The 143753-nt window shown below is 37.6% G+C and overlaps 10 protein-coding genes, 2 non-coding genes and 1 pseudogene across 15 annotated transcripts; 4 read left to right on the top strand and 9 right to left on the bottom strand.

Annotated features, from left to right (window-relative positions):
- The first annotated feature begins 3858 nt into the window (after positions 1–3858).
- Positions 3859–5468, top strand: LOC137943989 (xyloglucan endotransglucosylase protein 2-like). Its single transcript, XM_068789471.1, has 5 exons — positions 3859–3891; positions 4017–4205; positions 4309–4409; positions 4515–4708; positions 4877–5468. The coding sequence occupies exons 2-5, from the start codon at positions 4019–4021 to the stop codon at positions 5274–5276; spliced, it is 882 nt and encodes a 293-aa protein (XP_068645572.1). The 5' UTR covers positions 3859–3891; positions 4017–4018; the 3' UTR covers positions 5277–5468.
- A 16870-nt stretch (positions 5469–22338) lies between these two features.
- Positions 22339–24175, top strand: LOC137957494 (probable BOI-related E3 ubiquitin-protein ligase 2). Its single transcript, XM_068805147.1, has 4 exons — positions 22339–22505; positions 22603–22688; positions 22831–23186; positions 23316–24175. Exons 1-4 carry the CDS (start codon positions 22468–22470, stop codon positions 23871–23873), a joined length of 1038 nt encoding a protein of 345 aa, XP_068661248.1. The 5' UTR covers positions 22339–22467; the 3' UTR covers positions 23874–24175.
- A 17231-nt stretch (positions 24176–41406) lies between these two features.
- On the bottom strand, positions 41407–49050 carry LOC137957487 (glyceraldehyde-3-phosphate dehydrogenase A, chloroplastic-like; annotated as a pseudogene).
- An 876-nt stretch (positions 49051–49926) lies between these two features.
- Positions 49927–52918, top strand: LOC137957480 (pentatricopeptide repeat-containing protein At5g04780, mitochondrial-like). The gene has a single exon (XM_068805146.1). It carries the CDS (start codon positions 50081–50083, stop codon positions 52610–52612), a length of 2532 nt encoding a protein of 843 aa, XP_068661247.1. The 5' UTR covers positions 49927–50080; the 3' UTR covers positions 52613–52918.
- A 1502-nt stretch (positions 52919–54420) lies between these two features.
- On the bottom strand, positions 54421–56827 carry LOC137945246 (pentatricopeptide repeat-containing protein At3g12770-like). The gene has a single exon (XM_068791032.1). The coding sequence runs from the start codon at positions 56825–56827 to the stop codon at positions 54620–54622; it is 2208 nt and encodes a 735-aa protein (XP_068647133.1). The 3' UTR covers positions 54421–54619.
- A 9884-nt stretch (positions 56828–66711) lies between these two features.
- LOC137957464 (large ribosomal subunit protein uL6-like) lies at positions 66712–69550 on the bottom strand. Its single transcript, XM_068805144.1, has 3 exons — positions 69062–69550; positions 67098–67220; positions 66712–67004 (listed from the first exon to the last, which is right to left on the bottom strand). The coding sequence occupies exons 1-3, from the start codon at positions 69422–69424 to the stop codon at positions 66918–66920; spliced, it is 573 nt and encodes a 190-aa protein (XP_068661245.1). The 5' UTR covers positions 69425–69550; the 3' UTR covers positions 66712–66917.
- On the bottom strand, positions 67647–67744 carry LOC137965411 (small nucleolar RNA Z266). Its single transcript, XR_011116069.1, has one exon. It is a non-coding gene; the product is annotated as a small nucleolar RNA Z266 (small nucleolar RNA).
- On the bottom strand, positions 67858–67955 carry LOC137965415 (small nucleolar RNA Z266). Its single transcript, XR_011116070.1, has one exon. It is a non-coding gene; the product is annotated as a small nucleolar RNA Z266 (small nucleolar RNA).
- A 232-nt stretch (positions 69551–69782) lies between the features above and the next one.
- LOC137945236 (uncharacterized) lies at positions 69783–75294 on the bottom strand. The gene is made up of 6 exons (XM_068791020.1): positions 74687–75294; positions 74548–74604; positions 73206–73999; positions 73041–73080; positions 70828–71403; positions 69783–70737 (listed from the first exon to the last, which is right to left on the bottom strand). Exons 1-6 carry the CDS (start codon positions 75257–75259, stop codon positions 69901–69903), a joined length of 2877 nt encoding a protein of 958 aa, XP_068647121.1. The 5' UTR covers positions 75260–75294; the 3' UTR covers positions 69783–69900.
- A 2702-nt stretch (positions 75295–77996) lies between these two features.
- Positions 77997–84435, bottom strand: LOC137943976 (UPF0481 protein At3g47200-like). Of its 3 annotated transcripts, none has more exons than XM_068789447.1 (9): positions 83939–84435; positions 83799–83852; positions 83105–83221; positions 82800–82856; positions 82215–82265; positions 80643–80699; positions 80302–80358; positions 79620–79676; positions 77997–78963 (listed from the first exon to the last, which is right to left on the bottom strand). In XM_068789447.1, exons 1-9 carry the CDS (start codon positions 84344–84346, stop codon positions 78184–78186), a joined length of 1638 nt encoding a protein of 545 aa, XP_068645548.1. In that variant the 5' UTR covers positions 84347–84435; the 3' UTR covers positions 77997–78183. The 3 variants fall into 3 exon arrangements, with proteins under 3 accessions (XP_068645548.1, XP_068645538.1, XP_068645559.1); XM_068789437.1 differs by lacking the exon at positions 80302–80358 and adding an exon at positions 79961–80017; XM_068789458.1 differs by lacking the exon at positions 80302–80358.
- Positions 84436–92591: 8156 nt separating this feature from the next.
- On the bottom strand, positions 92592–94027 carry LOC137945228 (UPF0481 protein At3g47200-like). The gene is made up of 2 exons (XM_068791007.1): positions 93464–94027; positions 92592–93302 (listed from the first exon to the last, which is right to left on the bottom strand). Exons 1-2 carry the CDS (start codon positions 94025–94027, stop codon positions 92592–92594), a joined length of 1275 nt encoding a protein of 424 aa, XP_068647108.1.
- Positions 94028–113231: 19204 nt separating this feature from the next.
- LOC137943968 (splicing factor-like protein 1) lies at positions 113232–117422 on the top strand. The gene is made up of 2 exons (XM_068789426.1): positions 113232–116159; positions 116975–117422. Exon 1 carries the CDS (start codon positions 113681–113683, stop codon positions 116126–116128), a length of 2448 nt encoding a protein of 815 aa, XP_068645527.1. The 5' UTR covers positions 113232–113680; the 3' UTR covers positions 116129–116159; positions 116975–117422.
- Positions 117423–136700: 19278 nt separating this feature from the next.
- LOC137957443 (acetyl-coenzyme A synthetase, chloroplastic/glyoxysomal-like) lies at positions 136701–143198 on the bottom strand. 2 transcript variants are annotated; one of them, XR_011113401.1, is made up of 19 exons: positions 142951–143198; positions 142156–142299; positions 141914–142069; positions 141697–141819; positions 141421–141589; positions 140969–141051; positions 140600–140701; positions 140351–140439; positions 140165–140255; positions 139613–139726; positions 139434–139510; positions 139268–139346; positions 139040–139108; positions 138773–138948; positions 138513–138569; positions 138330–138420; positions 138067–138165; positions 137208–137280; positions 136943–137023 (listed from the first exon to the last, which is right to left on the bottom strand). XR_011113401.1 is itself a non-coding variant. In XM_068805143.1 (18 exons), the coding sequence occupies exons 1-18, from the start codon at positions 143155–143157 to the stop codon at positions 136838–136840; spliced, it is 2112 nt and encodes a 703-aa protein (XP_068661244.1). In that variant the 5' UTR covers positions 143158–143198; the 3' UTR covers positions 136701–136837. The 2 variants fall into 2 exon arrangements, 1 of the variants encoding a protein (XP_068661244.1); XM_068805143.1 differs by lacking the exon at positions 137208–137280 and having other exon boundaries at positions 136701–137023.
- Between the last annotated feature and the right edge of the window lie 555 nt (positions 143199–143753).

The following is a 143753-nucleotide window of genomic DNA, read 5'->3' as shown; positions in this document are numbered from 1 at the left end:
GAGTGCAACTGGATTAGCCCTTCGACTGTTCCTTCCTGAGATATAGTTCGATGATCAATCTCTTGGAAAATAGCAACCAGTTCATTGTAGTATGTGGATAACGGTCTACCATTTTGTTTGGTAGAAAAAGATCTCTAGTTCAGCTCAAATATACAAGTTTCATCGGATCCATCATAGAATGTTTTTGATACTGCTTCCCATATCTCCTTGGCAGTGGAGAGGCGAATAAATCGCTGCACGAGTAATGGACTCATGGAGTCAATAAGCCAACTTTTAACTCTTTGATTTTCAGTAATCCAAACTCCAAGATTAGCATCACCAGATGCTGGTTTTCTTGTTTCGCCGGTGAGGTATCCAGCTTTGTTGCGTGCGCCAATTCGCATCTCCATGAGTTGGGACCATAATGAATAATTGGTCTCATCGAGGATAATTCCAGTTGGAAACGCAGAATTATCTTGGTGGACTATAATTTGTGGTGATGGGATAAGGTCGGTAGATGCGCCTGTAGGGGTGGCCATCGATTTGATTTTTTTTTTATTTCGGTCTGGTTCAGTCCGGTCCGGTTCGATCTGGTCCGGTTCGGTACGATCTGGGCGGATTCAATTCTGGTCCGCTCCAGTGCTGGTCCGATCCGGTTCGAGTTTAGACCGGTTCGGTCCGATTCGGTCGACCCGCCGGTCTGGGTCGACAGGAAAAATAAATCAACAGTACCTAAGTTTAAAAAAAATACCGTCGTCTTCGGCAACGGCAGCGGAGCGTCAGCTTCGGTTCGGAAAAGGGTGGTGATGCCGTCGTTGGCGCTCGTCGGCGATCGTCGGAACTCGTCGGCGACGTGATTCCGACGACGTAAAAAACGTTTCGTCTTCGGCAGCCTTCGTCTTCGGCAACGGTTGTCTTCGTCGTTGGCACGACAACCTTCGTCTTCGGCAACGGCAGCGGAGCGTCGGCTTCTGTCGTAACAGTGTGGTGGTGCCGTCGTCGGCGTCGGCGACGTTCTTTTGGCGTCGGGACAGCCGGAATATGGAGTTGCAGAAAAAACAGAGTTCTGCAACTCCGACGAATTTTTCCTTCCTCCGGCTTCCTCCGGCTTCCTCCTTTGGCGATTACAGGAGCACTTAGCTCCGACTTTCTGCGACGGAAAAGAGAGGAAAAAACTCCTGCTCTGATACCATGTAAAACAGAGAACCGAAAAATAAGAACAGAGGTTGAACGAATGGTTTTCCGATGATTTATTCTTCTCCGTTTAGGAGGTATTTATAATACATTACAAGTTGATTTTAGGATCAATTTAGATCCTAAAATCAAGGAATAGAATCAAGAATATAATCACGGGATCGGAGGAAACAATCGCGCTATACAGTTTCCTCCGATCACGCTATACAGCTATACATTTCAACAACTTCTATATCATGGGATTGGGATCAATTCGGCTTCAATATAGCTGCCAAATACGGGATTGGGAGATCCAAAATTTTCGCGGGATTCGGATCAATCTAGCTTCAATATTTCTGTTCCAAGATTACTAAATTCGCATTTAACGTCTTCCACTTCATTAGAACTTCTATACCCCGAGATTTTGAACTTGAGACGGAGGAAGAAGCACCTCTTCATCAACTCCGGTGAAGCAAAAATCTGGCGACGGCAAAAACAGATACAACAAGGGTGACACAGATCCGACATGAAAGATGTTAGAAAATCGATGAACGATGTCGAAGTTAGAAAAAATCAAGAGGTGTCGTGGAGAAGAACCATTGTCTGCGGCATATCGAGGTCAGAAATGGGGGATTCCAACATAGAAATACTCAATTTATAACAGAAATAGAGGAGGAGAACCAATATAAATGGAGATAGGAGAGAACCAAACAAATGGAGTAATCCAAAATAGTGACGGCATTTGCAGATGAGAGCGAGAGAGAAAAGAGGGGGAAGGAGAAGATAGAGAGAGAAAGGGAGGAGCAGAGAAAAGCTGGAGAGAGGGGGGGTGAGCGTATTGGCAAAGGGAGGGAAGTATCTGGCTTCTTGGGAATTCCGATAAAATTTGAAGTGGTAGGAGAGAATGTCATTAATTGATTCTGAGTTTCCTCTCCTAACAGAGACGGCCAGGAATGCACTCCACATCTTTCCTCTTTAATGTTTTTTTTACCAAAGCATGTAAATCGAACGTGAATAAATGGTCCAAATCCTGTTTTAGACTGAGATACGGCCGAAAAAAGAATTCGAAACCAGACAAACACTACTACCCATATCATAAAAGAAGACAAGAGTGGACTGATTGGACCAGTCCGCGTGGTTCCATGATCAACAACAGGTTGGTCGAGGTCAGACCTGTACAGCTAATTGCTAACGTGTTTTTAGCCTCCACGATGGACCCTTGAGAAACTTGGCAGACTAGAAAGAGCTGCAACTAGCGACGTCTTGGAGTCACCGACTATTTCTTGTTTCAATCCCTTTCCCATCATTTGAGCCCTTCACATCGACTCCAGATCAATTTTTTGTTTTTCTCCTTCTGTTTCTGAGTTGTATAACATTAAGAAGACACAGCTAAGAATCATGTGTCACTACTACTGGAAGCTGCAAATTGCCAATGCATTTGAACGTAAAACAACCAAAAATCTACACAAACTTCACTGCTCTAAGTGGTTCGTGTCTCCATCTTCATCTATCATTTTCCTCTTATTTTATCGACTTGTTAATTATCATAGAGTGAGGAATGACGAATTGAATCATCTGTATCTTCTCTTAAGATCATTCCCTCATAAAACTAGACCAAATACACGTGCAGGAGACACAGCACGACCAACCAAAATGGTCCCATTATTGAAATTGATAGTCTGAATAAGAATTTTTCCGTCTCTGTATTGAAACAAATACAGACCATTCGCTTGATTCTTCATGTAATCGAGCTATTCCGATGCTTCTCCTTCGACATGGGTTACGCTCCATTAATGAGGCAAAATCAAAATAATTCCTTTTAAAAGCTCCAGCTCCGCCTCCTATCCATTATTCAAGTAATGGCATGTGAAAGGGTCCGGAGAGTGGCAGACCAGACACGCGGACACTTGCCGCGTGTCTTCCATCGCTTCAAAATCATGTTAAAAAGGCTTAGTAGCTGCTAATGCTGTATTTGTTTCAAACAGTACGAACCCAGTTAGGTAGTAGGGAGGGGGAGTCGGCACCAGTTTTAAGTGTGCACATGCGTGGTCTCGTCTGTAATGAGCTTTCTATCAGTGTCTCTTCTCCCTATTCTTCAATACCATCTTCTTTCATCTTTATTCGCCGTTAATCCTCCAGTTTCTGAAACGCTTAATGCTTCGTCCATTGCTCTCAACTACCGAGCTTTGACTAAGGGCACCTCAATCACCATCTTTTCATCTGTCTTCTGCTGTGAAAAATGCAAAAGTAAAACAATGACAAAAGAAAAGATAGTCCAGGAGCACTTAATAGCGCTGTACGTGCAGCCAAAACTTCTCAAATTCTTGCCTGAATAAAGGTGGGTTTAAAGCGGGCACCGTACGTGGTCGGTCGCGCACCGGCTGTAATGAGCCAGAACTGGAGACTCTATGACACAGTGAATCGGTAGAAGCGACGAGGGACAGGAAATGGGCGTCGCCGGTTTTCGTGGTTCCAGCTCAATCGCTGCCCAAAAAAATCCTCCAAACAGTCCAGACTGCTAAACAAATAATTGAGGCATAGCTGTACTAATTTAAACCTATTATACTCTTCTGCTAGAAGAGACCAACCGGAAGATTTTTAGAAAGGCTTTTTTATTCATTTAAAAAAAAGGAAAAGAAAAAAACAAATCCTTACACTACCTACATAAAGGATTGCACCGTTCCTTTCACTCATCGACTACCTCCTCTCTCTCTCTCCCCTGTACCATCTCCAACCGTGGTAAGACCCCTGGACTCTTATCGTTTACTTCGTTCTGCTATCTTTGGGTTCTGATCCAGTTTGCTCAAGAATGCTTGTTGACCCGTTCTAAATCACCTAGCTTTTCTTTGCTTCTTCCTCTGCAGAGATGGCTTCCTTCACCGGTGTTCTGTGCTTGGCCTTCTGCTGTTGGGCGTCTGTTGTCTTGGCTGCTCCACCACGGACGCCAGTTGCTGTGCCTTTTGGGAGGAACTATGTACCGACTTGGGCTTTCGACCATATACACTACATGAATGGGGGAGCCGATGTCAACCTCGTCTTGGACAAGTACACTGGTAAGCAGAGCACAACAAAATCGAAAGATCACTAGTTTGTTTCGGATGCTTTCTGTTTCTACTATTAAGAACAGATTAAATGGGATATCTTTTGGCTGGTCAGGTACTGGATTTCAATCCAAGGGTTCTTACTTGTTTGGCCACTTTGAGATGAAGATAAAGCTGGTTCCAGGAGATTCTGCCGGAGTAGTGACTGCATTTTATGTAAGTCTATTTCAGTGGGAGTGGAGACCAGATAATAGTTAACAAGCCCGAAGTGCTCTGTTTCTTCTCTAACTCGATTTGTATTTTCTGCTTTTGTTCTTTCAGCTATCTTCTCAGAACTCTGAGCACGACGAGATAGACTTCGAGTTCCTGGGTAACAGGACCAACCAGCCCCGCATTCTACAAACCAATGTTTTCACTGGAGGGAAGGGAGACAGAGAACACAGAATCTATCTCTGGTTTGATCCAACCAAAGACTTCCACAGCTACTCAGTCCTCTGGAACATGTACCAGATTGTGTACGTTCTCTCACTCAAATCCCCCACAACGTAACATCTATAAGAAGAGAAAATCTGAGCTAGCTGCACTCTACTTTCTTACATACAAAGTATATTTTTTTGTTGCTTTGGTCTTTCAAGGTTTATCTTACTGAGGGTCCACCCTCCTGTTTTGGTGGTTGTGTCCAGCTTCTTCGTCGACGACGTGCCAATCAGAGTCTTCAAGAACAGTAAAGACTTGGGCATGAAGTTCCCCTTCAATCAACCCATGAAGATCTACTCCAGCCTCTGGAACGCAGACGACTGGGCAACGAGAGGGGGGCTGGAAAAGACGGATTGGTCGAAAGCCCCCTTCGTAGCGTCCTACAGAGGCTTCCACATCGACGGGTGCGAGGCCTCCGTCAATGCCAAGTTCTGCGACACGCAGGGCAAGCGCTGGTGGGATCAGAAGGAGTTCCAGGATCTGGACGCTGTCCAATGGCGGAGACTGAGGTGGGTCCGCCAAAAGTTCACCATTTACAACTACTGCAGTGACAGGTCCAGGTACCCCACCATACCACCCGAGTGCAGGAGGGACGGGGACATCTAACCCATTTCAGAAACTGCTTTTCAGCATTGAGGGTTTTCAGAGCGGTCCTTCTTGGTTATCTCTTCTTCATATATCAATGAATGTATTCTGCTTTGTATGGTTAATAGTTGTATGTTGCTGTTTTGGACCTGGGATGTGGAGAAAGTGATTGAATATTGAAGAATAATGAATTTCTTATTGTTTGTTTGTTGATCTCTGTGTTGAGCACAAATGGTTCCATGTGCGAATCCCCTTTGGGACCATGTGTTTTCCTTTTCCTATGCATGTTTTGTTCTTTAATTCGTCGTGATTAGGGGTCCTCACCAAAGCATTAACAAAACGCGGTGGGAGTCTTTCCAATTCAAACAGTTGGTCGTGAGAAAGACGTCTTCCAGTCTCATAGCTGTGGCCTTCTCCTAGCATTTGAAGACTCACGAAGAGGGAAACAGAAGACGAAGCGATTTGAATCATTTGATGCCGACAGTGACGACCGACGAATTATTTTAGTTTTCTCCCGTATTTAACTGTGTCAATTGTTAACTGGTGGAAACTGAAAAGAGGAAGAAAAGGGAAATGAATTGAGGCACGGCTGATGATTTGTATGCTCCCAATATTGTCCTCACATGGACTTCTTTATAAAGCTAAAGAGTTGTTTAGCTCTACAGTTGGGCCATAGTTCCAGAAAGGAGAGTGATCAAATATTTTTTTGCTTCTTTTTAGTGTTGTCCTATCCAAAAAGTTGGAAAAAACGGGTGAAGGGATTCCTGATCTGCTGGACTGATATGTCAAACTATACACGTCAGTCATCCTCATCACAGCTTTATTTTGATGGGAGCAGGCTTTTTGTAAGTTTACGCGGCCTGGGTGCACATATCCCCGTCTGCTCTTTGGGTCCCTTAATCGATCCTAATTGTGAAAGACAAAGCGGAGAGGAGGTATAAATATATCATCAACAAAAGCAGGCTCATTCATGCTATTACTTTGCCCACTAACCTAGAATCGAGCTCGGGTATCTTCCAAAGAGGAAAGATTGCCTTCTTTGTTATTTGAGCACCTAGGAATTAAAGGTCATAATATTTGCTTCTTCTATCTTTAAATTAATTAAAAAACAAATCCCACAGAATATTCTAATAAAGGAAAGCTTCAAATCAGAAAAATAAAATAAGTGTCATTATTTTATTCTAATAAAATAAAATGCCATTGCTTGCATTTTGTCATTATAAAGTAAAATAATTAAAATAAACTTCAATAATGAAGCATAATACAAAAAAAAATATGATATAGCAGAAAAATAAAATTTAAGCAGCTCAGATGATCCCAAACCATCTGAGACTGAATGAAACAAAAAAAAACACGAGTCATGGCCGACATATCCGTGCGCTGATCTCTCTGACCTTCATTCGATGGGCAAAGGGGCGACAAGCAGCAGGTAGAACCAAAGAAGATGTGGATGAGGTAATGGACGAGGAAGTTGAAAATGGGTCTCTGTCTTGTGAGTCGATCTTTGCAGATAAGAAAGTTGGCAAGAGAACGGTAATCTTCCCTACTAATTAAGAGTAAAAGGTAATTAATCCTATCTTTTACGCAGGGCCACGTATAAACTCTGCTGTGAACAGATAGATACCGCCGACAAATTGAGAGACTGAATGAAACAAAAGAACGCAAGAAACATGGCCCCTAAATCGCTGAAAAGGGCCTTCAATTCAGTTCTATGCATCTCGTGGCATGGCCGCATGTGCAAGATAATAAAGATGGATAAAAATGTTTTTCTCACTTGATTATGGAGGATTACATGCAGTTGTATTTATAGATGATTTTGTGGATAAAATAAATTTGTTACATGTATTTGAAATAATTGAAATTTGAATAGATTTGTTATATCCTGGATTGGTTTATGTGATCTTCATATGTTAATTTAGCTTTATCTAGTTGTTGAGATTCAGTTGTATCATTACGCCCCCTCAATTGCAATGGGAGCTCGCATACATTGAGATTGTCTCGAAGTTGGTAGAAACGTGCAGTTGGAAGCACTTTGGTGAATGAGTCAACTATTTGATTTGCGCTAGATATGAATTGAACCTGTAGTTGACGTTGTGCAACCTGATCGCGCACAAAGTGAATGTCCAGTTCGATGTACTTGGTGTGGGAGTGATAGAGAGGGTTGGTTGTGAGATATGTGACACCTATATTATCGCACTAGAGTGTAGGTGTATTTTGACTTGAGATGCCGAGTTCAGTGAGAAGAGAGCGGAGCCACATAATTTTTGCAGTTGTATTAGCAATGGCACGATATTCTGCTTCGGTACTTGATCGTGATACCGTAGGTTGTTTGCGGAAGCTTCAAGAAATTAAATTAGAATGAAGATATATACAATAACCACTTACAAAGCGTCTATCATCGGGACAACCAACCCAATCAGCATTAGAGAAAGCATGTATTGCAGTGGATGAGTTACGGGGGATGAGAATGCCGTGGTGAATAGTTTGCTGAAGGTATCGAAGAATTTTTTTGACAGCGGTCCAGTGGTCTATCGTGGGACGCTGCATGAGCTGGCATACTTTGCTGACTGCAAATACAGGTATTGTAAAAGAGATATACTGGAGGGAGCCAACGGTGCTGCAATAAAAAGTTGGATCACTTAAAGGATCACCTTTGAAGATTGATAAGTTGGTTGTTGTGCACATGGGGGAGTTCACCGACTTAGCTTGTAGTATATTAGTTTTCTTGAGTAGGTCAAAATATATTTTTGTTGTGAGAGAAAAAATCCACGATCATCCTTCAAGGCCTCAATACCCTAAAAATAGTGAAGCGGTCCAAGATCTTTTAGGGCAAAATCTTTTTGAAGATTGAGGATGATTAAGTATAAAAAAGATTGGTGAGGTCCGGTGATGATGATGTCATCAACATATATAAGTAAAAAGAGGACAATATGTTTTGACCTAAAAATGAATAAAGAGGTATCAGCCTTGGAGGCAATAAAACCCATTTCTACTAGTGTATTGCTGAGTCGTGAGAACCAGGCACGGAGTGCTTGTTTGAGTCCATAAAGATATTTTTGGAGATGACACACAAACTCAGGACATGATGGATCGACGAATTCGGGAGGTTGGGACATGAAAACAGTTTCTTGAAGGTTTCAGTGTAAAAATGTATTTTTGACATCTAGTTGTCAAATGGACCAACTGTGTGATATTGCAAAAGAGAGAACAGTGCGAATAGTCTTCCGTGGCTACAACCCCAGTCATCGAGGATATCAGTGCCTGCAATAATCAACAGGCCGCATCTTTATCTCCAGAAATGTAATCTTTGATGAAACTCATTTCCCCTTTCAGTAAACAACTTCTCGGTCTCCCGTGTCCTAGAACCCTCTCACATTACTGCCCTCGTCCCTCTGTATTTCGGAATCTAACCCATCGCAAAATCACCCTTCGTCGTAAATCCATCCCTCACAAAATCCCCTCCCATCATAAGTGAACAGGTAACCATATAGGTCATTAAGAGAGATGTGATTTAATCTGGTGGTGATAGAGGTAACAAGGGAGTCATATGAGGAAGGAATACCAACAAGAAGATATGAGGTGATTTCTGAGGGGCTTAGGGGATGACTAATGGCAGAGATAGTATAAGAAAGTTATTTTACTTATGTGAAGTAATCAGTGATTGTGAGGGAGACCTTTTTAAGAGTAGATAGTGGGAAACAAATGCTGAGGATTCTCGCAGATGAAGAGGAGGAGAATGATTTTTCTAATGCAAGCCAGACTTCTCTGGAAGTAGTAAGACCAATAACTTGGGTGAGAAGAGATTCGGTGAGGGAAGAGAGGAAAACACTTAGAATGGTTTGATCTTATTGTGACCAGTGAATATATGCAGGATTAGGGACATGGATGGAGCTATTGGAAGAGGAAGGAATTGTGAGAGGTGGGCAAGGAATGGAGCCATCGAGGTAACAAAATAAATTTTGACCACGGAGGTATGGAATGAATTGGACTCGCCAAAGAAGATAATTGTCTTTGGTTAGTTTGATTGTGATGATATGATGGAGTTGGGTGAAGAGAATGGAATTTGATGCAAAGGAAGAAGGATGGTAGAAGACAAGTTGGAGGCCATGGATGAGAGACGTAAGTATTTGGAAACTCTAATACCATGTAAAGGATCATAAAGATAAATAGAAATGTTTTCCTCACTTGATTCTAGAGGATTATATGCAGTTGTATTTATAGATGTTTGCATATAAAATAAATCTGTTACATGTATTTGAAAGAATTAAAATTTAAATAGATTTGTTATATCCTGGATTAACTTCCGTGATATAATTTAGTATTCAGTTGTGCCGTTACGCCGGTCCTTCAATTTGTTTTGTAAAGAGGAAGGTGCCGGTCACCTACTGGTTAAAGACAGAAAGTTCAGAATAGTGGTCGGTGTTTTAGACCTGTTTAAACAAAAAAGAAAAAAAAAACACAATATTCTAAGCAGCTGTATATGAAAGAATCTGGGGCCTTGTTAATTTTCATTTTTCTTGTCGGTCGTCTTTTGAGTAGAATTCCTTCATTCTACTAACTTTTTGAAGGAGACGAGAATCTGAGAGATGGCCTGTAGCTTGTAACCTAACCCCACATAAAACTGTCGACATGCACGACAAAAGATGTCGCCAGGGACGAGGATGATGTTCCCAATCCAACTCCGAAAGATCGCCGAAAATCAGGGTCGCCCCATACGAAGGAGGAGGAAGATGGACCCATTTCTTGGCTGTTTTTATCGTCTGTATTGATTCCGTCAACAGCACGGTCTGTTCAGTTGGTTCCTGCAAGATTTCAGCTGAAGATAAATTAAAAACCCGAAAGAGAACATTGAGCCATTTTAAACCACTAAATGAGATTCCGATTGTGAAATGGATTGATGTTCCAACTAGTTGTCACCTCAGGCGTGCTTTGACTAATTCTTTTACTTAAGAAATGCTCTACTGCTACAAGACAAACCCCATTCCTGGACTGAAAATGCAACAGTGAGACAAAGATGGGCGTTCTCAAGACATTTGATGTTGTTCTACGCAATCCAAAGCCCAGATGAGAACAAAGGGTTTGCACATACGAAGGAGGAGAGAATCTAGAATGTGCAAATTTCAGTGGCGTCTCCATGTGACAGTTTTCTGCTTTAGATAGTCGTCTCGAGTCTTGAGGTGTATTCTGCCGTGTTTTTGGATATGAAAGATTGTGGGTTAGGTTTACGAGGATATCGATCGGTTAGGGAAGAAGATTTCCCATAGAGTCACATCCCGACGAGTCCAGCATCTGCTTTGTGTTTTGAAGCACGGCAGGTGCCAATGTTTTATTCGGACAGGCCGTCATGCTGAGGGTGATGATTTCTCTCTTATTACATCATGACATTAAAATAAAACATCTATGAAACAGTGAAATATAATATTATACATCTCCTACGGAAGAACCTTGACCTCAAGGTTCAAAATCCAGAAAATGATCGAAGAATTCATCTTCTAATCCCCAAGTTGTGTCTGGTGAACCAATCCTGTCCCATTGGATCAGGAATTTTTAGTTTGTAATCGCGGTTCATGTCTAACCCATCGTTTCTTGAGGAGTGCGAGTCGAATGGGTGCTGAAGATGATGCTGCCATGTAAAAGGTGGAAGAACGATTGTAGCAGGAGGTTGGCCGATGCAAGGCTTCAACTCTTAACACATTGAAAACCGGATTAACCATTGGTACTATAAAGCTTCTCAAACTCCCCTTCCTGAATCTGATCCATCAGTGACAAACCCAGAACTCCCTGTGAGTATGGTTAAGAGGAAAAGGAACATCACAACAGAGTGATAGGTAGGACATTATAGAGAAATCAATCCAGAGGTAGTGGAAGCCCAACCTGGAAATGCATCGACTGTTTAGGTCTTTTTGATGTTAATAAAACCATTTGATTTATTGGGCTGACGGGCCAAGAACGATAGAGGCCCATCGCTGGTAATAGTGATATGAGTCCAAAATTTAAAAGGGTATTATGACATCATTGATTGTCGTAAGTCAAAAGTAATTGGATTGCATTAGGATGTACATTTTTCATTATTTACACAGAAAAAAAGTAGGATTTCAGAAATTAGAATTAATCTGCGGCATCTATAAAGCTTTTCTGGCGTACTCGATGCGCGTTCAGTACATAAATCCAAATTTGCTACAGGTCTTGAATCAGGAAAAGGAGAGGTATCAAATAGAGTCGTTATCTGTACCAAGGCACCAACAAAGACAACCAACTTGAAACGCAACTCGGTTTGTTGACGTTTTGTGCCACTACTTGAACCTAATCCTTCTTTTTTGAAGCCCAATGTCTGAGAGTTGCATTGGTTATAAGTGGAAGTTATTGTTCACTTCCAGTGAATGGAATTACCTTTGGACGACGACGACAACAAGTAGAAACAACCACAAAGAGCTGTTCATATCACGTCGTACAAATTCCATACCAAAAAAAAAAAAATACAGAGCAACTTTAATTTCAGAAGCTGAGAAGGCACTATATAAAGGCATCCAACAATGGTTACCTAAATACTTGTTTATGTTTTGGTTCGTAAGCAGACCTACCCATCGTTCTGACATCAACTCCACCGAGGCTGAATTGCTGTATTCGTCAAGTCGTCCCCCTCTCCCTCTCCTTCCTCAGTCGCTTCTTCTAGATTATTACTTGGTTGATTGTGATTGATGTTCGGGCACCACTCCTCTTCGCCATTTCCTGCACTGTTATAATTAGAAAATGACGCCACTCTGCCTCATAAATTATAACGAAAGGTATTGAGTGATGATCAAAGCACCTTTCTCGGCCCTATTTCGGTCTGATTGTACCAAACGCGCCGGAGCTTCCGCTGAATTAACGCTGCTGTAGACTGTTGGGTATTCACAATAAGCTTTATGAGATAAGGGAGAATCCGGAAGCGAGGGGACGCCACCGGAAGCGAGGGGACGCCAATTATTCATCAACATGTGACCCATAAGAGATGAGCAACCGGTCTCCCATAAGAGATGAGCAACCGGTCTAAAGAAGTGAACGATGGAATATGATGAGTTATTTCATCTTTGTTGTGACAATTTTATTATAAAAAAAAAAAAGGAGAAAAGGACCGATCGGCCACCCACCCTATGCATCTCGAGAACCTAGGGTGGCAATGTATGATCCAGCGGGTGCAATCCCTCCCTCCGATTCTCCTTCTTGCCTCAAAAAGTAGGCCACGACTGGTCCACACCTTTTTATGATAGGATACGGAAATGGTCGCTCATGTCAAATCCCAGCAGCGTCACACGACCGATGAGAGAAACTTATTCCCGTTAAAAGGAGCACTAGATGCCCCCCCCCCCCTCCTCCCTCTTCAGTAAAGCCAGAAGAAGCTATCCTCCAACCAGATATGTCTGATTCTGTGTGAAGGTGCTCCATTATCCAGAGAAGCCTGTAAATGTCCTTTCGCTTTGGTAGCATTTGCCCAAGTTTTGCGTGAGTGGGGGGCACGCCTTGTCAAACAAGATCTCATTGACACGAAGAAATTTACCAGTTTTATCGTTTTGATTGTACTGACAAACAGCTCTTTCACGTCGAAGTGACCATCCATCACTCCCAGATCTCTCCACACTACGCGTATCCGATCAATTATCAAAAACTCCTGGCGAGCTTCCGTTTTCCCATCACCACATTTAGCCCATGTGTGTCATCCCTTTTTTGGTGAAAGTGATGGAAAGAGATGATGCTTTGAATCTTGCCCAGTTCTTTTGTCTCCGTCTTCATGCCCAAACGGTATCTCATATCACAATATATATATTCTACGCAAAGGTAAGAAAAACGTAGGGGAGAATCATGACAAGTTGGAATCGTTTTCGCAAAAGGGTAGAAAAGCAGAGATCATGTGATCATCCACCACTCCCTTTCATCAAGTGGCCGTGACCGTGGCCCTGGTCCCGGGGGGGGGATCGATCAGCTCTACCACTCCTATTTAACCTAACCCCACTACTCCCTCTTATTTCACTAATACGCTGGAAATTAATATTTTTTTATCCATGGGACATGGGACTGTGTCACGGTCGTCACCCCCTAACCCTATGACTTGGACGCATGCAAGTTTTGAATGGAAAATGAATCATTTTTGCCATCGGTGCGTCGCGCTAAGTCACATCTCTCCGGCGAGTTCCAACTCACAGCCGACAGTTTCCGTCATGTCATCCTCTACCCATCGCCACCGGGGGACTGGTGACACAGTTTCGACCCTGTGCATCCACCCGTGACCATCACATTGAGCAGGCTGCATGCGCCGAGACACTCCATTTACTATCCGATCACGACTAGCTGATACGAACGCAAAAATACAAAATAGCCACTTGTGTCATCATGCATGGTCCACCATCCAAGTGCACCCATTTAAAAGCAGTTCAAAAGGGGCCATCTGATCATGGTTGGTACTGGTCTGCGTCAAGGGCTGGTATCGCTTCTCAAAGATTTCTGATAGGCCCTGGGGTCGCATTCCCTTGTGGTGAAATGACAATAAAATGACAAACTCCGAAAAGCGAGACATATGTATAACATATCCGGATTCATGATTACTTTCCTTGGAATAAATTACATATGTGGTAAAGCAGGGAAGGTAATCGATCTTTTTCACACGTCAAATCCCAAGAGGGAATACAAAACAAGCACGATGCTAATAAGATGACTCCACTTAATAAAGTGATGGAGACAAAATATCAGCTGAAAACTATGAAATTGGGATTGATGATTGCGTGAAAACAATAACAACTGGACTACTTAATCCCAGATTCGCATGATCATTCTCATCAATAAAATGAAGCTTTGTTCATTGATAGCTGTAGAGATTTTGGACAATAGAATCGGATGAAGATCCTTCCTAATCATCATCGATATATACTTTCGAAATTCCAGAACAAGTTTATGGGGCATCGATATATACTTTCGAAATTCCAGAACAAGTTTATGGGGCATCTTCTTCGCATTCTACTAGGATGCAGACTTTGGAATCTTACTTTCACCCTTTTTCTCTTATTTGTCTTTGAAAACATTTCTGTAGTTTTGTTTTCGTATTATCCGATAGCAATGGTGAAATGAATACCAGGGATTTGTGATGCCTATTCCAATTTCCAACACCTCTGTTTATTTTCCTTTGTTTCAGACGTACAAGTATCAGACTGGTCTTTATCCGGCTCCTACTAGTCGATTTCCCCGTCGATTCTGCTCGGAATTGTCGCTTCTGTGAATCTGAAGAATCCAGCAAAGCGACCGAAAGCCAACTTAAATTCGTATACATCCAACCGACACATCAATATATATGATACAGGCCAGAAGGAATCAGAAATTGGTGGAGTCTCCTTCCAAGAATAACATCATCCGAGTTCCAATCACTACTTTTAAATCTATAAAAATTGAGAACAGGTAATCGCCGGGTTAGTGATGATTTCGACTTTGGGGGGAGGAGAGATCAGTGGACAAAAACGAGAGGTCTAGACCGTGTTTCGGGTGACGATAAAGCAGTAATAATGAAGAGGGAGATCACATGCCCACCGGCGAGGCTCCGCCCGATGACAGCGAAATCTCTACTCATTCTTTGTCTTCTTAATGGCAGATGAGATAAGATAATCAGAAAAAGGTCCAAAAAACAAAAAAATAAAGCAAAGGCCGAGTTATCAGAGGTGAGAGTGCACGATGGGGAGGGGCACGCGAGACGAGAGGGAGAGGATGGGTGACAAAAAGGCAAACGTCTTCGTCAGTAAAGCAGCCCGCGGGCGCAGCCGACACTGTCGTCCCATACAGCAGACTGCTACAGTCTCTCTCTCCCGTCTCTCTTTTGTTGTCTTCTTCACCGTGTCCCCGACGGCCCTTTCCCTTCGTCGTGCCCTTTTCTCTGTAATAGTCCAACAAATACGCTACGCCCCAGAAAAAATTTCCAAGTAATGTAACAAAAAAAAAGAGGACAGTGAGCACTGAGCATGACCCACGTCCCCTCACGCCCATTCACGGAACGTTTTCGAACAGCACAAACACGGTGGAAGCTGTCGCATCACCGACTGTAAGAAGGTGAGAGTGGAGGAGGTGCAGAGAGAAGGTGATGTGTGTTTTTGCGGAGGGAGAAAATGATGATTCTTTGGTTCGGGGTTCGTTGGAACGAATGATTTGACCTGGCGGCTTTGAAGAGGAAGAGTGGGCGAGTTGTGTTGTTGCCTCTGCCCCGATCCATTCAATCCACTGTCCCTCTCATCCTTTTCTCTAATATTTTATTCTTTATTGCAATTGCAGTTGCAGACTATGCCGGCGTCTTATAGCCTCTTTTAGGAACAGACAAGCGCAGGGTTTTGAGGTCTTTGACTGTTCTTCGCGTTGCTAATAAGCCAGCATTCGCAAACGAGCAGCCGCGCAGTTGTTTTTTCCTCTCCCGTGTCGGGTTTAGACACCATTAAATTTAAAACACTGCTGCAGATCAGCACAAAGTCACGTGCTGCAGCAGATCTGATGATTCTGATCGACGTCACACCGGCCACTACAGATCTGGTCATATATTCGCTTCAATCGAGAAATTTTACTCTTTCTCACTCCTTTTGAAGTGGAAGAGGTTTCTGATCGTACGTAGTTGTGCAATGAAGGTCTGTATGGACCAAAATTTGATATCAGATGAAGCCAACAAATTCCAGTGGAAAGTTTTGAAGTTTTGTCCTTTGATCGAAGAAGGAACACGAGCAGAAACTAAAAAAAAAAAAGGAAAGAAGACAATTCATTCAATGGAAGGCGTTCGAGTCTGGAGGATTCGTACAAGTCTCCGATTATGCATGCGTGCAGTAGATTCCACTTTTGAGCTGTTCTTTTTTGCGTACAACAGATATAAATGCGACCCGACTCTTCGTCACTAACGTAACAATATATATTTGATTAATATAACGCTCCGTGGAATTCACACTGACATTCATTCCCCATAGAGCGTTGGCGACCGATACGATTATCCCGCCTATCTTGACCTGCTATTAAATGGAGCAAATGGAAGAGAGTATCTAGAATCAGTTTGAATTTTGGTGCAATGAAGACGGGTTTGGGAGTGAAGTCACAGTTGTGGAAATTTATGGCGCTCTTAAAAGGAGGCAGATAATGAATACGGGGGGTGGATGGAAGGTCAATGGTGCATTCAGTATTTCGGTTTTAAAGAATATTTTGTCCTCACATGAAGCATTCAAGATCCTAATTAATTACGACTTATCAGAAATCTGTATTAGAAATGATCTGGTCTTAGAGATAAGAATCCAAACGTATCCAATTTTCATTTTTACTATCAAAATTCAATTGAGTAACAGACTTAAAAATTATTTATTATCCCATGTATTTATTATTTATTATTTATTAAATATAATAAAATAAATAATAGTTTATAAATAGAATAATTTCCCTAAAAAAAGAGGTTCTAACTTTATTTCTATATTTATAAATAATAAAAAAAGTAAAAATAAAATCTGTTTATGATTTTTAATATATCCATAAATTCAGGAACTAACACATTGGATTCCCGAGTCAACTTGGGGCATGCATTCAGCTCTACCGTCGGCGAAGTCGCAGCCGCCAGGTGGCCACGTCCACGTTACGTGCGCGAGGGTCAGCAGCAATCGAACCCGGCCGGGCCCTGTCCTTGTTCGGGTGCCAGAAGACCCCACTCCTCGTCTCGTCCGTAACGAATCGGGTACTTGTGTCCCTCTCTTGGCCGGTAGCATCGTCATTAAACGTGCTGGGCCCCACACGTAGAGAAGGGACAGTCGTGGTCCCCACCTGACGTGAGGATTGTGGTAGACTTGACTGTTTTCGAGTATCTGTCGGGTAGTTCAATCTGCAAACAGAGGAAGCAAAGGATTTGGTGTGATTGATTGCGCTTCTTTTATTTTTATTATTATTTTAAAAAAAATGTTAAAAAGACTCGCCAACTGTTCGTTTTTCAAACCTGGCTAAAAGACACGCGGATGCCGGGCCACATGGACAGAGAGATATAGATAGCTGTAGTCGTAACTTGTAACTGGTAAGTTCGTAACTCATGCGGGCCCCACCACCTTGTCCTCTGAGCGCGACAACAACGGTTTTTGAGACAACACTATTTTAATTATATGGCAAAGGCTTCTATTTATGGCATCTTGGATACGGTGTACCATTATCTTAATCACATAAATTACTCAGGATCGTATCGTTGATCTTTTTTACATACTCAACCCGTTCATGTTCTAACGATGCACGTTTCCATGTATATTATTGTATTGCTCGGCGGCTGATGTTTTAGTGCATCAATTTTAGGGACACCACTTGTGAACATTTTCAATTGATTATTTGCATTATTGGTTTTGGGTATTCTTTTCTGTCCAAGGCTTTGAGGCATCGGCCTTGTCTTTACTCAGATGCTTTTCAATATTGGTTTTCATGATGTCTGGCTACTTTTGTTCATTTTTTATTAACTGAATGGCAAAGAATCCATTTGATTACCTGAATAATCAAACGAGGGAAACAGATAATTGCCAAAGGAAAACGGGAGGAAGCCTGGCACCCACCCAGCGGGTCTGACATCTTTAAATAATTATTTAGGAAAAGAGAAGGAAGGAACATCCGAGGAGTTTCCTTTGATTATCATAAATTCCAACGAAGCTGCAATGCACGTAAATTTGCTCTTTTCATGTCATGTCTACTCAGAAGAAAAATAGGGTAAAATGGAGTGAGTTTCGGGTGAGAACGCAATGCAACTTGGTTGGAATCGTGGAAAGTCGTATTAGCTTGCTAGATTTGACTATGGAGATTAGTTGGTCTGACGCTTCAATCAAATCCCTTTTTTCCCTTCCTGAGAAAGTCTTCAGGGGTTTGACAAAACAACTTATTTCTTTCGGAATTTTCTGGTTGTTAAAGCTCGAAGAATTGAATATAATGATGCTCTAGAATACGAGCTAACAACTGTTAATGTCCCACTGAAGAGATAGAATAGAATAGAACGGAACGGAATCCTATATATGAAGCCAGTTAAGAAAATCTAGAGGTATAATTGACAACTTTTAAAAGGTAAGAGATTTTGAGGTTTAAAAGAGTTGGTGGTGGAGGAGTCAAAAATGGGCAGCGCTTGTTGTGCTCATAGTCCACTCTCGGGGGGGGGGGGGGGGGGGAGAGAGAAAAAAAGGGAGAATGATGGGTTGCCTGTCACCACTTCATGTGAAACTCAAAAAGGCAGCAATTCATGCAAGGCACCAAAAGAGTGTTTGAACAGCAAAGAAAAGTAGGAGGAGTGTGAAAGAAAAAAAAAATGGAGCATTTATTCGAAAAATCATTTGCCTAGTTTTCCAAGGGGTGGGGACCCCCCTAGTGCAGATGCAACATGAAAGCATTGAGTGGGGACAAAGTTATGTGGCTTGGTATTTAACTTCTAGTGATCATTCCAACCAGAGAAATGAGGTTTGTAAAAGCGCCTTCACTGCTCCTAGAATGTGAAACGTGGGTCCCACCCACTTCTCACCCAACTCTGAATTGATTGTCGCGGGTCCCACAGACAGGTCTTTTGTGTTTTTATGGGTGTGTGCCCCATAAAAGAGCTGTTTGTGTTTGGAACATGTCTTGGATGTATGTACTCCAAAGTCTGATTAAAAACGATGGATGGGAAGCATTGAAATCTCTCCTATTCCATTCAACACCAATTACCTCTCAACACTGCATTCATTTTCTTTTCTCTTCTCTTTATACGATTCCTGTGTCCTGTGGGTTTGGGAGAAAGTTAAAATGTTCCGTAGGAGAACAAATGCCCGCAAAAGATAAGAGAAAGAGTTGGACTTTGCAAGGAAAACACCAAAATGCAAGTGGCTCCTTTCACATCCTCTCTACAAATAATGACATGAAGAGACCAAATTTGACCCTCATTATACCACACAGTAAATAAAAAACTGTCTCAGCACTCTATTTAATGCATGAAAAGCTATGGAAATTGATGGTGAGAAAAAAAAGAAAAAAAAAACAGCTTTCCTCCTCCTCCATTATCTATCGGGTCTATTAAAGGCTTGAAATATATCCGTACTTTCTTCTGCCAAAGTGTAAAGTTTAAAGGAGTCGTGGGATCCATTATATGGGCAGCGGATGTTGGGAGACATACCTAATCAAAGGACTAATCCCCTTTTACTTTTTCTTCAAGTTATAACTAATTCGCTCCAGAAAGATTAGAAAATGGCAGAAGAACGAGAGGGTAGCTTCCATTGACCGAGTTAGAGCATCCCACCTCGTTCACATAGCGCAAAGAAACCGACGTATGTAACCTCCTCGGATTCAATCTCTTGAAAATTCAACTTGTTTTCTTCCCGATTGTCCTTTTAAAACATTCATTGGGGTGGGGAAAGGACATGAACATGAAATGTAGTTATCCGATGTAAACAATTCCAATGTTGATAGAAACAAAAGAGATGACTTTCGTTCCAGAATTCCGATGAAGATGCCAAATGGTTGTCCTTTCCAATCATCTAAAAATTTAAAAGAAAAAACGAAAGAGATGAGTAAGATGTCAAGAATTTCACCAAAACGTTTCCAAATTGGCCTGCAGGTAGAGAGTCATGGATGGTTCCCATTGTCAATCTCTAGTATAATTTCAGGGAAGAAAACGTCCAATCTCTTGGATTTGGCAGAAGATAACATGATCCATCTCTGTCTCCATGCGGCGAGTGGGCCCCCTTTTGATGAATATTCATCTGGGTTCTTCATCACTCTCCTTCCAATAATGTCTTCACTGGTGATTTAATCACTGAGGCAATCAACAATTTTTTCCCCCTTTTTCGTGGGTAATGGTGGTGGTTGGATAAACCAAAGGCAAAAACACCGTTTCGTTCAGAAAGGTTCAAAGCCATGAAAGCACCTTATCCCTCTGTTATTATCATCCTCATAATTATTCTTATCATTATCATTGCTATTAAGACCAAGTAATGCATATTAAAGGAGGAGACGAAGAAAGTGAGAAAGGGATGAAGGTATTGCTTTAGAATCAGATTTGGTGGCTTATACAAATGGGAGAAGCAAAGTCCTTTATCCTCCTATGAAATCTATGGAAAAAGGGTATTTTTTTTTAAAAGTATAATATATATATATATATATACCGCTCAAAGTTATTCCGACTTGCAAAGCTACCTGGGCTGATGGTGACAAAACCTTAGTGGCAAGACACGCCATGTTTTCTCCCAAGTAAGTCACGGCCAAGTTTTTAATTGAAGAAGCTCGGACTATTTTAAAGCCAGCGGCCGTGAGTCTTTTAGCTTGTTTTCAATGAAATTCGAGATTGAGACCCGTCACTTATCTCCCTTAATAAAAATTTATAGTAGATTGCCCAGGGGGGTTTCGCTTATATTTGTGCTCGTTTCGACCTTTACGGAGATCCGAATTGATTAGGGTCACTGTCCTGGTAGCTATAGTAGATGCGAGAGCCGGGGAAGAAGCCTTCCGAAAGAAACAAACGAAAAACGATGGAAAACCATTGATTCAACGCATGAGGACGTGTAGCGAGTTATCGTGAGCACCTGCAACTTTCGAAAAATTGGATTGATCTGCTTATGATTAAACAATGAATAAAACAAAGGAGAAATTGCGGTTTCGATGACTAAACCTCGGTCGTGGACAGTGTGGAAGAAAAAGCAAAGAAAGGACGGAAACCTATCTTATCCTAATTTCTAAGCGAAGATGGCTCCGAGGTCCTATCGAATCTAACCTTACGAACCGTGACTGCTGATGGGTTAACTTGCTATTCCTTTTCCGGCCCTACCCCCTGAACGGTAGGGCAGGCGCGGGAAAGAAGGGGTTAATTCGGTCAAGTTTGACCGGGTTCCTATAAAAGAAAAAGAAACACGGGAGATTGATTTCTTCAGAGCTGCGATTTGACCCGAGGTGCCGTAATTCGTGGGATTTACTGCCTGCAGCCCGACATGTGCAGAGCTGTTGCGAGGAGGAGTGACTGGAAGAGAGAGAGAGAAAGCCGAGAGATCCACCGGTTCCCAGGACAATTTCATTAAAATTTCCTTTTCTTCCTCTTAATTCGTTTTTTATGGTTTTTACAGTGGCCGAGGCTGAGACATAAAAAAACAAGAAAATGACCGGGGGGGAAAAAAATGGCAGACAAAGCGCTGTCAGTTGACAAAACGGAAACCTCCACGTCATCTTCCATGTCAGCGCGTGGATTCCGTATTTGCTAAGGCACGAAGCGTTAGAAACCGGTCGTACTCCCGCCGGCGACGACGTCGACCTCTCCGATTCCCGAGACCAAATCTTTTCTCCACTCTTATCTAAACAAATTAAGAAGGGAAGTTTTCCGTTTTCTTCCTTGGGTCACACGTCTCGAGTCCAGACCAAAAGTAACGTCAAACGGTCCACACGATCCGGTTCGGTTGATATAGTGGGAATCGGTTTCCATCCCAATCCCCATCACACTCTACGGAGTGTTCCCAGTTCACGTTATCTACCATTGAATGCGTCAGAAAGAGAGAAACCGGTGTGGGCCCACAATGTGAGGTAGGCCCCGGGTGCCAAATATATGATTGAAAGGATAAAGTTAAAAAGAATAGAAAGGAGGTTGGGCCAAATTCAAGGACTGGTTTCATGAGGCGACACGACTTGATCATTACTTAGAAAAACCCGAGGTGGGCCCGGCGCGTTTCTAATGGACGGTAGGAGAAAAATAGAAGCAGTGAGTGCAGTGTGCAGACTGCAGAGAAAACGAAAAATGGTTAAGGTATGGAGTTATTGGCAAAATTGGCGTTGTGCACGGGAATAAGCAAAGCACTCGGACGGAGGACGGGGGGTTTAGACTTCCGAGTTTTTGAGAGATAAAAAGTAGTGCACTTTTGCACTCGTTTCTCGTGCTATCTCGTTTGACTGTCTGTTGCAGCGCCACAGCGTCCCCCATTTATATTCGTGTGTGAATGCTGCTTCGACCACCACCTCCACGCCAGAATCCTTCATTAATTCTATAATAATATATATCTCTAATTTAAAATCCAAGTATTATTACTTTATATATAAATTGACACTTCACCCCTCCGCCTCCGCTACTATAAAACCGCTCCCTCCCACGTATTTCTTCGTTTCCATCTCTTGCTCCCTCGCTCCTTCTCTCCCGCTAGCCGTCGGTGTCCAACAGACGAAAGACCAAAGGCTCAAGTGAATCAACGAGAAAAAAAAAAAAAAGGGATTTCCTCTTTTAATGTCTGTGCAGGCTCAATATCCTTCCAATGCGTTCAGGTGAGGAAAAAGGGTTTCCAATTTCAACATGGGCGTTTTACCTTGAATTTGTAGTCTGGCCAAGCTTATTCATTCTTTTCGTTCTTTTGGTTTCTAGAGTGCGGAACGGGGCTTTCGAAGAGGTACAGATGCGGTACCTTGATAACCAGGGCGCCAATCTGTTGAGGGGTTACAGCAATTACGGTAAGCGGTTGAAACGGCCGGAGATTCGCTCATTTCTTTTATTATTTTCGTCTAGTTGAATTGAGTGGGTTTTCTTCTCTTCGCTTTCATTGCCGATGAAACGAACAAGCGTTTTCTTATCCGTTTTTACGACTTCATGCAGCCGGACAGCCAATCTTTACTGGAACCGTATTCAGCGACCCGGAGAGCGAATTAACTTGCAATTTGTCCGGGTCGCGAAAGAGAAGTCGCGACGATCATCAAATGGCGCTTACGCATCAACAGCAGCACATGTCCAGCCAGTTACGCTTCGCCAATCTTCACAGGGTCACGGACAAAACTGCCGACCCTGCCGCTTCCTCTGGTTTGCAGCTTTCTTACGAAGACAGCCGGTTGATGGAGTCCGCCGGCACTTCGACTAGTGGAAGATCGACTGCTATCTTTTCTCCTCTCTGTCAAGATCTCGCTTCTTGCCTCTACCAGCAGAACCTAGAAATCGACGCTTTAATCCGACTTCAGGTACCCTACGTAAAATGTCTTCGCATTCTTCTTTCCTTATGGTCGCGGAAGTTAACAGTATTATTAACTGTTTTTCATTGTCCTCCCTTGTTTTTAAGTCCCATTTTAATCTTTTGACAATACTGACAGAGCGAGAAGCTTCGGTTGGGATTGGAAGACGCAAGGAAGAGGCATTGCAGATCTCTGCTTTCAATTCTCGAGCAGCAGGTTTTGAAACGTCTGAGAGAAAAGGAAACGGAACTGGAGAACGCAAGCAGTCGAAACGCGGAATTGGAAGAGAAGGTGCGACAAATCAGCGCGGAGAATCAGATCTGGTTCAACGTCGCCAAAAACAACGAAGCCATGGTCTCCAACCTGCGGACGAGCCTAGAGCAAATTCTACTCCAGAACGCTGGTCCCGCCAAAGAAGGTTACGGCGACAGCACGGACGGGGTCGGCGCACTCGCTGACGACGCTCAGTCGTGCTGTTATGTGGAAGAACAGACCGAAACAACCGAGAAGACGCTACGGGAGAACCGTGAGATGAAGCGTCGGAAAACTTGCAAAGTATGCAAGGAGAATGATGTGTCCGTTCTGCTCCTCCCTTGCCGGCATCTTTGCCTTTGCAAGGACTGCGAGTCGAAACTGGACACATGCCCGATCTGCAAATCCGTGAAGAACGCAAGTCTGCAAATCTTCTTGTCGTGAGGGGGTGTGTACCTGAGCGGCGTTCCCGGCTTAAATTTTTTCTTTTTTGGAAAGAATTTCACCGATACAATGTATCGAAACGGTTTTCGTATCGGTTACAGTTTTTTTTCTCAGTTTTAAAGTTTCTTTTTCCCGAGGCTTACTGGCGTAAACTTTATTTGTATTCTGCTGATAATGCCTTCTCTGCGGAGGAAAAAGTTCGGACGCCGATAATTTCATTGTATATCTTCCTTCATCCTTGGGTTCTCTGACGACGACGTGCATGTCGGATTGTGATGATTCAGAGTATCTTTTCCATTTAAGGCGGTTTTCTGTTTCCAGGACTATTGATTTTTGCTTATAAATTTACTAAAACATTCAGAAGAGGCCGAGTTTAACGGCTATGTGCGTCGTACGTACGAGGGAGCAAGCAAGGTGGCTTTTGAAGTATTTATTATATGCTTCTCTTGCCCCTAGAGGGTAGCCCCTCCCCACCTCTGCCTCGGTGATGATATTGACAACACCTTTTTTAGTTTTTGTTTTCTGGTAATTCTTACTGACGAAGCTACCCACGACTTTATACGAGGATGTAGTTGGCACAGGCGGGTCACTTGGGAAATTTCATGTGGAAGTTGGTGGTTTCCAGTTTCAAGTTTCCAGATGCTGGCTGTGCTATTAAAGAAGAAGTCTGATACGTTTCTTTCCCTGCGCATCCATAATCACACTAAGGTCTGGTACACTGTACGAAAGGGAAGATTTGGTGCTTTAACTTTCTGTAACTGGTTAGGAAGGCTTAGAGCGTTGGAACGTCAATTTGGAAAGGTGAAATTCGAGTGACTCTGCGGCACTGTTCCAGTATCTATCTTTGGGTAAAAGCGTTCTTAACTTCTCTCTCCTTCCGTATGCAATTGTTGCCGGAGTGGAGGACGCCCGAGCCCGCGGTTAAAAGTATCTGATGCGACGAAGAATCCCCATTTATGTCTTTGGACCATTATCAAACAGAGACAGGGAAGCAGGCTTTGACTGAGCAGCATGGGCAGGGGCGAAGCATTCTGATTCTCGGTCGCCTACGTCGCCACTCTAGTCTCTCTACATTTTTACCTCTGTGCGTAAGAAAAAACGGGAATGACTTGATTGAATACCTGACTCACGCTGCGCAAAGCGGCATGAGTGAGGGAGAGGGATGAAGGATGACTTATTCTACACGCAGTGGTTGGGAGGAGAGGCGACCGCCCATGACTGTGGGCCGCGTCGTAACTCGCACCACCCACCTCCCATCACCGCTTCTTTTCTCCCTCTTTAAAATCTTCATTTCTTTTCCTTTCTCATCCTTTTTGGGTGGGGGGAAGTTGCTTGGTTTTGGTGAAGCAGGACGTTAGACGGGGTGACCGCACCGGACAAAAAGAAAAAGGCCTCAATATCTCTTTTAGAGCATCACATGAGATGCGACACTTACATAATTCCCACTTCCTTTCCAGTTTACTATTATTGTACCCAAAACTTTATCACTTTCCCCCCATTTTTTTTTTATATTATTACTCTGATGGTAATATAAATGGATGAGAGACATAACGCCTGTCAATGGAGTCTTGAAACCGGGACTCTTGGCATCTTTACTTTTAAAATCTTCTGGTAGGATGATGAAGGTGGATAAAACCTATCTTAATTTGAGTCAGACCCATCTCCTCTTCCACCATGTTGCACCATTATTGGTCTAATTAGTGCTATAATTTAACCATCTGTACCTTCTTTATAAATGAAAGATAACCTTGAAAAGAAATTGTCCTTGGCTACTGCTTTAGACCTATTCTTTTTTCTATTATTACTAATAGGCGTGACAAAGCCACCTTCCTTGTCCTTGGCGTGTCATCAGTAAATGGTGGAGAACTTGCATCATGTTGGGATAGGGGAACCCTAAACCATGTCTTTTCAGATACACGTGAACAGACGTGTCGATCGTTCTTTCACTCTTTCTTCCGATTTACCACCTTACTGTTATCGTTTTTTATCTTGGAAAGAAATAGTAGTAACAGACTGAGAAACAGAGGGAAGAACGGTCAGTCTACTCCTGCATCCGATTCCCTAAGAAAAGGTACTGGACATTTATCTACTTCTAGGTCCATCCCCCCACTTCTCCTCCTTCAATTTCACAGCCAAACGAGGACGATGAAAATCATAAAAACGAGAGAGAGCGAGAGAGAGAGAGACGGGGAAAACGACCCGTGTCTCATTTATGGTAGGAGATGCTGCCAATGCAGTTAAATATTTGAGTGGGTTATCTTTCTCGGTCCACGGAGTGAAGGTGGTAAATGGCCCTGGAAGGAGGAGAAGTATGCAACTTGCAAAAGCGTGGAGACAAAAGGAGTGAATGAAGGTGGAGGCATTTGTTCATGACGAGTGGTATAGGAATTTGGAGTGGGAGCAGAGACTTTATCGATTTGGTTTTCTGTGTTTTCTTATTCAAAGCTGAAGTAGGAATCAAGGAGATGGGACCCATGATTATGGCAGAGGTTGTTTGCCCGTGGACAAAGTTGACTCGTCCGCCTTACGTTATGCCGGATTTAATATGGATTACTGCCATGAGAAACTATGCCTCTGCAATTTGTTATTATTTTTGGATTATATAATCCTACACTGTTGTTTTTAACTTCTAGCTAATTAATCTAACCTTTGTAGTGACGGGGAAGGAGAAGGCATCGGATTTAAATTCTAGAATCCCACAACATTTGTCCACAGAAAGAAGCCACGATTGTTTTTGTTTTAATTTTCGGTGTGGGAGTTTTACTTAATATTGGAATGTGGGATGTCTTTTTCTTACCCACTTTCAGGGGAATACTCTTTTATTGGGCTGTGCGGCAGAAGAGAATAAACTTAATTCGTGCTTCATTGCAGTTCCCTTTCAAAGAGAAAGATAAGGATCCATTTTTTCTTCTTTTAACAATGGGTAATAGCTGATATCATTTTCATCCTCAACTCCAGACTGAATGTGGGAAATAGATAACCAATTGAGAGTGGGTCACCGGGCAATTATCAGGTCAGCTGGATCTTTCATGATGAAAAAAGAGATGGGGAAGCAACATCTCACTTGAATCATTTTACCCAGGAAATATAAATAAGGATCAATCAATGCTTTTGCTTGAATCATGGCCTAATGTAATCCTCAGTTGAAACAAAGGCTTTGTTTGACCAACCCCAGATAGGGTGAACCACCCACTTGGAAGATACCTTTCGGAGGAGGATTAATTGATTTGGAAACGTCTCTTTCCTGTTTTTCTCGGTTTCTCTTCCCTCGGAATCTACCTTTACTCGGGCAGCTTAGTGTCCAAGTCCTATAGTGGATTTTAATGGAGAAACTGCTAAATTAAGGGAGGAGTTATAGAGAGTACTGATATGGTGTGCATAGAAATTTGCAAGGTGGCAGCTGCTGTGATGGAGATATTTAGATGCCCCCGTAAGGACTCTTGCGAGTTGTGGCTTCTAAGAGACTTTTGAGACCCGACTGCTCGATTGTCAGAGATGCTAAAGAAATACAGGGTTGTTTGTCTTTCTAGCTTTACATTGTTTTCACACATTCAGAACCTGCAATTTTTTTTATCCCAGCAGTTCAGCCTTTTATAAGTTCCAAGCAGGTAAAGTTAAGTTAAAACAGCCAGCCGGGCCTCATTAGGTAAGGTATCCGACTGTTTGTATTCGCCTGCACACGCCACTATCTCTCACACAGAGATTGAATACGATCTCCTAACCGATCATGACTAATCATGCAATGCAAAGGAATCTGCCAGACTTATGAAACCATGTCTTTTACTTTGAGAAAAAAAAAAGAAAAAGTACACAGTTGGGAGAGGCTTCATTTCAACTGCATGAAGCCCACGCTAAGATGTTTCGATGGGATGGAGACCTAAGCCTTATCAGGAGGAAGATGATGATGTACCGTGCGATTCTAGTAGCTAAGTACCAAATAGAAAACCGAAACCCTTGATGTAGATCACAAGACATTTTTTGCAGTGCAGAAATTTATCAGTCCTTGACAGCCTCTACTGATCTCTTTTGCCGACATTGCATAAAAGAAATCATTCTGGAGCAGTTTTGGCTACATGTGACGCTCACCGTCAGCTGATTCTCTCCGCTTTAATACAAAAAACGAACAGAAGAAAACTGTAAAGCCGGGTTTAGAAGACATCGCTACGAAATATCAAATTTTTGATCCGTTTGGACAATTTGATTGTAATTGATTATGTTCTGCCTTCACCTAGTTCTGATTAAGATTATTATAATAATATTTATGCAAACATTTCCTTTTCCACTTGGTTACATCATTCCTATGAAATTATTTAAAGACTGGATAGAAATTCGGATGGGACAACTCCGTGTGAATAAATAGCTAGTTTAGGTCAATTACTGCATTTAGACGTGCCAGGAAACCACTCAACCAGATTGTCATTCTAAAAGAAAGAATGCTTTGTTAGATTAGACTCCAGATTTCCTGAGGTTGAATCATCACCGGCCACTAAGGATTTTGGTAGAATTAGGCTTTGCCATTCAAAGAGTCAAGGTCGTCGTTCATTATGGTTCTAATTGAATTTCTGGACGGTCCTAGCTATCACCTAGTTCAAGTGTTTGACAAAAGATTGATGGAACTAATGATCAGCAAAGTCTTCTCTCCAAAGACTTCACGTGACATGTTTCCTACTAAACTGAGGACATTGAATATCTCATGTCTTCTTCGGGGTCGGAAGTGGAGAAAACAACTTTAGTGCATTTCCTGTACACATTAAAATAACATTAGTTTCACAAAATACATCTCTGAATTCTTCTCTTTGTTGGTTTCGCCATTTTACTGATCTTTATATGATAGGAGGTCCACCTGCGCAGGCTGAATTGGTGGGAGTAAAGTCACTGATCCGAACTGTATATTGGTTCCGATAGAAAGAACAATGAAAACGTACAGGACCGCAAGCGATGAGCTTTTCTTTTTGGTCTGTATATGATTTGAATTGTTGGGTGAGGAGGTGGACAAGATTGAACCAGCAATTACTTTTCTGGGTGGAGACGTTCGGATGGTAGGTCATACTTCATAGAAGCTACCGAGGGGCAACCCCCCATCAACGCAGAGCTTCTATGGTGATGAAGGCTGTTAAGAGGGGGGCCCGAGAGCGAGGAGGAAGGTGATGTAGTCGAAGTTGCTGTAGGTGATGGCAGTTGCCACAGCTTGGTACAGCTTTTTATGTAGTGAGCTGTTCTTTAGTTGATGCATTTCCTCTGTAGTCTGTTGGCTTTATCCTTTTTATCTCTAGTAGACATTATGTCATTCAGCTAGTCCGCATCTCACGTCTGCTTCGGTGAAAGGCACAGAGAAAGAGCACATGGACTCGTTGTGATTTTGGCAAAAGTAGACTTATTACAAGGGAGAGAGAGAGTATGCAGGAGACGACCTGACCATTAGGGCACCTCCGAGTTCTGATAGAGAAGATGGTTGGCATAATGACACAGAGATGCCAGTTTTACAGGAGCCTCATGAGTGATGAGCGACACTCTTGGCGAAGCAAAACCAATTGTATTTTATCACCTTCAGAAAAAAGCAATTGGAAAAGGGCCCATCCATTGTGATGAATGAGTTGGACCTTCTCTTAATGACAATAATACCAAAATCTATAAAGATCAGACAAATTGGAAGACAAATCTCCATAATCATATAAAAAACTTAAAACAGTGTCCATTTAAAAGAATAAAACTTACATGGACATTGTATTTTTAGATGTTTATTGTCATATATTTAGTATTTAAATGGGGTTTGAGAAAGCTATCGATGACACACGTTGCTGAGGGAAATAAGATTTTTAGTAAGCTCCCCTCAGTGCCTCTAGTTAGATATCCCAGGAAAAATTAAAAATATTTGTCTTGAGATATTCATTTCGAAGAAACCTTCTGTATAAAATCATATTAGTGCCTTATCAGGAATAAACATAGAAATTTTAAAATTTTTCTTATAAGACCTCTTAGTGCCTTTTCCAAAGGAAATAAATGAAAATTATTAATCAGTCTCATACATAACATAATTATCCGTTAAATTTTCAGTAAAATAAAATGTTAAATACAAAATTAAAAAAAAATTATCTAAATTTTTTTACTCAAATTAAATCAACCATTATACTTTACATATTGTCCTACATTTGAGCGTCTATATTGTTACGAAAAATGGTTAGCAAATTGAGTTTGTTCATTTCTCATTCTTCTCCTTGATATTGAGGTTGTAGACCGGTTAATTGCTTCTTCCAAATCATCTTCATCATCCTCAATAACTTTTGTTGGTTCCTCTCCTTCAATGCCTCCATCATTGCGATATGATATCCACATAAATTTGTGAATAATGCCACATGCTATGATAATTTTCACTTGAGTCTTGTAAGTATATGGAAGTGCTTGATCCAAAATTGTATCCTGTTGTTTCCACATACCAAAATTCCTCTCAATTGTACTTCTTATCGATGAATGTCGATACTTGAATAACTTTGCCCAAGTCTAAGGGAGATAATTTTCATCATATTCATTTAAATGATATCTACTTGAATGATGAAGTGCTAAAAAACCATGCAAGTTAGTATACCCAACATTTACCAAGTAGTATTTTCCTACAATATAAGCTACATCAATAATTAATAAGACTAAAGCTAATGTTGAATTTCTGGAAAAGATAAATACTTCATTGACTTGTTGCTGAGAGAGCTATGTAATACTTTTCCATACCTGCTCTTCAACACTCCCCCTGAACCAGGAGTTTATGACTTCAACTTGTAATTAAAAAGATTCTTGATCTTCAATCTTCTTTTACTAAAATAATTCTTCATATATGTAAAATCTTCATATTTTGTTCTCCCCATTTATTGAATATTTTGGTCACATAAAACTTATCACAATGTGTGGAATAACATACATCTTTTTTGTATTTCATCTTTAACTTCTCCCCCTCAAGCTAGGATAAAAAGAACATATATATCTAGCTTGATGAAAACACAATATAGGAGAAAATCACTCTGAATTGTATGAGAAAACTCTATACGCCAATACAAAATGGTTATAGTCTGAAACAATCCATTCAATTTCAAAGGCAAAAAACGACTCAATTTTAGGGTACAAGAAAAATATTACTCACTCTTAAGGGTAACTCTAATACAAATCACCTCTTGAGTGAATAATAGAATTTTTGACTTGAGCTGGATGTTAGAGACACTTCTATATATTTCAGGTAGTGGGTCTAGGCATTGCTTTGAAGTGATGAAAATATAAGATGATAAACTGAAGAAATACTAGAGGAAAACAACTTTAACTAGAGTGATGCGACTATGCAACACTCATACTTTCAAATGAATTTAAAATGTGACCTTTTTTTATAGAAAAAATAAGGAGACTATAACGATAGAATTGTGAATATAACAAACATGTTGGACTAAGTATGACCACAAAGAAATTTCTAGGGGATAAACATGTTTTTGGAGATAATAATGCAAAAGATACACAACCAAGTAATAAAAGAGTAAAAAATTGAAAACAACATTGAAGCAAGATATTGCGTACTTTAAATGAGTACAACATGGAGTAATTAAGTTTGACCAAAACCCTCGAATTAGAAGAGTTTTTTGCCATAAAAACTTGGACCCTAGGAGAAAAGGAAACTGCATTCACTTCAATGCATGGAGAGATAATAGCAGAGAAAAAAAAGAAAAAAAGAGAGATTTTCTTCTGAACTAACATTTGTTACTTTTGATATTGATATCTTCCAAATTATAGCATGAACTCACAAATAGTTTGTTGCTCAAGACAATAGAATCAAAGAGATTTAATTTGATACCAAAATTGACATAAAGAGTTTCATTCTTGAATCTATTATGACCACTTCATTTGCTTTATTTTGTAGCATAACCCTTTCTTACACCAATGACAATAACTCTTTACATATAAATCAGATTGACATGAAAGTAACTCCTTCAAAAACTAAACTTCGAAACCTTTCATTCGAATATAATTTTTCTTCATGAAATATACTTCATTTGAGAGAAAGAATCTAATAGATTTTTGACTTTGTAATCTGATTGATCTTCATACTCTTTCTTCTTTCGCTAACATAACCATTTACTCTTCCAATATTGATCTCCTTCTAAAAAACTCGAATTGAGAACTAGTTTGATATGTTAAAAAAATAGACTTACATATAATTCTTTTGAACATAATTCTCTATATAAAGACTTGTTCTTGGTGGCATAAAATGCCTAAAAATTTAAAGTTTTCTACTACTGTTCGAACCTCTCTTACTATATGACCTTTACTATTTCAAAATCGATTTCTCTTTGTAGAAAACTCTGATTGCCGAAATTCTTTTTGCAATGGAAATTAGATTAAAACAATTATTTCGATATATAATTTGAAATATGAAAATATCCTTATAAAGGAATGAATATTAAGAAAATAATAGGTATGGGGGCATGAAAGGAAGAAAAAGGTAGAATACGAACCTATACTACTAGACATGATAAACCAGAAAAAGTTTCACATGATCTCTATGGGTTGACCGAGTCAACTCACAAAACCCTCTCTGATACCATATAGTATTTTTAGAAAAGAACTGCTTCATTAACTTGTTGTTGTGAGAGTCATGTATCACTCTTCTATACCTGCTTTTCAACAACTAACATGTACACAAATAAATAAAACAAACAAACATATTACCTCTTGGGATAACAAGCCTGTTTAGTGCATCTAGTGTGTGTATCAAATTGTGAATATCAACTATTGATCCTTCCACCCAACTGTTACAAAAGTGAATTCCATATTAAAATTACAAACAACCATCACATTTTGTGATAAGTATCATTTTAGATTCCAAAAGCTAGCAGTGTCCTTGTTAATAATATGGGCCTTTATATAAGTCTCATCAACTGCTCCAATGCAAATTTAAAATTTACACACTGAAAGTTAATATAATTATTCTTTTAAATAAATAAAAACATAAATAATATTTACAGTAGTTATTTACCTTGAAATACAAATAATACTTATCATTATCCACTATGTTTTATGAGCATTTTTAGTTGAAGGAGGACGTATGTAGTCATTTTTCAATTTATCGCCTTTAGTACTCTACTGAAATATGTACTAATAGTCCAAACTGAACAACTAAACCATTCTATTTATATTGGATACTACAACTTTTTTTGAAATTTGAAGACTCTTGGTGTCCATAGGAAGTCTCCAACTTTTTAGCATATTACAGAGGTTAGTGAAAACATACAAGTCTCATCATATTGATGCCCGACTATTTAGATATGTAATCGCTATGATTTGATGGTTCATATTTGCAATAGTACAATATGATCATTTAGATATGTAATTGTTTGATATGATAATTCAAATCTATAACCACACGATCCCGATGGATCAGATCTATAAATGCATGATCCAACGATGCATATATGTAATTGTCTTACTAATGGTTCAGATTTGTAACTTGTGTCATGCAAAGGTGCTAATCCTCATTCATCCCAACGATCAGATGAGCTCAAGCATTTAAAAAAACTCATCGCACATGGATGCCTCACGTGCACATTTGTTTTTGTTTCACACACTCAAATGAGGTAAGAAGCTTAAGGTTTATAAGCCTCCTAAGTCCCACGTCGTAAAGCAATATGGGACGAAAAAAATGAAAGAAGAGAAAGGGAACAAAAGAAGGGGTGGAAGATGGGCACACTTTAAGCCTCTAGCTTGCATGTGCATGCCTTTGAATTTTTAAGAACTTTTGACATTCCCCACCATTTCTAAAATTTGACAATTGACACATAATTAGACAAGAGAAGGTTCGAGCAATCAATACCCTATAGTTTTCATTGACAAGTGTCTTTCTAATTTGAACCTTCATCTAGTTGGTATTTCGCTACCTATACCAGCCCTAAGTGAACGAATCTTGAACTTGAACTTTATGTATAAGCTTTGAGAATTCCAACGACTAAGTGTTAATCTTGCATATGTGTTTCATTAGGGTAGCGTGTTGGCCATACACATGTATCGAGTCTTGTGACTGCCTTTTAGAGAACAAACCTTAATTCTCTATTAGACTATGGCCTCATAGTCATACTCACATTAACGATATCTCTAAGGGTATATTATAACTTTATACCATGCTATAATAGCCTCGATATCATTAAGTTAACACACTAACCTCATAACGAGGACAATTGGACACCTATTTCATAGAAATTGGACATTAATTGAATTCACTTTAATTTGGTGCTCCTACCAATCACTTATTCAACTTGTTTTTCCCATCGAACCTTCATCTTGGGATTTCCAATTAAATAGGTTGGGTTGTCATTAACGTTGACTCAAGTAATAAGCTTTAATCTTGTTCCCCTAGAAGCATATTGTACTTGTCCTCTCAACAAGCCTTTGGTTAGATGATCTGCCAAGTTTTTCATTGATTTATTATAACTCAAAGTTATAACTTCAATGGATGTGAGCATCCTCAAAATTTTATATTGAAGCTCGACATGCCTAGACAACTTTGAATTTTGATTTTTTCATTTAATTTTTATTACAATCGCCTAAGTATTACAATTAACTACGAAGCTGAAATTGTCTTATCTATCATGAGAATGTACACCCCAATGCCAGTCAACTTCTCCACCAGCTAACTCTAAGGCTACTATTTCAGCCTCCATAATAAATCTAATAATCAAGATCAGCTTGGAAGATTTCCATGTTACTGCTCCACCATATAGTGTAAATACAAAACACTAGTGGCTTTAGTATTATCATAATAAAAAAATCCAATTTGCATCATTGTACGCTTCTAGTACAGTAGGAAATCCTGAATAGCTTAGTAAAAAACCCCAAAAGGAAAAAGCATAGTAAATATGTTATCCACATGTTTAATACCTTAAAAACATGCTTTAATTTTCTTTTTTTTTTGGGAACAAAACATACATTGATTTTCTATAAGAATTGAGAATATTTACTTTATTTGGTCATCTTTTAGGTTGTGATCGCATACAATCCTTTGGGACAGATTCAAACTAATGTTATTCGAATTCCTGTAAGCTTTAACTATCCTACGAAGGTTTTGGTTTTATATTGTTCATGTTCTGGTTCTGTGACATTTCGCTCTGTCCACTTCACTTATTTAAGCCTTTCTCTTTCAGGTCAACCATGATGATCTTGTTATAAAAGATTCTAATAGTGATTTAAGCCTTTCTCTTTTAGGTCAACCATGATGATCTTGTTATCAAAGATTCTAATAGTAATGCAGTGGAAGTACAATATGTGGATGTGGATGACATTACAAGCAACCTTACAAGCTTTAATAATGAGGCTTATTTAGGACTATCAAGTGAAAAAGCTCCCAAAGTATCGACTTGTATCCCAAGTAATCGGTCCCACCTCTGTGATGGAGCACTTATTTCATTTCTAAAGTTGGTGGTGAAGGTTGAAAAATGCCAATTCCACATTGAGCAGTATTTTTGTTGTCTGTGTTCCAACTTTCTATTACCAATAGTTGTACATTGTTTCCTCTCTTAAAATAGGAAAGCGAGGAAAAAGCTCTGTAGCAAATACTCCATATAAGCACATTGTTGAGGTGGGGTCGGTGGATCTCAAGACGTATTTCTCAGTATCATCTAGACAACTGAAACACATGGCCAATCATAAGACAAGTGAGATAAGTTTCTAAAAGATAATACTAGAACAATTTCTGTCTTTGGATGTCATGTGTTTTTAGTTTATTTTTGTTATAAGGTGGGACCCACCATGATCGCACGAGTTGGTGGGACCCACCTTGATCACGTGAGGTGGTATGATGAGTCACCTCACGAGCTGGAATCTTTATCAGATGAGTTGGAAGATTTGGCAATTTTCCTTGATTAATTTAATCGATTTATCTTCCATTGATTTATGTAGATTTGGATAATCACGATTGATGTAATTAGGGATATTAGGGATCATATCTTATCTCTTAATATATAATTGAAATAGTATAAATAGGGTTCTTGGTTGAAGGGTTCAATCAAGCTCTCCACTTTTCAACTTGTGAAGAATCTCTCTCTAGCCTAAATTTTTTTTTTCTCTTTTAGGGATATTAGGGATCATATCTTATCTCTTAATATATAATTGAAATAGTATAAATAGGGTTCTTGGTTGAAGGGTTCAATCAAGCTCTCCACTTTTCAACTTGTGAAGAATCTCTCTCTAGCCTAAATTTTTTTTCTCTCTTTTCTCTGCTTTCCTCTCTACCCAAGCCCTCTCTCTCTCTCTCTCTCTTTGCTCTTTTTCTTCTCCCTCTCTCATCTTGCTTGAGGTTTCAATCATGAAGTCCTAAATTCTTGATAGTGTTTTAATAATGTTATTTATTTATTTATTTATTCATTGAAAAAACTTGATTTCAAATACACCTTTGCATCTAATGGCCAAAATGGAATCTAGAGGAGCTCATTTCTTTAATCAAGAGTTGCATAATATGTCTTCAAATTTCAAAAAACTTACCTTTCCCTACATACTGGGATGCATCATTGGAGCGATTGAACCATTCATCAAATCTCAAAGAAACCTTTCTTTTCTAGATTTTTAGAGTCATGTTTAATTAGTAATAGTGTGAAGAGCAAAAATGCTACTCTTCAAATGCAACTGTTTGTTGGAGAAGAGAAGAATGACTTATTGGACTATCTAAGATCCCTAAAGCCAGAAAAGCTACACTCTTTGGAATGCTGAATATAGGCTCTATCTTGAAAGAAACATCGATATGCAGGAAATGCATTTTGAGAAACAAAGAGGATGTGCAGAACATGATGATCAAGAAGTTTTACAGGAAGGAAATGGAATGGGCTCCAATTATGCTGAAAGGAAAATTTTATTACCTGAACATGAAAGATTTGGAGAAATGTGTTCTGAGGCTCAGGAATATATTCATCAACTGCAAGCTCGTTTATCTTCTGCCAAAAATGAATTGCATGACTGGAAGAGAAAAACTTCATTGACTTGATGTAGTCTAAGTACATGAACCCATATATATTATAAAGGAAAGTAGTATAGTCTAATTATAATTAAACTAACCTTGTCCTAATTACACCCAAACTCTAACACTTAAAATAAGTCATACCATAATTAAATAACTCAACATAAATAAAAGATTAGCATAACTAAGACACCTTTAAACTGAGACTCTTTTGTGAGACCTCCTTTTGTGACTCCTGTAAAACCTCACCATATTAATTCTAGCTCTTTGAGACTTCTTACTGTGAGAGTCTTGTAAGAGCTTTCCATATCTTCTCTTCAACATTTTCCCTCTAGTTGGGTGGTAATGGCAGTGACCCACCTTGAACCAAATATTATAGATGCAGTAATAAGTTTCTCGATCACGGTGTCCCAACACCAGGCACCGACTCTCAAACTAGAAATGGGTGATAAAACATAAATCAAAACCAAACAATGGATTTCAAATAAATATAGTGATAATAATCACTATAGTAGGTAATGCCTATCATTAACAAGATGACAATAAAAGATCCACGGATACCAATAAAAAGTCTCAATGGACTTGAAACAATAAAATGGACCAACCTAAGTAATGCTTCAAAAGGGTTTGGCAAAAGGGTAAGTGAGAGTCAAATAAAAGACGGTAGGAGTAAATCTTCTAAATAACAATAAAATGATAATGAGAATTAAGGAAGATAAGATGATGGGAGCACAACGTTCTTTATTCAAATCTTTATCTGAATAACTAATGCTAACAATAGTCAACAACCGAGGAGTCCTTCTTCCATAATAATGTCTCAGTCAAAGAGACACAATAGAAATATCGGATATGGGCCAATGCCCAAATAACATGTACCAAATAATCAAAGTCCTTAATAAGGACACTTGAAATAATCCGTTGCGAGTCCATCCATGAATAAGGAAGTTTTAATACTTCTGATATCAATCTCTAAAAAAATATAGCTCAGAATCACAAAAGATTTGTTGAACAAGAAACTAGACTCAAATATTTTTAATTTGATATCAAAATTGACATAAAAATATTCGTTCTTGAATCTCTTATGATTTGGTGATTCTCTTTATTCTGTATCAAGACGCATGTTGATTCGACATAAATTTTTCTCCTTCTGAAACTAGACTTCAATAAATTTCATCAAGGTATAATTTATGTTCACAAAATATACTTCTTTTGAGAAAAAAAATAATCTAATAGATTCCGGAATCAATAATCTAGCCAAACTAAGTATTCTTTCTTCTTTGGTTAGCAACCATTAACTCTTCCAAGATCAATATCTCCATCTAGAAAACTCAAATTGAGAATTGGTTGAATAATTAAGAAAAAAAATTATAAATATTTCTTTGATTATATAATTCTCCCTATAAAGTCTCGTTCTTGATTTTATAAGTCAGCTAGAAAGTTGAAGCTTCCTGTTGTTGCTGGTAGAACCTCTCATGCAATTTGAGTTTTGTTTCTTCAAATATTGATTTATCTTTGTAGAGAACTTTGATTTCCAAAATTCATTTTGCGTTGGAAAGTAGACTTGAATATCTTTATGTTAATATATAATATGCAATATGAAAAGGTCAATATAGAGGTGAAAAAGCAAAGAAAATAACGGGTAAAAGGACTAAAAAGAGAAAAAAAATAGTTACGAACCTAAATTGGTAGAGATAATAGATCGGAAAAGGAACACATTATGTCTGTGGGTTGACCAAGTCAACTCACAAAACCTGCTCTGATACCATGTGAAGTTGGGTCCAAGGTCCATCCCAAAATGATTAGCTAACTTAGGAAATTTTTTTCCCAACTAATAAATTTAAGATCTTTGTTCTCACTAATCCATGTGGGATTATTCCTTAACAAACATAATCAAAGTCATTTATTCATTTAGAACTCATATAAGTAATAGACTCCAATCAATCTTACTTTAACTAGCTAAGCAATCTTTAGTTATTCCACCACGCGTTTTAGAACCCATTTTGCTCAACTATTTTAAACACTACCATTAGGCTGTTTGCCGTTTTCAAAACCCAAATTTTGTTCCCACCCAACATGTTCAGATGAAAATAAAATAAGAAGGCATCACAGGGAGCTGAAGAAGTATCTTATCAAGCTCATACATCCATCTTTTCACATGAAAAAATTCAAGCATGTCAAGAGCCCATTTTTAGAACCCAAATTCGTTTATTTCCATAAAAAAAAATCTCTAACTTGAGTTCACTTGAAAATATTCCATGTAGAAAAGTACATAAATTTTCCAGTTTCCACTTTAGGTTAGCTTTCTCATTAATGGATTCAATCCATTGAACTTCCTCTACAAAAGTCACCCCCCACCTCTCTCTCTACTATATCTCCTCTTGTACTTGCAAAAACTCTTCTATAATATTCTGATTTCTTTATCAATTCAATCCTATTGAGTATTGCTCAATCCACTAGGGCATAAAAAAAGAAAAAAGAAAAAAGAAAATTGTAGGTTATGAGTGTATTAGTTCTTTGTTTGATTGTCCATAATCCTCTCTAGTACAACTCCTTTGTCCACTATTTCTATTACTGACTTCTCTGAATTCTCCCAAGTCTTTGCTACTATTATGATTGCCACTTAAAATCCTCTTCTATGTACCAAAAATAAAGAAATCAATTTTTGTTCTTGACTTTCACCTCCTTGCCTATTTTTTAAGAAATCTATCATTTTTGCTCTTATCTCTCATCTTCCATCTCCCAACTTCCATCCACATCCCATTGGTCCTTTATCAAAACTAATAACATTATACAACCCAACAAGTACCTAACCTATGGACCAAAGACACAATTAGAGATACTTAATACATCGACAAAGTGGGAAAGGTATATAAAATCATATCCACCAAAGTCATCCAAATTGCTTCAAAAAGTCTCGCAATAGATGTGTCAAGAGAAAAAAAAAAAAAAAAAAAAAACTACCTACCCACAGCTTCTTAGTGATTGACAAACAACCTTAAGATTTTCCAAATACTAAGATTGAACAATATTAATTATGGACAAAATTCTTCATTACAATCAATCTTCCATAATCAAAGTGAGAAGGTCAATTAAAAGATTAGATAAGCAATTTGAATATACATATAATAATGACACATTAATTAAAAAGTCATCTAAATGATATAAAAATTAGATAGGTATAAAACATTAATCAAGCTATTTTATAAATATAAAAATAAAATAAATTACTTAAAAACTACATTCATATTTAAAAAATAATTATAAAAATTAAAAATCATAATAATATTTAATATGAACCAAAATTTACGAAAAAATAAATTAATATTAAATAAAATTATAACTCAAATGAATAATATTATGAAAAAAACTTCTTTAAAAAATTCTATTATAACTCAGATTTATTGCATAACAAAAATTTAATCTGTAAACCGTATAAATAATATGAAGAAAAAATTTCATAAATACTATAAATCATAAGAAAGCATAACATGAGCTTTAAAATAATATATAAAACACAAATACATTAGACAATGTAAAAATTATCAACATCACATAAGCAAATTTAAAAAGATAAATTAAGTAAAAATAAAAAAATAATTGCAAACTTAATGATATTATAAGTAACATGAAAAAATTAACATTTAAATAAGTAATTTATTAAAAAAATAATATAATTAAAAATTAATATAGAATATTTCAAAGTCATAAAACAAATTAATTTCATAAAAATGAAATAAAAAATATAATTTTAAATTTTAACAATTTAAAATAGATAGGGCTTATGAATGATGAAATAACATTAGATAAATATACTTGAAAATTAAGATTGTTATCAATTAAAAATAAAATACTTCTAAGTCTAAAATAAATAAAATATTAGTAATATTAAGATTATTACAATTCCGGTCTTAATCAGATTGTCTTGATATTCAGAGTATAGTGTCTGTTCCTGAAAAATCAAGCTAAAAATTCTTAGATGGAAGATCAAATCAGAAAGATAGTCTCTGGTGGTGGGGTTGTTCGATCATAATAAAGATTTAATAAATAATGCGTGAGAGATTTGGATGAAAGAAGAAGCAAAAGATGGAAGAAAAGTTTGCCTTTAATCTTACCGATTACCAGATCCATTTGTTTCTTGTCATATCAATCAAAATAATGTTCATTTTACTAATGGTAGGCCTAGTGACTTGAACCAAAGAGAAGAAGACAACATAACACACACAGTGAGCTTATAATTTGGCAAGAAGAAAACGTTTTGTCCAGAAAATAAAATTTTATGCTGCAATGCCTATCTTTGGTAGATTTTGCATTTCTGAAAAATAATACAGACGGATTTCTTTCCAAAAGACAAACTGATTGAGCCATAAGAGTACTTTATACGGGATGATACATACATAATAAACAGAGAGCAAAAAGGGTTTAAAATTTTGATTCACAATACAATTTTGACAAAAAATTACAAAGAAAAGGCTAAAAAATAAAGAAGAAAAAAAAACAAGGGAGAAAAGAAAGACTAAAGAAGAGAATAAACAAAAATTAAGAATGAGCTGCAACTAATCCCGTTCACTTCCAGTTGTTGGCAACGATGTCAGCCAAGTCTGACTCGCTGTGAGTAACCAATTCATTGTCGTACCATGCGATCACCTTAACCATGTCATCTCCCATCACCATGGTTAACGAAGCGTCTACGGTGGAAGACACATCTGAGCACCTGAAGTTGACAGAGACTAGGGGTTCATCACAAACGGAGAGGATGCCCGCGAGCTCCTTCTCCGCACTCTCGCGGAATGCCGCATTCACTTCCTCCGCGAGGGTTTTCTTGGAGACTTGGACGACGAGATCGACAACGGAGACGTTGGCGGTGGGGACACGGAGAGTGATGCCGTTGAGTTTGCCCTTGAGGGATGGGAGGACGAGTGCGACGGCCTTGGCTGCACCGGTGGAGGTGGGGACGATGTTGAGGGCGGCTGCTCTGGCACGCCGGAGGTCCCGGTGGCTAGCATCCAGAAGCCGTTGGTCGCCGGTGTAGGAGTGGGTGGTGGTCATGGTGCCTTTGATGATGCCTGTCGTATAGTAGCTTTCATGGTTAAAACAGATAATAAGGCTTAAGTAGTGGTTTACACTCGAAAAATCAGCATATTTCCTTGAATCCGACCCACTTTACTATAAATCCATTTGATCTATTGTGCTCTTTCTCATAACTATAAATAGTCCACCGATGAATGATTTTAGAACATCATGAAGAAGTTTGATCGAGAGGGAACATAATCTATGCCTCACTAGTATGACAGATTTTTTTTTTCGTCTTTCTTCTACACTGGTTCTAAGGCCTCGTTGAATCAGAACAGCTAACTCGTGAAATTAAGGGGTATGAAATTAATGTTCGATTAGTGGAGACATCGTGAAGAAGAGGAAAAGAAACATAAGAGAGCGAAAGAGATGGAATAATACCGAATTTCTGGTCGAGAACCTTGACGAAGGGGGCAAGACAGTTAGTGGTGCAAGAGGCATTGCTGATGATGGGCTCGGAGGGGTTGTAAATGTCGGCATTGACTCCGACGACATAGGTTGGGATGTCACCTTTCCCTGGGGCGGTGATCAGAACTTTCTTTGCCCCGGCCTGGATGTGCTTCCCTGCTCCCTCTTTGTCCACGAACACTCCTGTACCCTCGATCACCAGATCGATGCCCAGATCCCTGACACCACCCACCCAAACATAAATTACCTTTTCACTTCTTAAAGCAGGTTTTTTTTTTTTTTTCTACTTTTGTCTTTATTATATTTTATCAATTGCGACAAAAAGCAAAAAATCTCTATATCTCTCTTAACCATTTACATTTTAGCGAGACGTAGAGTCGGTGTTTTCCACGCTAGAAATGATCTCGATGAGGGCACCGCTAAGCAAAAAGCCAAATGAATAAGCATCTAAAACCAAAAGACCCACGCTAGTTAGTTATGAGGTACCAGTTGGTAATAGTTAAGCTGTTTGGTAGATGAGGAATGAAGCTTGGTCGTGAAGGTGCTTACTTCCAGGGCAGGTTGACGGGGTTCCTGTCGGTGATGACCTTGATGACCTTGCCGTCGACCGAGATGCCATTGTTTCCGACGGGTTTAACATCAGCCTCGAAGATCCCGAGGGTGGAATCGTACTTGAGGCACCTCCAGTGTCGTTAATGGCGATGACGTCTAGGGGGGAGTCTTTCCTCCCGTGCCAACACCTCAAGAAATTCCTTCCGATCCTCCCGAATCCGTTTATCGCAACCTTGATCTTTGCCTCCACTACTCCTCTCTATTGCCGCCGTTTCCAATCTTCAAACATAACACAAAGCCAACATGATTTGTCAGACTAACCGAGCAAGTTAAAAACACAGGAGTTAGTAGAAAAATGTAACGAACACCTCAGTTGATCTGATTCTTGACATCGAACAATTAGCATTATCGACACGACATTGACGTATAGAGAAGACTGTGACTTAGAAGCACTCACCGCTGATGTCTGGACGGCGATCACGGAGAAGAGATCATCCGAAGACTTCCTGGCAAATGGGAGGGAAGCAGAGTTGCGGAGACCCGAAAAGTCTGAAAATCCCTTAGCATTTGCCTGAATTGTGTGATGCAACTTCCCCAGTTAGAATTAGACTGAAGTGAGATATTAGAAATCTGGATCGAAAAGAGCCGTTGCTCTTGTTCGTCGGGTTGGCAATGGTCGAGGGGACGAAGACTCTGTTTCGTGATAAAAATGTTTATTAAAAACACTGTTACGCATAACAGGTAAGTTTATACAGTGAAATGTAAAAAAAGGGTAAAATGGTAAAATATAAAAAATAAATAATGAATATATTAAATTACATTCTAATACTCCCCCTCAAGGTGGCTTGTAAATATCCTTGATAGCCATCTTGGACAACAAAGAAAAAAGGTGGGTAGAAGGAAGAGGTTTAGTGAACATGTCGGCCAACTGGTACTGAGAACGAATAGGAAGTAACTTGAGGACGCCCGAAGTAACACGTTCACGAACAAAATGACAATCGATCTCAATATGTTTTGTACGCTCATGAAATGTGGAGTTTGAGGCAATATGTATCGCAGCTTGATTGTCGCAATAGAGCAATGAAGGAGAGGCAACTTTGACTTGAAAATCTTGAAGAAGTTGCTGCAACCAAATGATTTCACTGGCAGTGGAAGAGAGAGCGCGATATTCAGCTTTGGCGGAGGAGCGAGAGACGGTGGTCTGCTTTTTGGCCTTCCAAGAGACCAAAGAATCACCAATGAAGATGCAAAAGCCTGTAGTAGAGCGGCGAGAATCGAGGCAGGATCCCCAATCAGCATCAGAGTAAGCGCGTACCTGCAAGAAAGAAGTAGAAGAAAACAACAAACCCTGACCAGGACTGGTCTTGAGATCACGAAGCAGGTGATGTACTGCCTGGAGATGAGGAAGGCGGGGTTTTGCCACAAATTGAGTGAGCTTGTGAACGACAAAAGTAATGTCGGGACGGGATAAGGTGAGGTAAAGAAGTTTCCCAACAAGTCGCCGATAGTGGGTGATATCAGGAAGCAGGTCACCATCAGTGGCAGTTAAATGAAGTTTGGGATCCATGGGAACACTAGTGGGTTTACAAGCTAGGTAACCTGAGTCTTCAAGTAATTGTAAGGTGTAATAACGTTGAGAAAGCACAATACCGGTTTTGGACTGAGCAATTTCAAGGCCAAGGAAGTGCTTAAGACAACCGAGGTCCTTGAGCTTGAACTGAGTGTGCAGAAATTGTTTGAGTTCAGCAATAGCACGAGATGAAGGGCCAGTAAGGATGATATCATCCACATAAACCAATAGTGCAACAAAAGAGGAACCATGACCTTTGGTGAAAAGGGAGTAATCAGATTTCGATTGGAGAAAACCAAAATTGATTAAAACATGAGAAAATTTGGAATACCATTGCCGCGAAGCTTGTTTGAGACCATAGAGAGACTTGTGAAGCTTGCAAACGAGCCGGCTGTGGGTTGAAGAGGACTCCCCTTGTCGAAGATAGCCAAGAGGAAGATCCATGTAGATTTCTTCAAAAAGGTCACCATTTAAGAAAGCATTGTTGACATCAAGCTGGGCTAGATGCCAATTATGAGAGGCGGCAAGGGCAAGAAGAACCTTCACAGTGACCAATTTGGCCACAGGGGAAAAAGTGTTAACAAAATCTAAACCTTCTTGTTGGGTGTAGCCTTTGGCTACCAAACGAGCCTTATACCGCTCAAGAGAACCATCGGATTTAAGCTTGATTTTATAGACCCATTTGCAACCAATGGAATGTTTATCAGGAGGGAGAGAAGTGACGGTCCAGGTGTTATTGGTTTCCAGAGCGTTCAATTCGTCCCGCATAGCTAACCGCCATTCAGGGCACTTTACAGCTTGGTGATAGTATTGAGGTTCAAGTTTAGTAGAGACATTGAGTGCAAACTGTCTGTGCAAATCAGAAAGGGAATGATAAGAGATGTAGTTAGAGATCGGGTAAGGGGTGGAGGGGAAAACAGACGAAAAAGAACCAGCAAGCAAATTGCAGTGATAATCCTGCAAGTAAGAAGGTGGATGGATCGTCCTAGTAGATTTGCGAAGAGAAGTGCCAATAGATATAGAAGGAACAAGCACTGGAAGAGGATTAGGGGGAATATCAGCAACAGGGGTATCAGAATTAGCTGGTGAATCATGAATGGAGGAAGAAGCAAGGTCTGGCAGAGAAGGAGTTTGTAGAAAGGAATGGGGTGGAACCAAATCAGGAAAGGGATCAGGAACTGTATTTGAACTGGTGATGGTATGAAAAGGGAAAACTTCCTCATGGAACGTTGCATCTCTAGAAATAAAAACATGTTTGGTCTCCACATCATAGAATTTATAGCCTTTGACACCAGCAGGATAACCAAGAAACATACAAACGCAAGCACGAGGGTGAAACTTAGTGCGATGAGCAGCTAAGGTGGAAACAAAAGCTAAACAACCAAAGACTCTAAGAGAAGGATAATTAGGAGCCGTGTTGTAGAGTAAATGAAAAGGTGTGTTGTGTCGCAAGAGAGGAGATGGAGTTCTATTAATCAAGAAAACCGCAGTAAGAATGCAGTCTGTCCAAAAAGAGACGAAAATACGAGATTAGAAGAACAAGGAGCGAGTCACATTTACAAGATGTTGATGTTTTCTTTCAACAACTGAGTTTTGCTGAGGTCGTTCAACACAGGAAAACTGGTGTAAGACTCCTTGATCTTGAAAAAACTCAACAAAAGATAACTCAGGGGCTTTATCAGATCGAAAAACTTTGATTTTAGCATTAAACTGAGTAAAAACCATGTGAAAAAACCGCGGTATCACAGAGATAGCATCAGATTTAGTTTTTAACAGAAAGATCCAAGTAAATCGAGTGCAATCATCAACAAGAGTTAAAAAGAAACGATGACCAGTATGAGAAACAGTCTGATAGGTCCCCAAATATCACAGTGCATAAGATCAAAAGGAAATTGAGACAAGTTATTGTGAGATTCAAAAGATAGTCGACATTGTTTTGCAAGAGGACAAATATAACAAGGATCTGATTTTCGTAATTTAGTTATATCGCAATTCAACTGATCCTTCAAAAAATCAAGTCGCTGGAAAGAAATGTGTCCTAGCCTATTATGCCAAACATGGGCTGAAACATTGTTAACAAAAACATGAGAAATATAATTCAAGCTTCGAGCACCGAGGACATAAAGATCTTGGACTCTGTCACCCTTGCCAATCGTCCTCTGGGTGGATAGATCCTGGATAACAAAGCAATCAGGAAGAAAACTTACTGTAAGGCCAGAGTCAGTAACTAAAGCACTAACAGAGATCAAGTTGAATTTGAATTGAGGAACAAATAGTACGTTATTAAGGACAAGGTGAGAATGCAATTGAATATCACCAGCAAGATGGACTAAAAGTTGAGTGTTATTGGGTAAAGTAACTGTAGTGTGAGGGATAGCATGCAAAGAAACAAAAACAGGAGCATGAGAGCAAATATGTCGAGTAGCGCCTGAGTCGACAATCCATGATTGAGGTGAAGAAAATAAAGGATTTAAGGAGACAGAAAAACAAATACCTGCCACGCAGTGGGATGTAGAAGATTCCGGAGCAGTGGTGACTTGTGCGGAGCTACTCAAGTGTGTAGAAAGCATGGACACGAGCTGTTGAAACTGAGCTGAGTCAAGATTCTGCACAAGACTCCCAACAGAACTAGAACCGGGGCCATCAGCAGCAATGGAAACCTGATGAGCAGCAGCATGAGAATGTGGCGTGGGTGTGGAGGCGGGTCCAGTCGGATAGCCATGGATCTTGAAGCAACGAGCAATAGTATGGCCAACTGTCTTGCAATGAGTACAATAATACTTATCCTTGTGCGGATTCCGGGGAGCATGGGAATTCTGATTCCAAGAAGCATTGGGATGCGGATTCCGGGGAGCATTGTAATTTGGTGGAAATTTCTGAGAGGTGTGGGGGCCAGGTTTATGAACATCGGGCTGCCCAGATTTAAACGCGAATGCCATTGTGTCGGTGGGGGTATGTGAACTCAAGACTTGAGGGATCCTCCGTTGTTGTTCCTTTTGAACAACCAGAGAAAAAACATGATTAAGAGGAGGCATCGGATCCATGAGGAGCAACTGACCACGAACATGGGAGAAAGAGTCATCAAGGCCCATCAAGAAGGACATGACATACTCCATGTTGTGGTAATCAATAAGATCCTTAACTCCACCACAACATTTTCCACAAGAGCAATGAGGACGGTAATTGTTCAGTTCTTCCCAAAGGGTCGTCAGCTTCGTGAAATAAGTGTTTACAGAATCCTTGTCTTGGCGCAAGTTCATCAATTCCCGTTTAAGTTGAAAAATGCGCGGACCATTGCGTTGTTGATAACGATCCCAAAAAGCGAGCCAAATTTCGCGGGCAGAAGCAGCAAACATGACACTCGCAGAGATTTCCTTGGAAACCGAATTCAAAATCCAAGAGATGACAATATTGTTATTTCGGGTCCAGAAGTTCAACAAAGGAGGATCAACACTCTGAGGTATAGGTATAGAACCATCGATAAAACCCACTTTATTCTTCACAGATAAGGCAAGGGACATTGCACGGCTCCAACTGGTGTAATTTTCACCAGTAAGTAGCTGTGAGACAAGAACTTGCCCGGGGCTGTCCGAATGGTGAAGATAATATGGGTGTGAAGGTTCGTCAAAAGTGGAACGAGTCGAACTGGGACGAAGACCAGAATCGGAAACGCCCGTAGATGAATAAGTCTCCATGGAGTCCCCAAGAAGGTACTAATGAAGGTCTGGGATGTAACCTAAGAAGGCAAAAGAAAAAAAAATTGAACAACAAATGGACCACAGCACACCGTTCGGCCAGCCACAAACTTAACCTTCACGGCCAAATTTAGAGGCAAATTAGGTCACGGTAATGGCGCCAGAGCACCAGCACCGAAAGCAATGAAAAAAAAAAATTAGAGAGAGCACCAGCTCTCGGCCAAATGCAGAGATAAATTTTGGTCACGGCAACGGTGCCAGAGCACCACCGAAACAGGGGCAAAACGGCCCTCACGGCAATGGCGCCAGAGCACCACGACCAAAACAAGGGCAAAACGGCCCTTCTTCACAGTAGAGACGCTATCTCGCCGAGAAGGAAAAAACACGTGGGAACTTAGCTGTTGTCGAAAAAAAAATTTAGGAGGAAGATGAAATCTAACCTCTGTGTCGGGAGATCAGCTGAAATGGAGAGCTGAAATCAGGTCGCCGATGACCGTCGCCGAAATGGTTGAAACCAGTCGCCGGAAATAGGTTGCCGAAAGGTATGTCACCGAAATCGCCGAGAGAAGAGTTGCCGGCCGAAAATACTCAGAGGATGAGGATCATCCGCTCTGATACCATATTAAAAATCTGGATCGAAAAGAGCCGTTGCTCTTATTCGTCGGGTTAGCAACGGTCGAGGGGACGAAGACTCTGTTTCGTGATAAAAATGTTTATTAAAAACACTGTTACGCATAATAGGTAAGTTTATACAGTGAAATGTAAAAAAAGGGTAAAATGGTAAAATACAAAAAATAAATAATGAATATATTAAATTACATTCTAATATGAGAGTAGATTACAGAACAAAGGTGTACAGCTAGCGAGTACCTGGAGGGAGGCGTTGGCTACTGAAAGAGTAGCCGAAGCCATGGTGAGCACTTGTGCGGCAACAGTGACGTATAGAGATCGAGGCGAGCAGAAGCAATGAAGAAAATGGAGAGGAGGATCGAGTAAAAGGTGTGGCTGATATGAAGCGGTTTTTCAAAGTGAAAGAGCAGAGGAGGAGAGACGAAAGGATGAGATATTGGATAGCCTCTCGATGAACGAATGGCTCTCAATCCATCGAAGCTTCTCGCCAGAAACAACCACGATTGCCAGAGTCACAAATTATGGAATTACTTAAATGGGCCCAATAATATAAATTATTTTATAAATTTAAAATCATTTAATCTTAACTGACACTATTATATGTTTAATATTTTAAAAATTCAATATATTAAATTTATATCCATTTATAATAACATTTTTGGACGTTATATTTCTATTAGTTATTAATAATTTAGATACTATTAATTTACTTATGTATAATTTATTACATTATGAAAATAAATTAATTAGTTTGAATATAGTACTGTTAAAAAGATTCGATTACATGAGAAAGTGAACTTAAATTGTTATATTTATTTAGTTAGTTTAAGCTATAATCTAATAATTATGAATTTTAAACTTTACCTTGAAATAAATTATAAAATAACTATTTCATATAAATAGTTAATTCATTAAAATATAATTTAAATTTAAATCATTTTATGGTAATAACTCTTTTGGTAAGTTTGAATAACAATAATTTACTGATTATATGAAATATTTTGTTTAATAATTTTGACTCTGAAATTTTATATGTTATTTATTTAGAAATCTTATATACTTGCAAAACACATCCCCTACAGGCTACAAGTACCCTTTTTCTCCTTGCCGAACGCATCACAAAAAACAAATGAGTTAACTCGTCCGCTTTCTGTAAAGTTACTGTTTTATACTAATAATCTAGTACCGATTACTCTTGGGCAGCGATGAGCGAAGCCTGTGAGTCTGTGACAGAAGGTTTCTCCGAAGGCTACGTGAATCTCAGATGAAAATAGCTGTAGTACTTTGCAGAAACATTGTCTAGGGAGATGGAATGCTCGCCCTCCACATTAAAAGACGCCTCTTCTCTTACTTGCCAGCTGGGAATATTTGGCGGTTCAACCTGAAAGAAAAGTCTGCCGCTGGCTGTTTTTCCTCGCTTGCCTTTTCTAAAAATGCATGGGACGCAGAGACCAAGTCGAGGAATTCTGTCCGACTCGACAACCACTTCTCTTGTTTGGATTATAATTTCTATGATCTTCTTCTACAGTCCTGCAATTGCTTGAAACGACTCAAACAATTGCACTCGTTTCTTGCCACGAATGGGTTCATTCAATTCGATCCTCGCTTGGGAGCCCGAATTATCACCCAATACTCCATTTTGGATGACATGCAAAGCGCTTACTCACTCTTCCTTGCAATGGAAAGGTATAATTGTTCTTTTCTTTGGAATGCGATGATCAGAGCTTACTCTACTGGGGGATTCTATGATGAGACAATCGACGTGTACTTGCTTATGCGAGAGAAGGGCTTGCAACCAGATAACTACACGTACCCGATTCTTCTGAAAGCCTTTGCGCATAACTGTCTAATTACTGAAGGAAAATTGCTTCATTCGCATTTGCTAAAAAATGGGTTTGAGATGGATTCGATTGTAAATTCGGGATTGATGAGCTTTTACGCGAAATGTGGTGAAATTGAATATGCCGGTGCACTGTTTGTTCAAATGTCAAGGAAGGATATTGTCTGCTGGAACACGATCATAACAGGTTTTGAGCAACTAGGTCGAGCTGAAGAATCTTTAGCATTCTTTAGGCAAATGCAGTTGGAGGGGCCTGTTGCGAACTTGGTTACAATAGTAGGCGTTACTTCAGCAGTTACTCAGATGCGAGATGCTAGGATGGCCCGATCAGTCCATGCCTATGCGGTTCGAAATGGTTTTGAGTCTAACGTGTTTCTTCAATCTGCATTGGTGGCAATGTACTCCAAATGTGCTGAGGTTAGCAAAGGGCGAAAACTATTTGACCGAATGGTAGATAGGGACCTTGTCTGCTGGAATGTCATGATCGCCGCTTATGAAAAGTCAGAACAAGCTAGGGAATCTTTGGAGCTGTTCCATAAAATGCAACAAGATGGTTTTCTTGCTGGTCCTGTTACGATGGTAAGTGTTGCATCGGCAATTGGGCAGCTAGGAGATGACTTGAGGGCTCGATCAGTTCATGCCAAATCCATTCGAAATGAATTTCTTGACCATGTAAACGTGGGAAATTCAGTAATTGCCATGTATGGTAAGTGTGGTCTTGTCAAAATAGCTCAAGTTGTTTTTTATGCCATGAAGAGGAAAGACACTTTTTCATGGAATTCAATACTTTCAGGTTATACACAAAATGGGTTTGCTAAAGAAGCTCTGCTTCTCTTTGATCAGATGCTAGGTTTAGGCTTTGGACCTGATTCGGTTACAATGTTAAATGTTGTCGGTGCATGCTCATACTTGGGATCATTGCACTTAGCTAGGGGAATTCATGGTTTCATTTTTAAAAGAATTGAGATTGGCACAACTTTAAAGAATGCTATTGTAGACTTGTATTGTAAGTGTGGAGATCTAGAAGCGGCAGTTTGGATCTTTAATGACAATCTTGTTAGTGGGAGGAATGTCTGCACTTGGAATGTGATGATATCAGGCTATGGCAATCATGGCCGAGGGAAAGAAGCTCTTGAGCTCTTCTCAAGGATGCAGAAAGAAGGCATTGAACCAAATGATATCACATTCACATCCATTCTTTCTGCATGCAGCCATGCAGGTTTGATTGAAGAAGGAAGAAGATGTTTCAGTGATATAGGGAAAATGGTAAAGAAGTTTCATAAAGGACCCTTAGTGATCCACTATGCATGCATGGTTGACATGCTCGGTCGTGCAGGGCTTTTGAGTGAGGCTTCAGACTTAATTGCAGAAATGCCTATAGAGCCAAATTCCGGGGTGTGGGGGGCCTTACTTGGTGCTTGTAGAATTCATGGGAATGCAGAATTAGGGGAATTTGCAGCAAAGAATCTGTTTCAGGTCAAGCCCCAACATACGGGTTATCATATTTTATTGTCAAATATATATGCAACCTCAAACAGATGGCATGAATTGGAGGAATTGAGGTACAAAATGCACAACCGAGGATTAAGAAAACCAGCAGCTTTTAGTGTTATTGAGTTTCGGAAAGAGGTTCATGGATTTTATACAGCAGATCAGTCTCATCCACAACATAGAGAGGTCTACAGGAGGTTGGAGAGTTTACTGATGGAATTAAAAATGGCAGGTTATGCACCGGATAGGTCCTGTGTCCTACATGATGTAGAGGAAGAAGACAAAGAACTGATCCTTTCCATGCACAGTGAGAAGCTGGCTGTTGCTTTTGGCACCATGTGTATTGATGAGAAGATGCCGCTACAGGTCACCAAAGATGTTCGAATATGTAATGATTGTCATTCTGCCATCAAGTTGATTTCGAAAGTTTACAAAAGGCGGATAATTGTAAGAGATGTTAATCGGTTTCACCACTTTGAAGATGGATGGTGTTCATGCAAGGATTACTGGTAGCATCTGTTTGTACCCCAAATCTTCAGTTTTACTCTGGAAACTACATGAAAATGTGAAGTTGCATTTGCTTCATGCTTCTAGAGAACTTTGGACTAGTCGCTAGTGCAGATATGGCCGATTGCTTGGTTAAGTGCAGCATGGTGGATTAGGCGGTTTGTTGCATTTCTGGGAATTGTAGGACATAAGTTAATTATTGTGTTAATTTAGAATAGAAATACAAGGATGGGAGGTATGATTATAAGCCTACAACTCCTTTCAACTCAGTCTCAATTACCTGGAGGGAAAGGAATTGAGGAGAATGATGATACTCTGTCTGATTAACTTGTTAAATTCTTGTGTTGAGTTTGCTCGTTTCAAAAAAGAGGTTGACCCTAGATAATCGGCACAAATGAGATGGAATTATGTTTCCTTGAGATTCTTTCGACATTCTCGAAGCCTTCTCGTCCACCTTTTCATGCCCCCCTTGTTATAATTCTCATTCAACAAATCACACACTTCAAAAAAACTCCTAGGCGGATTAAAGAAGACATCCTTTGCGAGCTCCTTCTTGAGCTTTGCCACGATCTCATTGCTTCCCAATGTTGCTTGGTCACAGTCACCTTTCTCACTGAAGAAATGTGACTTCCCTTGTGTGAAGTTGGGTCCAAGGCCCATCATAAAATGACTAGTCAACTTAGGAATTATCTTTCTTAACTAATAAATTCAATATCTTTGTTCTCACTAATCTATGTGGGATTATTCTTTAACACTCTCCTTGGATAATTTGGGTGGAGACCTACATGTGTGTACCTACATGTGTGTACCTACTCTGATATTATTTGAAGTGAGGTTCAAGGTCTATCCCAAAATGACTAGCCATCTCATGAAACTTTTTTTCCAACTAATAAACTCAAGATCTTTGTTCTCACTAATCCATGTGGTACTATTTTTTAACACCTTGCTGAGTTTTATGAGACCATACATGAAGGCTATATTGTAACTTATGTCAACAGTTGCAGCAGGGCTAAGACACTCGAACACTATCATGTTGAGAAAGATGGACTCTGTGCTACCTTCAACATCAAAGACAGGGAAACTTGAGGGTACCATCTTCAAACCTGAAGTCTTTGAGGCTATGGCCAGGGCTTCTTCTGAATTTAATTCCTGCACTGAGAAGTTCTGCAGTTTATCGAACAGCTACGGCTGGTAAATAGTGTTGATCGAACGCTGGTAAATAGTGTTGATCTGGACATCCTAGATCCTGGTCTTCCTAAACATGTCAAGTAAATGAAGGCTAAGTGCTGACTGGAAAACTGTAGAAGAGGGCAGTAGAAATTTGAGAACCAGCTCATTTGTGTATTTCTGATTCTGGAAGGAGCAGTGGAGCACCAGATCAAATGAAATTCTATCATTCAGCAAGAAAGAAACAGGAGAAAAGAAAAAGAATAAGCATTGCATCCCAACTCTAAAAGAAGAATTTAATCACAAGAATAACCAAACTGGATATACAGTTTCACATAACAAATATATTACAGCAGAAACCACAAACATTTTGGTTCACAGTGGAGGGCTAATAGTTTTCAATGCTTACTAATCGGGGTCTTAGTTGCTCTATTACATTATGAATTTGTTCACTTCGTCTGTCTACCATAGAGAATGTAAAAATAAATAAAAATGATATAGATGACTTTAAGTCGCCATCTCCTAGAGGATGATCTCAAGGCAACCTTTGGGTTGTGTTCGCTGAAACTGAAGGAAAGATGGAAATGTATTATTATTGACTGGTGATGGCTGCAACAGAGAAAACAACAGCCTTATAAACCCTTGTAAACCCCTCTGACCGCTTGGAAACGTATCAAAGCAAGGCAGAGGCAGAAGCAGGCCAAACATCCTTAGCCTTCCTGTTTAATTGTCTCATTACTAATTACAAACTCATATTGGCTCGGTCAATAAATGATTTGAAGTTCCAAATTGATGTTTTCTTTCATCCAGTCTTTCAAAGATAACGTTCTGTCTTCTTGAGTAGATTTACCAATAATCATTACACGAGCATAATCCATTTTGAAAATGATGGAACCTGTTGGCATCTCTGACGATTATCGTGCGCTTTTGAGTATAAGATATCAACTTGAACGCAGAATGGCAATCGTTGCAAACCCGGAGGTTCTTTGTCACATGTACAGGCAACCCAACCTCAATTTTCATTAAACCAAAAGCTAATGCCAGCTTCTCACAGTGAGAATTAAGAAGGTTTTCCTTGTCTTCCTCTTCCACATCATGGAGGACACAGGAAGCGTCTGGGACATACCCTGCCATTCTCATCTCAAAAACTAAACTCTCGACCTTCCTGTAAACTTCTACGCACTCTGGGTGGGTCTGATCTGCTGTATGGAACCCATGAACTTCATTACCCAATTCAATCAAGCTAAAAGCTGCAGGTTTCTTCATTCCTTTACCCTTCAAATCTTGTCTCAGCTTCCGTACTTCATGCCATTTACTAGAAGCTGCATATATATTTGACAGCAGAACATAGTATCCTGTGTGTTTGTCCTCCAGCTGGAAGAGATTCTTAGCTGCAAATTCTCCCAATTCTGCATTTCTGTGGATTCTGCAAGCACCAAGCAACGCTCCCCAGATCTCATCATTGGGTTCCGGTGGCATTTCCGCAATCAAAGCATATGCTTCTTCCAAAAGCCCAGCTCGGCCTAACAAGTCAACCATGCATACATAGTGTTTCACCAGAGGGTTCACAGATAGCTTCTTTCCCATGTCATCAAATAACTTCCGGCCTTCCTCAACCAGACCGGCATGACTACAAGCAGAGAGAAGACATGTGAACGTGATGTGGTTGGGCCGAACCCCTTCTTCCTGCATTCTCGAAAAGAGGTCAAGTGACTCTCGCCCATGGCCATGCATGCCATAACCTGAGAGCATCACATTCCATGAGCTCACGTCCCGTTCATTTACAGGCCTACTGTTGAATAACTGCATGGCAGTGGCCAAATCCCCACACTTTGCGTACATGTCCATGATGGCATTCGATAAGGTGGTATCAATCTCCATTCTACTACTAATGATGAAGTCCTGGATCTTTCTCCCGCGGCATAGAGAGCCCAAATAGGCACAAGAAGACACTGCAATCAAAGCTGTTACTGAATTGGGTTTGACACCAGAAGCCAGCATTGCGTCAAAGAGTGACAATGCGTCAGTTGCATTGCCATTCTGACTGTAACCCGAAAGCATTGAATTCCATGAAATGACATCTTTCTCGTTGATACTGTCAAAAACCACTCTTGCTGATTCAACTTCCCCACATCTCGAATACATGGTCACAATTGAATTTGCAGCGTTCACATCCTCAATGAACCCATTGTGTATCGAGTTGGAATGAACTGATTGAGCTTTCTTAAGGTCACCCAACTGGCCGACTGCTGAAGTGATCGTGACAATAGTGACTGAATCTGCTACAAAACCTTCCAGCTGCATCTGACAAAATAAGGACAATGATTCAGCAGGCCGTTCTGATTGCTCATACGCAGTGATCATGGCGGTCCAGCAAACAAGGTCTCGACTAGACATTTCGTCAAAGACTTTACGCCCATCGTCTATCTCGCCGCATTTGGCGTACATGTCCACCAGAGCAGCTTCAACATACATATCAGACTGGAAGCCAGTTTTCACCACATCCAGGTGGACTGATTTCCCTTTGGAAATCCATGAGCTAGAGCCACAGGCCTTGAAAACAAAAGGGAATGTATAATTGTTTGGATTAATGCCACTCTGGCGCATTAGAGAATACAGTTCGAGAGTCTCTTCGTACTGGCCACCGTTTGTGTAAACTCGAATCATGGTGTTCCAAAGGAAGGACCTGCATCCTTTGATAGTATCAAAGAGCAAGCGAGCACTCTCTAAGTCGCCACGTCTCGAGTAATTAGCTATCACTTGGGCACTCAAATGAGGGTTTTCCTGTATAAGGCCAAGCGATGTGAGATACGAGTGTATTTGTTTTAGTGGTTTCAAGTCACGGCAAGTTTGTAGAAGAATATCATAGAAATCAGTGTCAAATGATCCTTTTCTTAGATTGCAGTCAATTGTTTGAAAAAAGGCCAGACAAGTAAAGGCACCGTAAAAGAAACGAGACAGCGATGTCAGAGCAATCGGGAGATTGTTTGGGCATTGGAGTGACAGAGAACTTCTCCAGAAAACAAGTGGAGACTTCCCGTGTATACTGAGCATTACTCGGAAACTAGTCGCATGATCAGTTTCACTCTCGAATAGTCATGCAAACTTCTCGAAATTTATACTTTCTTTCCAGTGTCACCGCTAACGCCCCAGCGCCGGTGAGAGTGCAGGGAATCTCAACTTCTAGTTCAGGCAGAAATTAGGAAAAAAATGTATATTTATGTCTTTTTTTTTTCTTACCTCTAAATCTCAGTATCCAATGCATAATTTTATGTTTTACCTCAGTATCCAATGCATAATTTTATGTTTTACTATAGATTGTCAAAGGAAAATAAAGTATTTATAAATCAACTATCTATTATATCTAGTCCTAATAGTGTGTAGGAAACCTTAAAAGATCTAGGTGGAAAACATCTATGAATGAAGAAATAAGGTTCCTATAAAAGAATTCAACATGGAAAGTGGTTGACTTACCTATAGGAAAGACACCAGTTGGATGCAGGTGTGTATTTACCATTAAATATAAAGCCGATGGCACCATTAAAAAGTTCAAAGCAAGGTTTGTCGCCAAAAGGATATACTCAAACCTATGGGATTGATTACATGGAGACATTTGCACCCGTCACCAAGATCAATACTGTTCGAATTCTACTATCTCTGGTTGTGAATCTTGACTGACCCTTATATCAGTTTGATGTTAAAAATGTATTTTTGCACGGAGATCTCCAAAAATATGTATATTTGGAATTACCTCTTGGATATATTATGCAAACCAAAGGATGCAAACAAGTATGTAAACTGAAGAAATCCCTATATGATTTGAAGCAGTCCCCGAGGGCGTGGTTTAGAAGGTTTACCAATTTTATGAAGTGGTTTGGAAGATTTACCAATTTTATGAAGTCTATCAGATACAAACAAAACAACTCAGATCATACTCTCTTCCTGAAATCTAACAAGGAAGCAGTCACAACTCTTATTGTATATGTTGATGATATAATAGTAACTGGGAATGATCCAGAAGAAAAGAAAGCATTGTAAAATCATCTTGCCAAGTTTGAAATGAAATATCTTGGCTACTTAAAATATTTTCTTGGTATTGAAGTATTAAGATCGAAGAAAGGAATTTTTCTTTCTCAACGACAATATGTTTTGGATTTGTTGAAGGAAACTGGTATGACAACATGTAGTCCAGTAAGTACTCCCATGGAAGAAAATCTAAAATTGGAAACACATTCAGATCAAGTCCCGACTAACAAGGAACATTTTAGAGTAATGTATCTTGCACATACCAGACCACATTTAACTTATGTACTAAGTGTGGTTAGTCAATTTATGTACTCTCCAAGTGAAGAACATATGAATGCCGACAGCCTTATTTTGCACTATTTGAAATCATCTCCAGGGAAAGGAATTTTATTTAAAAAGGGAGGCGACTTGAAAATTAAAGGATGTACCGATGCTGATTGGGCTGGGTCAATAGAGGATCGACGATCTATATTTGAATACTTTACATTTGTAGGTGGAAATTTGGTCACTTGGAGAGTTAAGAAATAAGAAGTGGTGGCCATATCGTCAGTTGAAGCTGAATACTGGGGAATGGCCAAGGCAATGTGTGAATTATTATGGATCAAGAATCTGAAACAAGATCTACACATTGAGCAGACAAGTCCTATGAAATTATACTGTGATAGTAAGGTAGCATGTGATATTGTCCACATCCCAGTCCAACATGTTGACGTTGATAGGTACTTTATTAATGAAAAGCTAGAAGTAAGAATCATTGAAGTCCCTCATGTTCAGTCTCAAGATCACCTTGCTGATGTGCTGACCAAGGCGGTGTCTTACCGAGCTTTTAACAATTGTCTCAACAAGTTGGAAATGAGTGATATCTATGCACCAACTTGAGGGGGAGTGTTGAGATTTCTTCCCTTTTACGAAATAAATATATTCTTTCCATCTCTGTGAATATTCTGTAAATCCCTGTAATCACTCTCAAACTCTCCATGTATAGATTATTACAATCTATAAAATGGCTATCAGACGATGTGAATAACAATACAACACAAAATTGAAATCTTATTTTTGACTATATAGATCCTAATTTTCAAATGCAATAACTTTGATTTAATATTTTTAATACATTTGATGTTATATTTTCAAGTGCAGCTTTATATTTAGAATCTAGTAAAAATCAAAGAAAAGAATTAATACTTTACGTCAATGTTATAAAACTCCACTAATGAAGTGAGGGGAAAATTATCATAATACCTAAACATAAAATTACAATACCTGAGTAAAATTATCACAATACCTAAACCTTATTTTGTTCAAGTATTATATATAAAAGGGTAGGAACCCACTATCTTCTTTTTTTCATGAGGGGAAAAAAGGGACTTGCCTCTTGTCTTCCAAAAAAGGTGATTCCTGCTCCTCAACCTCATCCTAGTTTTTGTCCCCTTTGCGAGTGTGAGTGATCTGGTTGATCGGGTCATGTCAACGGGTTCATTAATGGAACAAACTAACTTGATGGAGTCAATTGGTTCATCAAGTCTTCCATCCCCCTTAGATGTTGCTTCACTTATTGAGTCACCTTTGGTCAAGATTACTACAATGGTGAGTAAACAAAAACACTTGAGAAGCAGATAGTTGAACTCCATCAGGTGATAAAAGAATTAAACGAATAGATCTTTGCCAAAGATGACCAAATCACTCAACTCGTAAATAAATTAGATTTTTTAATAACTAATTTGAAAGAACCCTCTCATGCGACAAACTAACATCAAACATTTGCAAGTACTTCAACAAGTCCATTTTTTAACCAACATAGGACTTCTAGAGGGTTCCAACTAGTTGAAGACAATACCATTACAATGGAAGCTCACAATGAAATAATTACCAATGTCATCCGAAGTAGTCTTCATGTTAACAAAGGACAAATATCTCAAACTCATGTGAGGCTCTACAGTCAACGTATCCAAACACCTAAGAAGCCATTTGGGTATCATCTGCCAAAGTTACAAAAGTTCAATGGTGATGGAAATTTCATTGAACTTTCTTGTGAAGCAATTTGGACAAGAATTGATTGATAGTTGTTGGACCTTGTTTTAAAGCACTCACTTCACTGTAACCTTGACAGAGCTTTCCAACATGAAGTAATAGAAAGGCAAAAAAATGATTGATTACATCTGTTGAGGAATTTAAAGAATTTAAGTTTCAGTTGCAAAGAAAGTGTCAACTTGTCAACTACAACCAAAATCGACATGTGTATTAGAGGGATACATTGGAGCTTATTTTCCTTCTCATAGAGTTAGAAGCCTAAAGATTTCCAGGAGTTGGCCTCAGAAGCACATCACTTGGTGTTGATTTCTAAGGCCAACACATAAAGGCAAAAGATCTCAAGGGAAGGAGAGAAGAGAAGAACTCTAGCTCTTGGAAGGGAGAAGAGAAGAAACCAAGGGAGAGAAAGAAGAAGAAAAGAGTGAGAGGTTTAAGGACGAATTTGAGCCAAGGGGAAGATGCTTGAATGTTTTACCCCATGCCTTAAGGCTATATTTATAATTGTGTGAAGGTGTTTATAATAACTATAATGCCCTTAGGGCAACATGCTATAAAAGGAAAAAGACATAAGAGGACATACACCAGTTTGCATAATTACAATTCTATGTCATTTATATGAAAGTTCTCTTTATTTACTAACCATGCCACCCTTACACATGCGGGTGTCTTTTAACACTCTCCCCTTCAGCTGGTGTTTATAAATGCACTTGCAAATAATCTTAATAATAAAAATTGTGTGCTTGAATAAGAAATTTTGATTGCCTTTATTTGATTCATCTTGTTCATGTCCACATCTTGTTTACACTTCATAAAGTTCTCATCTTGTTCTCCTCCTTACTTGGATATTCTAGTCACATAAAATTTGATTACCACAACATGTGGAATTCTTCATTGTTGTTCGCTTCTTTCTGGTACTTCTTCTACTTCTACTTCTTCTTCTACCCCTCAAGAGCAGAATTTCTTTGTTCTTTACCAAGAGATCCAACTTGCACAACATAATGGTGAGAGAAGAAAAATCACTCCTACTCGTACGACAAAACTTCATACACCAGTTAAAACGGTCATAATCTAAAACACACTCCGTTCAATTTCAATGATGAAAAAATATCTTAACTTTAAGGTACAACAAAGAGACTACTCACTTTCTAAGGGTAACTCAAACAAAAAATACCTCTTGGGTGAAGAATAAAAGACTTGACTCAATCTGGATGTCGGGCATTGTTAAGCACCTAACCAATACTACCCAAAAGACCGGCCTGATAGGAGTGAAAGGCATAGGTCCTTAACCCAGGACCGATAACTGCCCAGGCGAACCAAGGTAGGGCCCATACCAGCCCATAACACCATACCCCCGTTGGAAGAGCGACGTCCACGGCGGCCCTACGCCAGCCATCCCTGTGCAACTCCTGAAACAGGACCCTTGCACAGGGGACATAACGTAGAGTATTTCCATCGGGATTCGAACTCGCAAAGTAGGTCTAACTCTGATACCAAATGTTAAGCACTTAACCAATACTACCCAAAAAATCGGCCTGATAGGAGCGGAAGTAGGGGTGTCTTCTAACCGAGTCGAGTCAAGTCGCGAGCGGCTCGGTGCTGGCTCAGTTCAATTTGTTACCTATCGAGCTCGAGCTCTGAAATCGGCTCGTTTACCTTAACGAGCCGAGCTCAACCGAAGCAAGGTTCGGTTCGTCGGCTCGAGGTGAGTCGGGTTTGGTATTGGTGCGAGAACGAGGGCGTGAGCGTGAGAGAGCGAGGGGGGGGGGGGGGGGGGGAGGGAATTTGTTCCTTCCCTCGTCAAAGCCGAGTCCCTCCCGTCGGCTATTGTCGCCGCCTCTACCACAGTCGACAACTACTCGTCGATCGCCTCTGTGGCCGTCCGTTCGATTTCTTCCCCTCCTCCTCGTCGCCTCTGTTTTCGTCGTCGCCGCTTCCGTCACCGTCGCAGCCGTCATCCCTGACGACAGGTTCTCCCCGGCGTCCTAACCCCCTTCCCTCTGTGTGGTCTCGGTGGAAAACATGAACCAGTAAGTTCAGGGGAGAAATAATCTCCCCCACGCAAAGATGACTTCGCACGTGTGAGATCATAAAGTAAAAAAAAAAACTAATCATAAATTCTCCTTCCTCATAGCTCTTGAAAAAATTAAAAATAAATTTTATAGAAATAAGTTTATTTGATGTCTCATGTTTTTTAAATATTTTTCTAATTAAAAATTCTTATTAAAAATCATATAATTTTCTAAGTAAGATTTTCCTACCAAAATGGGGTAGAAAACTGTATAGAAAATTTTTGAATACGTATATAACAGTTGATGCTGTAATACTTTTAGCATGAAACAATTTTTATTGCAATTTTGTGTTTGACATTTTATTCGATTAAAAATTTATTGATAAGTATAATAATATATTTGATTGATTATTAATTTTTATTTATATCCCTAGAAGAGGCAATAAAAGGTCCATTTAACTTTCCTAAGAAAATTTTAAAATATTTCTTGTAATTTTCTAATAAGTCACTAATAGTAATATGATTTTATTTAAAGGTTTTTTTGGGAATATGTATCATAGGAAAATATTTCTAGTTTTTCCTAGAATATAAATTTTCATCTAGGGGCACTAAGGAGGCCATAGTAAATTTATAGCTAGATTCAAAAATTACAAAACAAGCTAGACAATAATTGGAGTAAAAAAGATTAATATTGGTGCATTTTAATCTATTATTGAAATTCAATCCTGAACTTCCCCTATCATTATTTTTTTAAAATGTATGCATAATTTTATATATAATTTATTCGAAGCCACCCCTAAGGGCGAGATCATAAACAAGGAAAAAAAAAACTTTTTGTCCCTTCTTCATGGCTCTTGAAGAAATTGAAAAGATATTTTAGTAGAAATACGTTTCTAGAGACTATTAGTGGTTTTTTAATAAATATTGAAAAAACATTTTTAATAGAAATATAGCGACAATTAGCGCCTCAAGTTTTTTTGAAAATATTTTTCTAATTATAAATTCTTGTTAAAAAATCATATAATTTTCTAAGTAAAATTTTCTTGCCAAGATGGACTAGAAAACCGTATAGAAAAATTTTGAATAAGTATTTGTCACTTGATGATGTAATTCTTTTAGCATGAGGCAATTTTCATAGCAATTTTTTGTTTGACATTTTATTTGATTAAAAATTTATCGATAAGTATAATAATATATTAGATTAATTATTATTTATTATTTATTTCCTTAGAAAAGGTAATAAGAGGTCCATTTAACTTTCCGAAAAAGATTTAAAATATTTCTTGTAATTTTCTAGTAAGTCTCTAATAGTAATAGGATTTTATTTAAATGATTTATAGTTTTTATTTGCGTGATTGTAAATTGATAGTGATATTTCATTTAATTTTGTTATGTTTGATTATTGTATGGAGTGTTTAGACTATTTTATGGAGTGTATAAACAATTTCATGAAGTGTTTATGAAATGTATAGACAATTTTATGGAGTGTTTATGGAGTGTTTATGCAGGTATTATGTATATAGATTATGCCCAATTTTAAGTAGAGGTCATGCCCAATTTTATATAAGTATTATATACATAAATTATGCTCAATTTTAAGTAGAGGTCACACCCAATCTTATACATATTATATATATATAGGTTATGTCCAATTTTATGTAGAGGTCATACCCAATTTTATGTAAAATATATGCATAATTTTATATACAATTTATTTTATATATATTTTTTGAAAAGTTTTAAATATATGTAGAAGCTCGAGCTCGGCTCGAATTCGGTTAAATTTTTTGGACTCGAGCTCGATAAAAATTTTAGGCTCGAGACGAGGTTCGGGCTCAACTCGGCTCGATGCCACCCCTAAGCGGAAGATATAGGTATTTAACCCAGGACCTATAACTGTCAAGGCGAACCAGGGTAGGGCCATGGGCCAGCCCATACCAGACCATAACAGGCACACTCTTATACTTTTTAGGTAGTGGGTCTATAAGCATTTCTCTGAAGTAGTTTTAATAAAAAAACATATTGAAGAAAGTACTTTGAGGAATTAAGGGTGAGAATAAAAAGATAGCATATCTCATACTTCCAAGTAAGAAGGAGTCATTTTAGACCAATAGATGGATAAAAATTGACCGGGTTGTATTCAAGAGGGAGGTAAAAAAATAATTCCTCTATGAATATGACGATTAAGGAAACTTAAAAAACCCCAATAAAATTTTTTTTTGACAGAACATAATAATGGAAATTTTTTAAAAATACACTTCTCATATAAGGAAATTACTTTTTAACACAACTTGACCAATTTACAAAGAAAATATTCAAGAGATAATAATGGAATAAAGGAGATTAAGGACTCTTATTTAGAATCTAGAATTAGGAAACAAAACTTTCTAAATAAAAAATTTCAGACTTTGTAAAAAAATGTCAAGTTGTAGAATGTATTGGCATCTATTTCATGGGCTATAGTACTACAAACCATTTCACCAATGTGGAGTTCAAGACGGATCATCCCCGAAGCCCTTTGACCCTCTCAATTGAAAGCCTGGATCATCAAGGAGCTCGTGACCGGCTCATTTGTCATAACCCCAATTTTTTTTATTGAATTTATAGAAAAGTGAAAAACTTCACTAACTTATTGTACTCTGTGTACATGAACCCTTATTTATAATAGAGAAAAGTAGTAAAGTCCAATGACAATTAAACTATCTTTGTCCCAATTACACCCAAAGTCTAACAATTAAAGATAAGTCCTAGCATAATTAAATAACAAAACATAAATAGAAGACTAACATAACTAAAACACCTTTTAATTGAAACGCTTTTGTGTGACCTCCTCCGATAATAATAATGGCTCTGTAAGACTTCTTATTGTGAGAGTCATGTAATATTTTTCCATATATGCTCTTCAACATTCCCCCTCAAGTTGGAATTGATAACTTCAGCTTGCAATGAAAATGATTTTTGGTCTTTAATTTTTCTTTGCTGAAAAAAATTCTTCACAGATGCAATTCTTCATAAATGTAAAAACTTCATCTTTTGTGCTCCCCCTTTATTGAATATTTTGGTTAATAAAAATTTCACAATATGTGAAATAAAATACCTCTTTCTTGTATGTCTTCTTCTGCTTCTCCCCCTCAAGATGGAAGGTATCTGTGTAATCCCATCTTGAAACAAAAATATAACTTTATTTATTATTTCCTCCATCAAGGTGTCTCAAGGATAAGAACCCAATTGGACATAGACTCTCAAAAAATAAGATGGGGGATGTATATATAAAAAATGTCAAAACCAACGTCATAGGATTTCAAACCAAAGTAGTGATAATAATCACTAAAAAGGAAAACTCCTATCACTCAAATGATGACGACAAAAATTCACTTAAGGGTACTCATAAAAAATTTTCAATGGACTTAAAACTCCCATATGTATATAAAAAAAAAACAACTAAAGTAACGCACAAAAGGTTGGCCCAAAGGATAGTAGTAGAAAGGTAACAGATAAAAAGGGGTGTGTGGGGAATGTAACAAAGGAAAAATAATTACCTTGTTTTTTGCCTTCTCACGATGTAATTGGTCATGTTAAGTGAAAAAAGCAGAGGTTTCAGATTTATCTAGTCCATACATTAATATTAGGTATAGTCCTTTCAAACAAATGAACAAGAGAATAGGAAAAAAAGGTAGCATTCACCTTCCATTAATTGGAAGATCCGAATCTAAAAAAGCACCAAATCTTGAGGCAATTCATTTACTCCATGTAGTTAGATAGTTTAACAATTTTACTCATTTATTCATTCTTTTTAACATCAGATAACCTGTTGCTAAGAGTGTGACGGTGTAGAAGTAACCACTCTGATTCCATTAGTAATGAGTGTGCGGAGATTAGGGTTTGTTTGGAACCCCTAGAAAATAAAATAAAATACAAATTTGACCATTATTATTCCCAAAAATAGTTAGTAAAAACGAGATAATGATCTTCTCCTTTTCACTAATTATTTTTGGGTATAATAATAGTCAAAATCTCATTTTCTTTTCTTTTTCATGGGGTTCCAAACAGACCCTTAAGAGTAAGAGGAAATCCTATCAAGATTCGGATCATGTATAGAACAAAATTTGAGGTCTCCGTTTCACCCTTAATGGAAGGGTTCTAATAATGGTCTCTCGCCTGATCTGGTTTCGTTCTAAGCAAAAATAAGGGCAAGAAATAATGACAAGTGGCTGAAGCAGAATGTAATCTAATGAAGTCTAGACCACAGTAGATGAACTGGCCAAATTACTAAAGAACATATAAAAAGCACTATTTTATGTGCACGGGAGAGGGCATTGTGCACAGAATATCTTTGAGTAATATTACTTGTTACTTGTTTATATAAATATTTGGATTTTTTAAATATTTTTTAATGTTTAACCCATTAATTACCCGTTTACCTGATTAACCATGGTTAGACAAGTAAACAAATGGGTAATGCAATACCATCTCCAGTTGGCGCAAAACTAATAATACAACAGGTGTAGGTTAAATAGAATGGTTACAGAATTCCTATTCCCATTTGACCTGTGACCCTTTTTTCCTACGCCTTCGAGTCAAAAGTGGAATCAAGGGGAGGAAGAGAAGAGAGGGCCCCCCAGTCCTTAAGTCAAGAGTGGGGCCACCAGGTTGGTGGGTCCTTTGAGTTTAACTATATGTTTTATTTAGAACAAATATAAATTTTAAGGTAAAGAATGATGTAATAATAGTTTTTCTTTTTCCTTTTTATTAATGTAAACTAACATCAAAGCCTTAATTATCCATTGGATTCTAATTCTAACAATATCTTTAATGTAAACAGACCCTTGATGATCTCCTTTTAGGTTATATTAGCCAGCGTCTTGACACATCGTGACATAAATGATATATATCGGATACAAAATAAGCTATTTCGTACAATGTTCCGATTACCGTTTCATGAAAAACATGAGCTCTTCTTCCTACACTGCTGTAAATGCATTAAACACACAGAAACAAAATTTAAACAAAAAAGAAAAAAAAAAAAACAAAACAGTTTGACAGGCACCCCACAGAACATATCAGAATTCACTTAATCTATTAATTCTCTCCTGCAATGGCTCCCCTGTCGCTCACATATATACCATCAAGGAACTTCCTTATATCCTTGTTCTTGACATGACATTTCTGCACACACAACCCGCCAGTAGAATCAGTAAGATGTATGCACCAAAAAAGTTACAGAAAACATGCATTGATATTAGAAACATGAGACATTACCTGGTTAATCAAGGCAGCAGATCTTGAAACAAGTTCGATATCATTTCCATCCAAAGTCACCTCGTCTTTGACCTTCTCAGATCTAGTAATTGACACTCCATCAAGCATTGCAACCTTTCGTACCTTAATGATGACAAAATGCAACACCCTCAGTATATGACACTATACACACATACAGCAAAAAAACACATAGCTTAAGTAGCAGCAGAACGAAATTATTATGAAAAATAGTACAAATTATACACATCTAATATTCATGAGGAAAGATAAGTTCACGTACCCAATTCCTATGAAAAATAAGTTCATGTTAAGTAGACACAAAAATACAACAACCAAATATTACACAGATAGCAAAATACAGACCACTTTTCACCAAAGTAGAGTAAAAACCCACCAATCACTCGCATAAAGTGGATCACTGAACAGCATTTGAGTTAGTATGTCTCATTCGAGAATGAACAGAGCAGGATTCAAAATTTTTGCCTCTCAACCCCAAGACTCTATATGAGCCCATTTTGCACCCTTTCTTTCATAAGTGTGGTATAAATAGAGTGACGAGTCAGGATAATTAGAATGCCTCAAACGTTTAGTTCATGAAGGGCATATGCCCTGTCACACATCTAATTGATTCATCATTCTTGCCATTCAAAATAACCAAGTTTTTAAAACTTCAAAACAACTGAAACTAGAAAGAAGAACAGTGAAATGCAAACTTTAAAATGCAAAGCTGGTTTAGATATTTTTCCTAGTAAGAATTTGAGAGAGGGATGCCAGGGTAATAGTATACATCAAAAGTTTAGTTCACGAGGAACATATAGTCCAATCATGCATCTAACTGTTTCATCATTCTTGCCCCTCAAAATAACCATGAAAAACCGTAAATTTAAAAGATAACAAAGAAATTATAAAACAGACAAGCATGAATAGAGAATTTCCTCTGCAGCCTATATAGACAAAACATTTACAGAAAATTGGCAAATAAAATTTCCTCATTCCAAAGACAACTAACATAAGGTATATATGAAAGGATTTAGAAGAAAATCCTATTCCAGTTAAGAGGTGCCACACAGAAAGGTGGGAGAGAGGCCAAAGAGAGGAACTTTGACAGACCCTCAAATTGACATCAGGTAGCTATGACTCAAAACACTTCCACTGATCTGAAAGGCGATCTTAAGGGCTACTCATAAGATTCATACACACAGGAAACCCTGGCTGCTAATGACTAGAAAACCAAGCAACATAAAATGAAATTTAAAACTTTTTACAGGAGACAATGTGTCAACAGTTCTTAACCAATTTAGTATATAACATCCAAGAAAACTAAACTTTCTCACCCTTCCCACATAGTAAAAACTTAAAAGGAACCAAACATAAAACCAATGGATCTCCTCATGCTGCTCAACTATGGTAAAGTGCAAAGACTCTTACAGGGCAAGGCATCAAGCACAAATCTGTAAGGCTCAAACTTGTAAATGTCAAGAATATATTAACACCAGATGCTACATTAGTAGCATAACGGAAATGACTACACGTACAGCAACTTAATACCCATACCAATACTCAATGGACAAATCAATATACTGAATATAACACAGACCTCCATAAAGTTTAAACACGATTTAAACATTACAAATCTTTTGGGAATTACTAAAAGAAAAGAAAACCGCTCGCCACTCTTTCAATTATATACGGACCATATTTAACTAAATTAATTCCCACAATGGCGGCACTGATCTAAAATGCATCTTCGCCCATTCATGAAAGCAGATCATAGATCAAAGGAGACAACGAATGATCGCTAGTGTCAGAACCACATAAGAGATAAATAGACCAAAAGCACTCTCCATCTAAACTTCATGTTACGCGTAAGATCACATGATATGTCAATAGTAAATCACAATCCAAACCGAATATCATATAAAGCCAAACATCCGTGCAACTATTCACTAGTTAGAGAATGTTACCCTCTTCTCGCCAAGGAAATTCCTTATTTCTATTGTCTTATTGGAGTTGGTGATACTGGCGTTGATGGGAAAATGGGCATACACGAATCTCATCTTGTAGCGGTAGCCCTTGGTCACACCGGTGATCATGTTGGTAACATGACTGATGGCAGTCCGGATGGCAGCCATGGTCTTCCGTGACCCAAACCAGGCATCGACCTTGAGTTTCTTCCCGCCTTCAATCAGCTGGAAGTCGAGGTTGAGATGCTTGAAATTGCGGATGAGCTTGCCCCGGGGGCCCTCCACGTCGATGATCTTCGCCTTAACTTTCACCTTAACACCCTCCGGGATGTCCATTGTCTGCGAGGCCAAAATCGTCTTCATCTTCGCTCTGCTCTCGGGATTTCCCTCCTTCCCTCTCTATCAAAAGTGGAGAATGTCAAAGCTCGGCTGAGAGGGGCACGAAAACCCTAACTGGGGTTTCAATGAGGCCAAAGCAAAACTCTCTAGGTGGAGTATGCTGCGAGTATCTTATGGAGTTTCACACGCGAGTCGTCCGCGTTGCATTCTTTCTCGTTGATCTAAGGTAAGAGAATCCTATATGGGTATTTCTGTAACTGCACAAGCCTCTTGCGTTTCTCGGTCAATAATGAAACTTTTTCACATTATATTATTACAATAAAAAAAAAAATGAAACGCCAGATTGAGTACGCTTGAGCCCAATCTCCTTGCCCTTTATTACATTGCTCATTACACACTACTAGTAAAACAACATGCCAATCAGGGCAAAGATAACCCCTCTGAAAATATATAATTGCTGACCAATCTTGAAAATCCGAAACCGCTTCCATGGGGGTCAACTATTTCTTGTAGAAATCCAAGATTGAGTAAACGCTCTGTGTAATGGTGAGCACCAGAAGGAAAATGGCAACACCAAGGGAGATCGAAGCCCAAGGGCTCTGGAAGTACCTTTGCACGAGACTCGCTCGATAATGGTTCCATGTCTGCTCGCAGTGCTTGTTCACTTCCTGTTTCACCTGGTCGAGACTGTTTCCAGAGTCCAGAGGAACTTCCTTGGATAGCTGATTAAACAAGGATGCCACAGCCTTGTCGCTGCCTGTTGCGTTCTGGATGATTCCCTTCTTTTGGAGAATGGCGACATCCAATGCAGAATCGATAAGATTGTCCATGAAACAAATGTAGGAGGAGATTTGGTTGCCAGCGCCGACGTGAAGCCTCTCGAAGGCCATTAGGTTGAGGAAGGTCGATTCTGTGTGGTCGTCGACTGTGAACTTTGGCAGGAAGAGAACCCCTTTATTGAATTTGATGCTATTGATGTTGCCTTCATTTTTGAGAAATTCGAACCCGACTCCTGCATCTTTGAGTTCAGTCGCTGACCTGATAATTTCCGAAGTTTTTCCTGCTGTAAGGGGCTTGCTTTTCTCGCACTTCACGTAATCAAGAAGCGGGTGGCTCTTCCTGTAGAGATCAAGCAGGTGGAGGCTGGGCTTCTCAGGGACGACATTCGTTTGGTAGAAAAACTCGACGACGAGGCGCTTCAACTCCTGGTTCTCCCCGACCGACCTGGGAGTTTTAATTATCGGTATATCAACGACCACTGACGGTGTATGTGATTGTTTACAAGCATGCATTTGCATACCCGAACTCTGTGCATCTTCAGTTTTCTTACCTTGTTCCTGGTTAGGACGATATTATATTAGTTATAATAGAATCTTAAGTTTGATTAAAAATGACAATAATATTGATAAAAACGAAGAAAACGTCACCGGCAGTGTACTATCTCGGACGGCGATCAACGTCTCCAGAACCAGCATAGGAATCTGGTTTTCAATCAGCAACATGTCCCTTCGGATGAAGGGAAGGATGAAGTGCTTCCCGTGAGCGCCAAAGATGGGATCGTTGGGATGGTAGTCGTTGTACTTGTCGGTGGTGCTGTTCAAAATCTCCAGCATAAAGGTCCCGTCAAGGATCATCAAATCCATGAAGTCGTCGTTCTCGTCATTTTGCCACTTCGTATCAAGGTTATCATAAGATTCCCTGAGCTGATCTATGACCACGCCTAAAGCCTTTTTGTATGGCTCAACTGGTTTGCAGGCTCTGTTCAGAAATTTTGTGCAAGCTCTGACCTTGTGCTCATGCATTGGCTTACACTGCTGATCTTCGCAGTGGTAAGGGCCAAAAGAGACCACTTGGGGCTCGTAAGCCGTCTGGTTCAGATTAGAGAGGTAAGTGGGTACCTTGTAAATGGAGTGCCTCTCCCATACCTCCGTCTGCTGTGTGTACTGCTCCATATCAAGGCGCAGGTCTTCCGTCCACTTCCTCTTCTTCTTCTCTATCGTCTTCTTTCAGTGATCACCAAAACAAGAGTACATTTATAACAAAACGGAGCAGAGATTTAATGCAGGAATAGTGTGCATCAATTTACAGTTCTTAACTAACGGGACCCATGGCCGTCGTAACACAAGAATGTATCACGCTTGAGTTGGAAAAACGCCATTTTAGGAGGCCCCAAAGAGCAAAGTATCTGGGTGTCAGTTCCTGCTTTACTACTGACATGTTTTCTTTATTCGTTTCTTATTAACTTCAAAAGGTAGCTTGTGAGGTTAACAAAATTCTTGAGAAAGCCATTTGCATGTGTTTGACGGGGAATTCTTATTATGGAGATGGACAAGTATAATTTGCTGAAGAGGATGAAGTTTAAGAACAAGTGAATGAATGCCAAAGTGGATGAGGTTAGAGTAGGTAGTTTTTGGTTTCGTGTTTTGTTACAAAACATGTAATTTGTTACCAAAGAAACATAATTATAAGCGTCAAAGCAACATTATCAAAACTGACCAGTTATGGACACAGACTCAGAATTCACTAGTTTAATGTGGTTGTAGTCTTTTTAGATCCTACACATACACGGACAATTTTGAGTAGAACCCACCTTTAACTTCTGAATGGACTTTAGATGAACCGTGGACAAAATTTACGTGCCTTCTTTTTTTTAATCTGAAAGTATGTAAATTAACTATATGTGAAATCGCTCGGGTCAATTTTGGAAGAAATTAAGGGTCAAAATTTCTGTAGTGCGAGGTAGCTGTTGATTTTATCCAAGGCATATCCAATTAGACATTAATAGGGGTGGCACCAAGCCAAACCGGCTTGCAAACTATTCGAGCTTGGCTTGAAAAAAACTCAATTCAATTTAGTTTTTACTTGAGCTCAGCTCGAGTTCAAACTTGAAATAAGACTCGTTTAAGTATAACAAGTTAAACTCGAGATTTTTCCAAGTTCGATCTTTTAGCTCATGAACAGACTTGTTAGCATAGATTTTTTTAATGAAAATACCCTTTACTCTAATTGCTCTCGTCAGTTCCCACTTTAATTGGCTATTAGTTGCTCTTATTTACCTCAAACCTCAAAGACGATCGATTCAACCCTTTTGGGTCCCTCAACATCTAATATTGTTATTTGCCAATTAAATTGACGTATTTTCTCTTTCTTTTAAGTATATTAAGTTGGTTATTATACATTTGTATACTCCATTGCAAAGTCTTGGACTCCTCTATGATAACTTGCAGTTCAATGGTACTAAGTTCGTTATAATATTTTATTTATTTATTTTTGTAATTTTTTATTTTTAAAGTTTTTAAATGTAGGTTGGAGCTCGAGTTCGAGCTCAAAATCGGTTAAAATATTTGGGCTCAAGCTTGATTCTAATTTTAGGTTTGAGCTGAGTTAGAAGTATTTAGATCAAGCCAAGCTTGAACCCCTACTTTTCAGCATAGCTCGTTCGTTTAACCTAAGATAACGCTTACTATTTATTCGTGAAAAGAAAAAGTGCTCTAGGAAACTCAAGCACCGGACAATAGCCCGGAAAGTTTATCTATCTTGGTAAAAAGTAGCAATAAAATAATGAAACTTGCAAGCTTGCATTACTTGATGTAAAGGAAACACAATAACTCTCATTTAATCAATAAATCCATCAATGAACATTTCCAAACTCCCATGCCCAAACAACATGATCAACTACACTAAGAACCAAGTAAAAACACACAAAAACCTGGTCCAAAAGAGCAAACAATATAAACTGGGTTCAACTAAGAGCAGGAAATCATAATCAGAAAAAGCTGCGAAAAAATACTAGGACCCAAGTCACGGGGAAGGAGACTTGTCGTCGGGCTTGTAGAAATCCATTATAGCGAAATTGGTCTGAAGTACAGTGAGAACTAAGTAAACACATGCGATTACAAGAGAGATGATTGTCCACGGGCTTTTGAAGTAGTTGTGCAAGAGATTGGCTCGCCATCTATTAAATTTCTGCTCGCAGTGTAGTCTGATCTTCTCACGCACCTCACGCAGGCTATTGTCCGGATTGATTGTTAGTTCATTTGACAGCTTATTGAATATCTCGGCAACGTCCTCATCACTGCCAATTATACTCAGAACTATCCTTTTTTCACTGAGAAGACTAACATCGTTTGCAGAATTAATGAGGTTGTCCATGAAGAAAACGTAGGAAGTCACGTCGTTGCCTGCGCCTACGTGAAGTCTCTCAAAGGCTACGAGGTTAAGGAACGTGGATTCGGTGGCATCATCGACCACTAGAACGGGGAGGGTGAGAATACCGTCGTTGAAACTGATGTCGTCAAGATAGTTAGAACTCGTCTGAAACTCGATTCCGGCCTCGTGAAGCTGCTCTGCGCATCGAATGGTTGACATGCTGGTGGTCTGTGGAGGTGGTGGAGGTGGTGGAGGTGGTGAAGGAGCCGAGTTGGGAGGTTGTGAAGAAACATAGGTGTTACCTGTCATGGGCTGAGCGGTGGGTCGGGAGGGGTTTCGAAGTAGGCCTTTCCTGTATATGTCCAAGACGTGAAGGCAGTTTCCAATGTCGGTCTTGCTTTCTCTCAGGGTACAGAATTGCAATATAAGCTTGTTGAGGTTTTCCTGGTCCTGCGTGAACCATTTGGACATTGGGCACAGTTTTATTACTCTTTTGTGAGCCAAATGTTTATGACTGAACAAATTTTGAGTCACTTGGTTTTGTTATCTTTGTTATGCTATTGAAAACTCTTCTTAGAACATTCAGATTCTCTTAAGTAAAATCTCTCTGGTTTTCAAAGAGGGTTGCCGGAAAAGATGAAGGAGATCTTTTTAATTTATTAGTTAAAATACCCAACTTTGACTCTAACCACATCATCATTGACCACCGGTGTGGCAACACGTCAACATTGCCAAGTCAGCCTTTAACCCCACATCAACCCTTATTTCTTCTGCTTTTGTTTTTCTCCCTTTTTCTATTTTAAATTTCTTCTATCTGTCCAATCAAACTTGGCAAGTAAATACTTTGACCAAGTAAAAAGTGGGTATTTTGATAAATAGATTTAAAAGATAACTATTTAATTAATTAAAAAATTTTAAATAGGTATTTTTGGCAAATCTAAACTCGCAGCATGACTCAGCATAAGAAAAAAACAGCAGGTAGAGTGAGCGTCATTTACCTGTGCTGCTACGCCGAAACCCCGTGACGTGTCATGCGCCCTCTTTCGCAACCCTGTCTACATTTCAAAAAACAGACGAGACCTTTATGCCACACTATGAGCATTGTCGAGAATCACCATCAGAAGATTATGTGCTTACCTTGGGTGGTTTCCTCTTGAACTCCATCAGCTTCTGCAAAACCAGGAAAGGAATCTGGTTTTCGATCAATAGCATGTCTCTCCTAATGACAGGAAAGTTATATAGCTGCCCGTGGGCGCTAAAGATTGGATCATCCGCACTGTAATCACTGGATAATCCATGAAATATGTTTATGACCTCCAGCATAAAACATCCGTCAAGGATCAACATATCCAGGAACTTCTCTGGTTCCTTTTCCCACTTCTCCTCCAGTTCTGAATAACAGCTCGCGGCTGCTTTTATTATCGGCTCCATATCGCTACTGCAATCTTCGCGGGTTTTCCCCATGCGATCCAGAAACTGGGAGAGCGCCCTTTCTTTGTGATCCTTCATGGTGTCGTCATGGTGATAAGGTCCGAAGGAAACCATCAGAGGCTTGTAGGCCTTTTCGTTCAAGATTTTTAGAAAATTGGGTACCTTGTAAATTGATTGCTCCGCCCAGACCTTCTCTGGCTTTGAAGAACTCGGATTCTGTGCCATTTCGTCACTCCCACTCTCATCATCTGATTTCGAAGGAGCGTCAACCAGTACCATTTTTTTCTTTCTCTCACTTCGACTCTTTGGATGGCTCAATTCCGCATAAATAGCTGAACATTAGTTCTTCTTCACGAATGGTATCATCAAAGATTATCCCGTTAAAGCGAAAGTAGTTCTCGGTTGTCAAAGTTGGAGAGTACTGATTCGCACTGGGAGTTCCTGGTGAGATTTCATAGCTTTGCCTCGTACATTGGGATTTATATTTAAATAAAAGCGCTAAAGCAAGATGAGTGTTTTGCACGATGACCGCTTTTTCTGCTCGTCACTGATTATTTATTCTTTTCTAGCATCGAGGCATCGTAAAAGAGGTGGCTGTGTTATGTCGATCTCCATACAGATTTGAACAAGTGCTTCCTTCCTAGCCTTGGCATCGCTTTCAATTGAATCGACACAGAAACTCGTGGTAGTATCCAATGCAAAGGAAAAAAATGAATTCTCATACGTTACTCCTTGGGTAGTAAATCCCAGGGTACGTGACAAGAAATGGTAATTTTCGAATAATGCTGTATTTCCATTTGTGATTACTAAATATCATAATTTTATATGCAGCCTTTTAAGTCAAATCTAGAGACAATTACGATAAAAGTTAAAATATCTCCGAGATGGGTAAGCTTACATGTAATAATATCTTTTTTAAAGTTCCAAAAAAATGTGACAGACATTTTAATCTAATTTGAGGATATAGAAGGGGCAGAGATCCTCTCTTCCTTTCCTCTTTTACGGTCACGGGAAGGCGAAGGAGAGGGGCCAGCCCCTCCCCTTTCTCCCCCTCCTTTGCAGGAAAGGGAGAGCTCTAATTCACAATTTCCCTCTTTTCTTGTGATTCACAAGGTAAGGAGAGGAGAGAGATCACTCTTTCCCTTTTTTATTCTTTACAAGAATATTTGCTGAAAAAAGAAGGAAAGGGGTGGTCCCGACTTACCCAGCAATGGACCACCTCCTCCCTCTTTTGTCCACAAACAGAGCTCCCTCAAGAAAAAGAGGAATGAATCCCTTTTCTTCTTTATGACACAATGAGGATTCTCAAGGGAGCGAATCCATTCGGTAGGGCAGAACCACCTTGGAAATGAGATTCCAGCAGGTTGGGTATACGAACCGAGGCGAGTCGCGGCTCGTGGACCCAACTCGCCGCTCCGACTCGTCACCTCCCGTTTCATCCCGCCAGAACTCTAAAATGGCCGTCCTTTGTGCCTAACGTCGTCTCTCCAAGTTTTTTGTCTCTTTTAATTTTTAAATAAAAAATAAAATTCCTGTGAATTCTCTCTCAGTAGTACAAATGTCACAGAATTTTCATTAAATATAATTTTTTTCTATTTTTCTATTTTCTATAGGTCCAATTTTTGTACAAAATAGACAAACTTATGAATTATAAATTGAATTTTATAATATGACTGAGTACGTACAAATAAACAACTTAATTTCTTCCCATTAAAATAAAAATAATAATTATGCATCAGTTAATATTGAAAAGGTGTGCATCGGAAAAATTGAAGTAATTGATGTAAAATTAAATAAATATAAAGCATTTTTTTGTTTTAATAATAATCCTGAAAATGGAGCTAAACCCGATTAGTCTGCCCCATGCGGACTAGTCGGTGATGTCTAGTCAGGTCAGTGGGTTCATTGGTTGATTCGACCTACCTATCTAGTATCAACCCTTTTTTATCTTGACAAAAGTCACAAAATTTACGTACCTTTTTTTTTTAATCTGAAAGTTGGTAAATTAACTTTATTTGTTTGTAATGCGAGGTAGCTGTTGATTTTATCCCAGACATATCCAATTAGACCGAAGAGTAAAGACATTAGTCATAAATTGAATTAGCAACTGATTGTCTATTTATGTTTTCTAAATTCAGCCTAACTTTCTTCCTTTCTTTCACAATTTAATATTTTGCAAGTTTCACTTTTTAGTAGGGTGGCACCAAACCAAACTGGCTTGCAAACCGTTGGAACTTGACTCAAAAAAAGCTCGGTTCAATTTAGTTTTTATTTGAGCTTAACTCGAGTTCAAACTTGAAATAATGCTCGCTAAGTATAATAAGTTAAACTCGAGATTTTCCAAGTTTGACTTTTTAGCTCTTGAACTGACTTGTTAGCATATATTTTTTTAATAAAAATATCATTTACTCTAATTGCTCTCATTAGTTCCACTTTAGTTGGTTGTTAGTTGCTCTTATTTACTTCAAACCTCAAAGACGATCGATCATTCAACCCTTTTGGGTTCCTCAACATCTAATATTGTTATTTGCCAATTAAATAAACACTACTGATGGAAGTATTCACTCTTTCTCTTAGGTATATTAAATTGGTTATTATACATTTGTATACCCATTGCAAAGTCTTGGATTCCTCTATGATAACTTACAATTCAGTGGTACTAAGTTCATCATAATATTCTCTTTATTTATTTTTATAATTTTTTATTTTTAGAGTTTTAAATGTAGGTTGGAGCTCTGGCTCGAACTCAAAATCGGTTAAAATATTTGAGCTCAAGCTCGATTCTAATTTTAGACTTGAACTTGAGTACAAAGCTCTCTCCTTTAACCTACGATAAAGCTTACCATTTATTCGTGAAAGAAAAAGTGCTCTAGGAAACTCAAGCACCGACAATAGCTGACTGGTGCACTCGGAGACCTTCATGTATAAAGTTTATTTATCTTGGTAAAAGTAGCAATAAAATAATGGAACTTGCAAGCTTACATTACTTGACGTAAAGGAAACACAATAACTCTCATTTAATCAATAAATCCATTAATGAACATTTCCAAACTCCCATGCCCAAACAACATGATCAACTACAATAATTACCAAGTAAAAACACACAAAAACCTGGTCCAAAATAGCAAACAATATAAACTGGGTTCAACTAAGAGCAGGAAATCATAATCAGAGAAAGCTGCGAAAACATACTAGGACCCAAGTCATGGGGAAGGAGACTTGTCATCGGGCTTGTAGAAATCCATTATAGCGAAAGTAGTCTGAACTATAGCGAGAACTAAGTAAACAAATGCGATTACAAGAGAGATGATTGTCCACGGGCTTTTGAAGTAGTTGTGCAAGAGATTGGCTCGCCATTTATTCCGTCTATGCTGGCAGTGTCCTCTGATCTTCTCACGCACGTCACGCAGGCTATTGTCCGGATTGATTGTTAGTTCATTCGACAGCTTATTGAATATCTCGGCAACGTCCTCATCACTGCCAATTATACTCTGAACAATCCTTTTTTCACTGAGAAGACTAACATCGTTTGCAGAATTAATGAGGTTGTCCATGAAGAAAACGTAGGAAGTCACGTCGTTGCCTGCGCCTACGTGAAGTCTCTCAAAGGCTACGAGGTTAAGGAACGTGGACTCGGTGGCATCATCGACCACTAGAACGGGGAGGGAAAGAGTGCCGCCGTCGAAACTGATGTCGTTAAGATAGTTAGAACTCGTCTTAAACTCGATTCCGGCCTCGTGAAGCTGCTCTGCGCATCGAATGGTTGACATGCTGGTGGTCTGTGGAGGTGGTGGAGGAGCCGAGTTGGGAGGTTGTGAAGAAACATAGGTGTTACCTGTCATGGGCTGAGTGGTGGATCGGGAGGGCTTTCGAAGTAGGCCTTTCCTGTATATGTCCAAGACGTGAAGGCAGTTTCCAATGTCGGTCTTGCTTTCTCTCAGGGTACAGAATTGCAATATGAGCTTGTTGAGGTTTTTCTGGTCCTGCGTGACCATTTGGACATTGGGCACAGTTTTATTACTCTTTTGTGAGCCAAATGTTGATGACTGAACAAATTTTGTGCCACTTGGTTTAGTTATCTTAGTTATGCTATTAAAAACTCTTCTTAAAACATTCAGATTCTCCTAAGTAAAATCTCTCTGGTTTTCAAAGAGGGTTGCCAGAAAAGAATTTTTTAACCCAAGGAAAAGATGAAGGAGATCCATTTTTTTCATTATTGGTCTCATTTATCTTCTTTTATGATTGAAGGGAATAGCCTCGTTTTATTATCTAGTATTTTTTTAAAAAAATAATTAACAAAATACCCATCTTTTAAATTTATTAATTCAAATAACCAACTTTGTCTCTAACCACATCATCATTGACCACCGGTGTGGCAACACGTGAACATTACCACGTCAGCCTTTTACCCCACATCAACCCTTATTTCTTCTCCTTTGTTTTTCTCCCTTTACTTGGCAAGTAAATACTTTGACCAAGTAAAAATTGGGTATTTTGATAAATAAATTTAAAAGATAACTATTTAATTAATTGAAAATTTTAAATTAGGTATTTTTGCTATACTGGCAAATCTAAACTCGCAACATGACTCAGCACAAGAAAAAAAGAAAAAGAAGCAGGTAGAGTGAGGGTCATTTACCTTTGCTGCTACGCTGAAACCCCGTGACGTGTTATGCGCCATCGTTGGAAACCTTCTCTACATTTCAAAAAACAGACGAGACCTTTATGCCACACTAGGAGCATTGTCGAGAATCACAATAAGAAGATTATGTGCTAACCTTGGGTGGTTTACTTGTGGTTTACTTTGACCAAGTAAAAATTGGGTATTTTGATAAATAGATTTAAAAGATAACTATTAACTATTTAATTAATTGAAAATTTTAAATTAGGTATTTTTGCTATACTGGCAAATCTAAACTCGCAACATGACTCAGCACAAGAAAAAAAGAAAAACAAGCAGGTAGAGTGAGGGTCATTTACCATTGCTGCTCCGCCGAAACACCGTGACATGTCATGCGCCATCGTTGGAAACCTTCTCTACATTTCAAAAAACAGACGAGACCTTTATGCCACACTATGAGCATTGTCGGGAATCACAATAAGAAGATTATGTGCTTACCTTGGGTGGTTTACTTGTGGTTTACTTTGACCAAGTAAAAATTGGGTATTTTGATAAATAGATTTAAAAGATAACTATTAACTATTTAATTAATTAAAAATTTTAAATTAGGTATTTTTGCTATACTGGCAAATCTAAACTCGCATCATGACTCAGCATAAGAAAAACAGAAAAACAAGCAGGTAGAGTGAGGGTCATTTACCATTGCTGCTCCGCCGAAACACCGTGACATGTCATGCGCCATCTTTTTCAACCCAGTGTACATTTCAAAAAACAGACGAGACCTTTATGCCACACTATGAGCATTGTCGGGAATCACAATAAGAAGATTATGTGCTTACCTTGGGTGGTTTACTTGTGGTTTACTTTGACCAAGTAAAAATTGGGTATTTTGATAAATAGATTTAAAAGATAACTATTAACTATTTAATTAATTAAAATTTTTAAATTAGGTATTTTTGCTATTCTGGCAAATCTAAACTCGCATCATGACTCAGCATAAGAAAAACAGAAAAACAAGCAGGTAGAGCGAGGGTCATTTACCATTGCTGCTCCGCCGAAACCTCTTGACGTGTCATGCGCTATCTTTTGCAACCTTGCCTACATTGCAAAAAGCAGATGAGACCTTTATGCCACACTATGAGCATTGTCGAGAATCACAATAAGAAGATTATGTGCTTACATTGGGTGGTTTACTTGTGGTTTAAAGGTTTACTGAGTTCAAGCTGAGGTAGAGCTTCAACATACATTTAAAACTTTTCAAAAAATATATATCAAATAAATTATATATAAAATTATATATATTTTACATAAAATTAGAAATAATATCTACTTAAAATTGGGCATAACGGTGACATCGAATCCAACTGAGTCTTAACCTTGTTCAAACTGAGCTTGATTTAAATATTTTGAACTCGATCTCGAACAAACCCTAGCTTCAATCCTAAAATTGTAATCGAACTCGAGCTTGATAATTTTAACTGAGTTCGAGCTTAACCTACATTTAATACTCTATATAAAATATATGCCAAATAAATTATATATAAAATTATGTATACATTTTAAAAAAAGAATGATAGGGGAGGTTCAGGATTGAATTTCAATAATAGATTAAAAATGCACCAATATTAATCTTTTTTACACCAAATGTTGTCTAACTTGTTTTTTAATTTTTGAATCTGGCCATAAATTTATTATGGCCTCCTTAGTGCCTCTGGTTGAAACTTATATTTTAGGGAAAACTAGAAATGTTTTTCCTATAATACATATTTCCAAAAAAAACTTTAAATAAAATCCCATTACTATTAGTGACTTATTAGAAAATTACAAGAAATATTTTAAAATTTTCTTAGGAAAGTTAAATGGACCTCTTATTGCCTTTAGGGAAATAAATAAAAATTAATAATCAATTTAATATATTACTATACTTATTGATAAATTTTTAATCAAATAAAAAATCGAACACAAAATTGCAATAAAAATTGCCTCTTGCTAAATGTATTACAGCATGAACTGTCAAATACTTATTCAAAAATTTTCTATACGGTTTTTTAGCCCATCTTGGCACGAAAATCTTACTTAGAAAATTATAGGATTTTTTTAATAAAAAATTTCAATTAAAAAAATATTTAAAAAAAACATGAGACACTAATAGTCTCTAGAAACTTATTTCTACTAAAATGTATTTAAAATTTCTTCAAGAGCCATGAGCAAGGAATTTTTTTTTTTTTTTTACTTAATGATTTCGGGAGGGGGGGGAGGTTCATCTAACTAAACCTGGATTCGGTCGAACTTAGCTTGTTAATTTAAACTAGTCGATTCTGGATATCAAGCTCAAGAGATACCAAATAGAACCGAACCAGCTCGGTTCGAAGCCACCCTAATCACAATAAGAAGATTATGTACTTTCCTTGGAAGATTATGTACTTACCTTGGGTGGTTTACTTTGACCAAGTAAAAATTGGGTATTTTGATAATTCGATTTAAAAGATAACTATTAAATTAATTAAAAAATTTAAAATAGGTATTTTTGGTATATTGGCAAATCTAAACTCGCAGCATGACTCCGCATAAGGAAACACAGAAAAAAAAGCAAGTAGAGTGATGGTCATTTACCTCTGTTGGTAGGCCGATACCCGCTGACGTTTCATGCGCCCCCAACACTTCCTACGTTGCAAAAAGCAGACAAGACCTTTATGCCACACTATGAGCATGGTCGAGAATCACAATAAGAAGATTATGTGCTTACCTTGGGTGGTCTACTTTGACATAGTAAAATTTGGGTATATTTTGATAAATAGATTTAAAAGATAATTATTTAATTAATTAAAATTTTAAAAAAGGTATTTTTGCAATACTGACAAATCTAAACTACTCAGCACCTCTTCTACTCCGCCGAAACCCAGTTACGTGTTATACGCCATGGTCATTGTCTACATTGCAAAAAGCAGACGAGACCTTTATGCCACACACTTATGAGCATTGTTGAGAATCACAATAAGAAGATTATGTGCTTACCTTGGGTGGTTTACTTTGACCAAGTAAAAATTTGGAATTTTGATAAATAAATTTAAAAGATAACTATTTAATTAATTAAAAATTAAAAATAGGTATTTTTGCTATACTGGCAAATCTAAACTCGCAACACGACTCAGCATAAGAAAAAAAGAAAAACAAGCAGGTAGAGTGAGGGTCATTTACCTCTTCGGCGAATACCTCTTCTGATTCGCTGTCAAGCGCCATCCCTGACCACCCTGGCTACAATGCAAAAACGCAGACGAGACCTTTATGCCACACTATGACCATTGTCGAGAATCACAAAAAATAAGATTACGTGCTTACCTTGGGTGGTTTACTTTGACCTAGTAAATATTTGGTATTTTGATAAATAGATTTAAAAGATAATTATTTAATTAATTAAAAATTTTAAAATAGGTATTTTTGCTATACTGACAAATCTAAACTCGCAGCATGACTCAAAAGCTAGTAGAGTGAGAGTCATTTACCTGTTCTAGTACGCCGTCCTGTGCCGTGTTATACGCCATCACTTTCATAGAGGGAGGGTCATTTTCCTCTTCTACTACGACGCACAGTGACGTGTCAGACGCCATCACTATCTCTTGCTACATAGCAAAAAACACAGACGAAACCTTTATGCCACGTTATGAGCACTGTCGAGAATCACAATAGGAAGATTACGTTGCTTACCTTGGGTGGTTTACTTTGACCAAGTAAAATTTGGGTATTATGATAAATAGATTTAAAGGATAACTATTTAATTAATTAATTTTTTAAAAATAGGTACTTTTGCTATACTGGCAAATCTAAACTCGTAACACGACTCAGCATAAGAAAAAAAGAAAAACAAGCAGGTAGAGTGACGGTCATTTGCCTTTGCTGCTACGCCGAAACCCTGTGACGTGTCATGCGCCATCGAAACCTTTATGCCACACTATGAGTATTGTCGGGAATCACAATAAGAAGATTATGTGCTGACCTTGGGTGGTTTACTTGTGGTTTACTGGTTTACTTATACCAAGTAAAAATTGGGTATTTTGATAAATAGATTTAAAAAGATAACTATTTAATTAATTAAAAAAATTTTAAATAGGTATTTTTGCTATACTGACAAAGCTAAACTCGCAGCATGACTCAGCATAAGAAAAAAAGAAAAAAAGCAGGTCGAGTGAGGTCATTTACCTCTTCTGCTACGCCGCCAAGTGACGTGTCAGACGCGATGAATCTCAACTCTGGCTACAATGCAAAAAACAGACGAGACCTTTAGGCCACACTATCTATGAGCGTTGTCGAGAATCACCATAAGAAGATTATGTGTTTACCTCGGATGGTTCCCTCTTGAACTCCATCAGCTTCTGCAAAACCAGAAAAGGAATCTGGTTTTCGATCAATAGCATGTCTCTCCTAATGACAGGAAAGTTATATAGCTTCCCGTGGGAGCTAAAGATTGGATCATCCGGTCTGTAACCACTGGATAATCCATGAAATATGTTTATGACCTCCAGCATAAAACATCCGTCAAGGATCAACATATACAGGAACTTCTCTTCTTCTTTTTCCCACTTCTCCTCCAGATCTGAATAACTGCTCGCGGCTTCTTTTCTTATCGGCTTCATATAGCTTATGCAATCATCGCGGGTTTTCCCTATGCGATCCAGAAAGTGGGAGAGCGCCCTTTCTTTGTGCTCCTCCATAGTGTCGTCATGGTGATAAGGTCCGAAGGAAACCATCTGAGGCTTGTAGGCCTTTTCGTTCAAGATTTTGAGAAAATTGGGTACCTTGTAAATTGCTTCGCCCAGACCCTCTTTGTCTTTGAAGAATTCGCATTCTGTGCCATTTCGTCGCTCCCACTCTCATCATTTGATTTCGAAGCAGCGTCAATTCCTTAAAAATAGCAGAACATTGATTCTTCTACCCCGCTACCAGGAATAGTATCATCAAAGCTTATCCCTTCAAAGCGGTAGTAGTGCTCGGTTGTCAAAGTCTGATTCGCACTGAGAGATCCTGGAGAGATGTCATACCTTATCCTTGTACGTTGGGATTTATAGCTTTATTTAAGGGACAGTGCGAAAGTCGCTGTAACAGTGAAATATAGTTGTATTTCCCTTTCCCCGGTTTCAGGCATTTAAGGCTGTTAGGGCAGCGTACCGTCGGAGCGCCGCCTCCGTCGCCGTTGCCTGTTGGCCTGTCGCTGAATTCTCTCGCCGCTGAGGAAGACGACGCGTACAGGAAGACGATGGTTTAATTTTTCCTAAGTTAGGAAAAATTATACCGTCGTAAAAATAATAATTTAAATATATTTTTATAAAATATTTTATTTAATTAATTAATATATTTATTTTATAATTATTATATTAAATTATTAATTTAATAGTTATAATAAAAATATTATTAAATTAAATATTTGATAAATTATTTTGGTTTAATTATCCTATTGTTATAATTAATTAAACCAATGATTTTAAATTTGTGACAATATATTATTAATTAATAATACATAAAATTATCTTATGTTATTGATAAAAATATATTTATTTATTATATTATTTTTTATTATATTAAATTAGTGTTTTTTATATTAAAACATATCTTATGTTATTAAAAAATAAATTATTTATTTATTATATATAATTATGTTGTTTTTAATTTTTATTTTATTTTTAATAATTTATTCTAATGGCATGTGTTCATTGAGAGTTTGCAGTACAATCTGTAAGAGCATCATATTATCGAGATGTTTTAGCAATTCAAATATGGCAAAATTATTAATTATTATATTTTAATGCCGCTAAATATTTTTTGTATTGTACTTTTGTATGAAAAGATATAATTTTTTATATTAAAAAGGTGATTGAGTTATATTTGTATTATTTTTATTTTTATTATAACGATATTATTGTAGTACGATATATTTGTATAATTATTTCATATTTAGATATTACAAAAATTAAAATTTGATTAAAATTTTAATAATATAAAAGTAAGCATTTATTTAATTATTATATCTAATATATTTTATTTATTAACTAATATTATTTAATTTTCTGATAGTAGATATATAAAAATATTTTATTTAATAAATAATTTATATGCACTTTACACCACACTTTTTATTTCCGTATATTTAAAATAATTAAAATAAAATAATTATACTGATTAATTAAAAAATCTTACTCTTACTTATTTATCACATTTTATTATCGCTTTAAAATATTTTTATTAAAAATATTCTTTATTGTTTAAATATCAAATTTATCGGTACACATTTTGTTATCATTTATTTATAATAATAGAATATAAAATTAGTATATTAATTAATTAAAAAAATTACTCTTACCTATTTAATACTTTTTATTATCGATTTAAAATATTTATTAGTTAAAAATGTTTTATTAATTAAAAAAATATTTTAGAATTTAAAAATCAAATTTATAAGTATACATTTTATTACCTTATATTTACAATAATAAGCAAGGATGGATGTAAAAGGAAGTCATATATTAATAAATATTTTTACATCAAAATGTCGAAGAACATAAAAATTCATGTTTTCTGCCTCTTCCTTCCTTCTGTCAAAGATTTTGTAGACAAATATCTATAAGGGGGGGTTAGTCCCCCAAATAGATTTTTCAAGTTCAAGTTCATGTCCAACATGAAAATCATGTCAGTCATGTACATGAAGATCATCTTCGCACTTGGTGTTAGTGTTGATGACTTCATGTGCACTGGAAAACAGTTTTCAGTGTTAATGCCCCAATATGAGAAAAATATAAAAAACAAGAGAATCTCTAAACCTTTACCGTGCACTTAATTACAACATAATCCTTAAACCTCAAATTAGGTAAAACAACCATTATTACTACACGAATAAGTTATTTAATGTATAATTAAATATACTAATATATTTATTAATTGAATTAGATATTTTATTGTGCATTAATATGGTAATTACACGAGCCAATGAAATACCTACATGATTAATTACAAATAATAAATAAATAACATTATAAATAACAAAAACGAAAGTAATACGTTGAGTTATTAATTTATTAATAACATATGATATACTTTAACCTTAAAATGAATAATTTAAGAGAAAAAATTGATCTAATCATAACTTTAACACACTATATATTTGTACATAATATATTTTATGTATTATTAATTAATAGTATATTATCAAAAAAATTTAAACTATTGGTTTAATTAACTATAGCAATCGGATAATTATGCCAAAAATAATTTATCAAATATTTATTTTAACAATATTTTAATTATGACTATTAAATCACTATTTTAATATAGTAATTGTAAAATAAATATATTAAATAAATAAAAATAATTATATTTATAAATAAAAATAATTATTTTATAAATAAAAATTATAAATTAATGATTTTTATGAAGATAGTTTAATTTTTCCTAACTTAGGAAAAATTAAACCGTCGTTGTCTTCCTCAGCTACGAGCCAGAGGGCAACGGCGATGGCGACGGGGACGGGCTAGTAGGCAACGACGACGGCCCGCGACGACGGCGGGCAACACCGAGAGAGGGTTGCAGGAACGAGAGAGGACTATGGCAACACCGAGAGAGGGCTACGACAACACCGAGAGAGGGCTGCGGGAATGAAATGGCAGAGAGGGTCTGCGGCAGAGAGAGCCCCGAGAGATAGCCCCGCTCGCCGAGAGATAGCCCCGCGCGTGAGTCATGTAGATGATTCTCAAAATCGGGCGGAAAGCACTTTCCGTTGTTTACTCTTGGGACATAAACTCCTGAGTCATGGATGTTCATGTACATGACATGAATTTCGGCATTCCCTAATGACCTCAGGATATGAACTGCGTAATGCGCATGAAGATCATGTCCTGAGTCATGTGCACTACCCCCCCCCCCCCTCCCCCCCCCCCCCCCCCTAATTACTGGTTTGGCTTCTAGTTTTTGTATCATGACCTGAATTGGTGCTCTCTTATTGTTTAGGTCTAACATCCTCATAAAATACTAAACGCCCATCAAAATCCATTTCTAGATCATTATCCACATCCAAGTTTCGCTTGAGCTGCTCCGATGACCCAAGGGGTGCTCTTGTCTTTTGACGGTCTAGGACGTCAAGTGAGTCATTTTCCAATTGATCAAAATGGTCTTCTGCCAAACTCTTCCCTGCGCCAATAGGTTCTACAAATGAATTTGGCAGACCTATCCGATCTTTTGATTGATTATTTCCAGATGGGGAGATAAAATCTTCAACCTACATGAAAGTAGGAAAAACAAATCTTAACGCATTCAACCTATGTTGAAATGATACAAAAAATACAGAGGAAACGATATTGGCTAAGAGACAAAATATAAGTGATCAAACTTGTTCGTTGTAGAGATCAAATACAGTGATATAAAAATAAAATCGTGAAGTGGAAATGCTATTTGAGTTTGAGAAATCAAATAAAATCACCGAATACCCTTGGTAGAGCCCCATATGACTTCCCGATCACTAAGAACCGTACCTCGTCAATGATGGGGGTCGGGTTTCATTGGCTAATGGACACCCCTGTAGACAACTCAGCTTAGTTTGAACTAGACACAATCCACCCTCCATTACCCAACCTACTCTTAATTAGGCTCTCTACCCATCCCTAGGGACACATGGAAACTTAATAAAACATAAACAAAAAAAAAAAAAAATCATATGGTGGTTATTTATAACACCCGAATCTCCTCACCACATAGCAAAATCATTCCATAACACTTGAAAAATTATTCAACAACATTTAAAAATTAATCGAACTAGTTCTATAGCACATGACTAGTCCTAACAATGCAAAAACACAACTAAGTCCAAATTCACTAAACACCCCTGGTAGAGCCCCATATAACTTCGCAGTCACTATGAATCGTACCTCGTTAGTGATGGGAGTTAGGTTTCGTTGGCTAATGAACGCCCCTACAAGCGACTCAACCTAGTTTGAATTGGACACAACCTACCCTCCATTACCCAACCTACTCTTAATCAGACTCTCTACCCATCCCTAAGGACACGTAGAAACTCAATAAAACATGGACAAAAAAATACCATGTGGTGCTAATTATAACACCCGAATCTCCTCACCACATGGCAAAATCATTCTATAGTACTTCAAAATTATTCAACAATATTCTAAAAAAATTAAAAATTAATCGAACTAATTCTATTGCAGATGACTAGTCCTAACAATGCAAAAACACAACTAAGTCCAAATTCATCGAACACCCCTAGTAGAGCCCCATATGACTTCACAGTCACTACGAACCGTACCTCGTCAGTGATGGGGGTCAAGTTTCATTGGCTAATGGACGCCACTGCAGGCGACTCAGCCTAGTTTAAACTGGACACAACCCACCCTCCATTACCCAACCTACTCTTAATCAGACTCTCTACCATCCCTAGGGACACATGGAAACTCAATAAAACATAGAAAAAAAATATACCATGTGGTGGTTATTTATAACACCCAAATCTCTTCACCTCATGCCAAAATTATTCTATGGCACTTCAAAATTATTCAACCACATTCTACAATATTTATAAATTAATCGAACTAATTCTATAGCAGAAAACTAGTCCTAACAATGCTAAAACACACCTAAGTCCAAATTCACCGAACACCTCTAGTAGAGCCCCATATGACTTTGCAGTCACTACGAACCATACTTCGTCAATGATAGAGGTCGGGTTTCATTGGGTAATGGACGCCCGTGCAGACGACTCAGCCTAGTGTGAACTGGATTCAACCCACTCTCCATTACCCAACCTACTCTTAATTAGACTTGTACCCATCCTAGTAACTAGGGCAAACACAAGAAACATAAACAAAACACAAAAAAAAAAAACCCACGTGGTGGATATTTATAACACCCAAATCTCCTCACCACATGGCATGATCATTTCATAACACTCCAAATTTATTTAACAACAACTAGCAACTGAAAATCCTGCAAATCTTATCTCAATAGAGTAAAATGCAACTTCATAAATCAGAAAATTAAACTAGCAACTTCAAAAAATACAACATTCAGTGGCATAGGAATCCATAAACTAAAATACAAAAAATTAATAAATACGAAGAGGGATATTTAATCAAGTTTCAATTAAACTTTACAATAATTTTAATCTATCTGCAACTCACAGAAATTTCATTAACATAAAATCAGTAATTAAACAATAAATCACAAAAAAAATTAATACAATAATTATACACCTAAATTCAAATCAATATTATAATTAAACACAGTAATTAGATTCAATTAACAAAAGCCTTAAAAAATCACCTTGGTTTATCGATTTCTGAAATCAAATTCGGGTTTGGAGGGTGAGTAGGGCTTCGATTTTGAGAGAAGGGGCGGTGAGAGAGTGAAATGATAGGGTATTAAGAGAGGGGGTGTTGAGAGGAAATTATAGGGTTTGTTTTTTAGAGAGGGGGCACCAACGAGGAGATGAAAGGATAGGCTTCGGTTTTGAAAAAGGGGTGGAGAGAAGATGAACAGAGGGGAACAGAGAAGAAGAGTGAGAGATGTGGCTAAGACGAAGTCTGGGTTGAGAGGAAGAGAGGGCGGTTGAGAGGGGAGCATCGAGGGCTAGCTCGAGGCCTAGCGGCGGTGGCAATTGGCAAGGCGAGAGGGCGAGAGGAGAGGAGGGGAGGCGAGAGGAAAGGAGAGGAGAAAGATCGAGTGGGGAGAGAGAACGAACAAAAATAAGAAGAGAGGGCTTACGTGGTGCTAGATGATGTGGTGTCTTACCTGGCAGATGACGTGTTGTGGCACTCGATGTGTTTATCTACTCACGTAGTGTTGATGATGTAGTAACACGTAATTAGTCAAAACTTACATGTCACCTTTGACTATACACGTATAAGTGGACCGGTCAAAGTTGGATATTTTTTAAAATAAGTTCAAAGTGACGTAATTTATTGAAATAAGTTTTTTAAAATGGTTAATTTGATAAAAATCCCTGATTTAAATAAAAGCGCTTAAGCAAGATGAAGTGTTTTTCACGATTGCCACTTTTCTGCTCGTCACCGATTATTTATTCTTTTCTAATATCGATGCATCGTAAAAGAGTACGGTGGTTGTGTCATGTCGATCTCTGTACCAACACGTGTTTGCTTAATTCCTAGCCTCACGGTGAAATTGACAACATCGCTTTGGTAGTATCCACGGGTAGCCAATTCTTCTGTTGGATCCGATTTATCTTGATAACGTCATGCTCTTTTAAGTTAACAAAACGAGTTCCAGCGAACTATGGTTCAATTTAGAAACTCGTGAGCCAGCTCCTTCACTTTAAGGAGGGCCCAAGCGACTGCATCAGGTTTCATTCTTGCTCTTTTAAGTTAACAAAACGAGTTCCAGCGAACTATGGTTCAATTTAGAAACTCGTGAGCCAGCTCCTTCGCTTTAAGGAGGGCCCAAGTGACTGTATCAGGTTTCATTCTTCCTCTTCGGGAATTCGGGATATCGGGAATTATTAATTACTACTTTAATTATATTTTAATATCGTTTATTGTTAAATGCATCTTTGAATGTTGTTTACGAATAGCAACCCTTGGATGACATGGCCTAACTTAGAATAATTAGTTATTGATAATAATATTTAATAATTATTGTTAATTAGAACAACTATATAATCATTAACTAATAGAATAATAACTAATAAGAACTAGCTTAGTACTTATTACGTACTAAAAGAGTAATATTAATTATTAAGTACGATAATTATTACTAAATACTAGTAATATAGATTTTAAACAATTACTATTATTAATTTATTTCAAATTGAGCAATAATTATTGATAATAAGTCAATAATATAATAACTAATAAATAATTTAAATTTTAATTAATAAAAATTATAACTAATAAGTATAGAGTAATAGTAATTATGAAGTATAACAAATAAGTATAGTAATTATCACTAATTTTAATTTAATTCCAATCAATAACTTAGATCCATAATTATTGAAACAATAGTTAATAAAAATAATAACTAGTAATTAGAATAAATCTGTAATTAATAGAAGTAATAACTAATAAGTAATAAGTACTAATAGATTAATTTTAATTATTAAATATGATATTTATTACTAAGTAATAATTTAATATTAATAATATAGGTTGAAGAATAATTATTCATTACTAATTATTTCTAATTGATAACTTGGACCAATAATTATTGATAGTAATAGAAAATAATAATTAGAACTAATGTTTGGGATAAATCTGTAACTAATGGAAGTAATAAATAATAATCGAAATAGATCTATAACAAAGTTTAATCATTTTTATTTTAAATTAACAATAGTTAATAATAAGAATAAATCAATAATTAGTAATAAGAATAATAGCTATTGTTATTTTGATAATTAGATGATAATAATTAAAACAATAGCTAATGTTATCTTGATATCTAATTTTGGTATGAAGAATAACATTGTATGTCTTGAATTACCTTATTAGAATAAATTGTTGGGATGAAGAATAAAGATCGATTGTTCACCTTTAACATATAAAATTCAAGACCAATGTACCTTTTAACATTGTTCATTCCGCTTGAGTCACTCCTTATGTAGCTAGGTTGATCCACATCTTAACCCATATGTGAAAAAGAAAATCAGTTTTGAGTTAACTTAATCAAAGAGGGAAGTTTAATCAGTTTGATAGTATTTGATGTGTTTGTTGTTTACAAGGCAAGAAGGAACAAGGATTTTCTTAGCATAAGATAATCATTCAAACTGAAATACATGCTGAAGTCCACAGAGTGGAGGCCAAAACAAAGATCATATTGTTCGAGCTTATTTTGATAGCCAAAATGAATCTTTTTTAAGCGATCCACATGAACTTTGAAAGAGCTACAGAGCTAGCCCAAGGCAGGACAAAATGGTCGACACAAACAGGTAGAACCCTTCATTGATCCTGAAATCAGTGGGGAGATGGAGAAAATGGAGGTGGAGACTCAGCTTTTGCTTTTATAGTAAGGATAGATCGAGTAAAAAGTCTGTGCTGCAGTGAGAATCAAGATGTAAATTGCTGCAAGAAGCGACAGAAACGCCCAGGGGCTTCTGAAATACTCGTGTATCAAATTGGCCCGCCACTCGTTCCACCTCTTCTTGCAGTAGTCGTTAACCTGCTTGTGCACGACATCCAGACTGCTCTCAGGATCGAGCGTGGCGTCTTTAGAGAGATGGTTGAACAATTTCGCAACAGCTTTATCACTGCCCACTGCGTTTTGGATAATCCCTTTTGCATGGAGAATGCTTACATCTTTAGCCGAATCGATGATATTGTCCATGAAGAACACGTAAGAGGTGACTTCGTTGCCTGCTCCGACATGAAGTCTCTCATACGCCATGAGATTCAGGAATATTGATTCAGTTGTGTCGTCCACCACAATTTCAGGGAGTCTGAGAGTTCCTTTGTGGAAGCTGATGTCCTTGAGGCTATGGGTTTTGCTCTTCTTGAACCGGATCCCAGCCTCGTTGAGCTCCATAGCTGACCGGATGAGCTCCCCCGTACCCTCCTCGGGGAATGAACTAGGTCTATGGTCGGGACCTTGAAGCATGCTCTTCTTGTATATGTCCAAAACATGGAGGCCTCGGCCAACTTCTGGGACGTGAAGGTGGTTGGTGCAGAACCTCAGGATGAGCTTGTTCAAAGACTCTTCGTTCTTCAGGGTAGGTTAATCAAGTTGATCAAAATGAAAAATTAGTCATTTAATTTCATGTTCATGGTCGATCCAGCATTATGAAAATGAAAACATGAAAATGGATAATAATCATCAAAATTAAAGATAAAAGACAAGTAATGACATGAAGAATAGGAGTTCACCATGGAATATCGTGCGCTTTGGATGGCAAATAACCTCTCCAGAACCAGAAAAGGAATCTGGTTTTCAATCATCAACATATCTCTTCTGATGTAAGGCATGTTGTGGAGCTTCCCGTGGGAACTAAAGATGGGATCATTGGAGGCATAATCGTTAGTGACATCATAAGATGTCAGTAAAATCTCCAAAACGAAACATCCATCACGAATCATCAACTCCAATAATCTGTTCTTATCCTTCCATTCTTTCGCGAGCCCTTCATACGAATCCATCAGTTGGTCTGATACTGCCTCTAAATCCTTCCAGCATTCTTCCACTGTTTTTTCCGATCTCTTGAAAAAGTGTAGGAGAGCTCTTTGTTTGTGTTCCTCCATTGGCAGCAAGCTCTCATCTCCGTAATGGTAGGGTCCGAAAGAGACGACCTGAGGCTTGTAGGCCTTTTGGTGGAGCTCTTTGAGGCAGTAGGGCACCTTGTAAATGGAGTGCTTCTGCCATAGCTTCTTCTCCTCTTCAGAACTGACTTTCTCGAGTTTCCCCTCGACTTCAATGACCCAGTTCTCCGCCATTCTCTGTTTATTTCTAACACTCTGTTTGAACTAGGACTGGAAGAACGAGAAAAATCTCTGTTTGGTTATAAGACCTTCAACTCATCAAAAGAGATTCAGTCTCTTAATTCTGAGATCGAGTTAGAGATTTTCTCTCGGAATAAAATGGGCTTGAAGTGTTCGACGAAATTACAGGAGGATATTGATGATCTGAACTGACAAGAGAGGTGATTGAATCTTGTTGATATTAACCCAATGTCAGCTTTAAGCAGTCTCAGTTATAGCAAAAGCGGCTGAAGAATACTTGTCAATGACATCTGTTGGAGCGTGGGAGAATCTAATTCCACCCAATATCTGCCGCAAAGTATCCGGTGACCAGCTTATGCTCCCGTTGCTTTTTACTAAACTAATAACACATGAAACTTGATTTCGTATTCGGTCTTAATTATTCCTTCCTTCCCATGTTAGAAAAGACGAAGCTGGGCGCTGCGCTATCTGGAGTTCTGGATGGGAACTGGAAATGGGATCCGCTGGCCCGGGATTCCTTTACGCATGCTCTGGGTTGATTCAAGAACGCTGAGTAATCCTGTAAATCCGGTGGTTGAAGATTGGAAATTTAACACGCAAATAACTCAAAGCTGAAAAATTAAATTCAGTGACAATAAATTGGTGTGGATGCATAACTCTTTGCTTCCTTGTGTGTATCAAATTCTGGCGTACCCTTCCTTAAATACTATGTCCTTCCAGTTCTTAAACATGTATAGAATTAAGAAATGTATACGATCTGGACAGGACTTTCTATGCCTTTACTCATAATTGAAAATAAAATCTAAAAACAAAACAATTTCCAAGAGAAGATATCGAGAGCAAAGTTTTCAAAGCTAAGGAGATTGTGAACGAGACTGAGAGAGAGTTTATATGTCTGTCTGATCCCCTCAATGAATCTTTTTATACGTTTCACTAAAGGTTAGAATCCGAGTGCAATTAGAATTGTTGAAACCTCGAACTTATTAGGAAAGCATCCGCAAGGATCTTATACAAGGATGGGTCCGATCGATACAAACAAATAATTCAACAAGAATCTCAAATTGACTAGGACTATAATTCTCAAATATGCATGATTCCAAACATGCTCATGTAGTTTCAAAGGAGGATTTGGAAATGAAACCGTCATACCTTTTAAAATTTCAAAAACTCTCCAAGATTCCCCTCCATTTTTTAAATATTGGAAATATTGATATATATTTGAAAAGACAAAAAATTTTAAAGTTCAAAGAACTAGACATTAGTACATTGTAATTTTTAGTGATAGGTGTCTTTCATACTTGAACCTTATCTAGTTGTAATTCGCTATTCGTTTTGGTCCAAAGTGATCAACAAGTCATGAATTTGGACTTTTTGTATAGGTTGTAAGAACACTAAACAACTAAACGTTGGTCCTATATTTTGTCTTATGAGAATATTTTAGAGAATAAGTCTATAGCCTCCATTTAGCTGTGGCCCCATACTCACACATACATTAGTAATACCTCCAAAGGTATATTGCATCTCTATATCTCACTACAATAACCTTGATATCATTAAAGTATTACAATCTCCTTCTATTTAATGAAGTCGAACACCTACATCATAGCGATGCGATGTGAAAAAAATCACTAAAATTTGGTGCTCCTACCTGCTATTAATCAACTTGTTTTTTTCTTTGAACCTTCGTATTGAGATATCCAGTAAGATAGGTTAGGTTGTCACTAACTGTGACTCAAGAAATAAGATTTAGTCTCATTCACAGAGCTCTCAACTGGTTTAATGTAACTTAAAATTATGAATTCGATGGACGTGAGCTATTGGATCGAACTTGAGTTGTATACTTGGAAAATAAATTCAGTGGATGTGAGCTACTAGATCAAACTTGAGTTGTATACTTGGAAACCATATGTAACTACTATACTAAAAATACAAACGAAGTATAAATTATTAATAATATTGAATATGAGATTTAAGTTGGTATTCTTAATTACTCTTTTCTAAAATTAAAACCTTTTTACAACTCATTTGTGTGTAGGTCTATCTATACCTATATCTAATTCAATCTAATGGATCGGGTTCTGGTAAACTCAAATAAAAGACGAATGGAGCCAAATCATCCATCATGATGCTGATAAATGACATTGAAAAATGCATAATGGGAATACCACAATGCAAGTCATTCCTAGTTTATTGTGTTTTGCCTTCTCCTTTCTATACAAACTTTGCAACTGCCACAACATACACAACTGCTATCAGACCTAAACTAGACCGGCCAATTGAACAAGGTTAAATAAGATTTTGACCTTCCATTGACTCTCATATATATTTGATTCAAGTTTCAATCCACACCTCCAATTGACTAACTAGGTTTTATTAGTTAACTAACTAACTCGATCGAGTCATATAAAAAATGGGTGGCATGGAGGAAGTTTTTCATGGGCGTCCAATGTCAAGATGTCTATTATTTCAACCATTATCATGTAAGGCTCTTAACATAAATTTCAGCCTAGCTATGAACATCCACCATCTCATTCTATGTGTTAAAGAGGATAGTGGTATTGTATGTAATTAAGTGAGTGAGTGGTATGAGTTGTAATTATGTAATAACTTAAGTTCTTTTTCTTTACTCATGTATTAGGGTTTTTACCCTCACGAACTATAAATAGAGGTGGAGGGGACAACTCAACTTCATGCTTTCACTATTCCCCTCTTGAAACCCTAGTTCTCTAACACTCATCCCCTCTCTTCTCCTCTCCTTGCTCTCTTCTCTCTTCTCTCTCTCTCTTCTCTTCTTCTCTCCTCTCCTCTCCTCTCCTCTCCCCCTTAAACCTAGACTTTCTAGCGATGGAACCATAGAATTTAACATGGTATCAAAGCAGGAATTCTAAGGTTCTTAAAGCAAAGCTGCTCTAAGGTGTTGAAACATGCAAAAAAGATCAAATTCCAGCCATTAGAGGAAGTTAATTTCTTTTTTCAAGTTTCAGTAATGTCCTACATTAAATATGTGTATTAAATCCCTTGTTCATTGCTTAAACTCATTCATTGCCATGTTAGAATCAATCCCAATCTGTTTTTAAAATCTATGCAAAATAGAGTGCAATTTGGCCAAAATCATGGATGAATTTGAGTTTTTAAAGTCCTTATTGTTGCCTTGATTTGATTGGTTTAGCATGCCTTAACTTCACTTTCATAACTTCAAAAATTCTTCGTAAATTATGGATTAAATCTCCAATTGTTGCTCAAGTTATTTGCCCTATAGGTTCATGAAACCTTAAGTTGAGGGTTTAAAGTTTTTTAGAAAGTTTTCCTATTCATGGTATGTTTGGAATTACCTTAAAACCCAATAATTTTTAATGACATATTCAGATTAATTATCAATGTTCTAATGTTGTTCAAAGTGTTGGCTTAATAGTGTAAAGTTTTTTTAAGTCAAGTCATACTAGTGCCCTTAGATTGATAAACCTTGCACAAGTATGGTTTTGAGTTAGTTGATGACTTCAATCTACAAATTCTGTACTTGTTTTGTTGATTGAGAAAGACCGATCATTTACCCTAAGGGTTAGTCTAAAGTGTGTTTGTGTGTCTTCTTTAAAAGGAAGCCCTAGTGGTTTTGTTTTCAATAGCTGAAATTTCAAGTAATTCATCGTCTTCCTCGAGTTATTTTGATTTTAACAAACATGATCTGTTGAGAATTACTACTATTCCTCTCAAGGGTTTGAACAACTATGTGTCTTGGTCTTAATCTATTAGCAATTCCTGATAACAAGGGACTTTGCTGAATACTTGGACCAGCCACCTATCCATACTGATGATGTTTCCTATCATAAGTGGTCGAAGGAAGATATGTTGATTATAAGTTGGTTAATTAATAGCATAGAATAAGTAGTTGTCAACAATTTTATTCATTTGAATACAACCAAGGATATTTGGGATACATGTTTTTATTTATATTCTACACCTTGCATCCTTCAAAAAGTTTATGACATATTTGAGGAGATGTGTAGGACAAAGCATGAAGGGAATTTTCATGAATATTTCTTCTAGTTCCCAAGGTCTACTTTAAGAATGGATAGTTGATCGACCATACTCAACTAACATGGCAACTTAAGCAAAACAGCTGGAAGATTTTGTATTTGCCATGTCTTGCTAATTTAAAATCTTACTTGGATGTTGCAAAAAATCAAGTACTCAGCTCTTGAGCCAGACCCTCCTTTAATGATGTATGTGCAACAATCCTTAGGATACCAATTAAGGTATTTGCTCCTCTAGTTGATCAAATTGAGAATTCAACACCGTTTTCCCAGAGAAGAGGGAGTAACATTTTTGGTAGAGAAAAAGGAAGAGGATGCGGGTCATATGGTGAAGGTAGAGGAAAAGGAGGTAGTAAAACCAGCCTCAATTCCTCTACCATTGGCTAGCAAAGAAAGTGTACTTTTTTGTGGTATGAATAATCACCTTGTTGAAATGTGTTGGAGTTTACATGGAAAACCTGATTATTTTAAGGCCAATTGAGCCTCTACCACATCAGCTCCCAAGGAAGTATTGAGTGAACCCTCAAAAGGGAAGACACTATTAAAAGAAGACTTTGTTTTATTTCATAAGTTCAAGAATGGCAGCCCCTCAAAATACTACTATAACCATTGTTGCCACTACAAGTTTGTTCTCCATGGACTCAAACTCTAGTGGTAATTCTTCATCTTGGATTATTGATTCTAGTGCTTCTAAACACATCACTGGTAACATACATAAGTTTTCGAATGTGTCACCATGTACTATGAACCGGTCTGTATCCATTGTAGATGGTTCTCAAACCAAAATTCAAGGCATTGTTACATAAATTTTGTCTCTATCTCTCTCGCTTACTGATTTTTTTAACCTTAATTTCCACTTAGTCTTATGTCTGTCAGTCAATTAACAAAATAACTTAATTACTTTGCTACCTTTTTTCTATATCATTGGGTTTTTTAGGACATTAAGGCGAAGCAGATGATTAGTGGAGGTCATGAGAGAGGAGGTCTTTATTTTATGGATCCTCTAAGCTTGACAGTTGTAGCGGCTACAAATATAGAGGCAACCAAATGGCACAGGAGGCTTAGCCATCCTTCTTTACCAAATTTGAAGTTATTAGTTCCTTCATTTAGTTGTCTATCTACGTTTTCATATGAATTTTGTTAGTTTGGAAAACATCACAGGACTCCTTTTCATTCCAGATAAAACAATGTTGTTTCTAATCCATTTTCTTTATTTCATTCCGATGTGTGGGAGCTAGATAATGTCCCAAATATTTCTCAAACTAAGTATTTCGTGATTTTTGTTGATGAACATACAAGAGTTACATGGATACTTAATGATAGATAGATCTAAAGTATTTACTATATTTGATATGTTTTGTACTATGGTGGAGACTCAATTTCATACAAAGTTTAAGATATTTAGGTTTGATAGTACAAAGATATATGTCTCCTCTCAGTTCCAATTCCTCTGTCATAAAAGGGGAATTATCCACCATTCCTCATGTGTTTACACGCTATAGTAGAATGGTGTATCTGAAAGAAAAAATAGATATCTGGTTGAAGTTGGTCTGATAATCATGCTCTTTATGAATGTCCCATGATTTTATTGGCTTTATGCAGCTATTGATAGCACGTGTGTTTTGGTGTACCTCCTTTTTTCATAATATGGAGCATCACCAAAATAATTTTCTCCCAAAGCTATTAAGTGTATTTTCTTGGGGTACTAAAAAACATAGAAAGGGTATGTATGTTACTCCCCAGTACTAAAGAAGACATTTGTCTCTGCTGAAGTCACATTTTTTTACCAACCCTACTTCTCAACTAGTTCTCCTCCCTATTTTACACCTTCTACAAGTATGCCAAACCAAGTGTGCTCGTTGATCACCAACTTCCACAATATGAGCAGCCACATGAGGACACTCTCTCACCTCCTAATATGCTCTCTCATCTTTTCATGTTCCTAGTACTTATGAAGATGTCTCAAATGATTTAAGTTGGAAAGCTGCCATGTATAAAAAGATTCAAGCTATGTATAAGAATTGCACTTGGATTTTAACCTCTCTCTCAATCACCAAGAAAGTTGTAGGGTGTAAGTGGGTGTTCACACTAAAGTATAATCCTGATGGAATTGTTGTTGGATATAAAGCAAAGTTAGTTGCTAAGGGTTATACGAAATCTTATGACATTCATTATGATGAGACACTATCTCCGGTGGCCAAGATGAATTTTGTTCAGATCCTTATTGACAACGGTTAGCCAATACACCCAAAAGACTGATCTGTTAGGTGCGGAAAACTACCACCTACAAGAGTGGACGGAACTACTCTGACACCCACCCCGCCCATTCTTGACCGCCTCTCACGGGATTCGAACACGGGATGTGCGTGCCCAGCTCTGATACCATGACAATGGCTAGCCAATACACCCAAAAAACCGATTTGTTAGGTGCGGAAAGCTACCGCCTACAAGAGTGGACGGAACCACTCTGACAATTATATCTCTTGCAGCTAATTTTAAATGGGTATTATATCAGTTGAATGTAAAAAAATGATTTTCTACATGGTGACCTTTAAGAAGAGGTATATATGATTCAACCACCTAGTTATGTGGTCGAGGGTGAGAAGATATGTCAAGTAAAAAAGACCACCTACGAGCTCAAACAATCTCCATGGGTTTGATTTGATAAGTTTAGCAAGGTTGTTACTCAACTTGGTTTCAAAGGTATGAAAGTTGTTGAGGAGTAGGTATAGTAGAGTTTCACATGACTCTCACAACAAGAAGTCTTACAAAGCCAAAATTATTATAGGAGGTTCACAAAAGAGTCTCAGTTTAAATGTGTTTTAGTTATGTTAGTCTTCTATTTACGTTCAATTGTTCTAGGACTTATCTTTTAGTGTTTAACTTTGGGTGTAACTGGGATAAGGATAGTTTAATTGTAATTGAATTCTACTTGTTTTCTTTATTATAATTAAAGACTCATGTACTCAAATTACATAAAGTTAATAAAGTTTTTTTTTCAAAAATTCAACAAAAGTGATATTCTGTATTCACCAAAAACATCACTCTGAGTGAAGATCCTAATGGTTCTGTGTGTTGATGACATTGTTATTACTGACAGTAACTCCAGTGGCACTCAACAAGTCAAAGAGGAATGAAAAAGGGAGCTCCAGACAAAAGACTTAGGATCTTTATGTTTTAAAATTATTGTAACTGGAAATATAATTATTTCACAAAATAGTATTGGATCTTTATGTTTTTCATATAAGATATGTTTTATAAGGTCAAATTAAAAAATTAAAAAATATTATTTTTTTCGGCCAGCAATTTAAGGTTTCCTTTTTAATATTCAAAATTTCCAATAAAATTGAGAAATTTCTCTGCTCGACTAAATTTCCCTTGAAGAGATTTTGAATATTTTCTACCGAATTTTATTTTCAAATATCTACCAATGAATTATTAAATTTTGTGTACAAAACTTGTGGGAGAGAAAACACGCTCGCAAATTCTTCCCATGAATTTTTGGTTGGAAGAGGTTTTGTTGACAATCTTTTTTACCAATACGGTTAGTGATATTTCATTGATAAATATCTTTTTTTTTGTATTGATGTATTTTGTAGAAACTAGGCATGGTAAACTAGACATATAAAATTAAACAAGTTCAGTGTATGGATGGGTTTTTCTAACTCCAACCTATTAGGATTTATAACCCAAAAGCCCTTTAATATAGTAGAAATTACTTTTATATCATTAGAGTTATATGGTAATTAATAATTTAATATGGACTTAAATGGTAAAGAATAAATAGGTAAAATTATCCACTTAATTAATTGAGTTAATATTTTATTTCTATTTTATTTAGTAACTAAATGGTAAACAAAAAATCATTAAACAGGAAAATTAACACTCCTTATTTGTTTAACTTAGATGAGGTTTTAATTTTTTTTCTTGATATTAAAGAGGGTAGATTAGGAAACTAAAAAGTTGGTTAGAATAAAAGTTTATTTTTACTTAAATATTGGGTTTGACTTTGGGAAAGAAAAAAGTTAGGCTTTTAGTAGGAAACTAGACCTTCTTCTCATTCCTCCGACCCCAAAATATCAAAACCCCAACCCCATCTCATTAGATATTCCTCATTTGACACTTTAAATGGTTTTTCATTTCATATGTAAGCTATTTACTCCAATTATTATTTTTCTCCCAAGGAGTGTAAGAAGGTGTTGCTGTTAGTGGTGGACATTGGGTTAAAAGAGGATTCGACCCGATTTGAACCGATAGAGGAGGTGATGGGATTTAACTTTCACTCCATGGGATTGAACCGAACCGGTTTGCAAATAGCTCGAGCTCGGCTCGGTTAATTGGATTTGAAAGCATTTCGAATCGAGTTCAAGTAGCAGTTTGCGCTTGTTTAAGTAACCAAGCTGAACTTGAGTGAGCCGCAGTTCGGTTTGCGAGCTCGCGAGCCGACTCAGTTACTAAATAAAATTAAAACCCCTTTCGCAGGTTCACCTCTGAGGACTCGACAACTATGTGAGGAGGGGAGCTTTGTTTTTGAGTTTTGACTTTTCGTTTCAATTTTGAACTATTTCGAAATTGAAACTCTCATTCTCAAAAACTCTCTTTCGAAACATTCAAGAGCGACGCAGGTTGCCATATTTGAAGATGATGATGTAAATTTTCTTCCTTGCTACCCTATCATCCCTCATGAATCATCTCTCAAGGTTAGGTTTTGTGAAAAAAAAAGATTATATTATTAGGGACTATTGTATAAGGGAAGGTAAACTTATAATTTTATTAGAAATTATGGAAATAGAAACATGTGTCTGTTAGAGATCGAGTAGACAATCTTAAATTTTTAGTTCTACCTGCATAATTTAAGAGACCCAGGTCTACTCGAATTGGCTAAGTCATCCCTTTCTTTTTCAATTCAAGATTCAATCTTCCAAAAACTATGACAAAGGCTACCCCATTGGTGAATATGTAGGAGGAAAATTTGAGCATTTTAAGGAATTTATGATTACAAAAGAAGAGAAACAACAATTCAGTGCTCGTGCCAACAAAGAGTGATAACTCAAGTTTTTCAAAAGCAATGTGTGTGTCCGTAGGTGGTTGTTTGAAAATAGAACTAGTAATTCATTTGAAGAATTTACCACTTGAAGAAGCTATATGGGAAGAGGAGGATTCATTTAGAAAATGTTGACACAAATAAAATTATTTAAACTTGTTCTAGTTTTATTAGATTCAATAACTCATTTACTTGAAGTTAGTTTATGTTAAATTGGTAGACACAAGGGCTTACTTGTGTAAGTTTCATATTGTTAGGGACTTTTGTATAAGGGGGGATAAACTTATAATTTTGACAAAAATTATGCATTGGAGACCTAAGCCTTTCTCCAATTGGCCACATTGTCCTTTTATTTTAATTCACTAGTTCAGAATCTATTGGCATCAAGGACACCTCTTCTCCCTCTTCTCCCTCTTCCTCCTCTTCTTCTCTTTGTCATAGATCTATTACTAAGACAAAGAGGGGGAGGGAGGCACCAACCCTCTCCTCTCCTTATTTGGTGCCAACAAGGAGGAGTTTTGCTCTCTCTGTCATCATGGTTGGGAGGGTGGCAACTCGTACCCGTCATTGACGAAATAGAAAGGCAAGGGATGACCAAACAACCCTCCCTACTAGTGTGCATGGGAGGGAGCAACATCAATTAAGCTAGGGAATCCAATCAGGTCAATCAGGTTTTTGTTCTTCTCCAAATTTTCTTCTATGTGACCCGAAGAGGGGAATGGATCCCATTGAATCTCGTTCAATCGCCTCATCCTATCTAGGTTTTATAATTATGTTTAATATTGATGTTATAAAAAATGACTTGATCATTAACCTAGGGACGCGATTGGTTCTAGCTGAACTTGGGTCATCTATTTTGGTAACTAAATTTGAATTAACTCGACATTGCCCTACCAATTTGTCCTCATAAGCACGTGATCAGCTTAGATTTTCAACCCTGACATTGGCATGAAATTGCTTCCTTATTAGCAATGTGTTGCTTTGAGTACCATTTGTTTGGTAATTAAATTGTTTATTGTATTTTTCTTTACTAGTTCTGGTTAAACACATCTAGAGCCCCATAGAGTTACCATGACCCATGAGTTCTTCGGTATCATCATGTCTTTGCTAATTTTTACCACAAATCACCTGACAATGCCTTCTATCTAATTTGCTATTTATTTGTGTTATTACATCAAGAGGGAGAACTCTATGAAATTAAAGAAGAAATATTACAACCAAAGAGTTATCTATCTGCCACAACAAGGAATACAAAAAAGTGGCCCTCATTCAATTTTTTTTCTAGCTACAGTACATTAGTCAGCCTATGCACCAAATTTAAAATATATGGAGCAAACTTCTAATATAATCTTATAATCATATATCTTTTTAATCAAGTAGTCCCCTATTTCACGTCTAACACATTGGATGATGATGCCTCTGGCCTTTAAAGTGGATACACAACAAAGCCTTCAAGTCTCCTCTGAAGCGCCCCATCCCGCATGACCTGGATTACCAAACAAAGACAATTCCATATGACTCTATCTGTCCATCTATTTTCAACTTGCCTTTAGGCTATTGAAATAGTCTATTGTTGTAATTCGTTTTCGTCTTTTAACTTGATTTGTGTTGCTTATAAACTAAAAAGTCCTTGTGGCACTGCAATCAAGGTATTACTTTTCCATGTCTCATTAGATCAAAAGGAAGATACATATGCACGTGTGTGGTATTTTTAAAAAAGAAGATACATATGTGTGTGTGTGTGTTATTTTTTAAAGGGTATTTTCAGTGTAGAAGACTCCATGACCATTGACATGCATTGTTTCAATGAACAATGTTTGTATGGAATAGATAAAAAATAGATAACATAATGTGGAATTGTCTTTGTTGTTTGGATTGTTTTTTTATTTTTATTTTATTTTTTGTAAAATTAGCCAGTAGGAATGTCAACATCTTTTGCTCATGTGACATCTATAAATAACACTAGTTCTATAGTGAGCATAGATAATGACTCAATTCTTCTAGAGTATTGTCCCTCTCAAACTATTAATGCAATTGAAAGGAGCTTAGATGAAGATACCCAAATTAAGGAAGAAGGCAACTTTATCTAGTATACAAAAAGACAAAAAAAGGTCTCATGAGTGGATGGAATTTGTTGGAAGATGGGCTTCCAATAGAATTTAAATAAATCTCACTTCTAAATGGTACAAAACAGGCTCAATGTACTCATCGTAAATCCAATTTGAGTATTATTAGTAGTGGAGTGACTTCACATATGAGCCGATATTTGAAAGGTTGTCCTAGTAGAAAAGTGACATTACAGAAGCAAAAAACCATAAATTCTCAACTAGTGGGGTCTATTGTTGATAATGGTTCATCTAACATTCCTTTTATGAATTTTGGAGGCAAATATGATCAAGCTAAAATGAGAATATTCATGAACATCTGTTCATGATAATAGAAGAGGAGGGATTTAATTTTGTAATGAAGATGTCAAATGTGAACTATGAAAAAATATCTCGTAAGACCATTCAGGAGTTTATGGAGGTGTACGAGGCAGAGAAAAAGAAATTAACAATTTTATTGGAAGAAATTAATAAGATCAGTCTTACCACGGATCTTCGAAAGTCCCAAAATAAAAAAAATTGAATATTACTGGGCATTTCATTGATTGTAATTGGAAGCTACCAAAAATGGTATTGAGTTTTGTGCATGCTCCTCCTACTCGTTGTGGTGTAAATGCTATTTACAAATGTTTGAAAGATTGGGAAATCGAAAAATAAAATGTTTAGTATCTCAATTGATAATGTTGTATATAATGATGTTTGTCTGAGAGTTTTGAAAGATGATTTTTTAACAAATAAGAAATTGGTTTGTTGTGGGAAGTTATTTCATGTACGTTGTTGTGCTCATTTTTCTAAACTTATTAGTCCAGGATGATCTTGTTGAAATTAAGGATACCATTAAGAACTTGTATGAGAGTGTCAAATTCATTAATCATTCTGAGGTTTGACTACACATTTTTTTCTGAAATTGTGCAACAAATACAACTAGGGGGCAAAAATGTTAGTTATTGATTGTCCAATTCATTGGTACTCTACTTATGATACGTTGTCTTCTACATTAAAATTCAAAGATACATTTTCTATATTTCAATATAGAGAACTAATTTATGATTGTTTGCGAAAGTCTTAATGAATGAGAAAAGATTGCAATGGTGTGTGAAATTCTAGAAGTTTTTAATGTAATCACTAATATTATTTATGGGAGTGATTACCCTACTTCTAAATTGTACCTTAGTGAGGTATATAGGGTAAAAGAAGTTTTGAATTTTCATTCTACAAAATTAAAATGTTTTCAATAGGACGATGGTTGGTAAAATGAAATAGAAAATTGAGAAGTACTAGGGTGAATGCAATTTGTTGATGGTTGTTGCTTTAGTTTTGGATCCAATGGTAAAATTAAGATTAATTGAAACATGTTTTCCATAGATATATTATGAGGTGGAAACTAGAATGAATATAAACTTAGTTCGATGAACCTTATTTGAAATCTATGATGATTATATAACCATGTGTAATGTGGAAATTAGTAATGAAGAAAGTGTTTCAATTATTAGCTCTACGGGCGTTTCGACAAGTCGTAGGTCACATTCTTCACGTTGGAAGATGGGCCCAAACCCACACGACGAAGGAAAACCCACATATCTAAAAGTATTGGAAGATGGGCCCAAATCTATAAGATATGGACCCATCATGATCACACGAGCTGGTAGGACCCACCATGATCATGTGAGGTGGCATGATGAGTCTTACACAATAAGAAGTCTTACAAAACCACAATTATTATGGAAGGAAGTCTCTCAAAAGAGTTTCAGTTTAAAGGTGTTTTAGTCATGTTAGTCTTCTATTTATATTGGGTTATTTAATTATGCTAGGACTTATCTTTAAGTGTTAGAGTTTGGGTGTAATTGGGACAAAGGTAGTTTAATTGTAATTGGACTCTACTACTTTCCTCTAACATAAATAGTGGTTCATGTATTCTGAATATAATAAGTCAATAAAGTATTTCTCTTTTTCATAAATTTGACATGGTATCAAAGCAGGTTCTGTGAGTTGACTCGATCAACCCACAGAGATAATGAGATCCTTTTTTTATCTATTATCTCTAACAGTTTAGGTTCGTATTTTTTTTCACTTTTCAGTCCCTATACCTGTTGTTTTCTTTCTGTTTTCACTTCTATAATTAGTTTTTAATATTGAATATTATATAATTACAAAAATATATTTGAGTCTACTTTCCAAGGAAACTGATTCTTTTCTAATCGGAGTTATCTACAAAGATAAATCTATATTTGAAGCAATGAAGGTCAGATTGCAAAAGAGGTTCGAGCAACAACATAAAACTTCAACTTCTGAGCTATTTTATGCTATCAAGAACGAGACTTTATATGGCTAATTATATATCAAAAGAAATATTTATAAGTCTATTTTCTTAAATATTCAACCAATTCTCGATCTGAGTTTTTTATAAGGAGAAAGAGTACTTAGTTCGGCTAGATTACAAAGACCAAGATCTATCACATTATTTATCTTAAAATAATTATATTTTATGAAGAGAACTTATACTTTGATGAAAGGTATTTAAGTTTAGTTTCATAAAAAGAAAATTTCATGTAAATTTGATCTATATTTAAGGATATATTCGTATTGGAAGAATCAAAAGTTATGCTAGTATCCTGCTGCATTGAAAAATCCAAATTTAATCTGAATTATTTCATGTTATCCATATTACTCTTAAAGAATTTCATTATTTACCTGTTATTTTACTGCTATACTACTGCAAATTTGGTACATGTTATTTTGGCATTGGTTCATTTCTACTACTAGTATTGTGTGCTTATTACCACATCTATGTTATTTGGTTAAAGTTGGGATCACTGCTATTATCTCCCAGCTTAAGAGGGAGAAGTAGAAGAAGTACAAGAAAGAAGTATTTTATATGTTGTGGTAATTTTAATGTGACAAAAATATTCAAGAAAGGGGGAGCACAAAAGATGAAGTTTTTGCATCTAAGAAGAATTTTCTGAAGCAAAGAAAGTTGAAGACCAAGAATCCTGACTCGCATTAATAATTGTGGTAATTATTGGAGATACCTGACTCAGCTCGACTCGATTCTATTTCTCTGCCTGGATTATTATTTTGAGGTATTTGCAATATATTCCTTAGTCAACATGTTATTTGGTGCAGATACTCACATAAGATTATTTCATGGGTCTTTTTACAAGGATTTTTATTATTTTGGTTCGTGTTATATGGGCCCAGACCCATTTCAGTTAAAGCTATTATGTCTCTTTGGATGAGACATTATTATTGAAGAAGTGGTGGCCTCAGTATCCTATCTCCTACCATCCTTTATTTGACTTCACAAACCTCTTTGAGCCAACTTCTTACGTGTTGCTTCAGTTGGGAGTTTAAGTCCATTTATACATACATATGGGTGTTTTAAGTCCATTGACACTTTATATATATATATATATATATATATATATATATATATATATATATATACCCAGGGTCTTTTATCGGTTGTCTTGTGAATGACATGCATTACCCACTTATCACCCATTTCTACCGGTAAGAGTTGGTGCTCGGGTTGGGACACCGTGATGGATGAGCTTATTAATATATCTATGTTATACCCCCCTTAATTGGCATTTATTACTCCTACCACTTGAGAGTCGTTGTCCTTTGGAGGGACATGGTGATGGAGGAGTTACTACACTTCTGAGCACTATGTATAGACCCACTACCTGCGAAAGATAGGAGTGTGCCCTACATCTAGCATGGGTTATGACTGGAGTATGTAGCAATGTCATACGGCTTGGAGTGATTTTACTCTCATTTATCATATGCCAGCTGGACCTCATTGAAGAAAGCACCGGCGTGAGGGGGAGTGTTGGATGATATGGAGGATTGCCATTTTATACGAGAAAATCTTTTACATCATTTGTAGCAAGCTGGGAGTTCATGATGTTCTCTCACCCCCATCTTGAGGGGTAGTATTGGAAGATGGGCTCAATCAAGCCCACACGACCAAGGAAGACCCACATATCTAAGAATGTTGGAAGATGGGCCCAAACCCATAAGATATGGACCCACCATGATCACACAAGCTAGTGGGATCCACCATGATCACGTGAAGTGGCATGATAAGTCTTACACAATAAGAAGTCTTACAAAGCCAAAATTATTATGGAAGGAGGTCTCTCAAAAGAGTGTTAGTTTAAAAGTGTTTTAGTTATGTTAGTCTTCTATTTATATTGAGTTATTTAATTATGTTATGACTTATCTTTAAGTGTTAGAGTTTGGGTGTAATTTGGACAAATGTAGTTTAATTGTAATTGGACACTACTACCTCCCTCTATTATAAATAGAGGTTCATATACTCTGATTATAATAAAAGTATTTCTCTTTTCCATAAATTCAACATTTCATAAATTTCAGGTTGGTCAAAGTTAATGACTTATGTGAAACAAGTGGAAATAGTAAATTTACCAAAGTTAGAATTGAAAAATTATCTTGAAAAAGTAGTGAATTTACTAAAGTCAGAATTAAAAAATTATCTTGAAGAAGGTGTGTATATATGTGAGGAAGTTTTACAATATGATTTTGATGTTGTAGAATTATGAAAAATAAATAATTTAAAATTTTGGGTATTATCTGAGATGGCAGTAGACATCAATGCAATTCTCATATCTACAGTAGCCTAAGAGTTTACCTTTAGTGTTGGTGGTAGAGTAATAAACTCATATCGTTCTTCTTTGGCATCAGATATTGTTCAAGCTTTGATTTGTGGCAGTGATTGGGTTCAAACTCTTCATGGTGTCAAGAAAAATCAAAAGGTGAACTAAATTTGAATAATGATTTATTATGATATTTTTACTATTTTTTTGTTTGATGATTGCTACCTGAGAAAAGCCTGTAAGATAATGCTATAAGTTACTTGATTTTTCATATTTTTTATTAGACAATATTAAGTTTTATTCTTTTGTTTTTGTTATAAGTGGAAATTTTATTCATGTGAACAAGGACTTAACATATTGTTTTCTAGCACAAAGAAACAGAGTTGGAGTTTATAAATTTATACTAGATATACAATTTTTGTTTGGGTGATTTTGAATTTGATATTGATATTTCATTAAATTTTTTATTATTGAATAAGGTTTATCCATAATATTATGTAATATTTATGAATAATTTTATGCAGGGTTTATGTATAGAGGTCATGCCTAATTTTAAGCAAAATTTATATATAATTTTATATACATGCAAAGTTTTAAATGTCTTATTTGAGTTCGAGCTCAAAACTCGGTTAAAATTTTTGGGCTCAAGATCGATTCTAATTTTAGGTTCAAGGCACCTCGAATTTGTGTATAAGTTTAAAGTATTTAAATTAAACCCAACTCGAATATATATACTCAGCCATAGTCGATGCCACCCCTATTGTACATATCTATATGCACGGGTGACCCGGGCGAAGTCCAACAGCTTGCTGAACCCCGGTCCGAATTTAATTTTCAAACATGGCTTTCCCTAGTTGGACGGTAGTAGGGGTGGCATCGAGCCGAGCCGAGCCCGAACCTGCCTATGTTCGAGTCGAGCTTGATTTAAATATTTCGAGCCGAGCCTCGTCTCGAGCCTAAAATTGTTATCGAGCTCGAGCCCAACAAGTTCGAGCCGAGCTTCGAGCCGATCTCGAGCCTCAACATACATTTCAAACTTTTCAAAAAATATATATCGAATAAAATGTATATAAAATTATGCATACATTTTATATAAAATTGGGCATGACCTCTACATAAAATTGGGTATAACTTATATATATAATATGTGTATAAGATTGGGCATAACCTCTACTTAAAATTGAGTATAATCTATATATATAATACTTGTATAAAATTCGGCATGACCTTTACTTAAAATTGGGCATAATCAATATACATAATACCTGTATAAACACTCCATAAAATTGTTTATACATTCCATAAACACTTCATGAAATTGTTTATACACTCCATAAAATAATCTAAACACTCCATACATTGCATAACATTATAAATAAACTCCATACAATAATCAAACACAACAAAATTAAATAAAATATCACTATCAATTTACAATCACCCAAATAAAAATTATAAATTCTTTAAATAAAATCATATTACTATTACATACTTACTAGAAAATTACAAGAAATATTTTAAATTTTTCTTAGGAAAATTAAATGGACCTCTTATTGCCTTTTCTAAGGAAATAAATAAAAATTAATAATTAATCTAATATATTATTATACTTATCGATAAAATTTTAATCACATAAAATGTCAAACACAAAATTACTATGAAAATTGTCTCATGCTCAAAGTATTATATCATCAACTGTCAAATACTTATTCAAAATTTTTCTATATGGTTTTCTTAACCGTCTTGGCAAGAAAATCTTACTTGAAAAATTATAAGATTTTTTAAAAAGAATTTATAATTAGAAAAATATTTTGAAAAAATACGAGGCACTAATGGTCCCTATATTTCTATTAAAAATGTTTTTTCAACATTTATTGAAAAAACTAGTCTCTGGAAACGTATTTCTACTAAAATATCTTTTCAATTTATTTAAGAGCCATGAGGAAGGGACAAAAAGTTTTTTTTTCCCTTGTTTATGATCTCGCACGTAGGGGTGGCTTTGAATAAATTATATATAAAATTATGCATACATTTTTAAGAAATATAATGATAGGGGAGGTTCAGGATTTGAATTTCAATAATGGATTAAAATGCACCAATATTAATATTTTTTACTCCAATTGTTGTCTAGCTTGTTTTGTAATTTTTGAATTTGGCCATAATTTATTATGGCCTCCTTAGTGCCCCTAGATAAAAATTTATATTCTAGGAAAAACTAAAAATATTTTTCCTATGATACATATTCCCAAAAAAACCTTTAAATAAAATCTTATTACTATTAGTGACTTATTAGAAAATTATAGGAAATATTTTAAAATTTTCTTAGGAAAGTTAAATGGACCTTTTATTGTCTCTTCTAGGGAAATAAATAAAAATTAATAATCAATCTAATATATTATTATACTTATCGATAAATTTTTAATTAAATAAAATATCAAACACAAAATTGCAATGAAAATTATTTCATGCTAAAATTATTACAGCATCAACTGTTAAATACTTATTCAAAAATTTTCTATACAGTTTTCTACCCCATCTTGGTACAAAAAAATCTTACTTTGAAAATTATATGATTTTTAATAAAAAATTTCAATTAGAAAAGTGTTTAAAAAAACATGAGACACTAATAGTTTATAGAAAATTATTTCTATAAAATTTATTTTTAATTTTTTCCAGAGGAAAAAGTTTTTATTTTATTTTATGATCTCGCACGTGCGAGATCATCTTCTCGCGAGGAAGGGGGAGATTATTTCTCCCCCGTTCTGGTTTTCCGCCGAGACGACCCCGAGGGAAGGGGCTTACGGCACCGGGGAGGATTTATCGTCGGAGATGACGGCCACGACGGAGTCGGCGGCGACGGAATCGGCGGTGACGGAAGCGACGGCGACGGAAACAGAGGCGACGGCGAGGAGAGGAAGAAATCGAACGGACGGACACAGAGGCGGCCGGCGAGCAGCTGCGACGGCGGTATAAACGCCGGAGAACAGCTACGACGGCGGTAGAGGCGGTGACAACAACCGATGGGAGGGGTCGGCGGTGACGAGGGGGGAGGAAAAATTTTTCCCCCCCTCGCTCTCGCTCCCGCTCCCGCTCCCTCGCTCGCTCGCGATCCCGTACCGATTCATGCCGATCCGACTCATTTCGAGCCGGCTCGCGAGCCAACGAACCGAACCTAGCTTCGGTCGAGCTCGGCTCGTTAAGGTAAACGAGCCGATTTCGGTGTTCGAACTCGGCTCGAGCTCGAAAAATGACGAATCGAACCGAGCCGAACCGAGCCGGCTCGCGAACCGGCTCGGCTCGAAGCCACCCCTAGACGGTAGGTTAAAGCGAAACAGTGGCCGATCTGATTTTTTTAATCTATAAATCTGGTCCTTTGTCGTCCCCAAGCTCTCTCAGACGGAACACCGATCCTGCCTCATATTTCCGCCGCCCGCAAGACTAGTTTCCTCTCTGCCTTCGCGATTCTCTGCCGCAAGGACCGCCACCGCCATCCCCTCTATACTCCGCGTCTCCACGGAATTGGGGCAGGTAAGCCCTAGAATTCGCAGAGGCGTATCCGAGTGAGTCACTTCCCTCTTCTGTGCCTCGCTTCTTTTCCTTCAAATTTTCTCGTCGAATCCCCCGAATCAGTGTCTCTGGTGAATGCATCTTTTGTATTTGTCTGTCTTTCTGTTTAATTGTTGAACTCCCAAGCACTGCTTGTTCTTTTTGCCTAATTTTTACGTTCGAAGGCTTCGGTAACTTATCTCATATTTCCTTTGCTGGCATCTCTGTTTTTGAACGTTTTATTTTCTATATTATCTGAATAAAATCTATAAGAAGTTCAAGCGGACACTAGCTTAGGTCCAATGGAGGATTCTTCTATATCGTCTGCCAAAACCGTGGCTTTTCCCTCTGAAAATCCTCACTCCTACTATCACAGTTTTCAATCCGCTGATTCTTCATCTGAAAATACCCTACATCCTGGGAACCATAACCTTGCTTTTCAAGCTGGGGTTCCTGGTTTTCATCCTCAGATTAGCATCGTTTCCTCTGAAACCCTAGCTCCGACTCCGTCAGACCCCCGAAATTTCGCTGAACAAGCACCTCAGCCACCTCTTTCTGGTGCAATTGATTCGGCTATTCAAAATCCCCCTCCTCCTAACAGTGAAACTCCTTCATCCGGACCCCAACCTCCATCCGAGGTCAAGCCTGGCAGTGGGAAGCCTTTTCTCGCTGAAGATGGCGTAAACCTCACCAACAGCGGGACTGATAGGGACATCTCCGGCGGAGAGGAAGAGACATCCAGTAAGCGTCGCAGGCGCAGCCGCTGGGACCCGCCATCTGAGTCCGATAATGCTGATGCTGCAGGTGGGGGAACACGCAAACGAAAGTCTCGTTGGGCAGATGATGAGCCCAAACCTGTGATTCAATTACCAGACTTCATGAAAGAACTGACAGGAGGTAATCTTGACCCTGAAGTACAAGCTCTAAATATCCGACTCCTGGAAATCAACAGAATGTTACAGTCAGGCCTTCCATTGGATGACCGCCCTGAAGGGGCTCGATCCCCATCACCCGAACCCATATATGACAACATGGGCATCCGGGTAAACACCAGAGAGTACAGGGCTCGTGAAAAACTTACACGGGAGAGGCAAGAAATTATATCGCAGCTTATTAAACGTAATCCTGCATTTAAACCTCCTGCTGATTACCGCCCTCCAAAGCTACATAAAAAGCTTTACATTCCAATGAAAGAATACCCAGGGTACAATTTTATAGGACTTATTATTGGTCCGAGGGGAAATACACAAAAAAGGATGGAGAAGGAGACAGGGGCAAAGATTGTTATTAGGGGCAAAGGTTCAATAAAAGAAGGTAGGCTACAGCAGAAACGTGATTTAAAACCTGACCCTTCAGAAAATGAGGACTTGCATGTTTTAGTAGAAGCAGATACTCAGGAAGCATTAGATGCTGCTGCAGGAATGGTGGAGAAGTTGTTAATGCCTGTAGATGAAGGGCTTAATGAGCATAAAAGGCAGCAACTTCGAGAACTGGCTGCTTTAAATGGGACCATTCGAGATGATGAGATTTGCCGATTATGTGGTGAATCTGGTCACCGCCAATATGCTTGTCCAAGCCGCACAAGCACTTTTAAGAGTGATGTTTTATGTAAAATTTGTGGTGATGGGGGCCATCCTACTATTGACTGTCCCATGAAAGGTACTGGGAAAAAGATGGATGATGAGTATCAGAATTTCTTGGCTGAACTAGGTGGAACAGCACCTGAGTCTCTGACTCGCCAGAACTCTTTGTTGCCAATTCTTGGTTCAGCTGGTTCAGGAAGTAACCCGCCTTGGGCCAGTGGTAACTCTGGAACATCACAAGTTGCATCTGGAGCTGTGGCCAAAACAGTAAAGGAGTATGACGAGACAAATCTCTATATTGGCTATCTGCCTCCTAATTTCGATGATGATGCTTTGATACGACTGTTTTCATCATTTGGCGAAATTGTAATGGCTAAAGTTATCAAGGATCGGGTAACTGGATTAAGTAAGGGCTATGGTTTTGTAAAGTATGCAGATGTTTCACAAGCCAATCAAGCAATAGCCAGTATGAATGGGTATCGTCTGGAAGGGAGAGTCATAGCTGTAAGAGTTGCCGGAAAACCTCCTCAACCTACTGTACCATCTGGGCCTCCTGCTCCAGCAGTTTCTACTTATTCCTCTTTGGAGCAAGTGGCTGGTGCATACCCGTCTCAGCAGTATACAGATGGACCGTATGGAAACACGCCTCCTGTGAACTACATGGGTGCTCCAGTACCATGGGGTCCACCTGTCCCACCTCATTATCCTCCATACACCCCACCTCCTCCTGGGTCGAGTGTATATACTCCAGTTCAAGGACAAACAATGCCCCCCTATGGCTCTCAATATCCACACCCTGTGCCTACAGTTCCCTCAGTTGCACCTTCTCAAACTGTGCCTTCCAGTGAGGCTCTACAGAATCTGCCACCTGGGGTGCAATCTCAGACCAATCCCCCTGCACATTCAGTTCCGGGCAATTTCTATGGAAGTTCTGTAGTTGGAATGGCCTCTACCATTCAATCGCCATATCCACCATCATCATTAGGTTACTCAGCTTATTATCATGTACCTCCTGCTCCATCTCATTCTGTAGTGGACCAGTCTCAGAGTGTGGCAAATATGCCATGGGCCCCAAATCGACCTGCAGCACCACAGGCTGTCTCATCTTCAGAAACAACACATGCTGCTGACTCAGAGTACGAGAAATTCATGTCTGAGATGAAGTGACAGCATTTTCAGCCGTGTTCCAGTGGGAATAGTAAGTATGGACTTCTTTGTTCTTTTTATAAGTGATTAATCTGTCTTTCAAAAATGATGTCATGTATTTAGTAGAATATTCAAATCTGGGAAAATTGCTTACTCTGGGTTCTGTTAACATTTAACTAGTGGTGGGAGGAGTAAAGTGCACAGATTAGGTGAAGTAAACCAATTTGTAGAGGGGGCATATCTGATATAGCATTAACCACATGGATGAAGGAAAGGTTATGAAGCTAAAGTTTGAATAGGTTGCTGAATGAGTCTGTATTTTTTACCAAGGTCCATTCATATCAGTATTTTCAACTACGGCTGCCATTGATAGACCCTGTGGTTTATGATAGTAGCCATTGATATTGCTTCGTCAGTATAAGCTTTACTTTCTATTATGCGCTATCAAACATTGAGATCATACTACCGGTTACTCCGTGTGAGTCCCTACTCATGGCAGAAAGTGAAGCAAGCTCCAGAAAGGAATATAAAACTGAGACACTAGTTATATCTGTTTGTTGAAGTCTCCTGCATGCGACATTTTAAAGATTTGGAAATATACTGGTAGCTGCGTGCAATATTTGTTATTCTAGTATTCTGCAGTACATTGGTTTCTCAACATTTTCCTGTTTATGGTGATGCCATTCTTCGAAAAGATTGTGCTGAGCTGGACCATGACATACTGTATCGGACTCATTCTTACGTTGAATGACTCCTGCTCATCTATTATTGATTTCTTTTAGACGCTACTACTGCTCATTTTTTTCTCTCTATCTGTATCTCTTCCTTTTGTTAACCTTTCTTTTCATGATTATTGAATTTTTTCAGGCTTGGTGTTTCTTGGAGCTCTTTTGTACCTGATTTAACATCTTCCTATGACCTCAACTTCTTGGAAGTTATGGACTCACATCTTTAACCTTGCTGTGCTGTTATGACAATTGCAGAGAATCATGGGTTTACAAGGATCTCTTCTTTTACATACTGCTGGAGCTTCTGTTTGTCCAGTTTGTTCTCATTTTTCCAGGTTCATTGTTAGCATTGGGGCTAGGCACTCTGCTTTCCTATGGCAACATGGGTTTAGCACGCCAATTTCAGTTTCTTCAAGATGCTCGTTTGGTCTCTTATCTTACTCTTTCTTTGAGATGCTAATTTCTGACAGATATATGTTATGTCTTTTATGAGTTGAGTTTTATAACTAGTTTTTCTTTGGCTAACTTCTTTTGAATGGTTGGAAATCATTTGGTTTTCTAATGTTGAGCTTTATATTTTTGTGTGATATTTTGATTTATTGGATTTTGGTTAACATGCTCATGAAGCTTCTTGATGCTCATAACCAGAGCAAAAGGTCTTTCCACAATCTGGTATACTCAGCAGATATTGGAACATTGAGTTTGGCTTATAGGAACGCAAGGTATTTGTCATTGCAGTATATTTGGATTACAGCTCATTTCTTAGCTTGATGAATCTTCTAGTTCTAATGTGGCAGGTCAATTGACATCTTACCTGTATTAATAATCAGAGGTCTTCTGGGACATTACTGAACTCATAAATGATCGGAGAAGTGGATTTTAACATTTTTATCTAACAGATTTCTTTTGTTTGTCCTTGTTTTCATCCAGTCTTTCTAACAGATGACTCGTGTGGTCTACAGCCTCATCAACAAGCCATGTTTATGTCTCTTTTAAACTCCAGTTTTTTAAAAATCTTTTTCTCTTATTTTATTTATTTATTTATTTATTTTTGAGTCTAACTTCCATTGATACCAAGCTAGAGGAGAACAGAAAGAAAAGATCAAGTAATATTCTGTTTAGGTGAAAGCTGCTTTATTTGTCTAGCTCTAGTCTTCCGGAACATAGTTCATGTTAGTCAGGATGTGGTGAGAGGGGGGAGAGAAAAGAAATCGGAAATTTGAAAAATTGGGAGGCTTGATAGAAGGAGAGACTAAGTATTTTCTGGTTTCTTAGATATGCTTCTCATTGCTAATATAATACGAGAAGCACTTTAGTTACCATAATTGCTTGCCTCAAAAATAATGTTTCTTCCTTGTTTGCCGTCTAGAGCATGAGTGCTAGAATCCTGCTGTATCCAGTTTTTTTTTTCTTCTTCCGTTGGCCAACATCAAGGATACATTTTTAATCGGTAATACGAGTGTGAGTAGGAACATTACAATCTTAGACATTCCTATGTTAAATTTTTGGTGAAATCAGTTACTAGGGTATTCCTAATGCCTAGACATCAAACCCTTTTGAGTTTCTTTTGTGCCCATTTCTTTGTACAATTTACCGTCCTCTATTTGTGTTACTTGTAATTTGGTGCTCTCAGCTCTGTCATATTCTTACCCAATTTAGCCTTTAGTTGCACAATAGAATGAGGTTCTGGTGTCTTAGTGGCTTAAAGAATTTACAGACGTTCCCAAGGATTAAATGCAGGTATGCAAGGATTTGATTAAGATCCATCTTCATCCATCCTTGTTTCTTCTTGTTGGGTGGTTTTTTATCTTCCATCAAAGTCTAGATAAGACTTTTTGAGGGTCAGTTCACGTTGCTCTTTTGGTGTTCTTATGTGTCATTTTAATGTACAATAGTTGTGGTTCAAGGCATACTCTATGGTAGAAATTTTAAGTGTACTTTTCAACGATGTTTGTTGAATGGTATTACCGCGAATTTCTTCTTATTTGGTAGCCCCAAGTCAATGAAATTTGGCATGTGTAATAGTTGGTAGTCACTATGATGGCAAAAATGTCTGGTTATCCTATAGGATTTTTATGCTTGTATCGGGTGTGTTGAAGGATTCAAAGCAGATTCATTCATTAGACTGGAGGGCTGTTCTAGATGTATATTTGGTCAATTAATTCTAACAGATTATTGATGTTCTTTGATTGACTAGAAACATCAACGGTAGAGAACTAAATCTCAGAAAGACAATAAAAATGACGTTTTTAAATATGTTAACTTGTTTGAGATCCTTTAGGGTATGTTTGGAACCATTTGAAAAGAACAAAAAAAAAGAAAAAAAAAGAATTTGACTATTATTATTTTTAAAAGTAGTTAATAAAAATTAGATAATGATGAAAAATTCCTTTTCATTAACTATTTTGTGGAATAATAATGGTTTAAGTTCTTATTTTTTTCTTTTTTTTCCACGAGTTCTAAGCAAATCTTTAGAAATTTAGTAACGATGTAAAACAATAATTTATTCTTTGATGTGTTCAATGTGGATTTGAGAATTTGTTTGTTGTTAGTGACAAGTGTTATGTAGGTGTAGTTCTTAAATCATTGTATTGTTAGAATAGGTAATTTGATAATGAAGATGGTTCTAGAATTAGTGTGCAGTGAAATACAAGAACAATGAACTCAAATCTTTACTTTTGTGGTTTCAAGGTGTCGTGGGCATTTTCACAGTTTCTCCTCTGGCCCCTTTCCTCTTACATTGTCGTATATAACACTTATTATAGTGATATTTTATTGTTGAATTAATAGAAAAAAAATATTTTATTGACTTATTTTAATTAAAATATATAAATTTTTATTTATAATAGAAAAAAGTAGTAGAATTTAATTATAATTAAATTATCTTTGTCCTAATTAAATTAAACTTTAACATTCAAAGATAAGTCTTAAAATAATTAAATAACTCAATATAAATAGAAGACTATACACTTTTAAATAGAAAAGTTTTTGTGAGATTTGTTTTTATAATAATTTTTATTTTGTAAGGTTTTTTATTGTGTAATACTTTTTATGCCACTTCACGAGATCATAGTGGGTCTTATATCTTATGGGTTTGGGCCTATCTTTTAACATTTTTAGATATGTGGGTTCTTTTTAGTCTTATGGGTGGTCTATCTTCTAACACTCTCCCTTCAAGTTGGGAGTGAGAAAACATTATAAATTCTTAGATTGTTGTAAATGATGTATAAGATCTTGTATAAAATGGCAGTCTTCTATATCTTTATTCCCCTTCATGCTGGTGCTTTCTTTTATGAGGCCTAACGGGTATAAGATAAGTAAGAATAAAATCACTTAAGTCGTATGACTTCGCTCAATACTCCAATCATAACCTATGTTAATGTAGGACACACTCTTATCTTTTGTAGGTAGTAACACTCTTATTTTTTACAAGTAGTGAGACTTCAAAAGTGTAATAAAACTTTTCCATTATGTATCTCTCCACGGGACAACGACTTTGAAGAGGTAGGAGTAATAAATGTCAATTAAGGGAGATAACATATATATAGTAATAAACCCTTCCATTGGCCAACTCTCACATGTAGAAATGGGTGATATATGTTTGTCATTCACAAGATGGCAATAATAAATGTCAATTAAGGGGGTAACATATATGTACTAATAAGCCCTTACATGGGCATCGACTTTCACAGGTAGAAATAGGTGATAAATGCCTGTGATTTACAAGACTTGCAATAAAAGATGTGATAATTGGACAATGCAAGTCATTCATAAGATGGCTATAAAAGACCAACGGGTATATATGTATATTTGGACTTAAAAGATCCAACCATGATGGATTTAAATTCCCAATCGAAGCAACACGCAAGAGGTCGGCCCAAAGAAGTATGCGGAAGTCTAATAAAGGATGGTAGGAGTAAGGTTATCAAATAACCAATAGGTAATGGGTATAGAGGAAGATAGGATGTTGATGCTATCACTTATTTAATAATAATGTCTCATCTAAATAAACACAATAAATGTAGTTAAAATAGGTCTAAGTCCATATAACATGAACTAAAATAATAAAATATGTTTAAAAAGACCTATGAAATAATCCGATGCGAGTATCTATACCAAATAATAAGTTGACTAAAGAATATGTTGAGAATACCTCAAAGTAATAATCCAGACGGAGAAATAGAAACTTGTCGAGGCGAGTAGGTATCACTAATAATTACCACAATTATTATTGCGAGTTAGGTTTCTTGATTTTCAATTTTTTTTATGTAACTTTTTTTTTTAGATGCAAAATTTTCATCTTTTGTATTCTTTATTTCTTGAATATTTTGGTCACATAAAACTTACTATAACATATAGAATAAAATATTTATTTTTTGTACTTCTCTTTCTCAAATTGGGAGTAATGGCAGTGTTTCGAGTTTGAACCAAATAACAAAGATGTAGTAAATAAAAAAGGGATAAGTGTGAATTTTCTTGATGTAGTTGATCAATAAAAGCAATTCAAAAATTGATGCAAAATAATCGGCTTAAATTTGGATTTTTCAATGTAACATGATACCAGTATGACCTTTGATTCTTCTAATGCAAATATATCTTTAAAAATATATCGGATTGACATGAAATTTTCTCTTTTTAAAACTAGAGTTAAATATTTTTCATCCAGTTATAAATTCTTTTCATAAAATATATTTTTATTGAGATATATAATTTAATAGATTTAATTGTCTATCGAACTAAGTACTCTTTCCCTTTTTTCCAACATAACCATTGACTTTTTTAAGATCAATATTTTCATATGAAAACTCAAATCGAGAATTGGTTGAATAGGTAAGAAAATATACTTATAAATTTTTTTTATATATATAATTCTCTATATAAAGTTTCGTTCATCTTTTGCAATCTAATTTTTGCTGTTTCAAATATCGATTTTCTTTGTAGATAACTCTAATTGCAAAAAAATGTTTTTCTTTGGAAAGTAGACTCAAATATTTTTTCATTAATATATAAAATGTAATATGAAAAGTTTATTATAGAGGTGAAAACGTAAATCAAATAACGGGTATAGGGATTGATAAAGGATAAATACGAACCTAAATTATTAGAGATAATAAAGATCACATTACTTTTGTGAGTTGTTCGAGTCAACTCATTGAACCTGTTCTGATACCATGTAGAATTTATAAAAAAAGAAAAATACTTCATTGACTTATTATAATCAGCTTATATGAATTTCAATTTGTAATAAAGGAAAGTAGTAGAGTTTAATTATAATAAAATTATTTTTGTCCCAATTATACCCAAATTCTAACACTTAAAGATAAGTCTTAGTATAATTAAATAACCCAATATAAAAAGAAGATTAACATGATTAAAATACCTTTAGTATGAAACTCTTCTCTGAAACCTGGTTTCATAATAATTCTGGTTCTATAAGACTTTGTATGCTACTTTACATGATCATATGGGGTTGGGCCCATCTTCCGAGACTTGTATTTACATTGAACAATAAAATGGATAGTAAAAGAAAATATTGTAAAATAAAATTCTTTAAAATATGTAAAATACATAAAAAGCATTTTAAATTATGTAATTGTACATGCAAAAGCTTATAACCATGTTGTTGTAATATCAAAATTGTTTAGAAAAATAAAAAATTCTTAATATCCAAAGTACAAATAAAAAATTGACTTCACTTTATATTTTTGGGTAGTCAGTATATGGTGTATAGTATAATTATTAATTTTTTTGTTTTTATTTAATATATAATAATTGGGTAATTGAGGAAAACTATTGGTCATTTAAGTAAGAAATTTTATTATATTTATTTAATTTAATAAATAATAAACAAATGATTAAATAAACTGGTGAAATTGGCACGTAGTTGTGTTCGGTATGTGTTCTGGGAGCATGGTCAGAAAGGTAGTGGCCAAAGTTTGGGTCGTGGTTAGCATTAAGAGTTTCTGTCAACGATACTATTTCAGTCAAGGAGAACAGAGACTTGAGTTCAGTTGGAACTAAGCTCAGGGGGCCTCAGTTCTTTCGAGAGAGTGAGGAAAAGGGATAGTCACATTCTAATCTTTCTTGTGTTGTATGACTTATTTCCGTCCCGAATCCATGCAAATCTTTAAATGCATCTCATTTAAAGATATGCTATTTTTTTTCTATGAATCCCTTGTTGAGCACGGTGGAGTCTGGTCCATATGTGTGAGCAGGATATGAAGGGAATTCATGATTTTAATTTGCCCTTTGGCGTAAGCTACAATCAAGGGAAAATTAAAATCTCCCTCGGTTCAATTTGAATCTACTTTTTCTCTTCGTGGTGTGTCTTCGGGAAACAGAGAGCGGAAGAGAAAGGGCTTTTGACGCGCGGTACTCAGGTTGCCGCCGGAAGAGCCAGGTTGTCGTCGGAAGAGTGAGGTTGTCGCCGGAAGAGCGAGGCCGTTGTTGGAGGAGCAAGGTCATCACTATTTCTGTCCAGAAATAGTAGCTCGGAACGGCGTCACTGTTTCTGTCCAGAAACAGCAACTCAGGACGGCGTAACTGTTTCTGTCTAGAAACAGCAGCTCGCGACGGCGTCATTGTTTCTGTCCAGAAACAGCAGCTCTGTTTGGTCGATGCTACAGAGAAGGGTCTCTGTTGGTCGACGTTGCAGAGAAGGGTCTCTGTTGGCTGTGTAATAGGTGAAAAGAAAAGATACTGGTCCCACTTATATTGTGATTCCTCTGATTGAAGAAATAAAAATCCTCTGCAGCTTTCGTGGACGTAGGCAATTTGCCGAACCACGTAAAAATTTGTGTCGTGTGATTACTTGTCTCTGTATTGTCATTGTTTTGTCGTAACAACTGGTATCAGAGCAGAGGTTCGGCTGGGGGAAAAATGATGGTTGGAGATGAAGTGAAGGTATCGGGGATCGAGAAGTTCGATGGCAAGGACTATGGATTCTGGAGGATGCAGATAGAGGACTACCTCCATGGGAGAAAACTCCATCTTCCACTATTGGGGAAGAAACCGGAAAAAATGGAGGAAGACGATTGGAATCAGTTGGATCAACAGGTTTTGTGGATTATTCGGCTAGCCCTGTCGAGGTCCGTTGCACACAACGTCAATAAGGTGAAGACGACTATGGGTCTCTTAGAGGTCTTGTCAGTTATGTACGAAAAACCTTCAGCGAATAACAAAGTTTATATGATGAAAAAGTTATTCAATTTGAAGATGGTAGAAGGTACATCTATTGCACAACATCTGAATGCTTTTAATACTATCACAAATCAATTATCATATGTTGAAATTGAATTTGATGATGAGATACGTGTAGTGATACTATTGGCTTCATTGCCAAATAGTTGGGAAGCCATGAGAATGGCTGTGAGTAATTCTGCCGGTAAATCAAAGTTGAAATATGATGATATTCGTGATTTGATTTTGGCTAAGGAGGTACGCAGGAGGGATTCAGGCGAGACTTCGGGTTCGAGTTCCGCATTGAATGTTGATTCTCGGGGGAGATCACATGACATGAACTCAAACAGAAATAGATCAAAGTCAAAGTACAGGAGCAAGAGTAAGTTAAGGCCTGGTCAGCAGGCAACTTGCTGGAACTGTGGCAAAGCTGGCCACTTAAAGAGAAATTGTAAAAGCCCTAAGAAAACCAAAAATGATAGTGCAAATGCAGTAACTGACGAAGTACAAGATGCACTATTGCTTGCAGTTCATAGTCCAGTTGATGATTGGATACTGGATTCAGGGGCCTCATTCCATATATCCTACCATCAGGAGATAATGCAAAACTATGTTGCAGGTGACTTTGGGAAGGTATATCTGGCTGATGGAGAAGCCTTGAATGTGGTAGGGATGGGAGACATTGACATTGCACCCCCTAACAAGAACAAATGGACCTTGCAAAAGGTTAGGCACATTCCTGAATTGAAGAAGAACCTCATTTCTGTTGGGCAGCTTGATGAATGTGGCCACTCAGTGGTGTTCTCAGATAACACCTGGAAGGTCACCAAAGGAGCATTGGTACTGGCTCGGGGTAAGAAAACCGGTACACTCTATTCGACTACTAGTATGATTAATACTATTGCTACTACCGTTGCAGAAAGCACAACAGATTTATGGCATTGCAGGCTTGGTCATATGAGTCAGAGGGGTATGATAGAACTGCTGTCCAGAGGCAAGCTACCAGAACTGAAATCAGTTGATCTCAGTATGTGTGAGAGTTGCATTATGGGGAAACAGAAAAAGGTCAGTTTTTTAAAGGGTGGCAGAACACTGAAGAAAGAAAAACTGGACCTTGTGCACACAGATGTGTGGGGACCTTCCCCAGTGGCATCCCTTGGAGGTTCTCGTTACTATGTCACGTTCATTGATGATCATAGTAGGAAGGTATGAGTTTATTTTTTGAAGCATAAATCTGAGGTATTCAGTGTGTTCAAAATTTGGAAGGCCATGGTTGAAACAGAGACAGACTTGAAACTGAAATGTTTGAGGTCTAATAATGGCGGTGAGTAAATTGATGGCGGGTTCAAAGAATATTGTGCAGCTCAAGGTATCAGAATGGAGAAGACCATTCCTGGGACACCACAGCAAAATGGAGTTGCTGAACGAATGAACAGAACCATCAATGAGCGTGCTAGAAGTATGAAGTTGCATGCTGGATTACCACCTACTTTCTGGGCAGATGCAGTCAGTACTGCAGTTTACTTGATCAACAGAGGACCATCAGTCCCGTTAGATTGTGGATTGCCAGAGGAGGCCTGAAGCGAAAGAGGTCAAATTTTCTCACCTTAAACTTTTTGGTTGTCTTTCTTATGTTTTTGTTGATTCTGATGCTCGTAGTAAACTTGAGGCCAAGTCAAGAAAATGTTATTTTATTGGCTATGGAGACGAGGCATTTGGTTATCGTTTCTGGGATGATCAGGGTCGAAAGATTATAAGAAGCAGGAATGTGATTTTCAATGAGAAGATTGTATACAAGGACAAGTCCAGTACAGTTACTGAAGCAGCTGCTCAGGAGTCCGAGTTTGTGAGATTGGATGACCTACCAGAGGCCACAGTGCAGTGCAAAGATGCGAGTGACGGGGAGAGTGGGTCCAGTGCACCCACTCCTATTATTCCTCAGTCAGATCCAGAGCCGTCCACTCCTGTAACTATAGTTCGCAGGTCAGTTAGGACTATTCGGCCTCCACAACGTTTCTCTCCTATTTTGAATTATATTCTGCTGACAGATGGTGGAGAACTGCAGAGTTATGAAGAAACCTTGCAAGATGAAAATTCTAGAAGTGGGAGCTGGCAATGAAGGAAGAAATGGATTCCTTGTTAGAAAATCAGACATGGGAGTTGACTGAACTTCCACCAGGGAAGAAGGCATTGCACAACAAGTGGGTGTACCGGGTGAAAACTGAGCATGATGGCAGTAAGAGGTACAAGGCTAGACTTGTTGTAAAGGGCTTTCAGTAGAAGCAGGGTATTGATTACTCTGAGATTTTCTCTCCTGTGGTGAAGATCACAACCATCAAGTTAGTACTGTCCATGGTTGCTACTGAAGATTTATTTCTTGAACAGTTAGATGTGAAAACAACTTTTCTTCATGGAGACCTTGAAGAAAACATCTACATGCACCAACCTGAGAGGTTTGCAGTACAGGGAAAGGAAGGTTCAGTTTGCAGACTGAAGAAGAGCTTGTATGGCCTGAAGCGAGCTCCTAGACAGTGGTACAAGAAATTTGACAGTTTTATGTCCAGTGCAGGTTACATCAGATGTCAGGCAGATCACTGTTGCTATGTCAGGTATTTTGACAATTCTTACATCATTCTGTTACTGTATGTGGATGACATGCTTATTACAGGGGCTAGTATTGATGAGATCAATAATCTAAAGAAGCAGATGTCAGAGCACTTTGCAATGAAGGATTTGGGAGCTGCGAAGCAAATCCTTGGTATGAGAATTGTCAGGGACAGAGTCAGAGGCACGTTGAGACTCTCGCAGGCTGAGTATGTAAAAAAGGTACTCAGCAGGTTCAATATGGATAAGGCCAAACCAGTTGGCACACCCCTGGGCAGTCACTTCAGACTCAGCAAGGACCAGTCACCTAAGTCAGAGGAGGAACTAGATTACATGAGTAACGTTCCTTATGCCTCAGCTATTGGTTCACTTATGTATGCTATGGTTTGCACTAGACCAGATATTGCCCATGCAGTGGGAGTTGTGAGTAGATACATGAGTAACCCAGGAAAACAACATTGGGAAGTTGTGAAGTGGATTATGAGGTACTTAAAAGGCTCCTCAGATACGTGCTTGTGTTTCTCAGGAAAGAGCTTAGAGGTGAGGGGCTATGTTGATGCTGATCTAGCTGGAGATATTGATAGCAGGAAAAATACAACAGGGTTTGTTTACACTCTGGGTGGTACTGCAGTTTCATGGGGTTCAAATCTACAGAAAACAGTTTCTTTGTCTACCACAGAAGCTGAGTACATTGCAGTATCAGAAGCTGCAAAGGAGATGATCTGGCTACAGGGCTTCTTGGAGGAATTGGGCAAGAAAAATCAGAAGGGGACTCTCTACAGCGATAGTCAGAGTGCCATATTCCTTGCCAAGAATCCAACCCTTCATTCCAGGACAAAACACATTTAGATCAGGTATCATTTTATACGATCATTGTTAGATGATGGACAGTTGGTACTTGAGAAAATTTGTGGAAGTAAGAACCCTGCTGATATGTTGACAAAGGGTGTTACACTTGAGAAACTGAAGTTGTGCGCAACTTCAGTTGGTCTTTTAGCATGAAGACAAGAGCAGTGAGCTGTAGAGGTAGTAGATATCATGTTTGAGGAAGAGGGTGATATAGTGGGTATACCAGTCTCCAAGTGGGAGAATTGTTGAGCACGGTGGAGTCTGGTCCATACGTGTGAGCAGGATATGAAGGGGATTCATGATTTTAATTTGCCCTTTGGCGTAAGTTACAATCAAGGGAAAATTAAAATCTCCCTTGGTTCAATTTGAATCTACTTTTTCTCTTCATGGTGTGTCTTCGGGAAACAGAGAGCGGAAGAGAAAGGGCTTTTGACGCGCGGTACTCAGGTTGCCGCCGGAAGAGCGAGGCCGTCGCCGGAGGAGCAAGGTCGTCACTGTTTCTGTCCAGAAACAACAGCTCAGAATGGCGTCACTGTTTTTGTCCAGAAACAGCAACTCAGGACAGCGTAACTGTTTCTATCCAGAAACAGCAGCTCGGGACGGCATCACTGTTTCTGTCCAGAAACAACAGCTCTGTTTGGTCGACGCTACAGAGAGGGGTTTCTGCTGGTCGACGTTGCAGAGAAGGATCTCTATTGGCTGTGTAATAGGTGAAAAGAAAAGATACTAGTCCCACTTGTATTGTGATTCCTCTGATTGAATAAATAAAAATCCTCTGCAGCTCCCGTGGACGTAGGCAATTTGCCGAACCACGTAAAAATTTGTGTCATGTGATTACTTGTCTCTGTATTGTCATTGTTTTGTCGTAACATCCCTCAGTATTAAATCTATAAGATATTGCCAGCATTGACAGACTCATGGGATCAACCGCGAATGAATTAGCAGAGGAGAACGCGAAGCCGCAAGAAAGAAAGAAAAAAGAGAAGCGATTCGGCCGAAACGAGACCAAACGGGATGAAAGAAAAATTACGAATGGAGTGGCGGAGAAGAAGAAGAAGGAAGCAGCGGATTTATAGTAGAGAAAAGGAAGTCGATTTCGAGACGAACGATTGGAAATCCTAATGGACGACTACGACGACCTCTCCGTGACTCCGATGGATTCACTGGTTGCTCTAGAAGCTTGTCAGTTGTCACTGTATCGGTTTCGTTGTTTTCCCATCGCTTCAGTTTTCCGACGGCCGTTACTTGTTATCGGCTAAATGCGCCTCAACGAGTCGATCGGCTAGAACGGAACCGGGTTGGGGAGTAAACAGAGTTGTAACTCGGACGTGATTTCTTAGCTTAACAGGTCATAACTCAAACTCGGAGCTTCACTTCAGTGCTTTAGTGGTAAACAAAGGATGGAAGTTTATGAACAAGGGTAGAGATGACGAAACTCAAATAGGTAGGATTGGGGCTAGTCTAGAGTTGGTTCAAATAGGGATGTACTTTTTGCATTGATTGGTATAAAAAGTATTGAATCTGATACATATAACTTTTGTTCAAGTTATGTTTGTACTAACATACTCTTAGGGGTGGCACCAAGCCAAATCTACTATCAAATCGTTCAAACTCGATTCAGTTTAATTTTTACTTGAGCTCGGCTCGAGTACAAACTTGAAATCAGGCTCGTTAATTATAACAAGTCAAACTCGAGATTTTTCAAGTTCAACTTTATAGCTTGTGAGCCAACTCGTTAGCATAGATTTTTTTTACAAAAATACCTTTTACTCTAATTGCTCTTGTCAATTCCCTTTTTAGTTGGTTGATAGTTGCTCTTATTTACCTTCAACCTCAAAGTTGATTGATCGTTCAAGCTTTTTGGGTCTCTTAACAACAAATGTTGTTGTTTGCCAATAGAATAAATACTATTGATGGAGGTTTTTTGTGTTTGTTCTTTATTTCAGGTCTATTAAGCTAGTTATTATACATTAGTATGTTCCATTGCAAAATCTTGGGCTTCTCGGTGATACCTTGTCATTCAATGGTACCAAGGTCATCACAATATTCTCTTTATTTATTTTTATTTTTTATTTTTAAAGTTTTAAATGTAGCTTGGTCAAACTTAGTTAAAATTTTTGGGCTTGAACTCAATTCCAATTTTAGGCTCGAGGCTGGCCCGAGCTTGTGCTCAAGTTCGAAGTATTCAAATCAAGCCAAACTCGAACATATGCAGGTTCGAACTTAACTTAGTTTGATGCCACCCTTATATACCCTTATTTGATCATAGAAAAAATATAAGTCATTAAAAATAAAAACTATTCCAACCAATTTTTTTTAGTGTTTAAACTCTTTATCTTAATTTTCTTTGGTAAATTAGACCCAAGCATCATTTGGGTTCTGTAACTTTTCTAATTCACTTTCCAAAATCCTCGTCTTCTCTAGTATTAAATCTGAAATTTTTACTAGAGCTCTCTTAGATGTTATATTTGTTTGCATGTTGAGATAACAAATAAAACCTACCTAGCAAGTGCGGTCTTGACATTATTGAGAGTCAACAAAATAGTAACACTACTTGTTTAAGAAATTTATAACAAAAATTAACGGTTAATCACTATGTGTGTACTAAAGTCAGACTTGTTTAAATCTAATGGTAGATGGTAATCCCTCATAGAAGATAATTTTGTTGTCCCGCTTGATACTTTTTATCACAAACTGCATGAGATTCAGGTAAGCATTTAATTAATTAAAAATTTAATTAAGTACTTTGTCAAAAACATCTAAAACGAATAAGTTGTGGTCTTTGTATGGATTATCCAATACGAAAATCCATTTGGTGCGAAACATCCGAAACAGTTATCTCAACCGTTCGATCATGATCGAATGATTGAGATAGCAGTTGATTGGACGGTTGAGATAGCCGTTTGATTGCACGGTTGAGATAATCGTTGATCATGATTAAACAGTTGAGATAGTTGTTTTGCATGTTTCACACAATGTAGCTTTTCATATTGGATCAACCCACATCGTCTTGTGTATGTAAAAAAAGTGCAGAAGTAAAGTTGATCTAGAGCTAGTATTACTGGCTAATCGACTCTGATTACTCATTCTACATTGGACTTGTGGTCACTCAGATTTCCACCTTGAGATCATATAGGTATCGAGCTGAAGTTAAATAGTTCCCTTTATGTATTCCATTTCCTGCACAAAGTTTTAGGGCGTACATTAATGCAAAATTGGCTCCATCAAAAGTGGATCTACATTTTTCTTCTTCATGTGCTTTTTCGTTGAGGAATCTCAGTCCTATTCGAGAAGGTGAATACTTTGTATATTGAGTCAGTTGCTGAGACACTTATGATCTTTCAATAAGGTGGCTCAGTCATAACTAAAACTAAAACTAAATAAATATAAAAATAATCAAGATAGAAAAAAAATCTCTTTAGGATAAATATTATGTTATATATGTTTCGTTAAATATTATAATAATTTTTAGGCATAAACTTAATGTATAGTAGACCTAGTTACGTGTGGGTCTAAGCCAATCCATGATTTTGATTTTGTATCCAACAATCCTCAAGCACAACCAAGGTTTTGGGAACTGGGATTGAGAATCGACTTGATGACGCCCCTATCCCGAATCAAATCTAATCAATTCACTTATATAACTTTTTTACAAGGCAACTTGGCAAGAAATATAATTCAAAAAATATCCAATTTCTTCTCATTGATCAAGATAAGACTTTTTGAGGGTCAGTTCACATTGCTCTTTTGGATTTTTATGTGTCATTTTAATGTACAACTGCTTTGCTTGATAGAATAGTTATGGTTCAAGGCATACTTTATGGTATAAATTTTAAGTGCACTTTTCAACCATGTTTTTTAAATAGTGCACCTCTAATTTCTTCTTATTTGGTAGCCAAGTGAAGTCGATGAATCTTGGCATGTTTAACAATTGGTCAACACTATGCTCATGAAAATGTCTGATTATCCTGTAGTATTTTTATGCTTGTATTGGGTGTGTTGGAGGATTTCAAAGAAAATTCATTCATTAGACTCAAGGGTTGTTCTAAAGGCATATTTGATCAATTAATTCTAACAGATTGTTGATTTTCTTCAATTCGACTATAAACATCAGTGGTAGAGAATTAAATCTCAGAAAGACGATAAGATGTTGTTGAAGATAAACTTGAATATTGAAAATAAAGACGGATATTGTAGAGAAGTAGGAGTTGTATTTTTTAATTGATTCAGGATATATCCCTTTGTATAAATTTGTAACCTAATAACATAATCTTGATACAAAATAAAGATTTGTTATGGTATAAAAGCATTAAGGCTTCCTTCGACGAGAGAGACTCTAGTTAGGAGAATCGCCATTGACATTGTTAATTTTGCACTTAGGCATTTGCTTCTCTGAAGTCCACTCTACCCATAAAATATGTCGTCGTGACAGGATCTATCGCTGCCTTTTGTCTACATAGTAGGTCTTGTTGTGGCTTACGACGGCAATCCCATCAAGGTTTAAAACCTCTCGGTAAACAAAAATCAGGCATCACGTCAGACTATCGGGACCACAACGGCAAGTAACGTCACCGCTTCCAGCTCTGTCGTAGGTTCTGGCTTCATAACAATCGTTTCTGGCTCTATCGTTCTCTGTGATCGGGCAACAGATACAAACGTTAGGACATCTCGCCAAAAATTAAATTCTTTTGGACGTTTCCAAAGTGAAAATTACATAACCACCGAGGCGTCTCACTGGAAATCTGTACCAAATGATTTTCCTTCTCTGGCATCAACAACAGGGTACGGACCTACATATGCGAAACCCAAGAAATGCATGAAGCCCGAGAATTTTTTCTCTCTGGCACTGTTGTCGGGATAGACATGTCAGACTTCACAGGCGAGCCTTTTCCACTCGTTTCCAGCTCCATGGAATGCGCTATTATGACATCGATCCATTACATTTAGCGCTTAACCACATAACATTTCAATAAGGATATTGTAAGCATGGCATCCAAACTTGCACCAATTGTACTATTCAGATCAACATGGGTTGGTTCTCGTACCACAACTCCTTACTGAGGATAATTATAGCACATAGAGTCATTCCATAACTATGGTTATAACGGTCAAGAATAAATATGGTTTTGTGGATGGATCAATAAAGCGTCCAGACAAGGATGTTGATCATGAATTGCAATAGGAGATTCGTTGTGACAATCTTGTCAAAACCTGGTTATTGATTTCGATCTCCAAAGACATTGAGACTAGTGTATTCTATTGTGATGGAGCACAAGCAGTTTGGAATGAACTATGCTAACATTTTTCTTTAGGTAAGATGTTCAATTATTTCATATTGAAAATGAGATACATGATTGCGTATAACATAATATGTCTGTTGGCTCTTGTTTCACCAAGCCCAAAGGATTGTGGGATGAGAGAGATGTTCTTTATCTTATCTCAAATTGCAGTTGTGGAATCATAAAGGAGAGGTAAAATCATGTGGGTAACTCCTCAACCCATGACGAATTTTCAAGTAAAACCCTTTACTTCTCATTTCAAAGTAAGAAAGCCACATGGATCCTCGATAGTGGAGCAATTGATTATATTGTTTGTTGTTCTGAATTGCTTACAACTTGGAGAGCAGCTAAGGACAAAACAATGGAATTACCAAATGGTTCTCATGCCAATGTTACACATGTTGGTCGAGTGGTGTTCTCTTTTAGTTTGGTTTTTAATAATATTTTATGTGTCCTAATTTTCCAATTAAACTTCATTTTCATAAGCAAGCTTATTTATCATTCTCTCTATATCACCGTGTTCATTTTTGTGCAATACAGGACCTACGATCGGGGAAGATGGGTAGGACAAAAATTGAATGGAAGGGTCTCTACTACCTTGATCAACCTCCAAAATCATCTTGCTATTCCGTCCATTCTTCCTCTGGTCTTTGACATCTTTTGAAATGTTGCATGTTGATATTTGGGGGATTTACCAAATTGCATCTATTTCTGGGATCTAATATTTTCTCACCATAGTTGATGATTTTACTAGGTGTACATGGATTTATTTGATGCGCCACAAATCTGAAACTCAAACTCACCTAACTAATTTTTTATTAGTATGGTAGAAACCCAATTCTCTTATAAAGTCAAAGTTGTGTATAGTGATAATGACTCTGAATTTATTTTTGTGGCCTATTACTTGTTCAAAGGCATTGTCCACCAAATAAATTGTGTTCATGCCCCACAACAAAATCGGGTAGCGGAACACAAACATAGACACTTGCTAAACATGGCATGAGTCTTGCTTTTTCAAGCCCATTTTCCTCAAAATTTTTGGGGGGGGATGCCATTTTAATTGCTATTTATCTCATAAATCGGACACCTACACCAGTTTTGTAAGGTAAAACACCTTATGAGAATTGTTTAATACTATTCCTAATTACTCATATTGACGAGTATTTGAATATTTATGTTTTGCCTCCACTCATACCAGTAAACCATTCAAATGTGATGCATGTGCAGTCTGTTATATTTTTTTTGGGCACCCTTATGGAAAAAAATGATACATAGTGTATGATCTTGAACTCCATAGAGTGTTTGTATCCCGAAACCTCTTAAACACATTTCCACTGCCAATGAGAGTCCCATGATTCATCCTCTCATAACCTCCATGTTTTATGATGATCCTATACCAGATACACCTACTCAGTCAGAAAGTCATGTAATTAAAAATATTGATAATGCTCATTCCCCTCACATACCTTCTCCCACTCCTATGTCACTCTGTGCTCGTTGCCAATCTACCAGACCAATTAAGTGACCAACCTTCCTTCAAAATTTTCACGTGGAAGCGACCAATTAAGTGAATTCTCTTAAGTTCTTTCTTATGCCCAGTTGTCCACTTTACTGGCTACGAGGGATCCAAAATGGTGTCAAACCATACATGATGAAATTTAATCACTATAAGTTAATTACACATGGACACTCATATCTCTTCCACCTGGCAAGAAACCCATTGGATGTAAATGAGTGTACAAAGTGAAGCTCAAATCTGATGGAACCATCAAGTGTTATAAAACCCGCTTGGTCGTCAAAGGATACAACTAGATTGAAGGAGTAGATTATCAAAATACGTTTGACCCGATTGCCAAACTGGTTACTGTACGTGTTCTACTTATTGTTTCTACTATTCAAGGATGGCATCTTCTTCACCAACGTGACATCAACAATGCGTTCTTACATGGTAATCTTAATGAAGATGCATATATGTCCCTACCTCCAGGTTTTGGACGAAAGGGGGAGACTTAAGTGTGCAAATTCAAAAAGTCATTATACGACTTGAAGCAAGGTTCTAGACAATAGTTTTTGAAGTTTTCCACAACTCTAAAGTTTGTTGGATTTCATCAATCAAAGGTAAACTATTCATTATTTGTCCAATCCCACTGGGGAAGTTTCGAGGCAATACTTGTGTATGTTGATGACGTGGTTTTGGCAAATAACATTCTGCAACAAATTGAAGATATGAAACAATTATTATCTAAACAGTTCAAACTTAAGGATTTTGGTCAACTCAAATACATCTTGGGCATAGAAGCAGCATGGTCTTCAAAGGGGATTTCCCTCTCCCACAAGAAATATGCTTTGGAGATAGAAGATATTGGATTTCTAGGAGCTAAACCTACAAGGTTTCCAATGGAGCAAAACTTATCTCTTACACAATATGATGGAGACCTCCTAAATAACCATTCATCATACAAGTGTATTGTGTGAAGATTGATCTACTTGACCATTACTAGACCAGATTTGGTCTATGTTATACATGTTTTAAGCCAATTTATGGAAAAACTATGTACCACACATTGAGGCAGCACATAGAGTCCTTAGATACTTGAAACAAACCCCAGGATAGGGTATTCTGTTATCCTCCACAACTATACTCTAATTAAATACATTTTGTGATACAGATTGGGCTCGCTGAAAGGACACAAGAAGGTCAGTAACATAGTATTGTGTATTTCTTGGATAATCACCTATTTATTGGAAAATAAATAAGTAAACAACGGTGGCTCGATTAACTGCCAAAGCAGAGTATCGTTATATGGCTACTGCATGTTACGAAATTACTTGGTTGAAGAATGTTTTAAAGGAATCAGAAATCAAACATACTTAGTCGGTCATATTGTACTCTGACAACCAAACTGCTCTATATATTGCCTCAAATCCAGTCTTTCATGAGCAAACCAAAACACATTGAAATTGATTGTCACTTAGTTAGTGAAAAGATTCAGGCAAGCATAATTAAGACAACACACATACGAACCAACAACCAAATTACAGACTTATTCACTAAGGCGTTGAGTTCGTCGCAATTTGAGTCATTACTTGACAAGTTGGGTATCATTAACATACACTCCAACTTGAGGGGGAGTGCTAAAAATAAACTTGAAGATTGAAGATAAAGATGGATTTTGTAGATAAGTAGGATTTGTATTTTTAAATTGATTCGGGATATATCCCTTTGTATAAATCTATAACATAATAGCATAATCTTAATAAAAATAAATAAAGATTTTTTAGAATAAGGTTTTTAAATGTTCACTTGTTTCATATCCTTAGAAATTTAGTTGACTCAAGAATCTTCTGTTGTTTGTGATAGGTGCTCTGCAAGTGTAGTTCTCAATATCATTGTATTGTTAGAATAGGTAGTTCGATAATGAAGGTACGTCTGGAATTAGTGTGTCATGAAAAATAAAAACTCAAATCTTACTTTTGTTGCTCTGAGGTGTCGTGGGCATTTTCACAATTTCTATTCCTCGTTTGGCACCTTTACTCTTACATTGTCGTATACAACATGTACTATGTCTAAAACTACCTTTAGGTCTTGTTGTGATTAAATTCCATCATTTAACCTTCGATTATGATATTGCAGAAGATAAAATTCTATTATAAAAGCCATTAGTTCTACCGGTATATATGAATTTATAAGAACAATAACAAAAAAAGAAGATAAAATTTCTTTTTAAGACTTAGGCCAAGATTTTCTAATATTTAGATTCATTTTTAAAGAATAAAACAAATAACCAAATCATAATATAACAAAAAAATTAACATAAATAAACATAAATTTTTATTTAACCAATAAAAAACTAAAAAATATGAAACTAAATCAGCCCTTTTTTCTCTGTAACTACTTTCACGATATTTCTTATGATAAGTAGATCGAATCAATCAAAAACCTTTTTCCAAAAAATTTCATTATTTTATTTTTAAATGATAGTCATAAATGTATCATGCCTTGCAATATCATTGAGAAGTGGACATGGACACTCATTTGTGCACCAAACGACCAACCATACTAACTACGCCGAAAACGTGCGAAAGGCCCGTCAGCAATCGCTCAGTGCTATAAGCTGATCCACCACACCTGGATCGGCAAGTGTACTTGTATCTCCAAGCTCATCCAACTGCCTTGAAGCTATCTTTCTCAAAATCCTTCTCATGATTTTTCCGCTTCTTGTTTTAGGGAGGCCTGGTGCCCAATGAATTCTGTCTGGAGCAGCAAATGCACCAATCTGTAACAGTAAAAGATGGTTAATCACAAAGTGCAATGAGCCCATTACTCTGCAACGTCGAACCATATCACTTGAGATAAAAGGGGGTGGACTGCTAGCTGAAGATCAAATCTGTGTATTACATAACGTAGACTTTTATGTCCTATGTCACCTATAGATAGCTACATAAAACAACCGTGATTACCTTTGGTAGTAATATGTTGGTGGATTTCCCCCTTCAGAATAGAAGCAAAACTGCAAGTCTGTACAGTTCCTTACTGCTAATTGATTTACCAATTTGTTAATAGGAGAAGAATGAAGACATACATTTATTTAGTGGATCAGCCAAACTAAGCCAAAAAAGTATTGACTTCAAAGATTATGGTAACCTGACCCTGCCCGGCAACCAGTCCCTGCGAAAAACCCGTGAACAATCTCCCGACCCCATTCCTACCATCCATGCGAAACCCACCTGTCCCCGTCCCCGCCCCGTTGTGCTCTAAATGTTAAAATTTTTACATAATGTTATTTTGTATAGGGGTATATTTTATAAATTTACAAACACATACCCAAATATACTGAGTTGGTTCAGGTTGGATTGGGTCGGGTTAATCTCATCTCTAAAACCAACCCATGATGGGTTTTAACAGCAAAACCCATCCCCGTAGGCAGGGCTGATTTTGAAACCCATCCCACCTTGATCAGGTCCGACTGGAGAACCCACCCCACTGCCATCCCTAGCTAGAACCAAATGAAAAAGTTGCTTCAGTAATTGCAACTCATAAGTATTCCCATCTAAAGATTAGTACCCAGACTTATGAAGAGGGTTTGTCAGCCCAGCTTACGACAATTCATTCGCATGAATGAATAGCAATATGCTTGTGACCGTCATGTTATAAGAAACTTTATGCATTCTACAGCATGCAAGGCGCATCCCTGTATGTTTTCTTTCCTTTTTAAGGCATGCATCCAACCATGTATTGAGCCAAAGTGTGTTGTTATAGTTTCTTTTACAACTGCATGGTTATGAAGTTCAACAATAAATAGGCAAGAAATTGGTCTACCTGTTTTCGAACCATTAATATGAGACTTTTCCGGAGTTCTTCACTGTAAGGAACACCCTCCACCAAAGTGACAAACGCATAAATACCCTGTCCCTTGACCTGATAATAAAAAGTGGAGATTCTTACCCAAGAAAGAGGAGTTTGTTATATAGCTATTCACAAACTACGCTTGTTGTATCACAATCAGACTCCAAAATAACCTAAATAGTTGATCAAACTGTCACTCGATGAAACAAGCATACAAGCTATAATAACCCAGTTACCTCATGCTCAACACCAACAACTGCAGCTTCTGCACATTGGGGGTGTGAAACGAGAGCAGATTCTACTTCGGCTGTGCCAATACGATGTCCACTGCACAAACAAATAATTAGAGGAATTCATCAAAGCACATTTCCTTCTATTATACAGCTCAAGGAAAATTTTACTGAGCACCAGAAAATCACCTGACATTTATAACATCATCAACCCTCCCAGTAAGCCAATAATAGCCATCCTTATCCCTACAGCACAGATGAGTAAGACATCCATGTAAATTGATAGAATGTAAAATGTAAATATTGAATTTTTTGAATATACGATACCGAATTTGTGACAAAAAAGATAAAAGAGAAAGGTACTGAGCAGAACAGAACAGTCAAGAGGATTAAGAAGTGGAATGCAAAAAGCAGACAAGAAAGAAGAGCATATAGAGTTAGATGTGTACCGACTACAACCATCACCACTGAAGTAATACCCTGAGAATGGTTTGAAGTATGTGGTTTCGTATCTTTCATGATCACCATATAGAGTTCGGAATGCTCCAGGCCATGATTTTTTCACGCATAAATACCCGTTGCACTCACCTTCAATCTCTATGCCTTTCTCATCAACAACTGCTGGCTGCATTGTGAACTCAAAAACACATAATATTAACAACCAAATAGCAAACAGGAAACCCATATCAGAAAATATTTAATCTGTCAACACATACCTGGACTCCAAAGAATGGAAGAGTGGCAGAACCAGGCTTCTGTGGCCACGCACCTGGTAGAGGAGTAATCTGCACAGAACAAGGAAATGTAAATAACTTCAGCAGCTACCACAATAAGATAGACATCCCTTTAACACTTACACATAAAGAATAACTGCAAAACAATTGTGCCAAATTAAATTGTCTTAATTTCATGATTAAGCATAACACGCACGAGAGAAAGCTAACCATGAAGCCTCCTGTTTCGGTTTGCCACCAGGTATCAGATATAGGACAGCGAGAATCTCCAACAATATTATAAAACCACCTGTAAAAGGAAAAGAAAAACGCTAAATATTTCTAAAGTACTGGGATAATCTAAACTGCTCCACAGATAGCCTAGGAGGCAAGCTACCTCCAAGCACTAGGATTTATAGGTTCTCCCACACTTCCAAGAATACGTAGTGATCTACGGGAGTAGCGATTAACATACTGCACAGAAAACAATAAAAAATATAAAAAAAAATCTATTTTGTTACAGTAACGCATTCCTAATGTAGTAGCATTCCAGGGATTACTAGAAACGTTTCTTACCTCATTGCCATCTCGCATGAGGGAACGCACAAGTGTGGGAGCTGTATAGAATATTGTCACTTTGAATTTGTCAACAATGTCCCAGCAACGACCAGAATCTGGATAGTTTGGGGCCTGCCAAAGATGTGCTAGAGTTATTCACAAGAATATGGATTGATAGTGAACCATGGCAAAAGGCTCTGAAAATTGTAATGATGGTCATTACATTTTAATGATAGAATCAATACTCTCTTAAGAAAAGTAACCATTCTCTTTAGATGAGTATAACCAATAAAGCCTTGATCATTCACATGACGGCATAGCCACTGGGTCTTCGGCCTCAATCTCAAAGGCAAGGAACTACCAAATCCTTGAGATCAGTGGCTCAAAACTCCAGCTTCACTACCGAAGAAAATGAACATGTAATTGTTTGCAAAGTTAAAGTACATATCCTCATTGCCAAACTCATAGTAAATTTTTTATTCCATTCAATGTTAAATTTGCCATCAGTCCCAACCATTTTCACATCACAAAGCCACATTATTCTAAAATGAAAAAGTTTGATATCACTACCCCCTCAAAAACAACAACACTAGCACCATTGAGCAGAGGACCATATGTTACATAACTGTGTCCTGTAATCCAACCACAATCAGCAGTGCACCTGAAAGTCAGAAAAGGATCATTGTACAGCTCTGTACAGCTATTAGAAGATGGTTTATCCAAAGATGAGCATTAGACCATGTGAGACCAGCATACCAGTATATATCAGATGGCTTGTAATCAAATGCATACTTAAAGGTTGTCGATGTGTATATCATGTATCCACCTGTTGTATGCAGAACACCCTGTGCATGAATACAAGGATTGGATGCAAAATCATATTAGGAGGTACCCATTAATAACAATTAACATGTAGGCAACAGCCTTATAGCAGGCATAAGCAACAGTTTCTGTGAGTCATAAAGAGACAAAAGAGAGAGAACAAGATATGAATTAAGGAGATACCTTCGGCTTTCCAGTGCTCCCACTAGTATACAAAAGAAAGAGAGGATCTTCCGCGTCAACCCACTCTACATCACAGGTTTTCGGATATTTTGGAACAGTATCCTGGAAGATTAATCCAGATTTTGAGCATGGAGGAAATAAAATTATCACATAAAAATTAGTTTTAGCTATCAAATCTTAATGTTGCATAACAAGACTCGCCATTAAGGCCAAGGAGATGTCCCTTGTTAATAATTTGAAGATCTTATCTATTTCACAATCACGAAGAAACTGAAGCAGAAATGTTGCTAATGAATTGCCCTGATTTCAGGCACAGACACTACAACAGCTAAGTAAAAAGAAAAAAGGATAAGGATTCAAGTTTTCAACCTGCCACCAAACATCTCTTCCCGCCTGCCATTTTGTTGCTTCCCTCTTCATAACAAGCTCGTTTTCATAGGTCAAACACACTCCTGAACAAGGGAACAAAATGTGAACTGTTAAACATGTGCTCCAAAAACGAGATAAAAGAAAAAAGGATAGCAAACAACTTTATTTATAACAAAAGATACAAAAACATATTGATCAGTACACATTAAACTGTGAAAAACTTTTGCCAGATATGAGAAATTGATCGCCATTAAAAATCACAGGCTTATAAATGACAAAGGAAAGCATTTATTATAAGAAAACTGTATCTTTTACTCGTTTGTATTGAACAGAATGGGTAGGAAAATGATGAGCTGAAATTGGCTTCTATCAATCAAGGGAAATCAACCAACAAAAAACATCAATTGCAAAGTGTCCTTAGAAAATTAAAGTGAAAGTTATAATTCACACACCTACGGAGATGCCTTCTTTGGATGATTGAACCAATGCAGCATCTACGATATCTTTGAGATGAATAACCTTAGGACCCCTTCGAACAGCATTACAGGTTATAACTGCCTTTGGTCTGCAATCCATTATTCTTTGTGCAAGGGAATCAGCAGAGAATCCAGCAAATACAACCTAGAAGACCAATTAAGTAAAACCTAAATTTTCTGTTACATGTCCAAATTAAAAATAGTAGTAATAGAAACATCAACAAAGAGTAACATGGCTGTTTGAGCAATTACCGAGTGTACAGCACCAATGCGAGCGCAGGCCAACATTGCTACAGGCAATTCCATCAGCATAGGTAAATAAATTATAACAGCATCTCCTTTCCCAACGCCAATATCTTTCAAGTAGTTAGAGAGCTATTTCCGCCATTGATATAAAAAATCAGACTTCAAACTTTATATACAATAAGTTCTGAAATTTAGGGTTCATAATAGATTCTCACTTAAGTACCTGGCAAACTTTCACCAAGAGCTCAGTGTAGGTCAAAGACCCATCATGGCCTGGGTCATTTCCTTCCCAGTACAATGCAATTTTGCCACCATTTCCAGCTTCAATATTTCTATCCAATGCATTGTAGCATATGTTTGTGATACCACCTTTGAACCACTGCCAGCAGTATATAGACATTTCTGAGAACTCCTAAAATAGGCATATAGCGTATACAGAAGTTTAAAATGAACGAAAAATCTCACTTCAATTTTCACAGTGCCCTTCATAATATCTAGATTTTCAGTAACTACTTGTTCACCCCATTTCTTTTTCCAATAAAACTCCGTAGCTATCTCTGACCAGAAACCAGCTGGGTCCTCGATCGATCTTCTATACAGCTCCAGATACTGATCAGGGCGCTAAAACAGTCAGCGAATTGCTATAACCCATAAATTAGATACTGATAAAGGGCATTAAAATAGTCAGCGAATTGCTATAACCCATAAATCTGTGAAGTTTGAGTCCAAATTCAGTGTTTCAAGGAACAAGTTTCATTGATACGAAAAGTTGGACTTTCGTAAAAATAGATACAAAGACACGTATTACCGAAACCAGATCAGAATAGAAAAAATGTCAGCTTTCTGGCAAATTTCAACTCTACATCTACCAGAAGCAAGAGTAAGTACGCTTACATAAACAAGTTTTTTTTTTTTTTTTAAAATGATGCTGTACATAAATAAGTTAATATACAGAAAAAACAAATCAAGACATCGCGGACGTTTAACGCAGATAACAGAAGAAAGAGTATGGATATAATAACAATAAGCTTCAGGTTGCAGAAAATTGTTTGAGAAACACCAACCGAGAAAGCGCAATAGCAACTTACAATTGGATAAGTGGATAACACAAAACGGCAAACAGTCTTCCTAAGAGTCATCTTCCTCCAGAAAATGAGAAAAACAGATAGCGCAGAAGCATAACGTAAACCGTTTGTACTACAAGTCATCAATCAAAACAAAATGAACTTTACGTCAGGAATCCTAGAAAGTAGAAATCACCTTCTCAAGTGAAGAAACAAGAGCCCGTCTCGAGAAATCCTCGCTCGGGCAAACCAGATCGTTCTCCTCGGAGGAGAGCGCCTCTCCAAGAATGACCGCGTTCAAACGGTCGATCTTCCCGGCACCGGACGGGAGGTCGGCCATTGAATCGACGTGTCGGAGAGGATCCGACACGGTCAGATTCCACCGAGGAGCTTCGGCCGCCATCAGTCCCAGTCGCCTCCGAGAGAAATGCTGTCTCCACGCACCAGAAGAGCGCAAGGTTGACAAGCAGATTCCCGCACCTCGGCCTGGAGCAAAATTCGGAGACGCGATTTCAAATTGACAAGATAGGGCCATCTTCCTGTTCTATATTATATATAGGTCTGTAACTACTTATCGAGTACCGATTGCTGACTATGTTTGTTTTTCCTTTCTGACAAAAAAGAAAAAAAGGAAAATCGTTTAAAGATATGCAATTTTTTTATTATTAGATATCCCTCAGTACTAAATCTATTAGATATTGCCAGCTTAGACAGACGCCTTGAATCAACCGCGAATGAATTAGAAGAGGAGAACGCGAAGCCGCAAAAAAGAGAGAAGGGATTCGGCCGAAACGAGACGAAACGGGATGAAAGAAAAATTAAGAACGGAGTGGCGGCGAAGAAGAAGATGGAAGCAGCGGATTTATTGTATAGAACAGGAAGGCGATTTCGAGACGGACGAAGGGAAATCCTAATGGTCGACGACGACGACCTATCCATGACTCCGATGCTTCCGATGGATTCACCGGTTGCACTAAAAGTCGATCAATACACGCAAGC

Source organism: Aristolochia californica, unplaced genomic scaffold (assembly GCF_029961685.1).
Source record: "Aristolochia californica isolate CCGP_79_NKW_82.1479 unplaced genomic scaffold, dmAriCali1.0.hap1 SCAF_1, whole genome shotgun sequence".
NCBI classification, from domain to species: Eukaryota; Viridiplantae; Streptophyta; class Magnoliopsida; order Piperales; family Aristolochiaceae; genus Aristolochia; species Aristolochia californica.
This window is presented reverse-complemented; position numbering and strand designations above follow the sequence as displayed.

Bases quoted from the DNA above. Each gene is read 5' to 3' on its own strand.
- LOC137943989 (XM_068789471.1), top strand. From the start codon at position 4,019: ATGGCTTCCTTCACCGGTGTTCTGTGCTTGGCCTTCTGCTGTTGGGCG. The intron at 4,410-4,514 runs GTAAGTCTATTT...TTGTTCTTTCAG, and splicing joins GAGTAGTGACTGCATTTTAT to CTATCTTCTCAGAACTCTGA. The intron at 4,709-4,876 runs GTACGTTCTCTC...GGTTGTGTCCAG, and splicing joins TGGAACATGTACCAGATTGT to CTTCTTCGTCGACGACGTGC.
- LOC137957494 (XM_068805147.1), top strand. From the start codon at position 22,468: ATGTCTGTGCAGGCTCAATATCCTTCCAATGCGTTCAG. The intron at 22,506-22,602 runs GTGAGGAAAAAG...TTTGGTTTCTAG, and splicing joins TATCCTTCCAATGCGTTCAG to AGTGCGGAACGGGGCTTTCG. The intron at 22,689-22,830 runs GTAAGCGGTTGA...GACTTCATGCAG, and splicing joins GAGGGGTTACAGCAATTACG to CCGGACAGCCAATCTTTACT.
- LOC137957480 (XM_068805146.1), top strand. From the start codon at position 50,081: ATGCTCGCCCTCCACATTAAAAGACGCCTCTTCTCTTACTTGCCAGCT.
- LOC137945246 (XM_068791032.1), bottom strand. From the start codon at position 56,827: ATGCTCAGTATACACGGGAAGTCTCCACTTGTTTTCTGGAGAAGTTCT.
- LOC137957464 (XM_068805144.1), bottom strand. From the start codon at position 69,424: ATGAAGACGATTTTGGCCTCGCAGACAATGGACATCCCGGAGGGTGTT. The intron at 67,221-69,061 runs GTAACATTCTCT...GTCATCATTAAG, and splicing joins ATTTCCTTGGCGAGAAGAGG to GTACGAAAGGTTGCAATGCT. The intron at 67,005-67,097 runs GTAATGTCTCAT...TTGTGTGTGCAG, and splicing joins CTGCTGCCTTGATTAACCAG to AAATGTCATGTCAAGAACAA.
- LOC137945236 (XM_068791020.1), bottom strand. From the start codon at position 75,259: ATGGTACTGGTTGACGCTCCTTCGAAATCAGATGATGAGAGTGGGAGT. The intron at 74,000-74,547 runs GTAAATGACGCT...TGGTTCACGCAG, and splicing joins GTTTCGGCGTAGCAGCACAG to GACCAGGAAAACCTCAACAA. The intron at 73,081-73,205 runs GTGACTTGGGTC...CTTGGTTCTTAG, and splicing joins GACGACAAGTCTCCTTCCCC to TGTAGTTGATCATGTTGTTT.
- LOC137943976 (XM_068789447.1), bottom strand. From the start codon at position 84,346: ATGGTTTCCTTCGGACCTTATCACCATGACGACACTATGGAGGAGCAC. The intron at 83,853-83,938 runs GTAAACACATAA...TTTGCATTGTAG, and splicing joins TCAAGAGGGAACCATCCGAG to CCAGAGTTGAGATTCATCGC. The intron at 80,359-80,642 runs GTAAATGACCCT...TTTGAAATGTAC, and splicing joins GTTTCGGCGGAGCAGCAATG to ACTGGGTTGAAAAAGATGGC.
- LOC137945228 (XM_068791007.1), bottom strand. From the start codon at position 94,027: ATGGCGGAGAACTGGGTCATTGAAGTCGAGGGGAAACTCGAGAAAGTC. The intron at 93,303-93,463 runs GTGAACTCCTAT...CCTACCCTGAAG, and splicing joins AAAGCGCACGATATTCCATG to AACGAAGAGTCTTTGAACAA.
- LOC137943968 (XM_068789426.1), top strand. From the start codon at position 113,681: ATGGAGGATTCTTCTATATCGTCTGCCAAAACCGTGGCTTTTCCCTCT.
- LOC137957443 (XM_068805143.1), bottom strand. From the start codon at position 143,157: ATGGCGGCCGAAGCTCCTCGGTGGAATCTGACCGTGTCGGATCCTCTC. The intron at 141,820-141,913 runs GTACTTAAGTGA...TGGCGGAAATAG, and splicing joins TCTTGGTGAAAGTTTGCCAG to CTCTCTAACTACTTGAAAGA. The intron at 139,109-139,267 runs GTTAGCTTTCTC...TGTTCTGTGCAG, and splicing joins CCGAAACAGGAGGCTTCATG to ATTACTCCTCTACCAGGTGC.